The sequence below is a fragment of the Melitaea cinxia genome, chromosome 10, assembly GCF_905220565.1.
Source record: "Melitaea cinxia chromosome 10, ilMelCinx1.1, whole genome shotgun sequence".
In the NCBI taxonomy this organism is placed as follows: Eukaryota; Metazoa; Arthropoda; class Insecta; order Lepidoptera; family Nymphalidae; genus Melitaea; species Melitaea cinxia.
The window spans coordinates 7,430,241-7,574,419 of record NC_059403.1 but is presented as its reverse complement, the minus strand read 5'-3'; the positions used below and the strand labels follow the sequence as shown (position 1 = coordinate 7,574,419).

General features: G+C 34.7%; 7 protein-coding genes, 1 long non-coding RNA gene, 1 other non-coding gene and 1 pseudogene across 9 annotated transcripts in view; 4 read left to right on the top strand and 6 right to left on the bottom strand.

The window, feature by feature from the left end:
• The window catches only part of LOC123657084 (solute carrier family 23 member 2), a 58,135-nt gene extending 7,584 nt beyond the window's left edge, over window positions 1-50,551 (bottom strand). Inside the window, exons 1-13 of the mRNA XM_045592671.1 lie at window positions 50,473-50,551; window positions 41,749-41,805; window positions 38,465-38,563; window positions 33,819-33,939; window positions 30,121-30,354; window positions 29,330-29,465; window positions 15,773-15,893; window positions 15,244-15,385; window positions 11,815-11,928; window positions 9,100-9,239; window positions 7,579-7,726; window positions 6,451-6,605; window positions 3,989-4,055 (exon numbers count right to left, since the gene is read on the bottom strand). Coding sequence (XP_045448627.1) covers window positions 3,989-4,055; window positions 6,451-6,605; window positions 7,579-7,726; window positions 9,100-9,239; window positions 11,815-11,928; window positions 15,244-15,385; window positions 15,773-15,893; window positions 29,330-29,465; window positions 30,121-30,354; window positions 33,819-33,939; window positions 38,465-38,563; window positions 41,749-41,799 — 1,528 coding nt within the window. The 5' untranslated portion in view covers window positions 41,800-41,805; window positions 50,473-50,551. The remainder of the gene's footprint in view (window positions 1-3,988; window positions 4,056-6,450; window positions 6,606-7,578; window positions 7,727-9,099; window positions 9,240-11,814; window positions 11,929-15,243; window positions 15,386-15,772; window positions 15,894-29,329; window positions 29,466-30,120; window positions 30,355-33,818; window positions 33,940-38,464; window positions 38,564-41,748; window positions 41,806-50,472) is intronic.
• Trnaa-cgc lies at window positions 22,612-22,683 on the top strand. The gene has a single exon. It is a non-coding gene; the product is annotated as a tRNA-Ala (tRNA).
• Window positions 50,552-56,290: 5,739 nt separating the features above from the next.
• Window positions 56,291-59,532, bottom strand: LOC123656918. The gene is made up of 5 exons (XM_045592531.1): window positions 59,086-59,532; window positions 58,754-58,842; window positions 57,268-57,872; window positions 57,038-57,111; window positions 56,291-56,574 (listed from the first exon to the last, which is right to left on the bottom strand). Exons 1-5 carry the CDS (start codon window positions 59,210-59,212, stop codon window positions 56,462-56,464), a joined length of 1,008 nt encoding a protein of 335 aa, XP_045448487.1. The 5' UTR covers window positions 59,213-59,532; the 3' UTR covers window positions 56,291-56,461.
• A 12,067-nt stretch (window positions 59,533-71,599) lies between these two features.
• On the top strand, window positions 71,600-72,608 carry LOC123657228. Its single transcript, XM_045592804.1, has 2 exons — window positions 71,600-71,695; window positions 71,961-72,608. The coding sequence occupies exons 1-2, from the start codon at window positions 71,600-71,602 to the stop codon at window positions 72,606-72,608; spliced, it is 744 nt and encodes a 247-aa protein (XP_045448760.1).
• A 775-nt stretch (window positions 72,609-73,383) lies between these two features.
• On the bottom strand, window positions 73,384-83,854 carry LOC123656999. Its single transcript, XM_045592602.1, has 3 exons — window positions 83,321-83,854; window positions 79,194-79,300; window positions 73,384-74,644 (listed from the first exon to the last, which is right to left on the bottom strand). Exons 1-3 carry the CDS (start codon window positions 83,457-83,459, stop codon window positions 73,502-73,504), a joined length of 1,389 nt encoding a protein of 462 aa, XP_045448558.1. The 5' UTR covers window positions 83,460-83,854; the 3' UTR covers window positions 73,384-73,501.
• A 3,122-nt stretch (window positions 83,855-86,976) lies between these two features.
• LOC123657353 lies at window positions 86,977-93,618 on the bottom strand (annotated as a pseudogene).
• A 274-nt stretch (window positions 93,619-93,892) lies between these two features.
• On the top strand, window positions 93,893-98,334 carry LOC123656931 (autophagy protein 12-like). Its single transcript, XM_045592543.1, has 4 exons — window positions 93,893-93,933; window positions 95,188-95,318; window positions 96,349-96,485; window positions 97,695-98,334. The coding sequence occupies exons 2-4, from the start codon at window positions 95,204-95,206 to the stop codon at window positions 97,815-97,817; spliced, it is 375 nt and encodes a 124-aa protein (XP_045448499.1). The 5' UTR covers window positions 93,893-93,933; window positions 95,188-95,203; the 3' UTR covers window positions 97,818-98,334.
• Window positions 98,335-98,433: 99 nt separating this feature from the next.
• LOC123656929 (cilia- and flagella-associated protein 52) lies at window positions 98,434-119,813 on the bottom strand. The gene is made up of 16 exons (XM_045592541.1): window positions 119,768-119,813; window positions 119,185-119,447; window positions 118,358-118,562; window positions 118,122-118,257; window positions 117,645-117,793; window positions 116,691-116,836; window positions 113,404-113,597; window positions 111,997-112,145; window positions 110,801-110,946; window positions 110,179-110,330; window positions 104,374-104,518; window positions 103,655-103,747; window positions 102,642-102,785; window positions 101,605-101,760; window positions 101,214-101,361; window positions 98,434-98,669 (listed from the first exon to the last, which is right to left on the bottom strand). Exons 1-16 carry the CDS (start codon window positions 119,811-119,813, stop codon window positions 98,608-98,610), a joined length of 2,334 nt encoding a protein of 777 aa, XP_045448497.1. The 3' UTR covers window positions 98,434-98,607.
• Window positions 114,454-135,326, top strand: LOC123656932. The gene is made up of 3 exons (XR_006743620.1): window positions 114,454-114,464; window positions 121,120-121,130; window positions 135,276-135,326. It is a non-coding gene; the product is annotated as an uncharacterized LOC123656932 (long non-coding RNA).
• Window positions 131,815-135,222, bottom strand: LOC123656930 (baculoviral IAP repeat-containing protein 5). Its single transcript, XM_045592542.1, has 2 exons — window positions 134,853-135,222; window positions 131,815-132,262 (listed from the first exon to the last, which is right to left on the bottom strand). Exons 1-2 carry the CDS (start codon window positions 135,126-135,128, stop codon window positions 132,131-132,133), a joined length of 408 nt encoding a protein of 135 aa, XP_045448498.1. The 5' UTR covers window positions 135,129-135,222; the 3' UTR covers window positions 131,815-132,130.
• Window positions 135,327-144,179: the final 8,853 nt, after the last annotated feature.

The window sequence follows — 144,179 nt, the reverse complement described above, 5'->3', positions numbered from 1 at the left end:
TATTCCACCGCTAAGGGGGTTTAGTTGGGGTTGATATTTTGTATGAAACATATACAGCTTGAAAATAAAACTAAAAATGTGGTGTATAGAGAGGTTTTATAAAAAAACTATTAAATTATACTAAATTGTGCCTTTTAAAAAGTTACTCAGTTTGATAAGCATTTCAAGTGACTGAAATAAAAAAATAATTCGCGTTAAACATCTTAATAGTAATGCAAATCTTCATAACCACGCGGGCGTAGTCGTGGGCAACAGTTACTGTATTATAAAACGAAGTCCCCAAAAGTGTATGTAATCGATTCACTCAAAATCTACTGTACGGATTTTCATGCGGTTTCTCCATTGGAGAGAGGGCTCCACCATTGGCAAGAGGAAGGTTTACGGAACGGCTAAGCCGATTTTGATGACAGTTTCACCGTGCTGAAGTTTGCTGGGAAAACTTTGTGACACACTAATTTCAACGCGGGCGAAGCCGCGGGCACAGCTAGTAATTCTATATAGCTAAGTTATGGGGAAAAATGGGCACGAAAAAAAATTAGCCTAGCAACGTCTTATAAATATGTGTGTTATAAATCGCTGATATTGTGAAATCTTGTAATATCCTCATAAGTGATTATAAATAAACAATATAGTGTTTATTAATTAAAGATTTAACAAGTAAAGAACATTATAAGAGTAACGCCAGTAACCCGGAATGATTTCGCCCTATTAGTGACAAGGCCGCCGATTTTATATTGTTTTTCTGTCTGTTAACTCTTCCATTACGTATTAATCCTTGATAAATAATAAAGTTTATTTCATCCAGTTATTATTTTAAACGATAATATAAATGACAAGATACTAATATGTGTACCTCGAGGGTTTTACGGTACGTTATGACTTATTTTATAATAGTCAAGTAAATGTATGGCTCCAGATTATTAAGATTTCCATTTTCCATATAAATAACATGAAAAAAATCTTTTTTTAGAATTTTCTAGTTCACAAACAAATCAACGAATTCCTGTGAGCGATAAAGATTTTTCTATGAAAATGGACGATCTACAAAAATCTTTTTTTTTATTTTTATGAATTTTTTGATGAACTAAATTTATTCAAGGTTAAAGTTAACTGTACTGTTTTTTACTTCAATTTCAGGCGAATACATTAAAGGCAATATCGAATTTTAAAAAAATCATGACAAAATTAAACTTAATAGGTTTGATAAGCCTTTTAAATAAAATATATCATATACGTTGTATTTTAGTTAGGGCATAGCAAGATATATCCTAATGAAAATCTGGAGCAGCCTGACTGGGGAAGTCGACTCGACCTAACAGAAGATCACAGCTAAATAAAACTGCTTTCAAGCAGTGTTATGTTCCTGTGGTGAATAAGGTGAGTAGAGCTCCTAGGGGATATGGTCAACAACTCACTTGCGATGCATCAACTGTTTCAGGTCGTCTATGGTACGGTAATAACTTACCATCGAGAGGAGTGTACGCTTGTTAGTCGTATAAAAATATATAAACAAGAATAATTTAATATTATCCCTAATTACGTTAAAATGTTAGTGAAAATATTAAGTTAATAAGTGCAAAAGAATCAACGCCCAAACCGTAACAAATAAAAAATATATTATAGCAATAACATATGTAAATACATTTCTGACAAATCACAGTGGGTACAAAGACGCACGCACGTGTAGGTTTACCGACACGTGGGTTGAATTCCAAACAACCAATCACGAATAGCATTATCAAAAGGAATTATTAAATATGTTTTCTATGTGCTTAATCTGCCGAAATATGGAAATTTCCATCGGTGTAGTTGTCGCTTAGTAGACGAAATTCGACTTTATTTTATTATTTTTTCATGAGTAAACTTTTTGCTTATTTGTGGAAAAACCATTCGATATAAATGGACTAAACATGTATGTGTGGCTTTTTACTATTTTTTACTTGGTACTAGCTAGATGGTATAGAAATAAGTTTTTATTTATATTCACGAAAAACACATATCAAAAATAAACTATTATATAAACTATTCTTTTTTTAAAAAAATATTAAATTATTTAAGTATGTTATATAGAACATTTGTCCATTAATACATTATGCTTCAAATAAATAATAATAAAAATAATATGCTGTGTGGTTACGGCAGTAAAGAATATAGCCATCCTTTCTCTTCCCGTGGGTGTCGTAAGAGGCGACTAAGGGATAACACAGGTCCACTACCACCTTGGAACTTAAAAAGTCGACCGATAGCGGGATAACCATCCAACTGCTGGCTTTGAAATACACAGGTCGAAGACGGGCAGAGGTGTCTTTGGTGCGACAAAGCCAGCCCTGCTGTTACCAACCCGCCTGCCCAGCGTGGTGGCTATAGGCAGTACATATGAGTTCAAGCCATTTTTGGCTCGAACTTGTGGAGGCCTATTTCCAGCAGTGGCCTGCGATAGACTGAAGTGATGAAGTCATAATAATACCTCTTAACATGTTACACAGAATTTTTATATATATTAAAAAATTTCATCTCAAAATATGTATATAAAGATGTAAAAAGTATTTCTCAGTCATCTCCATATACAAACAAAATATTTAGAACGTAGAAAGCGTTACGTATGTATTATGTGTGCAGGGTTACCCGACTTTGTTTATGAAATAGATATCCAAATTATAAATGGATAGCAACAAAAGTGTAGCTAAAAAAACTTAATCGAGTATTCCATTTGATAAAAAGATCTCTTGACGTGACTTGTTGTAACTAAATAATAACAGTACCTTCCTGTCATTGGTTTTTTCTACGCGGTATAAAAATAAATATTAGCAAAATGATCTTTAAAAGAGTCTACAAATATAAAAATATACTACAGTATACAGTTTCTCATATTTATTCTTATCTTTAATTTTTTTTTACATTATTATAAAAGATATGTTATTCAAATTCATTCGTTGACAGAGCAATGATGATATATCTATTACGCTGACATTCGTAGGTTGAATCCCGCTCAATGTAGATGTTTATATTAAAAATGATTACGTATAGCTTCTGCATTTGTGTCAGGATTGCGCGTTTTTTCCTCGTGAGCCACATCATGCCTCGGCACGTTATTTTACAATTAAAGCACATTAAATTGTTGATTACGGTTGTCATTACCGCTAGATAGAAATCGTTCCTCTTAATTAGAAACATTTGGAAGCTTATATAAAGCCTTTGTCCAATAGTGGATCATTTGAACAATGATTCAGTTCATTTTCTATATTTCATTATGTCAAATATTTTATCTAGCCACGCAAATACTTTCAACTTGGCTTTTTTATATATATAAAGATATTAAAGGCCTAATTCCTTCGAGCCGCTCTGCTTCGGTTTAGACGCTTGGAATATTTAAGCAGTCCTCAAATATTTAAGTTCGAGGCGTGAAGTTCGAAAAATTCACGTTATTCTTTCGAGAATTTTAACCAATTTCTATGGAATTTACACTGCAAATAATAATAAGCTCAAAGATTTTGAAGTCATTTTGATATTGAAACGTGTATCAAGCGTGATATTATACGTGTATCAAAACTGATATTAAAACGTGTATTCAGTAAATATATTCTTACTGTGCTATTTGCTAACTCCTATTACCCGTGTCATATATTTGCATTTATCTGCATTGTAGCAAAGCGTTGGTTTAAAGCTTAGCTTTTTAAGGTTAGCTATTTTTAAGCCATTTCAGCTTATTTTAGGCAGTACTGTGTTTAAAAGAAATTTAGCACTTGAAAATTTATCAGAACTAACTCAGATTCATACCACAAGATCACAGAAGAAATTTTCTAGTAACTCTTCACATGTCTATTCACTTTATATGGCAATATATTAATACTGCAAATATCGCAAGTATGTTTTTATTTTATTCAAGTAATAATTAGTGTGCGTTACTATAGTAAATTACATTTAATAAAAATACAGATATTCATTAAAACCTAATTTAATGAAATTGTCAACATTTTAACAAACTTACCGGGTATCAAGTTGTCTAAAAAACACCCAATCACACCACCAACAAGGATAGACGTTGACAGCAACACCTGTGATAGCAAATAAAAAAACATTTAATTATTAAAGCGAGAAATCATAAGTCAGACTTCACGAAATTAATTACCATTCTATTAAATATATGGAGGTACTTTATGCAAGCGCGTAATTCTTAGTTGATGGGTCAAAATGGTCAACACGTTGAAAGGTTTCTTTTTTTAATAACAACCGAGTCGGCAAAACAACGTACGGCTCACCTTATTGTAAGCGATTACCGTAGCTATAGACGCCTGCAACACCAGAAACATCGCAAGCGCGTTGTCGACCCTTCCGCTGACCCTCACCAGGAGATCTAGTCACCTTACTTATCACAGGAAGACAACACCACTTTAAAGGCGGTATTATTTAGCAGCGATCGTCTGTAAGGTCGAAGTACTTTCCCAGTCGCACAGCTTCAGATTTTGAGTAGGATATATCCTGCTATATAGCTGCCCTATCTCAGTAAGAACCGTAATTCGAATTATCAGTATTCGATAAATCAGTCATATTGTCTTAGAATTTAAAATCATGGCAGTGCATAAGCTATTGAAATGATGATAAATAAAATTTTATCTGACTCAAATAGAGTAAACGCTCAAGTAAATAATGATTCGATAAACCTGCTCAGCGAATGAAATATTGAGCATGATGTTCCCATGGGAAAGCTATGACCAACGATTTCGAATCCAGGCTACACGCAGTATTAGTTATACTGATGTACTGGTAGTTTGTCGTGTGGGTGTAGTCGTCTAACTACCGGTTTCTCTTTTGGCTAAAATATAATTTCTTTTATATCTCTCGGTTAAAATAGACCTGTATGCTGTGTGCAGCTAAATCTTTGACATTCAAACTTATATCCCTAGACTTTTACAATATTTTACTACATAAATATGTATATATGCTATGCTTACGATTAGCTAAGATATGGTCAAGCCTATGGTGTGCCTAACCTTTAGAGTATGACTGATTTTAATTATCTGCCTTTGCCACAAATTACCTATTTTAACCTGAGTTCTCACAGTTTTATGACATTGTTTAATTTTATTTTATTCAAATTATTATGAATATCATATCATATCAATAATCAATTACAATCATCTTATTACTTTACTTAGATGCTATTTCTATGGCTAACCTATAGTATTAACGTTGCGAACTTTAAATATATCCTGAGGCTGAAAAAGATCTCTAAGCCTTTAACCCTTGTAGGTTGGACCGTCATAGGCAAGCGTCAAGTACGATCCTCTGATTCCGTCGGACTCAAAGCACGCCATTTCTTTTTTCAAAACGTTCTCATAATCCTGTCGGTTGTCGTATGTCTTTTTAACCGACTTCAAAAAAGGAGGAGGTTACTCAATTCGACCGTATATATATATTTTTTATGTAAGTTCGGGAATAACTTCGTCGTTTATGAACCAATTTTGATAATTCTTTTTTTGTTGGAAATATCCGTGGATATGGAAGTATCCGTTGGTGATATCCGTGGTGTAGTACCATGATAAGGAAACTAGGATCTGATGATGGGATCCTAGAGAAACTCTCGAAAATCCGTATAACTTTTTACGAGGTGTACCGATTTTGATAATTTTTAATTTAATCGAAAGCCGATGTTTATCATGTAATCACATTTAAATTTCTAGTAATCTTTGATAATGCGTATTTACTTGACTAATTTTTCGTCTACATACGTTGTATTACTTGTCGATATAATTGAAGTCGGTTTTTTTTCGTTTGCCTGCAAACACAATTATTTTTTATATTCCTGTTTCTTGGTTTCTCTAATTCGGTTTCTTTAATTCTTCCTTTATTATGATAACACTACCTGTATCAGTTGTAAATGTTTCAGGTACAGGTGTATTTTCGAATAATCGCTTTAAACTCTTAGTTGTCTCCAACTAAAGAGACTCTCACTATTAAATTATTATTATTTTTATCATTACTTGGCGTATTATCCGAAAGACTTAGCACTATTTTTAAGCTTGCGGGATCTGCGTTTTGAAGGGCCGGGATCCCGAAACTCAATAAATGGAGCGGAATAATGGGGCGTGTACCATGTACGCGACCAGCTACCGGCGGTTTGTGGGTTCGGATATTTGTATTTATACAAATATTTCTTTCTGGTTTGGATGTCTGTCCTTGTGGGTTGATGAAGACATCGTGCCTCGAAGAACACGGTAAACTGTTAGTGCCGATTGTTATAATATACACCTGATAGCGATCATTACTCATAGTAGGGAATATATCCAAAAACCCGTAGTGCAGCAGATTAGGATCCGATCCTTCTCCTACATGGAGAAAGAGAGATATGCTCAGCAATGGCATGTTACTAGCTTAATTGATTGATATTACTTTCAATTTTATTAATTTCAATTGAATTGTAATATTTTCCTCGATACATTCAACGCTCACCTGCAGCACGGCGTCCAGCGCCTCAACGCCGGTGTGTATGATTCCTCCGTGCGCGCTCATCCAACGCGTGAGCACCAGCGGGAAGAACAGGCTAAAGCCGATGATGTACAGGTTTCTGGAGCTGTTCAGGTCCACGTACTGGAGCGCGGACAGACCTGAATATAATGATGACGATGGTACAATAAATCTTCTTTCATGTAGGTAGGTAACAAATGTCTAATCTTGCTAGATAATAATAAATACTATTTAAACATCAAACATTATATATGATAACAACATATATTACAGGCATTTACACTTTACACTGACACATTTTGAGGCATTATGTATTTGTTTTTGTTTTGTTTTTCCTTGTTTAGTTGACGTTTACTTGGTAAAGTTTCACCGAAGACTGTTCCGTTTCATACTGGAGATGGGCATTAGTGCTACAAGTATTTTACACACAGTTTACACTACTACACAGTACTACACAGATTTTTATAACTAACTGTAATCAGTGGCGTTCAAATACATATCTGTATCTTGGTATTTGATAGACATTTGTATTGGCCATATAGATGTTTTTCGTGGTCTGAATGTTGAGTTTGTGTATGTTTTCGAATTCACGACACAGGAGAAAATCCTATTGGGGACCGTTGAGTGTGAAGAGTTTATTTATTTATTATATAATATGTATAGAGATTAAACGGAATCTTAATATCATTATTGAGATGTCATTTTCAGTCCGTCTCTAAGCATTGATTCTCTTGAACAGTATACATATGTGAACTTGTAAATTTTGTTTAGTACCTATGTATATGTAAGTATCACGAACTCACACACGATGCCCTGAATAGGAAATGAAATCCCCGACCACGACAGTTTAGACGACATCACTCATCAATTCAACAAAACGTCCATCACATTCTTTATCATATTCCATTTCATAAATGTGCTTATTTCCACGATAACCTCAATAATTTCATAGAATATAAACATTAAAATCAACCGATCTATTTTTATACGTTTATTTTTTCACTCGAATATTTGTTTAAGCATGTCCTGAATGTGTGTGTGGTGTTCGTTTATATTGTAAAGAGGAAAAAAATTCAATTTTATTATTAATTTATATTATTATATAGCTCTCACCAAACGCAGATATCATGCCGAACATTACGCAAAAAAGTCCTCCCACGATGGGCTGCGGGATTAGTATGAACACGGCGCCGAGCTTCCCTATCACTCCCTGCAGTACCATGAGCGCCGCCGCCCACTGCACCACGCGGCGCGAACCCACCTGACACAACATATTGTACTATATATATTAAAATATTTCGTAAACGATGATCTTTTTGTGGGTTTTTTTTTATATCACTAGGTCGGCAAAAAAGCGTACGGCTCACCTGATGGTAAGCGATTACCGTAGCTTATAGACGCCTGCAACACCAGAAGCATCGCAAGCGCGTTACCGACCCAATCCCCAATCTCCCCAGGAGCTCTGGTCACCTTACTTACCAACAGGAACACAATACTGCTTGAAAACAGTATTATTTAGCTGTGGTCTAAGAGATCTTTACGGTTCTAAACGCGTTTTGCATTTTATGTGCCGTTTTCCTCCCGAACTGTCCTTCTTCCAAGTACATTGAAAACTAAAAGATTATTAGTACTTATCATGTGTTTTCCTAAAACATAAAGCGTTGTATGGGCACACACATACAACACTGTACAGCGTAGTATCAGTACCAGAATGTTCTGGTCTCTGCTCTTCTTACAAAGCAATAGACTTATTTAAAATTTCATCCTACGCGGATTCGTTCGTAGCATAATAATTTTCTTCTGTTGTTTTTATATTAAATTAAACTTGGTGTGTTGTAAATTTTGAATACGCTGTGTTTAAAAGTTTTTTCAATTTAACGATTTTCACTGATTTGAAATTACATTGTTCTCTCAGTGAAATTCACAAACGCGATGGTAACACGCTATAAATATCTTTTTGTTCGCACCCCCTTTGGTGCTTATGTAAAAGGTAAAACTGCACTAGATTCTGCGAAGTGTTAAACTTATTCATATATTAAGATGGAAATTCACGTACTGCTTCTTTACACAACGCTGTGTGTTTTATTCAACACATGATAAATGAACAACAAACAACATGTTGGAATACAAAACGTTAAATTTTTACCTAAATGTCTACAACGTCTCACAAGCAGTTGAATGACGAAAAAAGAATTATAAATAATAATAAATAAATAATAATAAATAAATGTCTTCTAACATACACACACGGTCGTCTGTTCCTATGGTAAGCAACTTAATGCTTGTGTTACAGGTAACAGCCGACTATGAAAACTATTTTGTTTTTGATAAATATACATAGAAATATTACATATATAAATATAAATACAGTTTAGTTTCATGTAGTTTAGCATCCAAAAAAAGTTTAAATTTTATTTTATTGCACATAGCAAGAAGAATCGAGTTTCAGGTTATTCAGATCAGTTCTCAATGTTAAAATAGTTTCAGTAATTTTTAAGATATACGAAAATTCTAAGCATTATTTTCGACCATATACCGACAGACCGACTCATAATATTTGTTGAACTTAAAAAGTTTTCGACGAAAGATTTGGTCGCTCTTAAATTTTATCATTCGTATAGTAAATGCAGTCACCTTAGTGACGCCGATGGCGCCCACGTTCTCGCCGAAGGTGTTGGTCCCGTTGCCGGCACCCCACAGCGCCGCCAGCAGCGTACCCAGCCCTTCAGTGCCCAGGCCGCGGTTGATGGCATGCAGCGGCGGCGGTGGTGCGGCTGGGGTTCACAGGCGGATTGAGATAAACATTTATTATATCTTAAAAATATACTTTTGTCCTAATATCCTAAAAATATACCTTACCATTACCATATACCTTACCATACCATATCCTATTTCTCGTTTCTCGACGAAATTACTATAAGTATTAGCAAAAATGACTATAGACTCGCGATATATGTGTGACAGAATTTTTATCTTAAGCATTCTTATAGCAATTTTTATTTCAAATCAGATCGGCCTCGAGGGTCCAATTAATGCTTTTTACTCTTATTTTAGCTCTATACTTTGCCTTTCTCTGATAGCAATATAATTATATTACAGATCGATTTTTTAAGAATTAATATTACGCAGAAAAAAAATTCAAAAGTGCAGTAAACAAGCATTGCTTGCTTCAGATTAGAATCCAGACTTAATTGTTACCTTCATTATGTTTAAGCGTGGCTGATATAAAAACACTAATGAGAACTTTTATTTGTAAAGTAAGAAAGAAATAAACAATATTTTAGACAATAGATATATAAAAAACTTAACAATTTCATTTACACCAAAATTTTAATAAGGTATAGTAGAAAAAAAAGAAAGAAAAATACTTCTCAGAAAAAAAACCTTAAAGGTAATAATCCATTATTATTGTTAAAAATCAAGTCATAACTAAAAAAAAATTGTAGGGAAGTGCTGCATTGACTGTAGAGTACCCAAAAAGGTATACCACTCAACTGAGTGGTATTTATACCTTTTAGATGAGAGATTGAGGTTTGAGAAACCCTACAGTCATTTTCAGTACCCTCTTAAGTTCCTGACGGCCGCGATAAATATTTATACAACTAGGTCGGCAAACAAGCGTACGTCTCACCTGATGGTAAGCGATTACCGTAGCCTATAGACGCTTGTAATACGAGAAGCATCGGAAGCGCGCTGTCAACCCTACCCTAGATCCCCATCCCCAGGAGCTCTGGTCACCTTTCTTACCACAGAGACATAACACTGCTTGAAAGCAGTATTATTTAGCTGTCATCTTCTATTAGGTGAAGTACCCCCAGTCGGGCTACTCCAAATTTTGAGCAGGATACTGCTGTACCCAACCTCAGTTGTATAATATGTATCTCTCTTAACATACATATCTATACTAATATTATAAAGAGGTAAAGTTTCTAACTTTGTTTGTTTGTAGGGGGTAATTTTCGCAAATACTGGTCCGATCCCAAAAATTCTATCATTACCAGAAAAATTCAGTGATAAATCTTATATAAAAAATTCTCGTACCACAATGTTAGTTACATTACTCCTCCGAAACGGTTGGACTGATTTTTTTGAAATTTTGTGTTCATATCGGGTAGGTCTGAGAATCGGCCGACATCTTCTCTATCTATTTTTCATACAGCTATTATAAGGGGGGTGAGTAACATATATAGCAAAACAACGTTTGCGGGGTCAGCTAGTTTGTAATAAATGTATTTGTATATTAAAATAATTATGATATAATATAATGTAAGAAGATAATAAAAATAGAAACAGATAGAATATAACAAAAGTGAAACAAACAAGTTTCTAAACACGTTTTGTTTCAGTGTAACAAGTCTTTTGAACCAAAAACAAATTTTATTTTTATCGACAATAATTTTTCCTTTTATCGGCTCTACCATTTATCTAGAGTAACTCTCGTCGAGATCGATGTGAAACTTTTAAAAAGGCGAGACGCTTAAATTACGGATTTGAATCTACTTAAAATTCAGGATAAAAATGTAATATTATATTTTCTGTACGATATTTTACAAGCAATTTTACAATTGGAGAATATTTTTAGTGATATTTTTTCCAAGATAAATTATTAAAATATTTTTAACCGACTTCGAAAAAGGAGGAGATTACTCAATTCGACCGTATATATATATATATATATATATATATATATATATATATATATATATATATATATATATATATATATATATGTATCTATAAAATTCATCTTCGTATAAGATGCACTGAGCCTTATCGTCCCATATTAAGTGTAACACTAGTCATTTGTTGACAATCTAAAAAAGCCTAGTCGTAAAAAAGCCTAGTCGTCATACTCGTATATGATTTGCTTCTCCTTGTTTACGCTACGTTAACTTATGTCCACTCGACACTGATGTTAGATATTTACAAATATTACAAATGAGGACAAAACTTGCTACCGACGAAATTAATCCTTCATAGTTGCCTAATATTATAGTCCTTGACTTGTGGCGTCATATTTTCGCGAGTACATGAGGTTCATATGTATATTAGAATAGCGCCTAATCTGGTTACCTTTTCTAGTCTACTTTAATAGGAAATGAAAACAGAATAAATCAAAGGGAATATCAAACTGTCGCAGCGCAAGCGACTCTAGGTCTCCTGCGTAATAAAACGACAACAGATATAAAATGTTTTAGAACGTGAAGTCTCATGTGGCTAATGCAAATAAGACCGCGTATGTGTTATGTGTTAGCCTCCATGCGTGTGTTCTTCTTTCATTGCGTGTGTGCTTGAATGTGTACGTATTTTTTATATTAATACGTAACTTATGTGTATATCTAAGCTCACCACACATTCTGGCAGTAGTAGGATAGTAGCTGATAGATTCCACGGTACACGCGAGTACCCCAGCCAGCATGCCTAGAACTCCAGCAACGCTCACCGTCGGTACTCCCCATTGACCTGTAATAAAATCGACAAAAATTTAATACGAAACATCAAAATATCTATATAGTAAAAAAAATAGAAAAAAAATATTTTTATACTTAAAATCATATAAAATTAAATTTTAAGAATTGTTTAACATACGAAATTGAAACATTAAAAATATACATAAAATATTATGTTCAGCGTATCCGTCAATAAATATTTTCATCGCGTACTTTCAATATCATCCTGTTTTATTACGTGTACACAAATTGCTTGTAGCGTCACGGCTCCCTGACAAAATCAATTTAACGTAGAAATAGGCTACCGAAACGCCTGCTCATCATAAATTTATTAAATTACTTCGTCATGAAACGAGATGTCATCACAGTAATCTCGATAATTTGAAAAAAAAAACTGCAATTATAATGCCAATAATGACCATCACAAGATGACTGAGTGTCGCACGGATAAGACACTACTACTGCACTACGGCTGCATCATTATTTACAACTAGCTGTGCCCGCGACTTCGTCCGCGTGGAATTAAATAAAAATATTATTTAGTTCGCAGAGTTACAAAATAAATAAATTTCAAAAATTATTAGCCTAAGTTACTTCTTATTACATGAGCTATCTGCCAGTGAAAGTCCCGTCAAAATCGGTTCAACTGTTTCAGAGATTAGCCGGAACAAACAGACAGATAGACAGACAAAAATTATAAAAAATGTTATTTTGGTATATGTACCGTGTATACGTCCATATGCATTTAAATTAAGCGGTTATTTTAATATTACAAACAGACACTCACTTTATTATTGTCGGTAAAAAAAATATTATTCATATTTTATAAATATGTAAATTCGTATTTAAATATGATTTCCAAAAAACACGATTTACTAATAAATACCGAGCTATGCTCGGTCACCCAGGTACTGTATAGATAAATGCAAAACATTCAACAACTTTCAGTAGCCTGAAGGATGTGAATCCTGTCTGGAAGTCTTTGTTGTTTGCAGCCTGTGAGTGTAACATGACACACTATCACAAACGTCTAGATCACGACAAGCATTTGTATGGCCTATTAATTAGATCATCGTACTTTCACCAAAAAGTTGTCAGTCTTTACTGAAATGAATGAGTCCGTTAATTCTATTGCTGGGCTATATTGCCTGTTCAATATAGTATAAGGGTTGAAGGTGAATCGTCTGTACAGGTATTATAGAGGATTCTGATATCAATTATTTAAATTATGATTTAAATCTGATATTAAAAATTATAAGTTTATTAATTTGGAAAATTGTATATTAGATTTGTAGTCTTATTGTTATGTCTTTATTTTTTTATGTCACTAGGTCGGCAAACAAGCGTACGGCTCACCTGATGGTAAGCGATTACCGTAGCTTATAGACGCCTGCAACACCAGAAGCATCGCAAGCGCGTTGCCAACCCAATCCCCAATCCCCCCAGGAGCTGTTTGTATTGTTGTGATAAAATCATTGAAAAGTGAAAGACCAATAAAATTTGTTGTAGCTTTTAAATTTGTTATAGCTTATTACTATACTATTATATCTAATTCTTGCATAAATTCAAAATAATTTTAATTTGTTTCTATTTATTTTTTGTTTAAATTATTTTTAGAATAAATGTTAACTGAACAACCCTTGTAGTTTCATAAGACTTAATAACTTTATCTTATCGATAAAATAAAAGTGGCAAGCCTTTTAAACGTCGTTATAAGCAGTCTTAAGTTTTCTTTTTGAAGTTTTAATTAGTTAATAGAGTAAATTAAAAAATTCAACGTGATTAGTTCGAAGGATCATTTGTGGGCGTAAAATTTCGCGAAAATTATTAAAAATATTAAAAACCGTTTTTATCATCTCACTTATTGAAAAATCATGTTCTATGATTATATACAGTAATTTTCTTGTATTGTTTTTTTTTTGTATTTCTTTACAGTGGACTGTTTGTTTTATTCATAAATATAGGACATATAAGATTAAGCCAAAAGGTATATGAGCAGAACAGCAAATAAAATTGACAAACGTAGAAGTTAAATAGAAACGCAAAAATATACATTTTTTAAATATACAGTGTTAAACGTCACTACATAGTATAAACAAAGTCGCTTTCTCTGTCCCTGCATATGTATGTACGCTTAAATCTTTAAAACTACGCAACGGATTTTGATGCGGTTCTTTTTAATAGATAGATTGATTCAAGAGGAAGGTTTATATGTATAATAACATCCATTAAATAGTGGAGAAATACTGTTATTTTTGAGTTTTCTAATGTTATGTCGTAAATAATTATTATTTTTTTTCGCTTAAATTGCAAACGCAGGCTGAACCCTACGAGATTTATCAAAATAATGTACTAAGTATTGTACACATTGAAAAGGTCTACAGAAAACTCCGCGATGGTATATAACTATCTCTTATGGATATCCCACAATAACATTTTTTTGTCATTTACTTTCTACGACAAATAATGGCTAATTTTCGAAGCGATTTTAACCAATACAGCATTAATCCTTATCCAATTAAATACCTTAAATATATTTTTTATTTAATATAGATCTATATGGCCCTTTACAGCATATGATTTAAATGAATATTTTCGAAGATATTACAGATTTAAAGATCGCGGTACGTAGCGTTTGCGGCGGTTCCGGCCGGCTTTTACTCTAAGTTAACGCGTGCGGGCCACGGGCAGTAATGAATAAATCAAAACTACTGGATCGATTTTAATCATTTTTTCAGTGAATGACATAGGCTATAATTATATTTTATACCCGTGCGAAGCCGGAGCGGGTCGCTAGTATTTAATAAAATAGCTTTTTTGTTGTAATTGGTGTTCTGAGTCGTTCATATCATTAGGTAATTAAAGCTGTTTTGTCGACTTTACAACCACGGTTCTCTTATTAATTTAATGAACGCTATTTCAAGACTTTATTACTTAATTATTAAATATAATGTAACCTTAGTGGATACCAGCGAGCAATATTATAGGTTAATAAACTTTTTATTTGGCAACGGTAGAGTAAAATGGCAACACGACAGACTCGTAACGATTAGGAAGCCACAGACTATCCTACTGCAATTAATTTACCCGATATGGCGATAGCTCTGTGTTAATTACAACTGTCTTACATACAATGTGTATTCATAATCACTTCTATTTTAAAAATACTTTAAATAGAAATGCGTATACAAAAACAATTGCTTGTGTTAATATTTTAGTTCAAATAATTGTATTAGCTATTATTAAAAATGCTTTTATTTATTAATATTATTTGGTATTACCCTACTATAACAAACATTATAAGTTTGTTACCTATCTATTACGTTACCTGGGTAAGGAATTCTGAACCAGGGTGCCCTCTCGATGATGTTGAGCTTGACATCAGTTCTGGCAGGGTGGTCTGGTCCTAGCGCGCCAGACACCGTGAGTATACCGCACACAGCCCACATTATAACTATTGTAAGCAACACCTGTTTATAAATGTACTAAGTATACTAGTATGTCTAAGTAGTACCTTCTACTTCTATTATACTATGAAAGCTTTATAACTATGGAATGAGATTTGATATTCCCCTGCCCTCTTACTTACCTAAGTTTCTAATGTACCTAATGTTAATATTATAGCAATTTTGAAATTGTTAGCTACCATAACTCTTGATTTGTTTTTGTTTTTTTAATGTTTAATTTTTTTGATGTTTGTTAAGTATGTGTAACCTTATGGCGAAATAAATATTTTCATTTCAAACAAAGGAGTCAGTTACGAAATGTGCAATTTTATTTCATCACAAATGCATATCATATACAATCACATAACAATACCATAAGTTTAATTTTGAGTAAATTGTCAAGGGACTTACCGGAAACAGTTTGAAGAGAGGAAACCAAATTATCGCAAATCCGGTGTCTCGCTTCCAAGATAATACCGGTATCTTCACTTCTCCCATACACTGAGAGAATATTGTTAGCAGTATGAACGTTCTAGAAAAAAAAATCATGTTTATAAATAAAGATTTTAAGATATTTTATAATCACATAAGTAAGCACTTGATGAGATTGAAAAGAATCATATAAAATATATTATTATTTCGGGGGCACCGTAGTTTCACCACGGATTTTACATGCTTACGCCCGTTACCATGGCGCTTATAATTATAGTAAACAATTAATAGTATCGAAAAATAAGAAACTCAGAATCACTAACACCAAACATGTTTCCTATCTTATCTATAAAAATAAATAAAATTGGAGTGTCTGTTTGTAATATTAAAATAACCGCTATTTACTAAATTCATATGTATACAATACACACGGTACATACACCAAAATAACATTTTTTATAATTTTTGTCTGTTTGTCTGTCTGTTTGCTGCGGCTAATCTTTGAAACGGCTAAACCAATTTTGACGGGACTTTCACTGGCAGATAGCTGATGTAATAACTTAGGCTACTTTTATTTTAGAAATTTATTTATTTTATAACTCTGCGAACTGAAAAATATTTTTTTTTTAATAACACGCGGACGAAGTCTCGGGCACAGCTAGTTTCCCATATAAATGAAAATATTTATGGTCATGAAAGTTTAAGCTTATAAAATTGAAAAAACTTGATGGAAGCTCGTCAATATCGACGTAATGATAATTATTGTAACCGCACCCTTTGGTCAATTACTAAGCAAATTAAATCAATCCATCGTTTATCTTTTTTTCGTTGTACTTTTACTTATATACCATTATTAAAAAATAATATGTATATGTTTTAATCGGTTGATATTTAACCCATGGATTAGCTTGCCTACCACAGGAACAGACGATCGGGTATATATGTAAAACATTTATTTTAATTTGGTTCAGCCTGTATTATCCCACTGCTGAGGCGTATTTCTCCGTGTAGGAGTAGGGTCGAAGATTAATCGGGTGGGCGGATATATTCCCTTCTGTAAGTAATGAACGCAATCACGTGTCTATCATAACAACCGGGACCGCCAGCTTAACGTGTATACGTTTATACGTGTAACGTACCAAGGCTCGGTGGGAAGACCCACAAGGACTGATATCCATACCGGAAAGAAATGTTTGTAGAAATACAAATATCCATACCGAGCAGGAATCGAATCGCCGGTGTTAAGACATCTACATAGCACACGCACCACTACACTAGAACGATGTCGATGTTTCTTTATTTTAATATGCTGCGGTATTTATTTTAATTACTAAACGTAGGCACTTTATTTTTGACTAGCTGACCCCGCAAACGTTGTTTTTCCGTATATGTTATTAGCCCCCCTTAAGCCCTCCCCCATAACTTAGCTGTATGAAAAATAGTTGTTAGCCGAATCTCAGACCTACCCGATAATTCACACAAAATTTCATAAAAATCAGTCCAGCCATTTCGAAGGAGTATTGTAACTAACAATGTAACACGAGAATTTTATATATAAGATTTTACACTTAATTTTTTGTTCAATAACAATAAAATATAGCCTCTGTCACTCCTGAATAGTGTAGTTTTCTGTTAGTGAAAGAATTTTCGTGATCGAGTCAGTGTTTGTGAAGATTACCTCCTACATACAAACAAAGTTAGAAACTTTACCTCTTTATAATATTATAGTATAGATAAATAAATTTAGATTCTCTCGTTGTCTTCGGAAAGTTTAATTACTTCTCAGCATCCATTAGTGTTTTCGTACAACTTGTATTAAAGTGATCTACATAATTATGGACAACCATTCTGGTATATATAGAATGGGGTTTAATTACACGATTGGATGATATTTGTGTTTGCATACATAAATATTTGTTTCTAATCTGAGTGTCTTGTGTAATTAGGACTCTAAAGTTATTTAAGTCAGTCTCAGATTTATCAATGACACCTAGTAGCAAAAATTACTCATGGTATGAAAATTATTCACCAAAGTAAAGCAGCTTGGTGTATTAAACTATTGAGGATTGGAATCGTTTTCCTACGTAGAGAAAGATGCATTCACTCATTTCTGTTATATTAGAGGCTAAATGAATCAATTAAAGTACGATACATATTATAAATCCAATAAACTTTTTTAATTTTAAGTCAAGTCTTAAATTCATGTCTGTTAATAACAAACTCACACACAGAAGCTGTATTCGAACTACAAAGCGCGCCACAGACTCAGTTTAATCAAATGCATAACTTAGTTCCACTCACCCTATCAATCACTAGCTGCCTCCGCTGACTTTATACGTAATTATGTAAGTTTATAATAGCACTTTACTAAAACGTAATCTATACTAATATTATAAAGCTAAAGAGTTTGTTTGTTGTATGTTTGCTTGAACACGCTAATCTCAGAAACTACTGGTCCGATTTGAAAAATTATTTCAGTGTCAGATAGCCCATTTATCGAAGAAGGCTATATATCATTACGCTAAGACCAATAGGAGCAAAGTTCATGCGGACGAAGTCGTGGGCAGAAGCTAGTAAATATATATTGTTAGTCTGTACTCAGCAATTGCGAGTATGATGATTATATAGCCAGTCTTTTATTTAAAAAAGACTTTTAAAATATTTAAGGGTTTTAAAAGTGATGATAGTTTTGAATGGAATAAGCAAGTTTATAAGGCCCTATTTCCATCAACGCATGAGAAGATAGATGTGTAGCGGAGTGGAGATGTGAGCTGTGAAAAGCTGAAAACTAGAAAATTGCTGTCTACAAAAGCAAAAACGCGGAGCGATAGTGCGGGCGTCGCCATGCCGGGCGACTACACGCATCTCCGCTGTGCCGCGACAAAATTCTATAAAAAATATGACATCTCTTCTCCTCTCCGCTCAATCCATTCCCACTGAATCTAAGCGGACAAGTGATGTGGAAATAACGATTCCTCCGAAAATCCGATTGGTTATTCGAACACATCTCTTCTCGTCTTTTCTCCTCTTTGCTGCAAGTCTTACCGACAGGCAAATACCTCTTCAGACTAGGAGGAAAATTGATACAAGTTGAGATATTAAATGAAAAGCTTTTATTTGATTTATATAATACTAGCTGAGCCCGTGACTTCGTCCGTGTGTAGTTTAACCAAAAAGTTATTGTTCAGTTTGCAGAGTTATAAATAAATAAATTTCTAAAATAAAAGTCGCCTAAGTTACTCCTTACTACATTAGCTATCTGCCAGTGGAAGCCCCGTCAAATTGATCCAGCCGTTTCAGAGATTAGCCGGAACAAACAGACAGACAGACAGACAGATAGATAGATAGATAGATAGATAGATAGATAGATAGACAGACAAAAATTGTATTACATGTCATTTTGGTAGATGTGCCGTGTATACATCCCATATGCATTTAGTAAAAGTGCTTATTTTAACATTACAAACAGACACTCCAATTTTATTTATTAGTATTCAATAACGCCTTATTTTGGTGTTTTTGAAGTTGGATAAGTAGGACCCTTTTCTTAGGGTGTTCTTTAAACAATTAATTTTACACGACCTACTGCATAGCTCTTTTAGCTTGTAGACTAGTAAGTAGTCTCTTGGGTTTCTAACTTCTAATCTACTGGCCATCAGCATACAACGAGAAAAAAAAATTATTAAATTCTAGCAGTACTTTCAAAAAAGTTAATTATAATTAGTAAAAACATAACACATACAGAATTACGAAATTATGAAAAAAAAAAAAATAAGTTTTTCATGAAAAGACAAGAACAATAAATTACTGAAAATTGAGCAAATCTGTTTCAATCGTAAACACGTACACGTCGAACACGAGACAGATAAACAAATAGCCGTAAAGTGTATCAAAGGTCAACGACCTGAGCTGCATCGGAGCTGCACCATCGATCGACTTGTTGAGCGCGACCTAGTAACCATGACGACGGCCCCGCAGACCGGCGAGCGAATCTGTTTTATATAGACTACACCGAAATATCTCAATATTAAATAATAGATATTAAATCCTTTTTTAGATGTTATTAATTCGCTACGAGATAAGAAGCGAACAATAATAGCTTTTGCGTGATGTTTGATTTGTATTAATCAAATGTTAATCGTCGAAGAAGATTAGACGTTTATTTGCGATATGTAATTTAAATACGCTTGTGCAAAAGAAAGGGTTACATAGAGCTAAGTGGCTCAACTGGAGTGTTTTCTTTTATACAGTAATACACTATTTTTTAATATAGATTTAAGTTTTTTTTTAATACTTAATTTTCAGGTAGCATACGAAAAAACTTTGACATGTAACTTTTTTCACAATTATTAAATTATGTGTTAAATTATATTTGTACAGTTAAATTACTTTACTTATAACTTTCTTTGTGTAAACTCTAGAATAATGGTCCTAGCGCAATGCTCCTCAAACAAACAAAAGATAACCCTATAGACTTAATATTTTTGTTATCGCTCGCCTTTTTATATAAATTTACCTAAATTTTACCAGCTTATGAAATTTTTAGGTTCTAAGGGATATAATTATAGATACATCAGTAAAATAATGAAAGTATGTGATGTCATGGGACACCAGGTAGGAACGAAGTTCCTTCGGATAGTATAGAAGCAACACAATTTGGAAAAAAAATGTTGAATTTTATATATATTTTCTAGTTCGTGATTTTTTTTTAATTTAATGATTGGTTTTTAATTAAGTACATAAAAGTATTTAGGAAATTTAGTGTTTTAGAAAATAACAAATACCGTAAAATAAAATAAATCAAACAAAATAATAATAATAATATTTTAGTTTTACAAACGTCATATTATACAGCCGTGTGACTGATATTACGTCACTTCCGTTATATATTTTTCTTACGGTTTTAGTATCACATTTTTTTCAGTTCGGTCGCTCAGCCAAATGTCAAGCCTGCCGTAAGGAATTTCGTTCCAAAAAGTCACGAAAAATGTGCTAAAAATTAGATGTAAAATTCCATACAATCGCACTTAAATCACAAAGCCCGGAAAATAGTGTTAAATACTTCGAGCGATTGACATCTCATAAAGGGGATAAATAATAAATTAACAAATATTGTATGTTTGAACATGACAACAAATATTTTACATTTATATTTAACTAGCCGTACCCTGCGCGCGTTGCTACGCTTTCTCCTTGGTCGTACTAACTCAGAAACCTTTGTGGGCTCATGCACAACACTGCTGAAGTTCATGCATGATTCAAATACATAGTTTACGATTCTATAAAGGACATAAAGACAAACATTCATTTTTATATATATGTGTGTGCGTGTGTGGGTATAAACGAATTTCTGGAACTATAGTAGATAGAAGAACATGAATTGGGCCAAAAATTCCTTAATATTTTTTCGACTCGACTTAAACCACAAACATAAAATAGAACTAATCCATTTATTTGTTCCTGAAATTTCCAATATATTTAGATGATTCGAAGTCAAGTATTTTCGGTTAACTTAATAATCTGATTAATTAAATTCAGTTAGACTTTGACCATCTGCAGTTTCATCTTAAGTATAGATTACTAGAAAAAATCCATTTGTCTTTCATTCTGCTTGCTATTTTTCTTGTAATAAACAATATTTTATTTAAAAAGAAATTGGGAAAAACAGAGATTAATATTTCTATCTTTTAATGATATGGAGTTAACTAGGCCGACGACATACTTAAACTACCAAGATTTACAAAAACCTTTTAATAACAAAAGCTGACATGGTTCCATCTTCAAGCCTTATTAGATGACTAATCAGGTCACAATATCGGCGCCAAAAAATGCCTATCACGGATCATATTAAACTAATTTAAATATAAGAAATTCGAAGAAATTATGATGACGCAATATAGAATTATGACGATGATGAAGAGACTGTGGACTGACTTATTTGTTGTTTTAATTAAATGGCTTATGCCTTGGTTGAAAAATTTTAGATGATCGCCATAATTACGACATACTTGTATGCTTGTTAATAGATGTATTGCAGACGGAAAGACAGCAATGGCTTCAAAACTCAGTGGTTCAGCTATCTCAGTCAAGGTAGCTGAGATTTCAAGCTATCGTTGATTTGCCCAAAGAATAATTAAAGCGCACTGTCTGTGTTCACATGTTTTACCACCGGAACTCTCATATCTCTTCTTAATATTGATCTTAAAATAGTAAAGAGCTTATAAACATAAGACGTAGATCTTAATAGAATATATTCGACACTGGAACTTCTATTCGGAACATAAGTTCCGCGATATTTTGTCGTCCATAATCTAAATAAACCAAATAAGGTATCGAAAATAATAGGTATGATTGGATTGTCTTGTCGGTAAATTAATTTACGATGGGCCTATCGTGTTCTTTTGTACGAAAGTTCTTATAGGAAAATATTATATGTAGCATTGTATGTAGGTCGGGGAAATAAGTACAAAGTGACATATACGGACAAAATGACACAGGTGCCATAATTCTTTTTCTGAAATTTTGATCCGTAATGATTTTTTCTTTTCTTTTAGATAACGTTATAAGGACAAAATGACGACGACGGCTGTTGCGCTGGCGGTTGCGGGTTTGATCCCCGCACATGACAAACATTTGTATTGACCATACAGATATTTGCCGTGGTCTAGGTGTTGGTAATTTTACAGTTCCAGCAAATCACAGGTTTACATTTTTATGTGCATCAAGTTCCACTGTAATTGGTTAAAACGCTTTGAGAGTATAAACACCCATTCATACAACGTGGAACATGTGCTTAATTTAACTTTATTAGGAACACAGGGGGTGTAACTCAGTGGTAGAGTGTCTGCTTCGCATGCTGAAAGTCCTGGGTTCAAATCCCAGCACCTCCATACGAAATTATGACTTTTTTAATACAACTTATAATAATTTTCTCCTAATCGTTACTTGTACTAAAAGTGTAACAGACCCAGTTACAAAATATGGGGAGGTTAATCGAATGTAACAACGCTGGCGCTCAGTAACGCTGACGCTTAGTAACACTGACGCTTAGTGACGTGGACTTTTAGCTGTTAATGTATAATCAAATTGTGATTTGTTTTTACAGTTTTGTTGTTTAAATTAATCATAATTTGATTAATTTAATAGAACATTTTAATTTTTAAATATAATATTACAGAAGTCGTTGTCCTAGCCGCAAGTACAGCTTTTAAGGGCTTTGAAGGAATCAATATGTTAGTGATATTGTTTACGATAACAATTTAACTAGTAAACAAGTGCAAAACATGAAATCCAAAGTAAATATTGTTTTACACGTTAATTCGAAATGACTCAAATCATCAGTTAAATTTAGTTGGCTATGTCGATATGGCCACGACATCTATACAGCGCCCTCTCAAGGATAGATCATAGTTAGAGTTAAGATAGAAATTCCACGAGACTAGACTCACACTATTCTGTTATTTTCAACTATTTATTTATAGATATATATTAATACTACTAGTGCTCGCGACTTCGTCCGCGTGGAATAAGTTCAACTTTTTTATTTATGAACCGATTGACATGAAATAAACACTAAACGTAAGCTAAGCTTACCACAATATTTTATTAAACAGCACATCTAAATCGGATAAGCCGTTTCTAAGATTAGCGTGCACAAACGCACCGACAAACAGGCAAAAATTCTGACAATCAATGTTTCGGGTGCTATTTGCGTTGATAAAGGGTCGCAATAATATTTTTTCTCATATATCTTAAATGTACAGATAGCGACCAGTTACGTTTTTATTATATGTATTGATAAATGAAACAATTACAAACTGTATAATCAGTAACTAAATAACTTAGTGTCAAACAACTTGAATTGCAAAATGAAATGAATTGTTTAAATATTCCCAGTGAATCTAGCATTTAAACGCGTTTTAAAATAGAAATTCAAATAGTGTCTAGTCCCAAGAAACTAACTTTATTTATTTAATGAAAGATCTCTAACCACTTTATTGCGAAAGTAATAGAGTTCGCTACAAAGTAAAGTTGTTGTTTTATGAAAAAATATTCACTTTACGAATAGTTTAAAGAAGCGAGGAGATGAATCTTTTTTTTATTTTATGAGTCGAGGAGCTACGAAACTGCTCGCGGCATAGCTAGCTCTGTTACAGAACAGTGACCAACAGAAATGACACATTCATTATGTACAATTATATATGTATTGTGTGAAATTGAATTATTTTAAGTTTGGATAGACCGTTTATCAAGAAAGGCTATATGGTATATAACATCACACTACAAAGCGAAATATCTATAAACAATGTCTTGATGTTTTAAGGACATAACATAATTTTGACATAATATATTATATAGCAATATTTGAGGCTGACGTGAGACGGTAGGCTCTGATCTACAATGTAAGAAAAAGTGAAGTGATTGTCTTTAAAGCCGGGAGTACAAAACCAATTTTACCACCAACCTTTAAATTTGCCCAATGGGACTAGACTTGGAAAAGGTACTAATTTAAATATCTTGGGCATGTGTTTAGGACCCGGGCTTAAAAACGATGCTGATATTGAAAAAGAACGGACAGCGTTGTCAGTGAGGGTGAATATGCAGGCTCGCAAGTGTTCACGTTGGTCAACCAATGTTAAGATTACACTTTATAGAACCCACTACACAAGTTTTTTTTCCTTATCTATAGCACTTTCCGGAGTACAACAACGCATTTAGGGTACTGCTGGGAGTGGCTCGGTTCTGTAGTGCGTCAGGGATGATTAATATCTCTAATGCATTTCCTAAATAAATATATACATTCTTTTTTCAAATCACAATAATAATACTCAACCAATATGTCCTATAATTTGTGATCTAGGTAATATAAGTAAACACATATTTTTGAAGTAATTTTATATTTGGTTATACTTCTCAAAATTTGAATTTTTTTTACCGCAAATCGGTATTAAAATTTACCAAATATATTATAAAACATATTAAAAACTAACAACCATTGAAACCATTTGACCAAACCATTGACCATTTGAATACACATACATGTTTAAGATGTTATTAAATTTTCTACAATGTAAAAAAATATTTTTATGCCATCTCTAAATCGCTCTGTTCTCTAATCACACATTCATTTTCATAGCATGTTTTCTTCTATTTAGCTAAGACTGAGAGTTCAAGTGTGTGCATATTGACGGTATAACAGAAAAAGGAATTAAGTGTAAAATGACTACGTTTGACGACGGGTTGGCGCAACGGTCACAGCACATCCAAAATTTTATTGTTTATCTATGATTTTGTTAGGTATAAAACTATTCTTTATTTCTAAATAATAAATGTCTTTGCTTGAAAACGAAAAAAAAAATCTACTTCAATTACATCGACCAGTGATACAACGTATGTAGACGAAAAAATAGTCAAGTAAATATGCGTTATCAAAGATTAGTCGAAAAGTTACTTAGTACATAAGACCAAAACACGCACCACTTTTCGATAAAATAAAAATCATCAAAATCCATCTCAAGCTCCATCCACTTACAAGCTCCGAGATAACGTACCTACATAAAAATACAGTCAAATTGAAAACATCCTCCTTTTAAAGTCGTTTTAAAAATTAGTCTGAATCTTGAAGTTATATATGTTACCGTTTCTTTAAAATAAAGTGATATATGGGGTCTCTACCCATTAAATACATAGCTATCAGGTTAGTAGTAGTAGGTACCCAAAACTAATTTCTTTGACAATTGCTGTTATGTACTCTTATACAAATATGATTCACAAAGAGTGACACATATTTTAGTATTCATTTTATATATAAATCTATATATAAGTCATGGCACTATTTTAAACTTTATTAAAAATAAAAGTACATTTTTATACTCGGATTACAAAAATAAAATTCAATATTAGACGTTCAAACACAGTACTCTCGAGGCGTCTAGTCCAACATGCATATTGCTGAAGTTATTAGCTGAATCAATAGACGTTGGGAGAGCGACGACCTTTGACCTTTCCGCAAATACCCAGCTGATTATGAGCTTAGTATTATAATTTTAAATAAATATCTCAACATACAGACACGGTCGTCTGTTCCTAAGGTAAGCCACTTAATGCTCGTGTTATGAGTAAAAGTCGGCTGGTATAGTGATTTCTTTTTCGAAAACTTACATATAAACAATACATTTATAAATAAACATATATATTACAAACAAACTCGAGGCAGGTATCGAACACACAACCATAGGAGTAGAAAGTATGGTCACTGCACACTGCGCCATCGGACGAATCAAAATTTGCATGTCGATGTCGTGGAAACAAGATTCCTGAAGAATTCCTGAAGTTCAAATAATTTTTATTCAGTTTATGTTTGACTATTGTACTGTGATTGAAAGTTGTACTGTGTGGCTACGCGTACTGTGAGGCTACGGTACTAAAGAATATAGCCACCCCCTCTCTTCCCGTGGGTGTCGTGAGAGGCGACTAAGGGATAACACAGTTTCGCTACCACCTTGGCACTTAAAAAGCCGACCGGTGGCGGGATAACCATCCAACTGCTGGCTTTGAAATACACAGGCTGAAGACGGGCAGCAGCGTCTTCGGTGCGACAAAGCCAACCCTGCGGTCACCAACCCGCCTGCCCAGCGTGGTGACTATGGACAAAACACATGAGTTCACGTTATTTTTGGCGTAAACTTGTGGAGGCCTATGTCCAGCAGTGGACTGTATCCTCGTAAGTCCCCACGTACTTGTACAAGTACAAATTAACGATAACAGTTCAGACCTGAGATTTGTACTACATAGATGGAGTAACTGCCTAATGTACTTACCCAAGTACAAATGAGGGATTGCTCATTTACCGGGTAGTTTTTTTACATCGCCAACACTGCTACTGTTATTATAATTCTTTACTCTGTAGTCAATTCCGTCATGTTAGACAGGTTACGTCAACTGTCAGTGTTAGTGTCACTTTTTAGCAAGATGACCACGCGGTCGGCTCGTCGGCTAACACGAGGTAAGATTATCTGTTTATATCAATTAAATCATTTGTTTTTTCTATTGTTTTTAAAATAAAATAGTGCTTTTAAATTATGAATATTGTAAAACAAGCAATATTTGTAAGAAAAGTATATATTTAGAGTGGTTCCTGATCAGTCAAAATAATTTGTACTTGACATGGTACGTTAGGCGTTTGTTACATAAATAACTGTTTATAATTTGTACTTGAGGTGGTACATTCGGTCTATATAACTACTGTTTTTTTTTCGTATTTGTAGCTTTCGACGAAATACAAATAGCAGAACTTCTTAATAATTCGGAGTTCGAAGACTCGGATGATGAAGATGTGCCTGACCTGACCTCCCTGACCTAACCCAAACCTGTCCTCGGAATCTGAAGGTGGAGAAATAGAAATCGCTGTAAGTGGAGGTGGATCTACTCATCGTACTCAAAGTGCTCATGACCAACGAGTTGGACGTGGCCGTGGCAGAAGTACAAGTACAAGGGCACGAAATACCGGGTATAGTGCCTGTACCATCAAAAATGCGACGCTTGTATGGCAATATCCACTTACCGGAACATCTAGACAAACAACAACCAGGCCATCTCTCTGGGTGTGACAAAAGGAGTTTATTTAAATGCTCTAACTGTAATATTGCCTGAATTCAACAAGAAATTGTTGCAGGGCCTTTCATCGACAAGAGAATTAATTATAAACAATAAAAGTTCGATTCGATTCGATAATTAAGAATAGTGATACTGTTATCCTTTCGTTTATAAAAGTAAATTATGCTAATATTGTCTTTGAGGGAGTATTTTATAAATGTTTCTAGAAGAAAAATATTGTTTATGTTGTAATAAAATAAAATATATACTACTAAGTGATTTTTAGAACAAAAATAATATTTAATTTTGATACGAAATAAAACCTTTTAACTTTTTTATATTATTTTATTACACTGTTTTAAAACCTAATGTACTCCCACAAGTACAAAATATTTTTATTTATTTCCTTTTTAAGAAGGTGCTATACATTACAAACATACCGTAAAAATACACACAACGAACCCTCACTTCAAAAATTGCCTAAAATCGACATAATTTTGTCTCGGTCTGAAGTATTATTCTTAGTTTGTACTTGGTATAGTACAGTCGGCAGATATGACTACTGGTGTTAATAAAACACAGGACTTACGAGGGTATAGGCTGTAATGATGATTAAAGTTGTGGTTTATTTTTGTGAACTTGGTTAAGTTAATTAGGCCTTATCGTAGTTGATAATCAACTCAATAGGTTGGCATTTACGTGTATAATAATTTGAAAATCGTAATCATATTTCTAAGTTCAGCCAGTGTTTATGGGATTAGGGCTTAAAAGGATTTAAGTAAACAATAAATATTGGTTTCTTAACAATACTGTTTCATCCTTAATGAGATTAATTTTATTTCCTATTGTTCTTCTCTTTGGGATTTACTCTTACATAACATTTTCTAGGACGCAATAAATCCTGGAAAATGGTTAGATTTTTGTTTAGTAAATTAAAAGTATAACTCTTGAATATGTACCAAATGTAACGATATTTTCAAAATATATATCCTTTGCACCTTCCTCAGTACCATAAAACTTATACTTTATAAAAATTGAATATTGAAACGTCTTGTAACTAATTATACATCAAAATATTTTTATATTTTTGCAGCGGTATGTAATTGAAACTAATAAATATTAGCTTATTATAACCATACATATATGTATATTTTAATAAATAATTTTATTTACGAATTTGGCCAATAGGAATTGCAAACACATTTTTTTATACTAAAGAAAAATGGTTAAATTTAATAATAAAAAAAGAAGAAAGAAAAGCATTGCGAAGGTACCAATACCGCCCACCTGGAGCAGCGTGGTGGATTAAGCTCTGATCCTTCTCCTGCATGGGGAAAGAGGCCTATGCCCAGTAGTGGGATATTACAGGCTGAAGCGAAGATATTCTAGCGGATGTGAAATGTTGATTTTACCATAAAGAACAGGCAACAAAAATTTTTTAGTAATTTGCGCACCTCCATCTACACAAAGCCCAGCAAAAAGAATGCTTTTACAACAACTCCCAGATGCTCGACTGTTTCATTAAGTGGTTATATGGAATTACTAGAGATGGCAGCACTAGTTGTATGATGGCAGTACTATGTTTGTTTGCTAACTTCTATTTGCAACAACAATGCAGTTCCATTATTTTTCTTAGAAAACATGAACTAAGCAATAGGTACCTAGGGCCCTATCTAAAATAGGTTAACATGTGGTACCACCATTACTTTGAAATACCTATAACTATGTCATTCATTATTTTTTTTAAATTTCGTAATACATCGTAAAAGTAGGAATATCGTAACATAACGAAAAACGTAACGATTTTATAAATACGATAAACGTCACGAGCTTGTGAAATTAAGTCCAGAAACTTAAAAGAGTCTCGAGAAAGATAATGTTAAAAACAAGTCACCTGAAAATTACAAGTATGTAGAAAATAAGCTACGAGACAGGACTCACCCAGCCGCTACGCCCCACTGCTGAGATGCCGCTGCAGCCGCGTGGTCGAACAGAGTCAAGCCCACCAAGGCGACAGTCGGGGCTATTGTCAGCGGCGTCACGTAACGAAGCAAAGATCCAATTATACCGAAATATCCTAAAAATTTCAGTATCAAAACGTCAATTATATAATGAACCTTTTTGAATCTTCATTTTATTAATATCATTTATATTTGTTTTAATTAATTCATTATAGTTGTACCACTGATTTGGACGAACTCTGAGTTGATCTTTTTTTAAACTGTTTTATTATAAACTTAATCATACTTATCATCCATGAAATACTGCGCCATAAAATTCAGGCTTTATCACTAATATAATCTTAAACCGAATAATAAGCTGTTAAATTTATTTTAATAGAAACTTCAATTTATTTCTGGTAGTTATTCTCAGATTTCTTTTATTTTATTTATTCTAAAATAGTTTGTGATATTTTGTTACAAATGCAAATACCATAACCTATAAAGTAGGTAATTATTGCGCGCAATCATCAGTACAATTGTAATATCGTATACGTAATAGTTTTACTGTCACAAGAAATATATTTTACAGAAAGTAACAAAACCAATAAAAAGCGAATATTAATCGTACAATTACATTTTTCTGACGAACTAATAAGTTTTCCCGTTTTTAATTTAAAGTAGGCAACTACTCAAACCCATTATGTTCTATTAAATGTAATAATAATAGTATTGTGATAGGTGATCTTTTATATAGTTACAGTTTTATATGTTTGTAATCAGAAAACTTACCTCCAAAGACTTGGAACAGCGAAGCAACAGCAATGGCACCGGACAGCTCACACATCCTCAGAGTCCACACCGCTCTTCTCTCGTCCACGTTCATAGCATCCAGTACAGCGGGATCTGGACATTTCCACGCAGGCAGACCGAGGATAGCCAAAGTGGGTACAAGGAAGGATATCGTGCCGCCTTGGACGATCGGCAAGCGACAGCCGAATGTCGCTTGAAGCCATGTTATAAGACCTGGTATTATACGGTATAAATATTTTTATTCATATTATAAATGTGCCTGTAAGAAAAAAGGTCATACATGATTAATTACAATGTAAGGTAACACAAGACTATTACTTAACGGGGGGGGGGGGGGAACCAACTTCTTAGCATTCGATGGATTCACCGGGTGCCGGGTCCATCGTGTGGCAGGGGGAGAAACTCTGAGCAGTTCCTACGACTTGTGACCTAGGTGTAGGTTTAAGGAGGCCCCCTTTAAGATGCGCATCAACGCTCACCTTCACTGCTCGAGTTGCCCGCCCCGCCTAGCCAAATTATGGATCGTAATATAATATCAAACAATGAATTCGTTTGCACAAATTAATTGTTAGAAAAGCATAGATTGATTAGATTTGAAAGTGGTATGAGTTAGTAGAAATTGCATACATTTGTTTGTTTTTTATTTATTTTATGATTAGTCGAAAACCATTTTACGTTACTTATTTTTATTATTACAATTTTAATTATTTTGTGTTATAATTTATTGTTTTGTGCTATTTTTCACATATGTGTATTTTTAATAACCTCTTAAACTGATTTATACTGTTTGCCTGTTTAATGTTTTTTGGTAAATTATTGTATAGTTTAGCTCTTTCAAATATAATACTCTTTTTTCCGTATTTTTTCGTACGAGATTTTAGTATTTCTATGTCATTATAGTTTCTTAATTTTATTCTTCGTGCTTGATGTTTTTTATTGAACTGAATTTCTGTGTGAATATTTTTGTTTAATATTTTTCGAACTAATATACAAATTAAGTCAGTTAAGTAAATGTAAGTTTGAGTAACATTCATAATCCTCGAGTCTTTATAATTTTTTTAAGTAGAAGTTAGGAAGTCATAATTATAAAGATTTTTAATCAATTCTGTTTGACTTGAAGTTGAGCTATGTTCGTTAGGGCCGCTGAACGCCAGATTTCTATTAGTTAGAGTTTGGTTTAGTTAGAGAGTTACAACACTACCATATTTTAATTATTTTTTAATGTGCTTTATAATATCGTAAATCTTTATTACACAGCCAGCACATCCATATTCATCCATAATAATTTAATCCTTCTGGTATTTTAGTTCTTTTTGCTCGCAAAAATGGTCATATTTAAAAGAAATAATTGTACTTGCTCGCAAACGAAAAAAAACCGACTTCAATTACATTGACAAGTAATACAACGTAGATCGACGAAAAAATAGTCAAGTAACTACGCGTTATCAAAGATTACTCAAAAAGTAGTTATCAGATCTCGATAAAATTTAAATGTGACTACATGATAAACATCAGCTGTCGATCAAATTAAAAATTATCAAAATCGGTACACCCAGTAAAAAGTTATTGCGGATTTTCGAGAGTTTCCCTCGATTACTCTGGGATCCCATCATCAAATCCTGGTTTCCTTAATATGGTACCAAACTAGGGATATCTCCTTTCCAACAAAAAAGAATTATCAAAATCGGTACATCCAGTAAAAAGTTATGTGGTATAATACAACGTAGGTCGACGAAAAAAGCGTCAAGTAAAAACGCATTATTAGATATAACTCGAAAAGTAGTTGTTAGATCTCAAATAAATTTAAATAGGACCAAATGACACACACCACCTTTCGTTTAAAAAAAATTGTTGAAATCGGTCCACCTAGTCAAAAGTTCTGAAGTCACATACATAAAAAAATACAGTCGAATTGAGAACCTCCTCTGTTTTTGGAAGATGATTTGATTGTTTCATATCTATCTAAGCAGTGGGTATTCTCACGCAGTAAACGCGGTTGTTTCGGAGATTAGCTCGGACAAACAGAAAGAGAGATAACAGACAGAAAGAGAGTAATACAAACAGACAGGGAGACAAAAAATTTAAAACCGTTTGTTTCTGTTTTAGTATCGTGTGATTAACTATATGCAATTTAAAAAGCACAGTTTTTTTGAAATCATAGACAGACACTTTAATTTTATTTATTAAAATTTACAAGAGACTTATAGATAGGAACAGTGTTAACTCCATATTTAAATCAATAGCCATTTAACTGATGGAAAGATTAATGAAAGTAAGTTGCGTATGCGCACATATATCTTCGCTCTTATCTTTACAACGTTGTATGTCATAATATAATAAGGTAGGATTATCTTACAATGCAGTATTTAGATTCCTTGATGCATACAAGTGTTTTCATTAGGATTATTATATCTAAGATACCTAAAATAAGCCCTGATGTAGTCAGGCCGGGGTAGTGTAAGTCGTATCAATTGTCTTTATTTTGACTATACTCGTAATTACAAAAAATTGTCTTTGTCTTTTGCGGAGTAGCGTAAGTTAAAGAATTATTGTAATCGTATTTTACTACTAAATCATACACTAAATGAGTTTACTGTACATTTTCAACCTATTCAGATTCATATTTTTAAACCGACTTCAAAAAAAGGAGGATGTTCCTCAATTCGACCGTATATATATATATATATATATATATATATATATATATACGAGTATATATATAATATATTTTATGTTCGGGGATAAGTCTTCGGATCTGATGATGGGATCCCAGAGAAATCGAGGGAAACTCTCGAAAATCCGAATAACTTTTTACTGGGTGTACAGATTTTGACGATTTTTAAGTTAATCGAAAGCCGATGCTTATCATGTGGTCACATTTAAATTTCATCGAAATCTGATTACAACCTTTGGAGTACTCTTTGATAATGCGTATTTATTAAAGTCGTTTTTTTTTCGTTTGCATGCAAACACAATTATAATTTGTAAAAACATAGTTACAAAAAAGACTGCCTCGAGTTACCATGCCATAACGCAAGAGTTCAGCTTACGAAAGAAGAACGCTTGGAATGCGGGAACAATGGAATCATCGACTCATCAATTTGATTGTTTTTCAATTAAATTATCTATACAAATAAATAAAATTGTAGTGTCTTTTTGTAATATTAAAATAACCACTTTTTAATAAATGTATATGGATGTATACACGGTACATATACCAAAAATAACATTTTTTACGATTTTTGTCTGTCTGTCTGTCTGTTTGTTCCGGCTTATCTCTAAAACAGCTGGACCGATTTTCACGGGACTTTCACTGGCAGATAGCTGATGTAATAAGGAGTAACTAAGGTCAATTTTATTTTAGAAATTTATTTATATCTGCGAATTGAACAATAACTTTTTTCATAAAATTTACGCGGACGAAGTCGCGGGCTCGGCTAGATATAATATATATTTTATTCACTCTTGTATTAAGCATCTCTTAGAACAGTTTTATTGTTTAAATATTGTAATTTCATTTTATATTTTGCATAATTATCTAATGTAAATTTAAATAAAATTGTTTTTAAAAAGATTTTTGTCAGTCGCCATATCATAACTTTCGAGAAGCATAAATTTCTCATAATTTTACACGTGTATTCTTGACTGTTGATGTCCAAACATAAACTTACACATACCTGTAACAAATATCATTGTTGATATAATATTGGAGCGGTCGGGGTCAGTCTCGGCCATGCAGAGCGCGGGGCACAGGATGAACGGGATGGCCACGATTGCACCGATCATGGTCAAATAATGCTATAAAATTAAGAATTTAATAAATAAATAAATCGATTTATACTCAACGATCCCTAGGAGGACAAAATTCTGTGTCGGGGTTCTGGACACACATAACACAAACATATAGACCACCACGAACATCTCTTTTTAAACATAAGAATAGCAAATAAGCGTACGATTGCTTTGGATGCCAGCAACACCAAGAATATTGCAATCGCTTTGCCAGGAACACAACACTACTTAAGGGTAATTTTTATTTAACTGGAGTCATTCATAAGGTTGAGATTCTCGCCACTTACTCCAAATTTTGTGCAAAATATATCCTGCTGCATCCTACCTTAATGAAATCTGTATATAGTCTAGATAAGAGAATAACTGTGCCCGCGACTTTGTTCGTGTTAAATTTAACAAAAAAGTGATTGTTCAGCTCGCAGAGTTATAAAATAAATAAATTTCCAAAAAATGTAGCCTAAGTTACTCCTTATTACATCAGCTACTTGCTAGTGAAAGTCCCGTCAAAATCGGTCCACCCGTTTCAAAGATTAGCCGGAACAAACAGAAAGACAGACAGACAAAAATTGTAAAAAATGTTATTTTGATATATGTACCGTGTATACATCCATATGCATTTAGTAAAAAGCAGTTATTTTAATATTACAAACAAACACTTCAATTTTATTTATTTGTATAGATAATATTATGAATGCGCATGTAACTGTCAGTAGCAGTGACTACTGCACCAATTTTTTAACATCTTATTATACCTAGGCTAAACTTAGAGTAAACTTGGTTAATTATTGTGTTTTTTTTTTTTTGTATAATTAGACAACAATGTATGTTTTTAAAAATGCAAGATAGGTATTTGCTCATTAGTTACCAGTACTTTCAGTTAGTCTACCAGTACAGAACAGTACTTTAAAACTAAATCCACATAGATATATAGAAAGTATGTACCTACGTGATAAGTTAATAAATCGGTGAACGCCGGCGGCATGCACGAAAAAGGATCACTCATTGTCCCGTTACGCTCGTTTTATCATAATGGACCCAAGAGCGAGCAGGTAGGACGGGACAGGTGGGGTGGGCCCTGTGGCGCGAAAGCGCGGTGTGGCGGCTCGGTTGTACTGACTCCCTGGAGCTTGCTCGGTTGCTCGGTGCAACCCGGCAGACCTGTTTTATGAGGGCCGGGCTCTGCTGGCTCCCTGGAGCTTTGCTCGGTTATTGGTGTAGTCCGGCGGCTCTGTGGGGTGGTTGTCGAATCGTGCTGGGCTCCCTGGAGCTTTGCTCGGTTGCTCGGTACGATTTGACGTTGGAGGTTGGGCAGGCCTGATCTCCAACGCCGGTGCATAATCCGGCATTAGAGGTCAGGCTTGCCTGACTTGGAGGAGGGAAGTGGACGGTTGAGCGTTCCATAAGTGGAGTGACCGGCTCGGGGTCGGGGATTGGCTGACTTGAAACTTACCTCAGAAGTTACTTCATTATTAATTTCATCCATTATAATGCAATATTATATTAATTACTATAGTAATATTGAAATGAAATAATAATTATTAAAATAAACAATAACAACAAAAAATACTTAACTTTAAATAATCAAACAAGCTTTTTTATATCGTCTAGTGATTTCAAAATTATTGGTTGACTATCGTTGTTTTTTCTAACACGGATAACTTCTTTTTTGCACCATATGAATTTGTACGTCTCCTTTAATTTCTCTTTAGCTTTCCATAAAAGCTTTTTATTATAGCAAAAGAACTCTTTAATAAATATTGTTTTGTTAAAAGGTATTTCATATTCATTGGCTATAAGCTCTTTCAATAGTATTTTGGTAGATTTGGATACATATAGCCATTTCTGAAGAGTTTCCGCATTTTTCATTTTATGTTGTACTGTTCCTGGCAGAGTGTTTTGTTTTTTGTCTTTCTTTTTAGCTTTACACGAACAATATCATCGTAAGGTATTTTTAGTTTTATGATATGATTTATTTTTAGTTATATGTGCTATGATCTCAGCAATAAGCTTTGTTTCCTCAATTAGAATATTAGGTATATTAAAAATTTCTATTTGATCATTTAGTTTATTTTGTTCCGGTTCGTGTTGGAGTTGCTCTAAGGCGCTCATTCTAGTTTCTAAACAAGTTCTAATTTAATTATTCGATTTTTTCTTTTTGAAACTTGAATTAATTGTTTATAGAAATCTAGACTTTCCACTATTTCGTCCATTTTATCACATTGATAACGATTTAATAAAATCCTTCTTTTACTAGATATTTTATATTAATTGCTAAGCTCGTTGAATCTTGAGGTATTTCATCATTTTCATGATCATAATTGAGCGTGAAGAAGGAACTTCGTCTTAAAAAGGAATTAGAGGAACCTTCGACATGTTTAGTCCAGATTTTCTGTTGCGCGTACTGCGGCGATTTGTTTATTAGTCAGATCTGAACATGCTGTGTAACCATGTATCATTTTTCCACATTTGTTACATTATAATCCGGGGCTTCTTTTAGTAATATTTCTTGCACATTTATCTTTAGTCTAACTATATAAATAAAAATGAATGTTACTAAGCGCATAACTCGAGAATTTCTCGACCGATTCGGATAATTATTTTTTTATGTGTGTTCCTTAAGGCCCACGGAAGGTTTTTATAAAAAAAAAATTGAAATATATTTTTTTACTATTTACTTTTGACAAGCCTGCCCGGGCAGCTAGTATAGAAATAAATTAAATTTGAGTGTCTGTTTATGATATTAAAATAGTCGCTTTTTACTAAATACATATGGATGTATACACGGTACAAATACTAAAACAATATTTTTTATAATTTTTGTCTGTCTGTCTGTCTGTTTGTTTGTTCCAGCTAATCTCTGAAACGACTAGACCGATTTTGATGGGACTTTCACTGGCAGATAGCTAATGTAGTAAGGAGTAACTTGGGCTGCTTTTATTTTAGAAATTTATTTATATAACTGACCAAAAATTTTTTTGTTAAATTCCACGTGGAAGAAGACGCACAGCTAGTAATAAATATAAGTGCAATTCATTTTTATGGATTTAGCCACAGAATTAATATTTTTGTATTTTGACAAGTCAAATAAATAAATTTTTTACTTTTATTATAATAATATAAAAGAATTAACAATATTTAAATTAAAATATTATATCAATAAAAATAAGTTGACATTTAAATTGACATTAGCCTATTATTTTGTATACTTATTTATAAAGAAAAAAAAATGTTACGTGATAAAAAACAAGGTCAATTCCTTAATGGGACATTTATTAAACAAAAAAAAAATTTTCAACTGCGTATTTAATTTTTTTCCTTTATAAAAAAAAGAAGCCTGTACCCAGCTGTGGGTCGATAAAGGCTGACAAAGTTCAGCCGGCCTAGCATGCATACAACGAGATATCTCTTGACGAGAGAGAGATATAATGTCTACATCGAGTATTTTCTCGATTACCCTAACATGCGCACTACGAGAGACAAAATTCTCTTCCGAAGACTTCGCCTTGTCGAGTAGAGAAACATTATCAACCATAATCACAACTGAATATCATTCTTATTTCTTATGTCGTAAAGTTGAATTTACAAGGTTATTGACCAATCGTGCCAAACCGGGATGAGCCAACGTTTGTATAATTTCAAACGAGTGACACATGTTTTATTTAACAATGTTCTCGGCCTTTTGGCTAAGATAAAAAGTGTATATCTAATTTAAAAAATCTAATATGGAAAATAAAACGGCGTAAGTAAATGAATTTAATTATATATGTAAAACAATATGCTCGTGTTGTTATCTTGTCGCACATTAGATAATTTTAATTCTATCACGCATTGTTTTTTTTTTTTTTTAATTTTTAAAATTTTTTGAATTTTTGAACTTTTTTTTTTTTGATTATTGATTTTACTTTTATTCTATTTAATTTTATTTTTACTTATTGATTTTTTTAATATAATTTTGTTTTGTTTTTTATTCTGAATGTTGTCTTGTCTTGTTGTACTAACCCAATATAGACTTATACTTTGGTCTGAAATAAAGTATTATTATTATTATTATTTAGAATAAGAAGCAACAGGGCGCAAATACGTTTTTTGTGTCATTATATGGCACACTTCACTCGACTTTTCGCATTTCCCGCTCTTCGTATACCGAAATTATATAATTATAATAGGGAAACGCCATGGTATACAAAAAATAGGCACCCGGTTTTATTTATTTTTTATTTATCGTCTTTCTCGTCGATAATATTGAAAACGAGAAGTTTCTCTTCCTAAAACGACAAAATTCGACAAAATTACGATGTCATGTTAGCTTCCGTAGAGATAAATATCACAGATCACTAAAATTTAATGATTATCTCTTCTATTGACGTAACGAGAAGAGTATCGCGTGCACGCATGTTAGCTACTGTAGACATAGAGAGATAATACGAGAAAAGGGGTAGACAAAATTTTGTCGTGGCGCGCATGCTAGGCCTGCTGGTCAATTTTTAAAAAAGTTAAATCACAAGAACAATGTTAATGTATTTTGAATCACCTGCAACGCCATAAATATGCACAGATACCATGGAGGGATGTCATCCATAGCGTAGGTGACATTTCCCTTCCGCTCTGCAGTATCTCCATTCGGTGAACTCTAAAAACAAAAACCGTTTATTACAAATTAGTACAATTTTAATCTATATCTATCTATACTAATTTTTTCATTAGATCATACTACGAAAACTACTACACCGATCAGAATAATACTTATACCATAAGATGCAGCGTGTGTCGGAGAAGGTTTTAGTATATGATATGTTGGTGATTACTTATAGTGTAAAAAAATATGAATGGACAAAAGAAAGGTATTTATTTTTGTTATATTTTGTTGTGTATAACGTATTTTATATAATAAAAGCATGTATTACTTGTGCTTAATTAAGCTATCCAACGTATAACGGTATCTGACAGATCAAACTCCACTTAAAGCTCTGATATTTTTATTCGCAACTTTGTAATAAAAGTTGTAGTTTATTACTTGAAGTGGAAAAAAAGACAAATCTTTAACTTTCAGTAACTTACGTGCGAGATAAACTTTATAAGCGACTGGTGAATCAGACCCTAAATATAACTAAAGCGGTCACGTGTACCATGATCGCCTGTATCAGCTCCAAAGAGAATCAATAATTGTGTTTGCTGGCAAACGAAAAAAACCGACTTCAATTACATCGACAAGTAATACCACGTAGGTAGACGAAAAAATAGTTAAGTAAATACGCATTATCAAAGATTACTCCAAAAGTTGTAATTAGATCTCGATGAACTTTAAATTGACCACATGATAAACATCGGCTTTCGATTAAATTAAAAATCATCAAAATCGGTACACCCAGTAAAAAGCTTGCGAATTTTCAACGGTTTCCCTTGATTTCTCTAGGATCCCCATTATCAGATCCTGATTTCCTTATCATGATCTGATAATGGGACACTCACTCCTGGGATATCTCCTTTCCAACAAAAAAATAATTATCAAAATCGGTTCATAAACGACAAAGTTATCCCCGAACATACATAAAAAATATATATAATATATATACATATACGGTCGAATAGAGTAACCTCCTCCTTTTTTGAAGTCGGTTAAAGATACGTAGAAAAAATAGAACGACTAAAGCTTTTTTTTTTACAATAATTAGTAAAATACATTTTAACAAAGTTCATTGACCTGCAGCTGCAGCCAACGACATATTTGTGTTATCATTTAGTATACAGGTAATAATAAAAAACGAGTGAGCTTGAAGTAAAATTTCTTTAGCTCCATCGAATTTATATTTCCCTCTCAACTTCCGTTCGCCTTACCCGATCCCATTTTTCGTAACGCTCTCGTCGTGCATACACAGTGCACACAAAGTGTTGCACATAAATTAAAAAGTATGTATGTTAGTCGAGGGAGTCATGACTGGAGTTTACTCTTGAGGTATATATGATGATTGTATTCAACAAATAAGATGTACTTTTACATGAATTAAAACAATAAAACTTTAAAATGATAACATAAATTGTCGCTTGCTTTTCGAATCGGAACAGTAAAAGTGCTGTAAAGCGTCACTCTCAGCGTCGCCGCTGTTTCATTCTTTCACACGATTTCAAACTCAATAATTTTTCATACCGAGCACCTTATATTATTACCTTATAGTATTAACCTTTAAAAAAATTAGAAGACCTTGCCTAGAGTTTATTTTTAGTCTCAACACTATAAAACATGGCTAAACCATAATAGCTTCTAGAACTGTACCTTAAAGTAGGAAATCGAATGTATATGATGTCAAGCATCAATATAATAATTGTAATTGGAATGACAGCGATGTATCTTTGTGATTATCACATTGTACTTACTGTGATGGTGTATAAATATATTCATTTAACACTATCATGATTTCTATGTTATGTATCTCTCAAGAATCAATAAAATACCTATGTGTTAGTATTTAAATTTGTAATTCTAGCAATTATGAAAGTATTGTATTTTGTATCGATATTACTCTTATTGTTTATTCGTTTAATACCGGAACAGTACAAAGATATCAAAACAATCTTCCGAATGGTTAATATTCTTTTACGATTAGTCAGTCGCCATCTTTATTATATGTTTTGTAGTACCAGAGAGAGTAGTAACCCAATAAATACTGTTATCATTCAAATTTATGCTTCTAATCCTATAATCCTAAATTCTCCTCCGAAACGGCTGGAAGAATTTTGATGAAGTTTTGTGTGCATGTCGGGTAGATCTGAGAATCGGTCAACATCTATTTTTCATACCCCTAAGTTATAGGGGGAGGGGGTTAAGGGGATTAATAACATATATGTCAAAACAACGTTTGCGGGGTCAGCTAGTAAGTTTGTAAGATTGTAGTGTTCTTACTGTAATTGTTATTTGTTGAAGTACCGGAAGAGCATAAAGATGGTGACACCATCTTCCAAATCGTTAATACTAATTTTCTGATTGGTCAGTCACCATTTTGTAACCTATTCATTAATTTTTTTTTTAATTTAATATGATAATTTGTAAGTAAAGAGGCAGTTATTATTTAATTTTCTTGCGGCTAACGTTGCTACTCGATAAGTGGCGTTTAAGTGATTAGTGTGATAACTTATTCAATGTAGTTAAAGTGTGATTGTGAATGAATAACTGTAGATTTGACGTGAGAAATAAGTTTTGCATTGACCGTTTTCATTATTTGTTCTATATAAGCTTTATTACAAAAAGTAATTTGGATACCTACCTATTAATAGATTTATAAAAAAAATACCATACTTTTTAAATTTGAATAAGTTTTAAGAAACCTACACAGATGCCAATATTCTTATTAAGTGACGAATTCGAATATCTAAAAATTGAAAGTGGAACAAAATGGTTTTTTTTTAAATTAAAACTCGTCTTAATAAAATGTAAATGAAACAGTATCAATCAATAGAACAGCATCGCCATAAAATTAAAATTGTTAAAATAAAATAAAAAAATTAAAATATCTACTTATATTTAATTATGAGTAATTTCTGTTTCTTTCTCTTTTCAGAATTATACCTGTTATAAAATGATAAAGTACCCTGGGGTTCATAGTATAAGACTCTAATTATTAATAACATTTAAATACGTACAAATAAATTTAAATCAAAGTTTTATTTTTGACGCTTTGAATGAGAAATGATATTTCGGCACTATAAAAAAAGCCACGTCCTCGGGTAACCATTGAATTACTCGTAATGGCCGACACTGGCCGACAGACATGCTTAATTTTCGCGTCACATATCAATACATAATAGTTTAAGTGAACTCACCAAATCTCGCGTCATGCTCTCGAGGCCAATCTGTATGGTGTTGTGCACCATCTTTACCTGTAAAAGTGTTTATAAAATTCTTGAGAACTTATAAAATTGAAAACACTAATCATGAAAACTACCAATTCCCAAGATAAATAATAAAATAATAATAATAATAAATAGATACTAATAGATAAAATTGGAGTGTATGTTTGTAATATTAAAATAACGCCTATTGACTAAATGCGTATGGATGTTTACACGTTACACGGTAGATATACCAAAATAACATATTTTTACAATTTTTGTCCGCCTGCTATTTAATTTTGTTCCGGCTAATCTCTGAAACTACTGAATTGATTTTGATGGTACTTTCATTGGCTGATATTTGATGTATTAAGTAGTAACTTAGGCTACTTACATTTTAGAAATTTATTTATTTTATAACTCTGCGAACTTAATAACTTTTTTGTTAAATTTCACGCATACGAAGTCGCGGGACGACATATTTTAAGATATTTACAGACTGTAAAGTACAATAGACGGGTGACTTATGGCTATTGCAGTCATATAATAAACTTACTTGCAAATATATACATAAGACTAATACTCATATAGAATACATATATTATAAATGCATACACACACACATAATACATAACCTTATTATAAACTAGTATAAAAAAATAATAATAGACAAAATTAATAATATACATGTCGGCACTTGCACTGTCGTAGGCAATTAGAAAGGACTTGGTACGGTGCACTTGTTGTATCCTGCTAGTAGCTTAACCTAGACTTTTTCAATAATTAATTTGTGCAAACGAATTAATTGTTACATAACGATCTATAATTTGGTTAGGCAGGGACAACTCGAGCAGTGAAGGTGAGCGTTGATGCGCATCTCAAAGGGGGCCTCCTTAAACCTACACCTAGGTCGTAAGTCCTAGGCACTGCTATGAGTTACTCCCTCTGCCGCACGACGGACTCGGCACCCGCACGGTAAATCCATCGTATGCTAAGAAGTTAATCTCCGCCCCGTTAACTTTCAGAACCGATTTCTGTGTTATAAGAAATTGGTGATATCATAAATTGTGTTTACTTGTGCCAATATTGACCACTGAAGCCCACGGAAGACCGAGTACTCAGAGACGATGAGCGAGAGAAATCTACCTCACCCGACATACATAATAAAATCTGAGAGGAAAACATATAAGAACAAAAACTCGTTCATGTCGTCTCCAGTTTAAGATCTATTTCATGATATTTTATACACTTCTTAAGTGACAGTAAAGTTAAGACTAATTTTCTGATCTGACAAAGTCGAAGGCACAGCTAGTCTTATATAAGTTCAATTCAATCAGTCATTATTTATGTAAAACAGAAGCAAATATTTTTTTTTTAACTTTGAATTATACAATTATGTATAGAGATTCCGCAGAGCCAAACGCTAGCGCGATTCAGAGATTGTATGTCGTATGTTACTCATACTATAATGTACTACGTTACTGTTGTTAACTATTACATTATTAATTTATTCTTGTTTTCTTATTAAATTTATTACAGTTGTTATTTTAAATCAAAGTATGTTAGCTTACGTCAAATTATAGGCAATTAAATTAAAAACAATGTAAGTAAATTAAAAAAATATAGTTTAGTAAAATTTGTACTTGCTTAAAATAAATTAACAACTTTGGTAAAATTATAATACACAGTGTAATTTTACATTGAAAATTTTTAAAAATAATAAAAATATTCTGAGTTTGCATTAAGTTTGCTATAAGATAATTTACAATGTTTTTAGTAATTTGACAAACATTTTAATCAAATTACAAAAAAAAAATTGTAAATTAAAAAAAACTTAATTGAAAATTGAATTGTGATGTTTCAAATTTGGCTAAAGCAAATCGAAATTCTTAGTAAAATTATGATACTTACACAACGTCAACTTGAAGTCGTTGTACTTAAAAAGAGAAAAATAATTCAGAAACTTGTAATGAGTTTTTCAGACAGTCCCTTATTGTTGAAGATATAAGGCTATGGAATAGTCTACCGTTATATATAAAAGAGGCTAAGTCACTACTGTCACTTACGAAGTGTGTAAAAGATCATAAACTGGATCTTAAACTGGAGACGACATGACGAGTTTTTGTTCTTATATGGTTTTCTCTCAGATTTTATTATGTATAATGCCCGCGACTTCGACGCGTGGAATTTAATAAAAAAGCTATTGTTCAGTTCGCAAGGTTATAAAATAAATAAATTTCTAAAATAAAAGTAGCCTAAGTTACTCCTTACTACATCAGCTATCTGCCAGTTAAAGTGCTGTCAAAATCGGTCCAGCTGTTTCAGAGATTAGCCGGAACAAACAGACAGACAAAAATTGTAAAAAATGTTATTTTGGTATACATCCATATGAATCTAGTAAACAGCGGTTATTTTAATATTACAAACAGACACTCCAATTTTATTTATTGGTATAGCTTATTATTTTTGTCTATTATTTTTTTTACATTAGTTTATAATAAGGTTATATATTATGTGTGTATGTATGCATTTATATATGTATTTTATATTAGTATTAGTCTTATGTATATATTTGCATGTAAGTTTATTATATGACTGCAATAGCCATAAGCCATCCAACCATTGTATTTCACAGTCTGTAAATATCTTAAAATATGTTTAACTAGCCGTGCCCGCAACTTCATTCGCGTGGGATTTAACAAATAGTTGTTGTTCAGTTCGCAGACTTATAAAATAAAATAATTTCTAAAATAAAAGTAGCCTTATTTACTCCTTATTGCATCAGATATCTGCCAGTAAAAGTCCCGTCAAAATCGATCCAACCGTTTCAGAGATTAGCCGGAACAAAGAGACAGACAGGCAGACGAAAATTGTAAAAAATATTATTTTGGTATATGTACCGTATGCCTAACTGCACCTAAATGCATTTAGTACAAAACGCTTATTATATTACAAACAGATACTCCAATTTTATTTATTTGAATCTAGATGCGTTAAATTAATGTACTTAGTTGTGGTGTACAATAAAGTATAAATAAATAAATAAACAATTACTTCATTATAATTTACATAGAAACATAATAAATCAAGTTACTAACAATGATTATAATCTGAAATTGAATTTAAAAAACAACAACATATATATTACAGGATTTATATAATATATAAAAAAAATTGTAGCATCACAATAAATAAATATGAAAATTGTTACACATTTATTTGCATTTTTATAACATTTTGTTTTTTAAAAAAATGTAATTTTTCAAAAAAAATAAAAATTAACAGTGTACCTAAGAGTATACTGAGACATGATTGTTTGCAAGCAAACGAAGAAAAACCACTTCAATTATATCGACAAGTAATGCAACGTAGGTAGACGAAAAAATAGTCAAGTAAAAAGGCATTATCAAAGATTACTCCAAAGTTGTAATCTGATCTCAATTAAATTCAAATGTGACCACATAATAAATTCGTCTTTCGATTGAATTAAAAATCATCAAAATCGGTATACTCAGTAAAAAGTTATGCAGATTTTCGAAAGTTTCCCTCGATTTCTCTGACATACCATCATCAGATCCTGGTTTCCTTATCATGGTGTTAAACTAGGCATATCTCCTTTTCAACAAAAAAAAAAGAATTATCAAAATCGGTTCATAAACGACGGAGTTATCCCCAAACAAATAAAAAAAAGAAAAAAATATATACGGTCGAATTGAGTAACCTCCTCCTTTTTTTGAAGTCGGTTAAAAAAGACGATTATGTCAGTAAAATATAAGTAGCTACAACATGAAATTTATATGGACAGTTGGACACAGTTTAAATATAATTTATAATATCGTATAGGAACAAAGTAATCTAGGTTTTGATATCATCTTGTATCTTACTATCCATGAAGCTGCATTATGATTTATAAAGCTAGAAAATTTGTTATCTGTACCAAGCTATGAAGAAAAACAGTTTGTTTGCTGGTTTGAACTCATATGGAATTTTTGGATTCGATTTGAATAATTATTGATGTACTTTGTAAACGTTTTTTCAATGAAATAATAATAAAACGTAAAATTTAAGTAAAAACAATATCGCAATCGATAACACGTTTATGACTGTACCGCTTATATAGTAATTTATATACCTGCAGATATGTGAAATATTTGCTTTAATTACTATGTTTTATATTATAATAATTGTTTGAATAATTTATCGAGCGTAATATAATTTGAGTTGCTGCAAAGACCTTCAGATACTCTATGACTACTAATCTATACATATAATAAAATGGTAGGAAAGTCAAAACTGTACATTGAATATTTTTTTTAAAGAATACTTGGGGTGTAATCTACAATCGACTCCGAAGCCAAAAATAAAGTTTTTAGAATTTTTGTCTGTTTGTCTGTTTGTCTGTATGTATGTCCGGGATAAACTCAAAAAGTACTGCATGGATTTACTTCAAATTTGGCACAAATATTATTAAGAAGTCGGGTCAACATATAGGATACATACTTATTATCACGCTATCACCTACGGGGAACGAGCAGTGAACCTTTATATCTTCAACGCATTCTGTAACAACGTGTAATCTAACGACAAGTTATTGAATGTTGTTGTTATTATGTTAATAACTATGCTATAAGCTAGCTTACTATAAATAAAGACATTCTGTAGTATATTTAGTATCAGCATTGCATCCGTGCGAAGCCGGGGCGGGTCGCTAGTATTTTTAATAATATGAACTGTACAAAATATGACTGTGTCGTTGACGCCGTCAGCAGGTCTACTCTGCTTACCCTGATGAATACAAATCGTGTAACATAAAATCAGATCCTAAAGATTCTATTTGATACAATTTCTATAAGTACCCTATAAAAGTAATAAATATGTGTTCCGAATTACAGCGCCGCGAGTAATTCGTTTCGTCAGTTGCATCAATAGTTTCGATTAATAATTTATTTTTTAAGTTACCTACATCATCTGTCACTAAATCATTAAGTCAAAGATAACATTAGCTCGCAAATATATTATTGTAAAAATTATAATAAAACAGTATAAGAAGAAATTTTTGGGTTTCAATTAAGCCCCAGGGTGTCGTTGAAGACATTTATTGGTGGCCTAGAGGGGATGATGTTCCCTTTCAAAATAATATGCGTTTTTAAAGAGATTTCTGTCCTGTCAGTACTTAGCTTCTTAAATCCTCCTCCTCTGGAGGTTCTTAAATCATTTATATCATTACGAGAGCGATGTTACTAAAGTTTTTTTCTATCAGTACAACTGAATTAATGGTTGATTATTACTTAAATAATGCTAAGCAGGTATTATAATTAAATAAACAAAAAATAACAGGAGCAGTTCCTTTTGAAATTACCTGTAGGTAAAATAATGATAATTATTGTTGAAATAGCGCTCTATTTTGTTTTAGTTTAATTATTTGTTATTATTATCTCCATCGATATTTGTCATTCTTGTTTTATAGGCGAAGAATTCTACCTTGATCCATCACACCGCTGCACTGTAAGTTAGCGGATAATTTTCCTATCAAGAATTTCGATCGTTATCAGATAGGTATATGAGCAATTGTAAGTAATAGTAATGTGTTATAAATCTTAATTGTCATACAGTATACATTTTTTTATAAAGAGCTAGTTTTTGGTACTTATCACTTTTGTGGATAAATTAATAAATAAATAACTTGTTGTTCTTGATAATTATCATAAGCAACTGATGACGATTACATCAATCATCAATCATTACAGCCTATACAGTCCACTGCTGGACATAGGCCTCCACAAGTTTACGCCAAAAATAACGTGAACTCATGTGTTTTGCCCGTAGTCACCACGCTGGGCAGGCGGGTTGGTGACCGCAGTACTGGCTTTGTCGCACCGAAGACGCTGCTGCCCGTCTTCGGCCTGTGTATTTCAAAGCCATTACGCCAAGCCAAAACGATTACATACGAGTACATTAATTCGTTAGATTCAGTCGTACGTACATTCGATAGAAAGATCCATTAGGCAAACGGACACCTATTTACAAACGTACTGATACAAACGTCCTCCTCTCAGAAATTTTTAACCTCCACCTTTACAACAAAACGGTCGGACAGTTTCTCAGACGGTTGCTGTCCACTCCTTTTACTTGTAACATAATAACTGTTTATCAGCGCTGTAGTCACGGCTAGCTGAGGAATTAGGGGTCGTTTTGATCCTCCGAATGACAAGGGTTTGCACAGACTGTAAAAATGTTCGTCTGTGCGTCATGCTTTTTAATTAATGTTTCTGGACCCCCAATACAAAATTCGTAACTTGCTAGGCCTGTTAATTGGCGACTAAGGTTATTAACATATTGAAATTTAAGAACTACATTATATTAGTACATACGTATATTATATATATATATATATATATATATATATATATATATATATATATATATGGTATATTTTCGTACCTTTATCACGTTGTGCAAAATTTATTTCAAAAATAAAAATTACAAGTAGTTACTAGATATAAAATAATTAAAATGTTTTTTATTTTATTTTAAAAGGCTCGGAGAAATATAAATTCAATGTTTTTTAAATACTTTACCTTCCTATATATTCACCAGTCCACACCTGAACCACATGAATACGCATCACCTTTCGACTTAAAAAATCATCGAAATCGGTCAAGTCTATTGGAATCGAGTATTGTGATATAACAGTTAGGTGCCTACTACATTAACAACTCTACGAGTATAAATATTATCAATTTCTATCATTCATGATTTGACGACAGAAGAGTATCTAGTATTAAAGTATGTTTAAATATTATACATAAAAATAATAAAACAATGAGTAATAACGTTTTAATTATTCATAAATTTTTAAAAAATTAAATTTATGATATAAATTTAATAAAATTTATTATATAATAAACAAAATACTTCTTTACTTATAAATTAAATTTATAGTTTAAAACACACTGAACTTAAAAATAATATTTCGAGTGTCGTAGTGATAACACATCATTTACGTGACATACACACATACACACGGACACAGTTTCAAAATATATAATTATATTAATATTTTATATGGAAACACGTTGTAGAGTCCCACGGCTGGGCAAGGCCTATTTTTCTGTTGGTTGGTTCGATTGGAACTCAATCTGTTAAGCTCATCCACTGCAGGTGGACTAACAATATTTCCACTATCCCACCACCACTTCCACATTCTCTAGGCTCCATAAATTCTATAAATAAAAATGTTGCTAAGCGCATAACTCGAGAATAGCTCCACCAATTTGGCTAATTTATTTTTTGTTCCTTAAGGCCCACGAAAGGTTTAAATACAAAAAAAAAAACATTATAAAAAATTATTTTTACTATTAACTTTTAACAGAACGAAATCTGTCCGGGCAGCTTGTACAAAATTCAAGAGAACTCAAGCAACAAACAACATAAAAAACTAATTATAAAATCGAAAAAAATGAAGTACATACTAAGTGACTTTATTTTAAAGCTTATTTTTTTTTAATTTAAACGTAATTAGGTACCATTTAATAAAACAGTCATGAGTGTAATAACAGTGATGCGAAATATGTATGAAAGTTAATGACCCGCCTAATAGTTATTGTTCTGTCCTGCTAACTGGGAAACACATGAAGTTTAAATAATCGTTCAATCTCCTGAGCATTTTTCTTAACTTTTCATTCTGCAAGAACGCTAAGTATTTAAAGACTTAATAAAATATTAATTAAATGACTTAAATCATTTCATATTATGACTTGATCAAGGGATTTATTTATATACGAATAAATGAAGAAAAAAATAGTATAAAACAATTAATATCACCATTATACTCATCCCTCACATTAATTATTGTTATTTGTTAACATGTTATTACAAATAGTGTACTTGTGATGAGTATGCAATGTAAATTTTTACTTTAAATATGAAGTACCTAGTAATAATAGTAACGAAGAAGACTGACATCTAAATAGCCTGTAGCTATGCCTAGTTTATATGTAATAATGTAAAATAAAGAAATGTATAACTGTATAATAAATATAATAAATAAATAATAATAATTAAGAGCACACTAACCAGTTTTATTTTAAAAATTGTTTTACCATAACGTTATTACCGTTTAATTAGGTTTATTTTAGGTTTATTTAACTTAACAAAATCCATATATATAGGTATATATTAATAAAAAATACGGCTGAAATGTAGATATAGCTTAACTTGCGCTGTAATGCACCAAATTGGATAATTCTTTATTACTTTAACTGAGGTAGGGCACAGCAGGAATTTCCTGCTCAAAATATGGAGCAGCCCGACTGGGGTAGTACCTCGACCTTACAGAAGATCACAGCTAAATAATACTGTTTTCAAGCAGTATTGTGTTCCTGTTGGTGAGTAAGGTGACCAGAGCTCCTGGGGGGATTGGGGATTGGGTCGGCAACGCGCTTGCGATGCTTCTGGTGTTGCAGGCGTCTATAAGCTACGGTAATCGCTTACCATCAGATGAGCCGTACGCTTGTTTGCCGACCTAGTCACATAAAAAAAAAAATATTTTTTTGTTTTTGCTGTTGTCAGGACGAGGTTTATACAAAAAAATAAAATAAAAATCGATGTATTAAAAATACAGCGGTACGAAGCGAACTAAATCAGCTAATTAAAAATAAAATTAACAACCATTAAGGTAATAAACATGCCAAATTGTATATGAACTAAACTTACCAAAGTATATAAGAGTAAGATGCACAATACTATCAAACGAAGTCGCACAAGCGTGCGATTCCGACCGACGCTCGTTAATGACAACGAATGACATCTACCATCTAATAATCATAACATACTTATAATAAGAATTTAAAGAATTCGTCCGTTTATTGAACACTTTAACATACGAATTAAAGAAAATAACTCAAGTTTATTTAATACCACCTAGGTATTTATTTTTCGTTAAAAACTGTTTATTCATATGTTTAGGTATACAAATTAAATCTGGTCTAAAACTTCTTATATTTTTAATTTAAATCACTGTTAATTTATTGTAAGACTGCACTTTTAGTGTAGATTTGTTTCTTTAAAAATAAAATTTGTAAAAAACTTTACAATAAAAATTAGAAATAAATACCAATGCAAAACTACCAACTACTTAAAAAGCTTTTTTGGTTTAGACTATTTAATAAAAAAACTGAAGGCTTTATAAAGAGTAGGGTTAAAACTATAATAATGTATTATAATTCATTGGGTTCAACGGTTGCTACAACGATGGAATTCTTTACAAGCGCGAGTAAAGTCGCGAGGCAGTGATAATTGTAAATGTCAACATGACTGCATGAATCGTATATATTGACAGTACAATTATTCTTATTAAAGCTGTTTCTTATCTTGCTGTAGTGAAGTGGACGGCTTTTTAACGTTTTAAACAAAGGCACTTCATCTCGATTTGAAATTTGATAGTAGGTGATTAAACACAATAACAAACTGTCGCAGGTTCGAATTCGGCAAAACACCGCTGGTTTCTTAAGTCATACATACCAACTAAATTTATTTTTGTAATTATGTCAATCTCAGGATCAACAGCTAAAGAAGCTACACGAATTTGTTTTTAGTAATTTTTATGCGTTCTTATTCTATGTTCTTTTTTTTAATTTCTCGGTGAATATGTATTTCTGAAGTCAATTTGGCGTATTTGTAACGCAAAAACCTTACAATTTAATAATATACACGCACACATGCTAGCACTTTAATTTAATGATAATATTTGAATATATAATTAAAAATTATATTAATGCACATAGTTTGTAAACTGAATTATAATTTAAATAAGAATTATTTTCGCGTTATCATTTAATCCATTTTTGCAAAAATTTTGTCTAACAAGCATAAAAATACTATGTGAATTTTTACCAAAGCACAAAATATTTTGTAAAAGGTCTTATCGCTGAAGAGCGATCTACCTTTGGGAAAAGGATATGAAAAAAAATATGGTGTCAATGACAGTGTATCAATGATAATTTTAACGTATTATAAGACAAACTCCCTGGCATACCTATCTGTCGGCCTCTGTCTGTTCACGAAAACCCCAAAATCAATTACATACGTTGGTTTTTATGCGATTTTCATATTAGGTGTATAATTTGTAGATCTACCAGATACGGTTTTCTCTAAGTTGATTGAAACGTAACGATAATTGTTAACATAATTGTGTTTGCTCGCAAACGAAAAAAAAACCGACTTCAATTACACACACCCATGACAAATATCAGCTTTCGATTAAATTAAAAATTATTAAAATCGGTACACTCAGTAAAAAGTTATTGCGGATTTTCAAGAAGTTCCCTCGATTTCTCTGGAATCCCATCATCAGATCCTGTTTTCCTTATCATGTTACTAAACTAGGGATATCTTCTTTCCAACAAAAAAAGAATTATCAAAATCGGTACACCCAGTAAAAAATTATTACGGATTTTCAAGAGTTTCCCTCGATTTCTCTGGGATCCCATCATCAGATCCTGGTTTCCTTATCATGATACTAAACTAGGGATATCTCCTTTCTAACAAAAAAAGAATTATCAAAATCGGTATATCCAGTAGAAAGTTATGCGGTATAATATAACGTAGGTCGACGAAAAAAGCGTCAAGTAAAAACGCATTATTAGATATAACTCGAAAAGTAGTTGTTAGATCTCAAATAAATTTAAATGGGACCAATTGGCACACACCACCTTTCGATTAAAAGAAAATTTGTCGAAATCGGTCCACACGGGCAAAAGTTCTGATGTAACATACATAAAAAAAAAATACAGTCGAATTGAGAACCTCCTCCTTTTTTGGAAGTCGGTTAAAAACTGGAAGAAACCGCCTTGAAGTTTTCGCCGAAAATGCTGCCGAAATGCCGTTCTGGGTCTGTGTCTGTAATTTTTACTCTTTCATACTAGTCCTATCTCGTATGCCTCTCGCACTTTCTTTCCGCATACTATTTTTCTTCTTTCATTCATCATCTTTCATACTCAGAGTGGGAGTTCCCAAACTAAATTTGCTTAATTCTAATCTATTTTATTTTATTTATTTCTTTATTACAACGGGGCAAAGGAAACAAAATGTATCTGGTTTTATTTTTCTGTTTTCTTTACAATTTATATACTTAAATCTATTACATCAATTTTCTTATTTTATTTTCCTGGTGACATTCAATATCTCCATTATAAAAGCAAGCTTTTATACAAATAAACATTTATTTTTATACTTTTTTTTTCACGTTTGTTAATTTAAATTTTAAACGGATAGATTAACAGATTTCTTATCCTATCACTTAAAAATTATGCTACTATTATTATATACAACTATATAATTGGAACATGTTTTCTCGCCATTTCATCGAGTACCACTTATTCATGCTTTATTTGCTTTTGAATGGACAAGAAATTGATCCCATACCATAATTTCTCCCTTGCACCCGTTCATAAATCACTATTGTAGGAGTCGGGGTGGGCAACAAGTTTCTTCCAGATCCAGAGTCCCTGCAGAGTGTCTCGCGCACTCTGTGCCAGGGATGTGGAGACTTCTTTTTGATGCTCCACTGTATAATGATGATGTATGATATGTGAAGGCGTTATGCTCGATATATTTTTTTTGTTTATAAATTTAAAATACATCCACGGGCTTTTGACACCCATGTCCTTTTTATTCTTAAAACGTGCTATTTATCAAAGTAGACGTTTTTCCACAACATCGTTACTTAACTTAGATCTTAATGTCTCTAAAAAAGACATTCCTATTCTAGCGTATAAGAGATGCAATTGTTTTTTCCACATTAAAATTATACTAATAAATAAACGATTCACACTCAACGGCCCCGAGTAGGAGTTTCTCCTGTGTCGGGGGTCCGGAAACACAAACAATACACATGCACAAACGCCCAGACCACGACAGACATCTATATGGCTAATACAAATATCTGTCGTGAGCGGGGATGGAACGCGCGACCGCCAGCGCAACAGTCAGTACTGTGACCGCTGCACCAATATCTTACATCACATTATCTACTCGTACTATAGTCTGTCTAATGAAAGTAGATACTGAAAAAACGCGGCATATTAAAAAAAACCACACCCTGGCAACTTCAAAGACCTCACCTGGCGCCATCTTGTTTATTTGTTTTTTTTTTTAATGAAAGAACGCTTTGAATTTCTCTGTGACTCACACAATAGATCACTTCGTTGTAGTGAAAATCTCACTTTGAAAATCGGTAATCGCGCTACTGTCTTCTACAGCAAGTATTTTGTCTTATTTACGCCGACAAAAATAAAATCGCCTTTAAGAGCCATTTCACAATTTTACGCTCTGCAAGTTTAGGTAAATTTGGTCGCATCGCGCGAGTCGTACGAGCCGCGCGATCTTTGTGCTAGTACGTATAGTGTGACAACCAAAAGACCATCGTGATCATTTTCTGATGTATAATAAAAATTATAACTATGGTATAAAATGTTTTTTACATAATTAATTTGTTAAAAATTTCAAGTATGTTATATAACAACAGTCAATAAATTTAAAATAAAATTAAAAAAATCAATTTTATGAAACATTTTTTTAAATTGATTTAGTTTTTTCAGTTTACGAATGAATCTAATATTTACGATATGAATAAAAAAGCATTTAATGACATCGACACCGACAAACATATTAATTAACAAATAACAAGACAAACAGATTGAAATGCCTATTTGTATTGATAGTGTGAGAAAAGAAAATTAAATTATCCATTTGTTTACAGAAATTATCATTATATTATTTTACAGTCATTTTCGTAATATGTTTATTTTATTTATATTTTATTATGAAAGTATCAAATGCGTTTTATCCGCTATAACAACAGGCGCTTGGCGCGTGTGAGCGAAAGAGACGGCTGCGCAGAATTTGGCGTGGACCTTACCTCTAAGAGCGCTAGCGCTCGACTGATTTACCGGGCTTGATGCGTGGCAATATATACTATCTTTTTATTATTTAATATAAAATGTATTTAAAAATAATTACATCTTTTAATATTTTTTTTTGTATTCCTTAATGATGTAAGTTTACTTTGATGAAGATAGTTCGTTAAAATTTCTTAGTTTTCTAAGAGAAATATCGCTTTTAAAATTGTACTTATTTGGAAAATATTCGTAACTTTAAATTTTTTTTATCGTTTAATAGAGATACAAATGGAATAAAAATCTATGATAGTGGACAACAAAATTATATTCCACATATTATGATATTTTTTAAAATGGTTTCAACGTAGAGGTTATTGAAAAGTAGGACTTCAAAGTATACATTGCGACCGTTTACCCAGGGAGGAGGCTGATGAAAAGGTTAATAATTTTATACACATAATATAAATCAAAATTCTGATCTGACTATGGACTACAACAAAGGTTGCTCTATTATATTTCAAGAATATAAATTACATTATTGCATCCAACACTGAGATTAACGACGTCAAAATATTACAATTTCGCGGATTGTTACCGATTTTTGTGAAATGGCTCTTAAATATCTAACAATGGTAGGCACATCGGTCCCATCTGGGCACATCGGTCCCATCTGAAAGATTGTTTTCACAAGCGGCGCAGCGTGGCGGATTAAACTCCGACCCTTCTTCTACATAGGGATAATAGGGGGTATAGGCGGAATCGATTTAATAAATTAAGAAAAAGCATAAAAATTTGTACTTAAAATAAAGAACAGGAAAATTAACAAAAAAAATTAATAGCAAATATTATTTATTAGTCTTTTCCACATTAACGTTCAACTAAAACGATATGCTAGATAAAAATAAATCACTTCAACACACAAACTTCCAACACCCATTTTACCCCCTTAGGGGTCAAGTTTCGTAAAATCCATTCTAAGTGGAATGTCTACGTCTTATAAGAAATCTACGTACCAAATTTCAAGTTTGTAGGTGTTATAGTTTCGGAGATTTCGTGAGGAGTGAGTCAACCTACCATCCCCGTTTTAACCCCAGAAGGGAGTTGATTTCTAAAGATACATTATTTAGATACCTTCTCACCACCTATAGAGAACACATTTTAAATTTCAAGTCTCTTACTTCAAAAACGTAGGACTTTCATACAAACTTCCCCCGTTTTACCCCCTGAGGGGTCGAGTTTCGTAAATCCGTTCTTAGCGGATGCCTACGTCTTATAAGGAGCCTACCTGCCGAATTTCAAGTTTGTAGGTGTTATAGTTTCGGAGATTTCGTGATGAGTGAGTGACCTTTCGCTTTTATATATAGATAGATAGATTCGATTAACGCTATTTATAATATACTAAGGAACGAGATACTTTTTGAAATAATGTAATGTATAATATTATTAAGTATGACATTTGTTTTTTTTTTAATCAAGTTTTTTTTCTAAATTTAATATCTAAATTATTATTATTATAAATTAATATATTATCATAATCGAATCAAAACTGTAATTAACTGTATTATATTAAATCTATATACTACTAATTAACTATATACTACTAATTTAAAAAGAGGTTTAAGCTAAAAAAAATATTTGTAATGGCAACTTTAATTTCATATTTCATATTACATTTTTTTTTTTTTTTAATAAATAAACTTTGAAAGTCATGTTGGCTACATTCTCCATCATGATAATACTCAATATTAAAAAGATATAAAAAAAAAACAATATTAAATTTTAATATGTAACTAATATTAATTATTTCAAAGGCTTGATGTTTTTTCAACTGCAGTCCTATGAGTGCACAGAACCTCACATACTGTACAGTTTCCGGTCAACAGATGGCGGTGTTGAGGCAGACGTACAAAGTCCATACCTAAAATATTTTATTTATTATTAGAGCCAACAAATGTATGTGTGTGTGTGTGTGTGTGTGTGTGCGTGTGGGTGCGTGTGTGTGTGGGTGCGTGTGTGTGTGGGTGCGTGTGTGTGTGGGTGCGTGTGTGTGTGGGTGCGTGTGTGCGTGTGCGTGTGGGTGCGTGTGTGCGTGTGCGTGTGTGCGTGTGCGTGTGGGTGCGTGTGTGCGTGTGGTAGCGTGTGCGTGTGGGTGCGTGTGCGTGTGCGCGTCTGCGTGTGCGCGTGTGCGTGTGCGCGTGTGCGTGTGCGTGCGCGTGTACGCATCTGCGCGTGTATGCATGTGCGCGTGTGTGTCTCTGTCTCTATTTGTCTAGTCTCTAATTGTTACTTTATCAAAAGTTAAGCTTTATAACTTAAGATCGAAGTACAACAAAAAATTAAATAACTTAAAAAAAAGGAAAACAAAATATTTAGAATCACACCTGTAATCTTTAAACTTTTAGAGTTCTCAGAACTAGTCAAAGAAGGTGCATTTTCTTTGAAGATCTCATTTTTCCTGAAAAAAACAAGAACATATTATATATATTTAAAATCAATAATCTTTACTTTGTGATTCCTTAAGTTTCACGTTTTAAGGTTAAACTTTTAATTCATATTATTATATATAAATAAAGTTTTTAAAGCTAAATAAAGAATAAAATTAATTATATACTTTTTAGCATCAATTTCCTTCATTTTACGTTCCGCTTTCGCCCATACATCTTCTTTCCCTTGTTCTAGAAATTTGTTCTTTTCCAAATATGCCTTGTAAAGTTCATCTGCATGTGATGATGGAACAAAGCATTCAGGTTCATTATAATTTCTGGTTTCATTGTTTATTATAGTTGAGTATCTTTTCTGATTCATATTGGTTTCTTCCAGAGTTTTTGTATTCAGAGGTTTCTTTCTGAACATAGATGTTGGTGATTTAATTGTTGGAATCATGCTGGATATTAAAATATCCTTGTCTGATTTGCAAGAATTTTTTATGTTATATACAAAATCATCTGGTTTCAAAAGATTTGGACTTTGTAGTTGTTTTGAATTACTCTCATTTATATATTCCTTGTCTCCATATGTTTCAATGAGAGAAGCAAGAGCCACATTCCGATTCTTTTTTTGTTTTTGAACCACTTTTTTGACTTTCTTAGGAAGTATTAATACTTGTTCATCCCCTTTTCTTTGAGGAGACACACAAGAGATTTTACTTATTTCTAATGTTGTTCTCGACTTGTTAACTTCTGTATTATCAATATCTGTTGTATTTACTTCTCGCACCTGAAATTTTTTAAGAGTAGGCATTTTAACATTATGTTCATATAAAGAAGCTTAAATATAGTATCTTTAATGTACATACAGTTACTAAAAATGCATACTTACAATGAAAATAAAATATTTATACAATGAAAATATTTTAAAAACTTATGAGGAGCATTCTATAGTAGATGCTGAAGCGAAACTGTGTGGCTACGGTACTAAAGAATATAGCCACCCCCTCTCTTCCCGTGCGTGTCGTAAGAGGCGAATAAGGGATAACAGTTCCGCTACCACCTTGGAACTTAACAAGCCGACCGATGGCGGGATAACCATCAAACTGCTGGCTTAGAAATACACAGGCCGAAGATGGGCAGCAGCGTCTTCGGTGCGACAAAGCCAGTACTGCGGTCACCAACCCGCCTGCCCAGCGTGGTGACTATGGGCAAAACACATGAGTTCACGTTATTTTTGGCGTAAACTTGTGGAGGCCTATGTCCAGTAGTGGACTGTATAGGCTGTAATGATGTAATGATGAAGCGAAAACTGTAATTAATTCAATTTTTTTTTCTGTCTATATCTTGACATGATTAAAGTTCATGCTAGAATATTGAATACTTTTTATCCACAATTAATGAACATCCCTTGGGATATACAATGAAAGTTTAAATGTGTAATCACAAAGTACCCTCTACAGCTAGTAGTAATTTAATTAATAAAAAAAAAAAAAAAAAATATATATATATATATATATATATATATATAAGCATTGATATTGCAACTTGAAGACAGTAAAAACTTTATATTCTGAGATTTTTTATTTCAATTTTTTTTTTAATATAGTGACACAAAAATTTCCATTAAAATATATTAATACAATAACTTAAGATTTAGCTTAGTCCTACCATATCTAGCATCTGTTTTATCAGTAGTAGATCTGGTCCAGTTTCTAAGTCATCACCGACAAAATCTGTATAAAATTCTTCGTCTGTTTCTGAAATTACAAATTAATAAATGTACACAAAATCACATCCTCACTTCAGATTATCACAGTCCACTGCTGGAGATAGGCCTCCCTTAGTTCGCGCCGAACGTCACGTGGTATTTACAAAGGAACTCTTTTTTGTTATATGTTAAACACAGGTACTATACGAATAAATACATATTACTATTTTTCGTTCCCAATTTTTACAACTGACTTAAAGGAATTTTAGAAATTTTCTTTAGCTTGTTTTACCTTCAGCATATACAGGCGGTTTCTCATTACAAGTTAATGCATTTACAATTTCAACGGGGACTTCGCGTCCCTGTGCAACAGATAAATCCTGCAGAATCGCAGTTTTACTAGTCCACTGAGATGCCATTGTGCATACGTTTATTATTCGCTTCAAAGTTAAACTAATCAACTTATAGTTGCATAAATGAACAAAGAATATCACAAGTTTTGCACCTAACAAAGTTGAATATAATCTTACGATATTTTACTAATAACGATGTTCAAATGTGTAATGATGATGTGAACTGTTTGGTTTTGATCTGCAAAGTGCAATCAAAACAATGCAAAGCGTATAAGTCTTTTAAAGGGATGAGGCGTATTTATCGTCACTGGTAGGTAGGTACTCGTTATCAATCGTTATTTAAATGTCACAGTCTGTCACTATGACTGTCGACATCATGCTGTTGACTGACTCCTCTATGCTCCATGAGTCCATGACTGACTCAATAATTGGTATAGAGAACATATTATTTGTGCAATTCGGCACCATAGAGCAACACGAGGGAGTAGCCATGTACAGGCGTTCCTCTCTGTCAAGGTATAAGTCCAAATGGTCCTACGCGTACAATAAAACTAGTTGCAGCCGCACAGATCACTGCTGCTGCAAAAAGAGGTCTTCCACGTCAAATTTACTAAAAGATATCGTTACCTATCATATGTAAGTATTTTTTAATTACATTATTATTGTGTACTTCTTTTGAACTTTTTTAAAACTTAAAAATTACAAATGTTGTCGGTCGTGTTGTTTCGGATTTGTATACCAACACAGGCCGCTCGCCCTCATACAATATACGAATCGGTCGAGCGATAAATCCGAGTCTATTTCCGAGAAGTTTCTGTTGCAGAGCGATAGTGTTGTTACCGGTTTTTTGTAGATAGTTATCGATAAAAACGGCAAAGGTGGAGAGAGGCATATTTGAGATTCTGATTTATTTATAATATAATATTTCGAGCTAAATTGGAACGAAGTTCCTTACGGCAGGCTTGAAATTTGGCTGGGCGACCGAACTGAAAAAAATGTAATATTAAAACCGTAAGAAAAATATATAACGGAAGTGACATAATATCAGTCACACGACTATATAATATGACATTTGTAAAACTAAAATATTACTAGTAAACTTTTTTTAAATTATTTATGTAATTTTATACTGTTGACAAAAATAAATAAAGACACACGTTTTTTTAGTTCACTTAATAATTTGAATTATTATTATTATTTTGTTTGATTTATTTTATTTTTCGGTATTTGTTATTTTATAAAATACTAAATTTCCTAAATACTTTTATGTACTTAATTAAAAACCAATCAACAAAACTAAAAAAAAAAATCAAGAATTAGACAATATATATAAAATTCAAATATTTTTTTTCATATTGTGTTGCTTCTATACTATCCGAAGGAACTTCGTTCCTACCTAGTGTCCCATGACACCACATAATTTTTTTTAGTATATATAGTTTTATAATAAAATTACATTAAATTAAATATAATACAATACTTACGAGTATTAACACATTTTACTACAATTACTTAGTGTTAACTTCGACCATAATGTTTTATATTAATTTTTGCAAGTTTCCTAAATATCCAAATTTAAGGCATACATGGATTTTTTTTTTTTTGTTATAACAAACACCTGGAAATAATAAAAGGAAATAGTGTCATTTGATCAAATCATTTTAATATCTCTGACTTTCAAGGGTGGAACTGGCAAGATTAATAATGAAAAATATACCGGCACAAGCATTTCTTTCTTAATGAAAAAAGAAAACCCACAAAAATGTATTCGTCATATATATAGAAAATTAATCCATTTTAAAAACCAGTGATAGATACAACTATTACTGGTTTTTAAAATAATATAACATTTAGTTTATTTTTAACATAAGAATTATTGTAGTATATAATAAATAAAGTCCATACATTTTTGAATATCATATCAAAAATTGACCGCTCCAGTGGGGATCGAACCCGCGTCGAAGATCGCGTCGAAATAAAATCGTACAAATAAAGTCCATTTCTATAATAACACCTTACCTTTGTATCACTTTAAAAACCTAATTCCCCTAACCGAGTACTTGAATTTATCGATAATGTATATGGACAGTTGTTACAAGTTACAACCACGGCTGTAAGTAACTTGTCAGTGTAGTTGCGTCATGTCATTATACTGTAATGACACAGAATGTATCTATGTGTGTGTGAAAAATGTAAGTGTTTTTAATTAAGTGTGTGAGTTTCGTAGTGACAGACGATTAATTTTGTGTAGGAATTAGATAAAGTGTGCATGTGTGTAATTTCCCCCCGCAAAAAATGACAGTCAATTTTGTATCGGTAAATAACGCGATGGCTACTCCCCTCCGTGTTGCTCTATGGGTAAAAACCATAAAATTATTTACAATTAGCTAAATATACTCGTAATATTATGGTGTTGCCGGTTAAAGGGTTAATTATTTAAGCGATTGCGAAATAGTATTCCTTGTATCCACTTTCTCAGTTCATTCACTATCTACTCTTCTTAATTTCTCTTTCTATTCGCTATCACTCACTCATCTCTTGCTCTACAATACACCCTCATCTTTTACGACAATTTTCTCTCAAAAAAATAAATAAAACATATGATTTGTTAAAAATTTCTAGTAGGTTATATAACAACAGTCAATAAAATATCATCATCATCATCATCATTCCAGCCTACTGCAGTCCACTGCTGGACATAGGCCTCCACAAGTTCGCGCCAAAAATCCGTGAACTCATGTGTTTTGCTCATGATGATGTAATCCCAGAGAAATCGAGAGAAACCCGCGAAAGTCGTAGTGACGACTAGTGCGTTTGTTAATTTATTTGTCTACTTACGTTGTGCGACACACTACTACTACAACTTGTCGATATAATTGGAGTCGGTTTTTTTTTTCGTTTGCGAGGAAACACAATTTATTTAGTTCCGAAGCAAAGAAATCGAAATTATTTTTGAAAAATAATCCGACCATGATTGCGTCGACTTGGGGCAGGTTTCTGCTGTCTGCTTTTAGAAAATCATTGTCCATGATAAAGCTGACAGAATTTGTAAAATATTGCAAATAAATCACACAAACACAATGGATAAAATAGGATATTATTTTAAAACAAATTCGAAAGCATTTAAGCACAACAAGCAGGTAAATGCGGTTACAGGCAAGTGACGTCATCATAAACTCGACCAATCAGGAACGTTCTGTGTCACGTGACACGCTTAAAAAAATGAATTTGTATTTATTGATTTTTAAATTAATTAATTATTTTTTCTAACTTATATTAATGAATAACCACTTTTAAACTCATAATATATACTGATAACAGCAATTTACACTTTATTTTTCACATTGTCAAATAGCCCATTTTGCCGCCCCCTAAAATCCTTTCAATACGCTTAATATGTACCTCGTAGTGTGGTGACCAGATTTAGGCATAGTATTCCAGACCAGATCGAACCAGGGCCGTATAAAGGCCAATCTTGGTCTGCGGTTTTTTAAAATCTTTAGTGTTCCTTATAAGAAAAACCCAGCATTTGAAACGCTTTAGTTGTTATTCTATCGATGTGTACGTGGAATCTAATTTTACTACCAAAACTAACTCCCAAAGTCTCCACCTTACCAACTCATTATTGATAGTATAAGTCTGCGAGGTCGGGTGAGTTCCACGTGAGAATCGTATATATTTGCATTTATCGATGTTCAGTGCCAAACCGTTTCTCTCACACCAGTCGACTAAGAGGTTTAAGTCATCTTGTAGAAGGAGTGTCATATTGGTTTTTTATTTGTTTTGGAATTATGAGATAGTCAGTGTAAAGAAAGCATTTGCTGTGTTTAAATATTCCTATAATATCATTCACAAATGTAGATAAAGAAAAGAGATAAATTAACCTCAAGTATCGTTTGTTATGTGTTCCAGTGGTGAGTAAGGCCGGCAACGCCCTTGTAATCCTAATTTTGCAAGTTTTCATAGCCTATGATAACCACTTATCATCAGGACTATAAACTTTTGTAGTATTTAAAAAAAATAGTAATTCTAAACTATACTATAGTATAAATAGAAAAAGATTTGTAAATTTCGGCACCTGTGCTGTCGTAGATAATTAGCAAGAGCATAAGCAACAGATGCTCCGATCACGCCACTTACCACATCGTTCGATACTCACCTACCATCACTCATTCTATTACTCGAGTCATTCTGAGGTGTATAAAACTTCCGGAGCAACCGCGGCTAAGCCAGTCTTGGCTCTGGTTTGGCACGGTGTAATTGTTGTATCCTGCTGGTAGGTTAACCTTTGCAAAAATTAATTTGTGCAAGCGAAATAATTGTTACATATTATATCGATCTATAATTTGACTAGGCAGGGCGGGCCACTCGAGCAGTGAAGGTGAGCGTTGATGCGCATCTCAAAGGAGGCCTCCTTAAACCTATATCTAGCTAGGAAGACCTAGGAACTGCTCTAAGATTATCTCTGCCACACGATGGATCCGGCAACCACACGGTGAATCGATCGAATGCTAAGAAGTTAGTCCCCCCCCCCCTCTCTGTTAACTAGTAACTATCTCGTGTTTCCTTACATTGTTTTGAAATAATAATAAGGATATTATGAAGTACTGTAAACACATAATACGAAATTAGTATCGTACATATCAAAGGTTGCGACCTTTGATAGAAATTAAAGATAGTTGTGTTTGTTCTCAAACAAGAGAAGACCACAACAACAATACACATACATAATACTCATTATTAGGAATTATTCAGACTACTCGTCAAATTAGGTCAATTTTAATGAGGCCACACTACAAATACCAGCTTTCGAGTTAAAAGGGATCATCAAAATCGATACAACCAGTAAAAAGTAATGAGGTACATATATAGCACACACAAAAATCGAATTGAGAACCTCTTTTTTTAAGCTGGTTAAAAGTGTTAAAAGTCAACATTTAGCATTTCAATAGACAATTAGTATGACCAGAAATGCGTTCAAGACGAGCTCTTAGGCCTTTTGTATTATTGTATTGTATTGTTGTGGGCTCGGTTTTCCGCATTTAGACACAAGGGTGGTCCATTATGCGTGAAAAGAGGGCTGACTAGTTCAGCCAGCCCAGCTCCTTCCAGAAGCTCAGAAGCCTCCTGGGGCGTTCGAAGGCTTATCGAAGCCTCCTTATTTCCCTAAGGATGATTGCCCGGTGTGCGGCCACTCCCTCGTATTCCAGGATCACGTGGGCGGCTGTATCTTCAGCAGCCAGACATCCCCTGCAAAGAGGACTGTCCGTTGCATTTATAATGAATAGTTGGTGATTGAGTGCCATGTGGCCGGTAATCGTGCCAACTATTCTGATGTCCAGACGGTTTAGACTGAGCAGTTGGCACGATAGATTGCCAACTCATTAGTACCGAGGTTATCCAGATTCCTTAACGAAACTAAAATCGACGTCTTTGCCGACTCATTTACCAAGCTCAGACGGGAATTGTGCGAGACATGGACGAATTGTTGTTAAGATGGCTACTTCTTATGTATGATTGGTGACTGTTGATTTTTATACATTTTAAATATGTTTTTTTTTTAATATTGGAATGCAACGCTTCTTTTTGCATGTGGTGTTCACCTTAATAAATTGTAACACTTAGCTCTAGAGTATTTATTAAGATTAGGTTTACATTATTGTGTAATTAGTGTTAACAATTACTGGTGATCCTAAATAAATAAATAAATAAATAAATAGATGCGGTAATACTTCCATGAGTATCATTTTGGACTGTCTACAGCGGGTTTGGTTTGCCCAAAGGGCATTGTGAGTTGCACGTGTACGTTGCCTTACCCACGAGCGCAGTTGTCCAAATGGTAGCGGCATTAAAATGGTTGGGCCGGTAACATTTGTATTGGACCCCTGTCTTGCAAGCTCATCGGCGGTATCGTTTCCGTGTGATCCGCTATGTCCTTTTATCTACTGGAGGATTACCTCATTATGTGAGGCCAATACTTCCAGGGTTTGATGACATTTGTATGTAAGACTAAGAGTTGATCGAATTGCTCCCTAGTGCTTTAAGTACAACCATGCTGTCCGACAGAATACAGATGTTGCAATCTTTAGTGCCTTTTGACAGGACGGCGGTGGCTGCGTGGGTTATCGCAACACACTCGCATTGGAAGATGGAGCTGTGTTGGCCCAGCGTTAGTGATAATTTGATATTAAGGTCTCGTGGGTACACTCCGGCACCGGTTCCAGACCCCATTTTGGAGCCATCAGAGTAAATGCGGACTTCGCGTATGCCAGACTGGTCTCTTTCAGCCTCAAATGGTTGTATATGGTATTTCCTTTCGAAAATATATTGTTTGGGAATCCTATCACATGGAGCAGCAAGTAGTGGCTCATAGCTCACAAGTCTACTCCAAAGTTTATTGTGTGGACCCTCCTGGTTACACCACAAGCCCAAGTGTTTCAGCCTGATAGCTGACATAGCCGCTTCCTGTTGCATAAACAGATCTAGCGCTGCCAGGTCAAGCATAACCTTAAGAGCTGCCAAGGGGGCGGTACGCATGCAGCCAGTAATTGCAGAGCATGCTATTCTCTGAAAGCGCTGGAGCTTATTTTTAACGGTGGCAAGTTCTGTTCTTTGCCACCAGATTACCGCACCGTAGGTGATTAATAAGCCTACCAATGGTTTTCTAAACCCTTAGAGTAATTTTAGGTGATATGCCCCAGCTTTTACCGAGGAGCCGTTTGCATTGGCAGAGGATTATGCTGGCTTTGTTGATTTTTGAGTCTAAATGCCTGTTCCAAAGAAGTTTGCTATCTGAAATTACTCCGAGATATTTGACGTTATTGGTTAGGGCAAGACTGGTGCCAAATAATTTACGGCGGGGTTTTTAGGCCTTTTTAAATACATATAAATAATAATAATCCCTTTATATAATATTGTAATTGTGAATGTAAGTTTGTTTGTTACGCTTTCACGCGAAAACTATAACTAATCATCATGGAACTTTGTACGCATATACTTGGGGGTATAAGAATTAACACTTACTTTAACATTTTACATTTAAAAAAAATCAACGTGAGCGAAACCGCAGGTAAAAGCTAGCAACATATAAATATTCCCCCAACACGCAGTGGACTGCTCCACTCCACCACATGGTGGATTAAGCTCCAATCCTTCTCCTACATGGAGAAAGAGGTGGAGAGAGGCCCAGCGGTGGGATGTTAGCATGAATCGCGAAATAAAAAAACTTTATCAGATTAATGAATTTTATTATTATCTCAGTATGACGATTAGTTTTTAAAGTGTATTTGATTATTTTTTCGACTACCTACATAGTACTTTCTATTAATTCTTATTACTTAAAAATTGCACAATATAAATTTCAGCTAAGTTCCAGTAACAATAAAACTTATAGGGATTACTTAAATAATACGCACACAACATTGTTAAAATTAACTTCATTCAGATACGCTTTTAAAAGCACTTCGAATAATCTTTTAAAGTAACTAAATAAATATAGAAACCTGTTCTTTTTGCAGTATATAAGGCAAATTAAAATAATTAATATTATATTCACATTCAATAATTATATTTACATTGCTAGTCTGCAATTAAAACATTTCTTGGAAATATAAAATGTCAAATAATCAAAGAATATACCTAGTCCATAGTCATCACGCTGGGCAGGCGGGTTGGTGACCGCAGTACTGGCTTTGTCGCACCGAAGACGCTGCTGCCCGTCTTCGGCCTGTGTATTTCAAAGCCAGCAGTTGGATGGTTATCCCGCCATCGGTCGGCTTCTTAAGTTCCCAAGGTGGTAGCGGAACTGTGTTATCCCTTAGTCGCCTCTTACGACATCCACGGGAAGAGAGGGGGTGGCTAAATTCTTTAGTGCCGTAGCCACACAGCCATAAGTTCTGTTACAAATGAAAATGCATTTTTTTAACCGACTTCCAAAAAAGGAGGAGGTTCTCAATTCGACTGTATTTTTTTATGTATGTTACATCAGAACTTTTGACCGTGTGGACCGATTTCGACAATTTTTTTTTAAATCGAAAGTGGTGTGTGTCAATTGGTCCCATTTAAATTTATTTGAGATCTAACTATAAGAGTATAATCTATGAGACTTATATCTAATAATGCGTTTTTACTTGACGCTTTTTTTGTCGACCTACGTTGTATTATACCGCATAACTTTCTACTGGGTGTACCGATTTTGATAATTCTTTTTTGGTTGGAAAGAAGATATTCCTAGTTTAGTACCATGATAAGGAAACCAGGATCTGATGATGGGATCCCAGAGAAATCGAGGGAAAGTCTTGAAAATCCGCAATAACTTTTTACTGGGTGTACCGATTTTAATAATTTTTAATTTAATCGAAAGCTGATGTTTGTCATGTGGTCACATATAAATTTTATTGAGATCTGATAACTGCTTTTTGAGTAATCTTTGATAAAGCGTAGTTACTTGACAATTTTTTCGTCGATCTACGTTGTATTACTCGTCGATGTAATTGAAGTCGTTTTTTTTTCGTTTGCGAGAAAACACAATTATTTTAATGAAGTAATGTAATATTATTAAAATTTATACCTACATATTTATTAACGTCTCAGCAAAAAATAAAAAAATATTCTATTCGAAATGGCCACCTTTTATACAGGCCTTTAATCTGTTTGGCCACGAATCTATGGATTTACACACATTCCAAGGGAAATTTCGCCACTGCTTGCTCCAAACATTTTTTAAGAGACTCAATGTCGCCGTGTCGTTTAAAGCAGGCCAAGTCCTCTAAAACTGACCATAATTTGAAGTTTAAAGGGTTGAGGTCTGGGCTAGATTGAGGGCCAGTCTTCAACTCTTATAAAGTCCAGAACGTTGGTTTCAAGCCAGGCTTGGTTAGTTCGTGCCTTGTGACCAGGTGCAGAGTCTTGCTGGAAAGTCCACGGTATATTTTTAAAAAGTGTACTGCTGAGAGGTTTCACATCATGATCCAAGACTGAATCTTGATACACTTTGGCTGAAGTTTTCACTCCTTTTTCACAAAAATGTAGTTTCGTGACTCCTTGATAAGACACGCCCCACCAAACCATCACTCACGCAGGATGATGACCACGTTGTATCTTTACGACAACTTGAGCAGCTTCTTTAGAACTGTCAGCGTACTCTTTATCATTTTGATTATTGTAGTGTTCTTCAATCGTGAAATTATTTTCATCGGTAGAGTATATTGTGCTGTGTGGCTATGGCACTAAAGAATTTAGCCACCCCCTCTCTTCCCGTGGGTGTCGTAAGAGGCGACTAAGGGATAACAAGGTTCCACAACCATCTTGGAACTTAAGAAGCCGACCGATGGCGGGATAACCATCCAACTGCTGGCTTTGAAATACACAGGCCGAAGACGGGCAGCAGCGTCTTCGGTGCGACAAAACCAGTACTGCGGTCACCAACCCGCCTGCCCAGCGTGGTGACTATGGGCAAAACACATGAGTTCACGTTATTTTTGGCGTAAACTTGTGGAGGCCTATGTCCAGCAGTGGACTGTATAGGCTGTAATGATGAGAGTATATTTCTGTGCCTTTCACCTGCGTATCGCGACAGAAGGTGTTTTCATCGATCCACTATCTTTAATTGTAAAGATTTATTTAGGGCATGTTCTGTATATCGGCGATATGCACCGAGCTTCAGGTCCTGTTTTATAATACGCGACAGAGTCCTAGCGGGACTTTTCATTTCTCGCGATAAGATTTTTTTCTTCCTAATGGGATTTCGACAAATTCTGGCTTTAACAGCATTAACAGCCTTTGTATTTCTAACAACACGCGGCCGCCCCGATCTTTTCTGGTCTTCGACAGACGAAGTGTTGCTATTTGTTGATAGTACGATATACGATCATACGGCTGATACCAAGCTTTTAGTGTCTGGATCTGGAATATGATCGACGGCTCCATACGCACTTTGTGCAAGGCGATCACTGGAATCCTATTTTCTTTAACACCCCATTCCATATTGTAATTTGATAATGAACACGAAAAAATATGTGAAATGGCGCAAAATCGAAATAAGTTTTTAAAATAACATACGTGTTCCAATTTCAAAAGAATTAAAATGTTGAAAAAAATAAAAGATTTTATGTAACAGTATTTATTCGACCAGACTAGTTTAGTATTTTACGAGTAGGTATAGAGCAAGTACCATTTTTAAGTATTTTTGGAACATAACCCTTTTAAAAAGAAAAACGGGTTAAATTTTTGGGTGCGTCTTATGGTCCGATGGTATACATTAAAATATTTAAAATTAAAAATAAACTTAACATAAATGTTTCTTTAAGTTCAAAATACCACTCTAAAAATTAAAAAAAAAAAATGTTTTGTAAAAGTCATTAGTGATTTACAGTATTAATTACACTTGATATTAACTGAATTAATTAACAATATTGGCCGTGCCAGTGACTAATGATAAACAATTTTTTTATAACACGAATTTAATAAATAGGCTAATTATTGAGACACAATTACACATAAAAAGCAAATTCAATTATATTAAAAATACTTTTTATTGAACGGTAAAAATATTAAAATAAATCTTCGTCTAATGGACGTATACACATTAATGGTCAAAATAAAACATTACCATATCATTTGAATAATAAGCGTCGAATTCAATCAGAAGTAGGTACCTACAGTGCCTGATTAAGGTAACATGATAACATAAGCAATCTTCCCCTGTAGGCCCCCCTATCCTTAAGTGAACTACAAAGAATAATTGAAATTGCTTTAACTTTCGTGCTCGTTTCTTATTTCTTTCTCGTTCGTCTCTTGTTCCTCTTGAGGTGATGCTCTAATTGCTTATATAGCTTATTGGCTTATCCAGGACTGTGTACCCACCCATCTTTTATAATAATAATAATAATATTACATTCATAATTTTGCGAAATAGTAGTTATTTTTATTTCATGCTTCTATGAGGTTTGACGTTTGAATAACAAATCAAAATGTCAATATTGCCTTTCTTTTAATTTTTTTACATTCTCTGGTGGCTGTTGAATATTTATTTTTTTAATTTTTCAAGGCGGTGGTATGTTTATAATATAAATAAAATGTGCATACTTATTCATTATCGATGTCAATTACCTATTATCAGAAGCCTATTACGATTATTTATGTATGTTAAAGCCATAGGCCTTATTATTCGACTATAGTAAAATAAAGCCCACTATCAACTTTTTTTTTTTTTTATTCTTGTTGCTGTGTATGGGATCAATTGTCATTTTCAGTTTAATTTTAAGTTCTTTATCTCAAGTATTAATTAACATTAAAAACTGTGTAGTCCATTTTATGGTTTTTATTTTATCTCAAATCTCTCTTATCTAGTCCTTATTACTCACACCTACTTTACAAGAAAAATAAATAAAAGAATTGGTGAAATGTATGGACAATGCAGTGTATGTGATTATTGCACATAAGATAATAGGGCACTTTGAAAAGATAGTTCTGCAATAAGAACAAAATTGTTAAAGTAGAAATCTTTGCTTTTTTAATAATATAGTATTTGAATGATTAGGGCGTTAAATAGCATTTTCTTGTTATATTGCAAGTAATACTTAATGTAATTTTACAAATTTATATTTTTCATTTACTCTTCAATTTATTATACACATTACCTACTTCATCTTACAAATAATATAACAATTCTTCTCATTTTAATTTTTAATATGCATATCACATTACGTTTCACTTATCGCATGATAAAATATCACATTTGTATTAAATATAAGCTTATACGTGCCAATGTGCCGCCTCGTAAATTAGTAACGAGAAAAAAAACGACATTGCAAGCCGGGCTACATGAGAAGTCTGAATATAGCCCTGACTCAATCATCTCAACTCAATCTAAATCATTATTAGGGCTCCACAGTATACATTGCATCAGGGCGCTCGCTACATAGTTTCCTAGAGCGGCCGCTGAAGGTAAAGTAATTCAGTTTAAAAGCCCCGCAAGTTGATATTGCGATTGGCGGCCATCTTGGTGACGTAGTCGACGCCGACGTGCACCGTCAGTACCGTTTGCAAGGTCAGCCCGCGCTTACGTGCTTACGCTCCCTATTGCTTTTTGTTTGTGTTATCCAAGTTTTATTGTTGAGTTTTATTGTTGAGTTTTGTTGTTTAGTTTTGTTACCTGTTACCCTTTAAAATGAGTAAGAAATTAATTAACAGTCGTGCTCGTGAAATGATAATTAAAGTGGACAATTATTTTGTAAAAGAGAAAGAGGACTCTAAGTTGGTTATCCAAAATATAAACCGTGCCTTAAAAAATGCTTCGGACACTACTGAGGACATTTCAATGTCGACATTTTGAATATTTTGCAAAATTCTACCAAAGTCACGGAACGGGTGGCGTGTGCCACAGGCATTGCAAAAAATACTGTGACGAAATTACGACGAGAGCATGAGTCAGCAACAGCAAGTGGCAGCAAAATGAGAACTCCTATCAAAGCAAAAAGGCAAAGGAAGGAATATTTCGACGGATTTTCACTAACAGCATTAAGAAATATCATTCATTCAATGTATACGGTGAGAAAAGAAATTCCTACAATGCGCAAAATCTTGGCGGCTGCAAAAGTAGACCTTAATTATACTAGTAGTGAAACTACATTAAGAAAAATAATTAAAAGTGATTTAGGCTACCAATTTAAACGCGCACTACACTGTAAAAAAATGTTGGCAAACAGCAACCGATGTAGGAGTGAGACGGAACGACAGCCCCGGCCGCCGATGGATAATTGTTCACGCGGGAAGCGAAACTGGCTTTGTTGACAATGCCCTTTTAATGTTTAAGGCAGACACCAAAACGGGGGATTATCACGACCAAATGAATGCGGACAATTTTACAAAGTGGCTTATAGAAAAATTACTTCCCAATATACCCCGCAACTCCATAATTGTGATGGACAACGCCCCTTATCACAGTAAGGAAGAAAATAAGCCACCAAACATGAATAATAGAAAACAGGTGATGGTTGAGTGGCTACAAGCTCACAACATCGAATTTCCCAGCGAGGGTACAAAACCAGAACTATATTTATTAATTAAACAGCACAAACCACCGAAAAATTATAAAATTGACAAGTTATTAGCTGACAATGGCCATGAGGTCGTAAGATTGCCGCCGTACAACTTCGACCTCAACCCTATTGAGTACATCTGGAACCTAGTCAAAATGAGGGTGTCAGAAAAGAATGTGGAGCAGTTAGAGAGTCGAATCGAATCTCTGACGTTGGAGGCGTTGGCATCAATAACTCCAGATGACTGGCGAAAGGAAGTAAACCACGTGAAAAGACTCGAAGAGGAATATTGGCAGAAAGATAGAATAACTGATGAGTTATTTATCATAAATACGGCAGACGACAGTGAATCTGAAACAACTGATCTAGAAAGTAGTTCTCATTCGGAAGACAATATGAGTGGGATTGAAGAAATAGGCTAAGATTTTAAATAAACATACATTTTTTACATGCCAACCTGGTTTAATTTATAATTTACTAGCGGCCCGCCCCGGCTGCGCCCGGGGTTATATTATATAAGCATACTGGACGGACAGACAGACGCAGGAAGTGACTTTGTTTTATACTATGTAATGATAATTATTTACCACATAACCCAGACATTAATTAAGAAATATTTTCATATTTACACATCAACAATATAATTTTTATGTACTTATGAGTGTAATCATTGTTTTTTTATAACAAAACTAATCATTTATGGTGCTTTTTTCTATCTGTACTTTTGTGTGACGGATGACGTCACGCAGCTGTTATTGTGACAAGGTTCCATCGCAATATTAACTTGCGGGGTTTTACAAATGTATGTTACTTGTCATTATAGCCTGTCAAATAGGCTTTTTAAAAATTCACACTAAAGACGCACAAAGATAAAAGAAGTAAAAGCTTGCACCGCCCCTGGGCCATAGCCATCTTGTTTGCTACTGATATGTGTAAAACTGTAAGGCTAAAATTAATGGAAATTTTTCACTACTTATTCTAAATTACTAATATATAATATAATTCATTTACAAATAAACAATCGTGTACTAGACCTAGACCTTGTGTTAAAATCAGTCATTTTTTTCCACCGATAAAACGGTTCAGCAGTTTAGAAAGTAATCCGATGTTCAAATATAATTATTACATAATTGACACAACCGATATCTGTATTATAGGGCAATTCGTGATAATAGTTATACTAATTAAACTAGTAAGTACCTTTCCAACATTTATACAATGTATAAGAAAGGCATAAAATAGATCCAACAATTTCATCATTTTTGTCAAGTGTGAACAATAAAATAACAATATTATTATAAATATTTCAGTTACTTTACTCCGTTGTATAGCTGGAGCTAGGCTTTTGTGCAAGTTTTTTTAATATTTCGTCCTTTTCTATTAATTGTGCTTCCAGTTTCGTCCAGATGTCCTGTTCTACTTTTTGCTTTGCTTTGCTTCGTTCCACGTATTCTTTGTTCAGTTGAGAAGCGTATTCCGACGGTATGAATTCTTCTACCGTATTTATAACGGTGCTGGTATTGTCCGAAATAGTTGAAATCGGTGACTCTGGCTTACTGTTGCTTGATTTGGCTTTTCTTTTAAACGTTACAGGTCCTAAATAAAGTGGAGGAGCTTTTGGTACTTTCTGTGGACTGTTCAGCCAGTTTTCAACTTTTTCTATTGATTGCTTAACTTCTTTATTTGTTTCGTTATTAGAAGTTGTAGTAGGTAAAGTTTCTTTGCTTTGTAAATTCCTCGCAATAGAACTATTCGATATTTCCGTCCTATATTCTGTTTCTTCATTGACCATTTCATTTGATTCAGCCGTATTCTTATCAACTAACGGTTCGCATCTTTTATATACTACAGAGCTATCTGTCGCATTGTCAGGGTTATTAAGCGCTATATCTAAATAAGATACATTTCCTGGTACTTCACTGTCACTTAATTTTTCTTTCTGATCCGACAATCTTTGTTCGAAATACTCCGGACTTATTAACTTAGGGGTATTGAGATCATTCGTTTGTGACGCACAATGCAATTTAACTAAGGTAGCAATAGCTAAATTGCGTTCACGTTTTAATTTACCACACTTCTCGTTGGAAGTAACGCGAATTTTTTCTTTTACTTTGGCTCTCATTTCCTGCACTTCAGCATCTGTAAGTCTCGATGTGTCAACACGACTAAAATCAGTAATAACATTATCAGCTTTATTCATTATTTTCATGTCATCAACATTCTTAGCAATATTGAATTGTTTTACTTCATCAATTTCTTTTGCTTTTACAGAAGTAGTTGCGACACAGTTTTTATCCACTTCACTTAATTTATTTAAAACTACAGTGTCAATATTTTTTGGTTCGAAAGCAGGTACATTTGGATTTAATTTACTTATAGAGATTAATGTGTTTGTGGCTGTTTTACTTTGTGTGTCATTGTTACTTTCGTTTGAAGACGATTCATTGAACTGTTCTACCTGTGAGCAAAAAATTAAAGATTACAATTCAACATTATTACAATACACATTATTCACATTGTTATATTTAAATTACAACTACTAGTTTCAGACTTCCTAAAGTGGACGTTTCCTTTCTAAGTTATGGTAATCGCATTCGTATTAGGTAAATCCCACAAACAATTTTACAATTGCAGCAATTAAATACTAATGCCTGCGGTCATCAACCCGCCTACCCAACGTGGTGTCTAAAGGCATTAGGTAAATCCCACAAACAATTTTACAATTGCAGCAATTAAATACTAATGCCTGCGGTCATCAACCCGCCTACCCAACGTGGTGACTAAAGGCATTAGGTAAATCCCACAAACAATTTTACAATTGCAGCAATTAAATACTAATGCCTGCGGTCATCAACCCGCCTACCCAACGTGGTGACTAAAGGCATTAGGTAAATCCCACAAACAATTTTACAATTGCAGCAATTAAATACTAATTCCTGCGGTCATCAACCCGCCTACCCAACGTGGTGACTAAAGGCATTAGGTAAATCCCACAAACAATTTTACAATTGCAGTAATTAAATACTAATGCCTGCGGTCATCAACCCGCCTACCCAACGTGGTGACTAAGGGCAACACACATGGGTTCAAGCCATTTGCACCCATTCAAAAATCCTTTTGGAGCCTAAATGAAGTTTTTTTTTGTTCATTCATTCATTCATTCAGATTAATGGCTTCCAACAGTGTTTTGAATTTTGAATATGACATCAATATAAAAAAAAAACATATTTTCCTAATGAAACAAATATTATTTTACCAGTCAGTTCCATTAATTTTACACGAGTAAATTGAATTAAAAAAAAAACAACTTAATTTAACATTCGCATAGTCATTTTGCAAATTAGAATTATACATAATTACACCTAACCCACAAAAAAAAGGTCTGTACCTTTGACTAGACTCACCAAGGATTATTTATTTAGATACGCTGTAAAATTGAATGAGTTGAATTTCACTTCCGTTTGGTCCCTACAACCTCTAATTTTAAGACAATTACAATAAAATCTGCCAAAATGGGACAAAATCCAAAAAAAAAATGCATTTCCGCAATTTTTTTTACTGTCCCAAGTATGTATGTTTCTTATATATTTTAATGTACTGAAATAGTTAAAGTAATGATACCGCCGATTCGGAATGTAGATTCCGCAGGGAAGAATTGTCAAGAAACTCCGAAAACACACTTTAAAAAAACCGGCCAAGTGCCAGTCGGACTCACGCAGCGGAACCCTTGAACGACAAACAAATTTTTTTTTAAATTTATGCTTCTCAAAATTTTCCCATTATCTGTGCTACAAATCGTTGCTTCGTATTAAATTTCAAGATTCTGAATTCACGGGAAGTATCCCATAGGTTTTTATTCCCTTGCGGTTGTAGAAAATTTTCAGCATAAACGGCTGTATCTTTTGATTGCGTTGGCTTAGAAGTTTGATTTTCACAGCTCCAAGGGAGCCTGAGTATTTGATATAAATTTTATCTTGATACCTCCACGCGTTTCTGAGAAAAAAGGGTCTTGACAGACAGACGGAGAACAAAGTGATCCTATAAGGGTTCCGTTTTTTCTTTTTGAGGTACGGAACCCTAAAAATATGTTTTATATAAAATTGGGTCTATAAGATTGGAGCATGAAATACAGGTACGAATTTTTATGGATGATAATGTTTACAGATATATTACGAATTATCCTTTAGTTGCAGTTATGGATATTCGATTTATTTTTTTTTTTTTTTTTTTTTTTTTTTTTTTTTTTATACAATGATAGGCTTGCGTTTGACCACTATTTCACCTGATGATAAGTGAAAATGCGGTCTAAGATGGAGCACGCTTACCTAGAAGTAACCTATTCACTCGCGACTTAAAGATCCCCAGGTTATAATTTTCTGGAAACACAGACGCTGGTAGAGAGTTCCATTCTTTGGCTGTACGGATCAAGAATGTACTAGCGAATCGCTTAGTGCGTATAAGGGGAATGTCAACCATATAAGGGTGGCGTAACGCAGAGCGTCTGGTTGTACGATGATGGAAGGGGGTAGGGGGAATCAGGTTATGGAGTTCCTGCGCACACTCTCCGAAGTGTATCCGATAAAATACCGACAGGCCGGCGACCCTCCGTCGATGATGCAAGCTTTGCAGCTTTGCAGCGAACAGTGCATCATCACCGATGAGCCTCCTGGCTCGTCTCTCGATCGACTCGAGAAGCTCCAGCTGGTACTTGGCTGAGCCATCCCAAAGATGAGAGCAGTACTCCATGCATGATCGAACTTGCGCTTGATATAAATTTAGAAGCTGTTCCGGAGTGAAGTACTGTCTCACCTTCGAGAGGACGCCCAGTTTTCTGGCAGCTGTTTGAGCCTTTGTCTCTATGTAAGAGCCGAAATTGAGGGTGGATGACAAAGTAACGCCAAGAAGCTCTAGGCGGCCGGTTATGGGCACGGGTACACCTCGGAAAGAGGGAGTCAGATGGAAAGGACTCCGCTTTGCCGAAAAAAGACACGCCTGGGTCTTAGAGGCGTTGAACTTGACCAGGTTTGCGTCACCCCAATCGGAGACAGCTTTAAGGGACAAGTTCAGACGCTGAATCATAGCTTCCCTCAGCGATTGGATCTCAGAGCCACTCGCTCGTGCGTTGGACACGTAACGCTCGACAACGGTGCTGTCATCTGCATACCCAAAGATTCCGGGTTTGAGCAGGTCGTTGATGTGCAGCAAGAATAGCGTTGCCGAGAGTACAGACCCCTGAGGAACCCCGGCATTGATGGCCAAACGATCGGAATCACAACCGTCTATAACTACGCGGATCGATCGATCCCTCAGGAAGTCAGATATCCAAACACAGAGAGAAGCGGGTAGGCCGTATGAAGGAAGTTTGCTAATAAGGCCGTCATGCCAGACCCTGTCAAATGCTTTCGAAATATCGAGCGAGACCGCAATGGCTTCCCCGTGTTTCTCGATAGCCTCACTCCAAATATGAGTGGCATACGCCAGAAGATCACCCGTGGACCGATTACGGCGAAAACCAAACTGTCGGTCGCTAAGGAGATCGTTCCTCTCAAGGTGTGCCAGGAGCCGGTTATTCAGTATACGTTCCATACTCTTACAGAGTATGGACGTTATGGAAATAGGTCTGTAATTGACAGGGTCAGCTCGACTGCCCTTTTTGGGCACAGGCTGCACGTTAGCTTGCTTCCAGGCTTTCGGCACTTGTCCTGTCGCTAGAGAGAGACGAAACAGACGTGTCATTCGATTATAAAGAAAAGCTATACTATTTACTACTTACTAGATTGAGTTAATTAATATTTATTGTATTAGTTACTGGTACAAATTTTGAATACTCTATGTAAAACAAGACTGCTCTGGTGTACTGGTGCGAGTAGTCGCCTAAAACATCGACGGTTTGCAGGTTAGAATCCCGCACGGGATGGATATTTGTATTAGTATAAATATTTCCGGTTTGGATGTTTGTCTTTGTGGTCACCCCACCTTGCCTCGGAGAGTACGTTAAGCCTTCGGATCCGGGTGTTATCATAAATACCCAATCGCGATCGATACTCATAGTAGGCAATATATCCGCAAACTCGCAGTGGAGCAGCGTGATGGATTAAGTTCTAAACATTCTCCTACGTGGAGAAAGAGGCGTATGCTCAGCAGTGGGACGATACAGGCTGAATTCATGTAAAACAACGAACAAATTTTAACTGAGGTAGGGTACAGTAGGAAATTGCCTGCTCAAAATATGGAGCTGCCCAACTGGAGCAGTACCTCGACCTTGCAGAAGATCACGCTTTCAAGCAATGTTGTGTTCCCGTTGGTGGGTAAGGTGACCAGAGCTACTGGGGGGAATTGTGGATAGGGTCAGCAACGCACTTGCGATGCTTCTGGTGTTACAGAGGTCTATAAGCTACGGCAATCGCTTACAATCGGCTGAGCCGTACACTTCTTTGTCGACCTACATAGTTATATAAAAAATACAACGATAAATACCGCAATTCTATAGTTTACCGAATTCGCACTGCTAGTATTATTTGACCGGGAAAATTTAAAAATATTGCACCAATGTATTATTTAAATTCTTTCTGCGATAAATCACTGCAAAAATATCCGAAAGTTTCGGTTACGGTGGGTCCACAACATCCGGCTTATTCTTCCAATCATGTCTTTTATCTCAGCGCCGAAGGACTCGTACACTTAACGAACACTGTCTATTTTCAATGAAGTAATTATTTTCATAAAAATGTCATAACCGGATCCCTTTACCGGATCCAGCCATTTGCAGCGGATCCGATAAATGCAAAATGATGCCAGATCCGCCGGATTGCCAGATCCGCCGGATTACCGGATCCGGTTTGCATTGCAATCCTTAACCATAACCTAGAAAGGAGACGTTTATTTTGCGCAGTTTAAAACTTGAGAATTCCAATAGTTGTATTATTTTAAATTTTTAGAATTATTGAACTTTTACTCTTGCTGTTTTTTTTTTAATTAAATTAAACAAGAAAAAAACAGTAACTTACCATTCTTAACATTTGTGTTATTCCTGCTAAATCTGGCTCGCAGACCTCATTAGAGGTCGACACATCGCCTGGTCCTACCCCGCCACATATTCTTAGCATTTCATCACCTAGTAAAATAAGAATAAATATTTCTATTACTAAGTTTACTACAATAACGTCTAAGGAAAAGTCAAGCACATTTATTATTAACTTATATATTGATTTTAACAGAATAGTAGGTATTTAAAATTGCAACCAGTTCATGTCTGATGAGAAATATTTAGAAAAAATTAATTGTATAGCTCTTTATAAAATTACAACTGTCTGTATCTGTGTTCCTGGAGCAAACAAAATCTGTTACATGAAATTAGTTACCATGAATTAGCGCCGCCGTAATGTTTGTACGCCAGAGTACGTCCATATTCCCGCGCGCGCGCCTAGCGATCGATCTTACGCGGTTACGCGTATACCTAATGTCTAGTGTGAATGTTTCCTGTCATTAATAATTATGTATGGCAGAGTACTTAAAAGTGACCCATTCGTGTTATATCGTGTAAAAGACAATAAGTATGGTTCATTTATTACGTAGGACGATTTAGGGGGAGAGGGGGTAGACCATGTCTTTTTTTCTTACAAGGAGGTGGGAGGGAGTCTCGATAGTTCTTACGTAAGATCACAAAAATGCGCAAAGTTAAAATTATACCTTGAAATATCGCGGGCAACCGCGCGAGTGCCAAGCTTCGCTCGCATGTGTATAGGTACCTAAAAGCGATTTCCATTTCCATGGCAACCAACCCGCGCCACCCGCACTGCGGCACCCGGGAACTCCCGCTTGCGGACTAGTCGTCGCTTGCGTAAACAACACTCGTTATTGCGTTGATAATTTTAATATTGTAGTTGAATAATAACAATTGGATTATTGAAGTGTGTGGATTGTTTCTTTTACTTGTTTTTTTTTTTTTTTTTTGGTTAAGCCTCTGGACTGAAAATCTTATGTCGGTAAAGATCAATAATTAAAACCAAAGTTTATTACTACCGAAAAATAAAAATTATATTTATAAAAATTATGAGTAGGAGTTATGAGAAAACCTACCTTTGTAAGTACAAATAAAAATAAACATTAAAACAAACCAAAAGTGTATTCATATTTTCATTTAGATTCTTACGTAATAAATATTAATCAAGGGGATGGGGGTCGACCTATTCTTATCTTGATATTTTTGCCTATCCTAAGCCAAGATTAAAGTATGAAGGGGGATTGGATCACGCTGGTTTATCGAAAGTAGCCTGCTACCCTGTTAACACGTGGTGGCGTTGGACGTGGGTAAACGACCGCGCGATAACCTACCTATACACCTGTTTTGTGTCGTTAGCGCAGCTAGGGCGTCCAGACGACGCGTAATTAAGGAGATAACTGTTGGTTAACTTTACATAAAAATTTATTAATATTTATGTTTTATGTATTATTATTTTGTCATAATTATATAATCGTCAAATATCACGTCCTTAAATATTAATAGTAATTTACCAGTTATCCTGTATATATAGTTACGCGTTGGGGCAGCGGTCACAGCCATGGCACAGCATTGTACTGATGCGCTGGCAGTTGCGGGTTCGATCCCCGCACATGACAAACATTTGTATTGGCCATACAGGTGTTTGCCGTGGTCTGGGTATTTGTGTAGTCCTAGTGGGTCTCTCCACCGTGCCTCGCAGAGCACGTTAAGCCTTCGGTCCCGGTTGTTATTATGTACACCTGATAGCGATCGTTACTCATAGTAGGGAATATATCCGCCAACCCGCATTGGAGCAGCGTGGTTAGCGTGGCGTAGCGTAAGCTCTGATTCTTCTCCTACATGGGGAAAGAGGCCTATGCCCAGTAGTGGGATATTACAGGCTGAAGCGAGCGATGGTTTGCTCACTCCATTTACGTTATGTCCACACACATTGATTGGACAAAAGTGTGAAATATAAGCATCACTCAATGATGAATTTAAAATATAAGGTGAACAAATAAAAAAAAAATACAAGAATTATGCGGTGTCATGGGACACCAGGTAGGAACGAAGATCCTTCGGATAGTATAGAAGCAACACAATTTTAAAAAAATGTTGAATTTTATACATATTTTCTAGTTCTTGATTTTTTTTTTTTAATTTTATTGATTGGTTTTTAATTAAGTACATAAAAGTATTTAGGAAATTTAGTATTTTAGAAAATAACAAATACCGAAAAATAAAATAAATCAAACCAAATAATAATAATAATAATAATAATTCAAACTATTATGTGAAATAAAAAACATGTCTTTATTTATTTTTTTCGACAGTATCAAATTACATAAATAATTAAAAAAAAACTTTACTAGTAATATTTTAGTTTTACAAACGTCATATTATACAGTCGAGTGACTGAAATTACGTCACTTGCGTTATATATTTTTCTTAAAGTTTTAGTATCACATATTTTTCAGTTCGGTCGCCCAGCCAAATGTCAAGCCTGCCGTAAGGAACTTCGTTTCAAAAAAAACGAAAACTCGGAACTTAAATTTTTTTTAATCCTTATAAAACTCAATTTTTTTTTCAGATTTACAAGAATTCACTACATATGAAGGACCCAGTGCAATAATGATCAATGTCCTATGCTTTTTTGTTTTGAGATGATTGGATTTTTGATTAAAAAAATACAGTTTTTATTTCAGTTAAAGAATGCATATCATGGTATTATTTCTTTGACAAATTATAATTCTTTAGGTATTACGATGTAGTTAAAAGTATTTAATCTAAAGTAAGTTTTAAAAATGTACACTATGATGAGTAAATGTATAATGTCCACACTGTGTTTACATTCATTAGTGACAGGTTTCAAACGACTGGTTTAGTTAGCTTCTGGTTGTTTCTTCCGCTGTATGAGAAAGATTAATGTAAAGCCATTTTATAAACTGCCTTAAAAAACGGTTGGTTACCTCTTTAACTTTTACTGGGTGTACCGATTTTGATAATTCTTAATTTAATTTTAAGCTAGTGCTTGTCATGTGGCCCATTCAAATTTGTTCAAAGTCTGACCAGTACTCTATCAGTTATCCTTAATAATGCATATTTTATCGACATGTTTTTCAACTACCTACGTTGTATTAGTTATTAATGTAAATTGTGGTAGTTTATTTTGTGTGTGTGCAAACAAAATTATATTTTGACTGCATGAGTCACAAAGAATTATTCTAAGTCTTGCTGTGTACATCTGTGTCATAAAGTATGAAGCGGCATGAGAGACCACATTGTTAGACTTATTTTCCCAACACTCTTTTTGTGTGCAAAATAATTTGAAAAAGAGTCAGCAAGCAGATTAACTTTACGCCTATTATGAAAACAATAGACAGGATAGCAACTGCTTCATATTTAAAACTAGCTGTGCTCTCAACTTTGTCCACGTGGAATTTAATAAAAAAATTATTGTTCATTTTGCTGTTATAAAATAAACATCTAAAATAAAAGGAGCTTATGTTACTCCTTATTACATTAGCTATCTGGCAGTGGAAGTCTTGTTAAAATCAGAGATTAGCCAGAACAAAGAAACAGACAGAGAAAAATTGTAAAATATGTTATTTTAGTTTATATACTGTGTATCCATATGCATTTAGTAAAAAGCAGTTATTTTAATATTATAAAGAGACACTCCAATTTGAATTATTTGTATAGATAAGAACCTGTTAAAATTGATTGCATTGTTACTATATAATTTATATAGTAACAGTCCAGTCCTTTATATGATGTAAAGGACTGGTATCACTGGTTGTGGATAAAATTTATCCTGCAAATAAGTTACAAAATACTTTAATAGCACGAGCAGCAAGAGACCCTTAGTTAGTTACCTGTTTCACATTAATTAATAAACTACATCTGAGATTCATATTATAGAATAGAAACATCTATATAGTGATATATATATGTAGTGGATTTCGAAAAAAAAAAAAAAAAACGTGAAAAAAGAATAAAGTAGTAAGTTTTTGATATACAAAAACTTTTGGCTTTTGGATAGCCTTCAGTCAAATAGCATTATCCACAACCAGTGAAACAGATCCTTACGATTATTATATGATCATTTTTTCGACAATTCATTCAATTTTGAATTTCTTAATGATAACTAACCTTCATCCGGCATGACGAGCCGTGGCGGTGGCTGCTCCCCCCATACTACATACTCTTCATTTAGTTCATCATTATATGATCCTGTAGCAAATTTCAGATCCTTGATAATATCTTTCTTTGTGCGCCACGCTTCACTCATAATACTAAGGAAATTGTAAAATTCCAACTTTTATATAATGATGAAATACCTAATTGTAAGTTTTGCGCAAAATTGTCACCACGTTTATATACAAATTCAAATCTTATTTTAGTTACTTTTTAAAATAAGCTGATTATGTTAAACGATAACACTTTAAATTATTTTATTTTTTTATATAATACACGTTGCTATATGTCAGCAATACTTTAGGAAGTGGGGGGGTAGGAGCCGTAGGAGTGGACGATTCACGATATACAATATTTATTATACATCGATGTATTAAAAACACTCGATGTATAGTAACGATGCATCGAATCAAACCGATGTTTTGTATTTCAACATCAAAGAGCAGCACGGAGGGGAGTAGCCATGTACAGGCGTTCCCCTCTGTCAAGGCCAAATGGCCATATGCATACAATAAAACTAGTTGCAGCCGCACTGATCACTAGACTAAATCTAGTTGCGCGATTGAATCAACGTCCTTCAAAAAATGCCAAATTGTTCTGTTTTTTGCTGCAAAAAGAGATCTGCCATGTCAAATTTACTAAAACATGACGTTACCTTTCATACGTAAGTATTTTTTAATCACATTATTACTTGTATACTTCTTTTAAACCGTCGTCGGTCGTGTTGGCTCGATTTGTTTACCAACACAGGCCGCTCGCCCTCATACAATATGCGGATCGGTCGAGCGACTGATCGGGGTCTATTTCCGAGAAGTCACTGACCACTGTCGCCAAGCGATAGTGTTGTTACCGGTTTGTTTGTAAATGGTTATCGATAAAAACGGCAAAGGCAAAAGAGGAAAGAGACATTTTTGAGATGTTGATTTATTTAAAATATTATATTGCTAGCTTTTTTTCAATAAACATAGTTATATAAGAAAATTGCATTAAATTAAATATAATACACGTATTATGAGTATTAATACATTTTACTAGAATTACTTAATGTGAACTTCGACCATAATGTTTTATATAAAAATTTGGTATGTTTTCTAAAAATCCAAATTTAAGGGATACATGGAAAAAAATGTAATAACAGATTAACCTGGATGCCCACAAAAAATAGTGTTATTTGTTCAGATCATATCAATACCACTAACTTTCAAGTGTTGGCGAACAATAGAAAGATTAGTCCAGGGCACCAAACCAACACTAACGCCACACTATTTTTGTTCAGTAATTTTTTTTTGTCTCATGTACAAGGTGATCAAGATATGGTTCACCTTAGTCATAGTAGTGAAATGAAGCTTAGATTTATCAACTTTGAAAATTAACAATGTCTATCCTTTCAGAGTCATCAACAAATCATTCAATCTAGCAGATGACAAGCTATCATCTTATGATGCCATTAGTGCTACGCTCCCTATTCCCGATTCGTTGACATCACCGTGTACATCATCAACTCCTCAAAATGTGTTAACTGTAAATCGTTTATTGTAGACTGGCATTGTTTGGCACAACAACGTTGCACTAAACGTATTGTGACATAATTATAATAGTTAGACATATGTTGTCGCGATAATTTTTAACCGACTTCCAAAAAGGGAGGAGGTTCTCAATTCGACTGTATTTTTTTATGTATGTTAGTTCAGAACTTTTGACTGGGTGGACCGATTTTGATGATTTTTAATTTAGTAGAAAGCTAATGTTTATCATGTAGTCGCGTTCAAATTTCATCGAGATCTGATAACAACTTTTTGAGTAACCTGTAATAACGCGTATATATTACGTATATTGTATTACTTGTCGATGTAATTGAAATCAGTTTTTTTTTTTTCGTTTGCGAGCAAATACAATTAATGTAGATAATGATGTGTTCTACAAAGTCTTACTACATGACATATTTCTATTATTATTAATTTTTCCAGCGCACGTAATGTAAGAAATTTTTAGGTTATTTTTTTATCCCTTGAGTTACATTATTGGAGTTTTAGTAAGGATCCCTAATATTTTTGAAAATATAGTATAACCTATGTCGCTCAAGGATAGTGTAGCTTCTCAACGGTGAAATAATTTTTTGAATCGGTCCAGTAGTTTCGGAGCCTATTCAATGCTAACAAATAAACAATCAAATCTTTACTCTTTATAATCGTTTATTTTACATGAAGATGTTTGATTTGTATTAATAAATTAAGTCTATTTTTATAATAACATCTTACCTTTGTATCACTTTAAAAACCTTATTTCTCTAACCGAGTACTTGAATTTATCGATAATGCATATCGACAGTTGTTACAACCATGGCTGTAAGCAACTTGTCAGTGTAGTTGCGTTGTGTCATTATACTGTAATGACACAAAGTGTATCTCTGTGTGTGTGAAAAATGTAAGTGTGACTTTAATTTAGTATGTGTGTTTCGTAGTGACAGACGTGTTATTTTTGTGTGGGAATTAGATAAAGTGTGCATGTGTGTAATTTCCCCCCGCAAAAAATGACAGACTATTTTGTATCGGTAGCAGACGCAATGGCTACTCCCCTCCGTGTTGCTCTATGATCCTCATACGTAGAAACAATTTTAATAAAAATTCAGACGGGAAGCAGACGTATGGTTTTGTATTAAAATTAATGTTGTTGTGGTGAAATTAATGTTTGTGTAGTTTGTGAAAACTAGTGATCAAGCGTGATACCAGCGAAACCTACGACATTGGCTACGACTTAGGAGTGCTTAGTGGTTGAACCTAGTGCTTTGTGTTGGACCTAGTGCTAGTAAATAAAGTCTCCAAAAGAGTCAGCAGGTCTTTCTCTCCAAATCCTTCAAACCCTAACACGTAATAACTGGTATCAAAAGTGGGATTTGCAGATGCCATTGATTCCGAGAGAGGACTTCTAGGAGAGCGTCAGGACAAGGGCACAACAAGCTGCGGACGCCACACCCACTGGGGGCCAAGCCCCGCCCACTGACTCCGCCTATCATGCCCTGCCCACTGACCACGCCCCCAGACCCCGCCTACTCGGACTCAGGCCCATCTACTCGGACTCAGGCCCCGCCTACTCGGATTCAGGGCCCGCCTACTCGAACACAGGCCCCGTCTACTCGGACTCAGGCCCCACATACTCAGGCTCAAGCCCCGCCCACTTTGTCTCAAGCCCCGCCCACTTAACCATGCCCATCAGCGACACCGTAGCTTCTACAGACCCGAAGTGGCTCTTCAATTAGGAAGTTTAATTGAATTAATGGAGCTGCAAAGGGGTGAAATTCGTAGTGCTTTGCAAGAATCACAAGAGCAAACAAGTTTCAAATTGCAAAAATCACAAGAGCAACAAAGGCTGAAGGCAAAAGGCTGAAATTCGTGGTGCTTTGCAAGAATTACAAGAGCAACAAAAAGAGCTCCAAGAAAAAACGCTTTAGGCTATAAAAGATGTTAGTGACGTGGTGACTAAGCTTCGAAAAGATGTCGACGTAGTGGAAGAACGAGTTACTGGGTTAGGATTGGATGATGATGAGATAATGAGATTGGATTTTTATACTCAAATGTTGCAGGGATATTCTATTTTCAGAAATTAAAGTTGAATTAAAATACTATAGATAATTTATTTAATATTTTTTGTGGTCCGGGTTTTTTGTCGCCTATAGACGTCGTTGGCGCACTGGACTCTCGAGCCCTTGTAAAGTATAGGTGACTATGGCGGTCAAAAGGTTAATAAAAGAGTCTTGCAAGTTAATTAAACCACATCTGCTATGGTTATAACATACTTTAATGAATGTTGAATTAAGACATGCATGTGGTTTCAGCATGTTGAACTCTCTTAATCACCCTTTCAATGTGGATTCTTAAACTTGCAATTTGCTTTGTTTCTCTTGCTTCAGTTTTTGTTAATTTGTTTCCTGCAATGACTCTAGGTCTCACTAGTAGTACTCCATGCTGTCGTAAGTACTGTTCCACATGTTTAAATCCCCTGTCACCCATCACATTCATAGTTTTAGACAATTGAACAGGATTCAACTAAACAGGTATCTGTTATTCTTCCTCCAAAACCTGGAGAAATATAGTTCACCAAACCATTTGGTGTACAAGACACCAAATATTTTATAGTATTGGCCTTTTTGTATTCTGACCATGTCAGAGCTTGATTTAAGGCTTTTGGTGGCTTTTCTATTTCAATTTCTAGGCAATCTATAAAACAGCTGACATGATTATATTTGGGTCAAAAAGCCATGGTAAAGTTCTTTTAATCAATTCTGTATTTAATTTTACAATAAAAGGATGCATTAGGCTAGCTAAAATAGGAATATTTTTTAAAAATATCTTACTTGCATAAGGTGGATGTATACTGAAATCATTTGCAAGTTCTCTAAATGTATTGTTTAATATTATTTTTTTTTAAAGCACAAAAATAAGTGGTTGACAGGAATATTTATAGTTTCTTGGATTTTATTAATAAGATCAATACAGCTGCTGGGAACACCAATATAGCAATGAGGATTTTTCATTATTTTTTTTATTATACATTCAAGCATTATAGATTACTCGTTTTTTATCTTCTGTAATTAGCTCACTACAGTCTGAGCTGGATTTCACTTGCAGAGAATGGATTGAGTGAATATTCAGGATGAGTTATTGAAGGTGTATAGGAAATATCACTGTCAGTCTGTTATTCCTTAAATAATTTTCTAGAAGATTTTTCAAGGTTACCTTTAGATGGCTTCATGTTGTACGAAATTTCAACTTTAAATGGAGATGTACCAACAGAGCACAATGAACAGTTTTTGATTGGTGAAGATGCCTTATTTAAATAGTTTTTTTTTTAATAGTTTAGCTCCGAAATTTAGGGAAAATATAAGCTTGGATTGACTTGTTTGCTGTTTGAATAACATTATGTTGTTGTTCATCAATCACCTGTGGACCTACAACACAAAAAATATATTTTATAAGCGCTTAAGTAAAATACTTAATCTTTAATATATATGTCGCAGAGTATGAATACGGAACGTCAAGTGTTTGACTTGGGTGTATTCAGATAATGTCAGTTGTCAATTATTAGCTGTTAGAGTAGTGGGGTGATCGACGCGCCACCTAGCACATCGTTCGATAGTAACCTACCCTCAGTTATTATATTACTCGAATTGTTCTGACGTGTATAAAACGAACGGTGTCACCTCGGCTAAGGCAGTCTTGGCTCTGGCTTGGCACGATACACTTGATATATCCTGCTAGTAGCTTAACCAAGACTCATTCAATAATTAATTTGTGCATACGAATTAATTGTTACCTATTAGGGCGGACAACTCGAGCAGTGAAGGTGAGCGTTGATGCGCATCGCAAAGGGGGCCTCCTTAAACCTACACCTGGGTCGCAAGTCCTAGGAACTGCTCTGAGTTACTCCCTCTGCCACACGATGGACTCGGTACCCGCACGGTGAACCGTGAATCCATCGAATGCTAAGAAGTTAGTCTTCGCCCCCTTAACTAATAACTACCCGCCTTCCGTACTGCGTTACCTTTCTGTTAACTGATTCCTGTGTTATAATAATTTGGTGATATCATTAATTGTGTTTACTTGTGTCAACATTACCCACTTATGCCCACAGTAGACTGAGTGAGTACTCTGAGATCATGAGAAAGAGAAATGTACCTTCAAGCCGAAAAGTATACCTTCTCCTTCTTTCATTCTGACATCAGAAGTGGGATCAGATCCAACCCCACTTTGAAAATTTAATTAATTTAGTTAGTTACATTGAACGAACAAATGTCTCTCTTCGCTTCCGGTATGGAAGCTATTATTCAGAAAATATGTGAAGTTATAGGCCTACCCCCTGACAATACATCTGTTTTTAGCAAGTGTGCGAGTTAGTTGCAATATTTTGTGGTGATTGGTGGGTACATCGATATTTTAGTTCTTTTCGGTCGTTCTGTTGTATTCTTATCGGTGTGTAAGTGGTTTTTGTTCAGTGTTCGATTACGTTATTCGATTTACCGGTTATTTGTTGAATTTAGTTCTGTTTTAATACGTGATACGTAGGTCATTGTGTAGCGATTGATTCTGCGATTCTGTTTTTGTTTCGATTCAGTTACAATGTCAGATTGTGAGCGTGATCGTAGTATCGAGCCCCCGCGGTAGTCGCAACCCCATTCGTGAGTGTCGCCGCAATAGCCGAGGTTGTCACAACGGTCATGAGCGTCGTGATGAGTTTCAGCGTCGCGGCAATCCCGGCGGCGCTGTAGCAGAGCGACGCGTGGATGTCTGTACAGTGGCAGGCGTTTGTGGAAAATTACAACAATCTTGCTCAGTCCAGATGAAAGGTAGATAGTGCGTTCTAAGATTAGAGAGCTAATAGAAGCTAACATCATTTGCCCCAGTCGGTTTCTGTTTGTGAGTCCTATACTGCTTGTGAAGAAATGAACTCTAACGCGGTGCCAGATAGGTTCCCTTTGCTTCTTATAGTTGAGTAAGCGGCTAGGAACATAGAAAAGAGTGCGAGTTAAGACAAATTTAGATTTGATAAAATTAAGGTTAAAATTTTAAAGTTTGACATTGATGACTTGGTCTTAATTCAAAACGAAGAGGTAAATCAGACAAAATTAGAACGTACCTACAAATTTACTCACGATAGGTTAGGGAAAATACCAGTAGGTCATGTACCAGGCGAAATTGATGTAATTTAAGATCTTGTTGATAATGAAGCTTAAGAAACTTGAGTGAATGACTTTATCGACCGTAATGTGTTTGACCGTACCAGTAGTTATTTCGTAGTCGTAGTCCGTGGGTGTGCGATGTGCGTTTAACTCTGGCGGAGGTCGTGGTCTATGGAGATCGTTGTGAGAGAGTAATGTGTTTGCTCTTCGGCTAGAGAGCCGTGGTGTTAGAGGTATTCACTCGGAGATTTCTGAAAGCTTGGTTGTAACTTGTTGTGGAAGTAGAATACGTCTATAGTTTTGGTTGTGATAACGTCGATGGTACATGGCTGTGGTATTTATGTGTAGTGATTAGTTATGACTGAGATTATTGTAAAGTTCTTCAAATATGTTAAGTTTAGAGCGTAGAGTTTGTCTACTTTCCCCTTTTACGTAGAGTTTGACTGAGTAGCATGAGCTGCTGTCACTCGATTTAGGTGACAGTGGCGACTATTGATTACGGTTATCGTCACTCGATGGAGGTGGCAAGGTGATCGTCACTCGCTGAGTGGCATGAGCTGCTGTCGCTCGATTTAGGTGACAGTGGCGACTCTTGATTACGGTTATCGTCACTCGATGGAGGTGGCAAGGTTATCGTCACTCGCTGAGTGGCATGAGCTGCTGTCGCTCGATTTAGGTGACAGTGGCGACTCTTGATTACGGTTATCGTCACTCGATGGAGGTGGCAAGGTTATCGTCACTCGCTGAGTGGCATGAGCTACTGTCGCTCGATTTAGGTGACAGTAGCGACTCTTTCAATTACGGTTATCGTCACTCTCTGAGTGGCATGAGTTACTGTCGCTCGATTTAGGTGACAGTAACGACTCTTTTAATTACGGTTATCGTCACTCTCTGAGTGGCATGAGCTACTGTCGCTCGATTTAGGTGACAGTAGCGACTTTTTCAATTACGGTTATCGTCACTCTCTGAGTGGCATGAGTTACTGTCGCTCGATTTAGGTGACAGTAACGACACTTTTAATTAAGGTTATCGTCACTCTCTGAGTGGCATGAGCTGCTGTCGCTCGATTTAGGTGACAGTGGCGACTATCTTCTTAGTTTAGTTAGTTAGTTTCTTCTGGACTATGGAGGTCTGTGTCGCAGCTTTGATAGGGTCTGTCCAGCGCGTAGGTGATCGACCGCGTGACCGCTTGCCTTCTACCTGCCCTTGGACAACGAGTCGCTCTATGGATTGTTCGTTTCGAACAATGTGTCTGAAATATTTCAGGATTCGAGTTTGCACAGTCGACGACAATCTCTGCTTGATTTTTAATTCCTGTAGGATCGAAATATTGGTCCTAAACGCTGTCCCAAGGGATCCGCAGCAGTCGCCGCCAGCACCACATCTCGAGTGCGTCGATTTTGCGTCGGTCTTTGAGTCTAACCGTCCACGTTTCTGCGCCATAAAGAAATATCGGGAAGATTAAGCTCTCATTAGGCGGACTTTCGTGGCTCTGGTGATATTACGGTTGCACCAAACTCTTTTTAACTTGCCAACGGCAGATCTTGTAATCTTGTACATCTCCTTCGAGTCTCGTCTTCGCATCCTCCGGTGTTTGCAATAGTGAAACCAAGGTACACATAAGATTGGACAACCTCACAGTTGCCAATCATAGAGATGTCAGGATGGTTTAGTTCGGCTCGATCCACTATCATCATTTTGGTCTTATCTCTGTTCTGATCGTAAGTCCAAAGGAGAGGCTTGTTGTCTCTAGAAGTGTCAGCAGGTGTTCCATGTCCTCTTTTGTTTGAATGAGAAGAGTAGTATCATCGGCATACCTCAAGTTAGATATTTTTCTACCTCCCACTGAAATCAGTCTGTAGCGACTTTATGTAGAATTAATAATGGAGTCCTGTTCATACCAATCGGGATTGGTTAATTTTGATTTAATGATAGTTTCGCGTATGGTTGTATGGTGTGTTATCAAAAGTGGTTGTACTATCACTTTATCCTTGATTAAGTGTGAATCAGGATAGGCCGAGATGAGACTTTGATACCGCAGTACCTTTTTCCTTTTTACAGCATCACACGAGGACGTGTGACTTGTCAAGATGGCCGTGTCGCAGAGTATGAATACGGAACGTCAAGTGTTTGACTTGGGTGTATTCAGATAATGTCAGTTGTCAATTATTAGCTGTTAGAGTAGTGGGGTGATCGACGCGCCACCTAGCACATCGTTCGATAGTAACCTACCCTCAGTTATTATATTACTCGAATTGTTCTGACGTGTATAAAACGAACGGTGTCACCTCGGCTAAGGCAGTCTTGGCTCTGGCTTGGCACGATACACTTGATATATCCTGCTAGTAGCTTAACCAAGACTCATTCAATAATTAATTTGTGCATACGAATTAATTGTTACCTATTAGGGCGGACAACTCGAGCAGTGAAGGTGAGCGTTGATGCGCATCGCAAAGGGGGCCTCCTTAAACCTACACCTGGGTCGCAAGTCCTAGGCACTGCTCTGAGTTACTCCCTCTGCCACACGATGGACTCGGTACCCGCACGGTGAACCGTGAATCCATCGAATGCTAAGAAGTTAGTCTTCGCCCCCTTAACTAATAACTACCCGCCTTCCGTACTGCGTTACCTTTCTGTTAACTGATTCCTGTGTTATAATAATTTGGTGATATCATTAATTGTGTTTACTTGTGTCAACATTACCCACTTATGCCCACAGTAGACTGAGTGAGTACTCTGAGATCATGAGAAAGAGAAATGTACCTTCAAGCCGAAAAGTATACCTTCTCCTTCTTTCATTCTGACATATATATATATACCTGCATTTTTTATTGATATGTTTTCAGATTCAGGATGTTGTATAACACTTCTTTCTCCAAACTCTTTTTCACATTCTTTAATATTCATCAATCGTCGTTTTTTTTATAATGAATGGTCGTTCTGTAGTATTTGGAGTTTGAGATTTTCTATCTTGTTGACAATCAAATTTTGTTGGCATACACCCAGGTTTCATACGAACTTGTGAGACTAATCCCATCACATGGTACTCCAAGTATTTGGAGTTTGAGATTTTCTATCTTGTTGACAATCAAATTTTGTTGGCATACATCCAGGTTTCATACGAACTTGTGAGACTAATCCCATCACATGGTACTCCATATAATTTTCCATATCGTTTGGTAACTGTTAAAATAGAATATATGTAAATAAAAACAGCACAACCATATAATGTTTCAATTATTGACTGTTTAACTATTTTAAAGCATTAATCTTAATATTTATAATATCTTGATATATATCTAGACCTAACACATACATCAAAGTGATCTTCGCACATATAAATTGGAGACATAAGTTTTATTAATGTTGGATCTCGACCTGCTAATGTTAACCACATATATCGCACATTTTTTTTATGTGGAACATAAACAAACAGTTTGCTGGGAGTTTTTAGTGATGTATTTGTACATTTAGGAACCACACACCACTTATACACTTTGGAATTCATTTTATTTCAAAGAAATAATCGAAAACAAAAATACTATAACAGAACGTCTTAGCGATCTGTCACTGCTTACAAAGAGATGACGTCAGACTGCCGCCATGACATATTTGAGCGTTTTGGTCAGTTTTGGTGCGCATTATGTCAGAGGATTAAAAAAATAGAATATATTATCATTTATTAATAGCTTCTTGCAAAAATAATATGTATTTAGGTTAAAGTAGACCCATTCATATGGGTCTACTCATGTAGTGTAATACAGTTTTTAAAAATTAGTCATCAAACCTAAAGAAATTAGTAAGGGGCAAAGGGCGTTGCGAGTTGCGGACTGCGGTCGTTGCGTTCGCTTATTAGTCGCTTAGTGGAACGCACTGATCATAATAGACGGTATAGGTACCTACTTACTGTACTCTGTGGATTAAAGCAGCGTTGCAAAAGCTACCGATTTATCGGTAGATCTACCGATTTTGGCCCTTGTCTACCGATATACCGATTTAGCAGTGCTATCTACCGAATTTTTGAATTTTCAACTAATGTAAAATAATTTTCTAAAAAAAAGGTAAAATAATATTCTTAATACGGTAACACTAAAAGAAAATGGTAACACAAAATCAATGCACGGGGACTTCCCGAAATTCTTCCCACCACGTTGAATATGACCGTTCAAATCCGCGGTCTGTTACAACAAATTGTACTAACACGTCATATAATAGAGTTTATTATTGTCTGGTGAGTTTACTAGGGAAAATCCCTGAAGATAACTTTCTTCGGGTTTGTTTCTTGAATTAGGTATAAGATTAGTGATGGATTATTTTTGGATTATATCGATGGATTAGAATTAGTATTCGGATTCATTATTGACATGGGAAGATTCAATTCGCATTTAACAAATCAAATGTAGTTGCGAAATTTTGTGAGGTGTTAAGTGAATTCATCGCTAATTCATACTTCTTTCGCGGCAGAGCTGCGGCTTTCGCTGTAGAGTGAGTGTGTGAGTGAGAGGAGTGATATGTTTAGCAAATAAGGCTGTTGGTTTTGTAAACAAAATAAATAAATTACTTCTTTCTATCTCCATTGTATGGACTACTTCTATAATTAATGTTTCTTAGTGATAAAACGTATTGCTTTTGAGTACTTTCTTTTTCTGTAATGTAAAATAATTATAATTATAAATGGAACAAAAATTTGCACGCCGTTTAAGGTAGATTATATGAGACATTGTAACTAATAACATCTTATGTATTAATATATTCATGAAAATAAAGAATTTGATTTAATTCAACGGAACAAATTTAAATAAATGAACGCTTTATTGACTTAAAATACTTTTGTTTTACTCCGAGTAAAAATCTACCGATTTCTACCGATTTTTCGGAGCTAAATATACCGATTTTTTATTTTACACTTTTGCAACACTGGATTAAAGGAATGATAACAATAAATTTGAAGTTTATAATGGGGAAAATTTTAAAATCAATATTTGTTGTTAAAACAATTACATACAATTATGAACAAACTTTGTAGAGCAACCTCTTAGTTCTTTTAATAGAATTATAAACATTCTAAATTTCATATTTTTGAAATCGAATTTCCACGTAACCCCTGTGGGTGATTTGTTATCAATATAATTTTTTCTATATACTGTAGTTTCTACATGTTATAAATGGGTGATGAGAAGGCAGACGATATTTCTCATACGGAAACATCAAACTCTGAAAATGTTCAGGAAAATGAACAAAAAGATAACAGTGAAAGTGGAAAGACGGATAAAGTTAAAGGTGTGTACCCCTGTGTTTATACTTGAGTAAATAGTTTCATTGTAGTAAGAATATTTCAGAATTTTATGCTATCACTTCACTCCTAAATTTTATAACTAATATAGGATATTCATAATTTTATGTCTGATTGAAATTATTTTGTAAATCTATATAATTATGTAGTATTTTTATGTTTAAATAAGTATACTTACATAATTATCCTTTAATTGATTGCTTTTATTATGTGTATTGCTGTTTGTACTGGAACGACTAATCACCAAATAAGGTAAAATGTTTATTACCAACATTTTAAAATAAATAGAATACTAGTGTATGTAAATAAATTAATTTTGGCTGTAAGTGTTAATCTTGATAATTAAATTACGCTATAATTGTCATAGTGTATTGTACACATGATAGAATTATCAAAGCGCAGCAATATTTTTATTCCAGAATTTAATGTTACACAAAATTCCAAATGTTTTATTTCTATTGCTTTTGAAATTACTAAATTTGGTTTAGAAATAATTAAGGCTAGTCTTTAGATTAAGAGCCGTCATTTTGAAGTTATATAGATTAGGGCTTAGATAATTCGATGGATCTTAATCTAAAGACTTACCATTGTAATTGTAACAATTTCGATGCAAGTTTCTTTCAGGACAATATAAACTTTACTCGGAAAACTACCCACAGTTTAGTATATATTGTATGTTTAATGTTGTTTAATACTTTTGTCCTGTACTGAAACATTACACATCATACCTTAATTGCTTGTGTATCAAAATCATAAATTATTATTGTAGATTTTGATAAAGGATTTGAAAGAATGCTTTGTAACAACACTGATCACACACTTTAAATTATTCAATAATAAATGTCTCTAGCTACCTTTTGGTACATTCCACAACACATGATATTAATGCCCCACTTTTCTAAACTTGTTGTTATTAGTAAAGTTAAAATATGTTCAATTTACAGTAGTAGTAGTTTACACAGTATATCTTAGGACAACTGTAGTAACTTACAAATAATGTAGATTATAATATTTCAGTTGACATATTGTTAAAAGCGACTGGTAATGCTCCTATTATGAAGAAAAAGAAATGGACAGTGGACGCGGAAAAACCTATTGGTTGGATTATAGAGTTTGTTAAGAAATATTTAAAACTTGAACCTGAGGAAAAATTGGTGAGATATCTTTAATTAAAGCACAATTACATATTAATTATTATCTGTAATGTTTACATTAATTATAAACTGTACAATATGTTATAAGAAGTCATTTAAATTGTAGTAATTGAAATCTTTAGAGTGAAATATAATTTCTGTAATACCACTGCAAGTTTACTTTTTTACAATTAATTTTATTTTACCATTATTGAGTAAAAACATTTACACCTCAACTTCTTACTAGAAGTTTATTATAATTATAATGCTTAAATAAAATAAAACAATATAGTGTTTTACACTTTAATACAACAAATGTTAACAAATATTATCTACTCATGACAAATCGTTACCATCTTTACTAATATTCTAAATGCGGAAGTAACTCTGTATGTCTGTCTGTCGCGCTTTCACTCCAAAACTGAACCGATTAAACATTTTTTTTTTGTTTTTGAATATCATATCAAAAATTGACCGCTCCAGCGGGGTTCGAACCCGCGTCTCCGACTAACCGTGTCGGCGCTCTAGCCAATTAAGCTATGGAACGATGTACCCGCTAGAGCGAAATTTTCGATATGATGGTTATGATCTGATGATGGGATTTCAGAGAAATCGAAGTAAACTCTCAAAAATCCGCATGACTTTTTACTGGGTGTACTGATTTTGATGATTTTTAATTTAAAGCTAAAGCCGATGTTTATCATGTAGTCACATTTAAATTTCATCGAGATCTGATTACAACATTTGGAGTAATCTTTGATAATGCGTATTTACTTGACTATTTTTTCGTCTACCTACATTGTATTAATTGTTGATGTAATTGACGTCGGTTTTCTTTTCGTTAGCCAGCAAACATAATTATATAAGTTTGTGACAAGAGACATAATATTAGAGCTATTCTGATGTCCAAAATAAACTAAAAGGTTCCAAAAATTATGTCCAAACTCACTTTTACACGCGGACGAAGTCGCAGGCACAGCTAGTATTTGAATAAATCACATGGAGCTGTCTGTAATGGTCTGGGTGTTTGGTTTATGTGTTTTTGATCCCTAATACAATTTTCAATAACACGTCATTAATTAGTATTATGTAGATGTAATGATGAAAATCCTGCTAGTCAATACATATATCCATAATGAACTATTAATAAGTAATAGATCAATATGCTTTTTTAATGAAATATAAATACATAAACATAACTGAATAATTTGTAATGATACTTTTTTTCAGTTTCTTTATGTGAATCAGACTTTTGCACCATCACCTGATCAAGTAATAAGAAACCTGTATGAATGTTTCGGTACCGACGGTAAGTTAGTACTGCACTATTGTAAGAGCCAAGCATGGGGCTGAGAATATAAATGTATTTCTTGGTACTGATGAAGCTTTAAATTACGCATTTAATTTAAAAAGCATTATAGGTAAATTTCATTTAATAAAAACAGTAATTTGGTACTTTCTACAACTTGTATTGATCAAATCTCTATATCTTGAAGTGTTATGACACATTATGTTACTTATAATAAGGAATAAGTAGTTAAAGAACTATTACCATGACTTCAAGTAAAATATTATGAGACAATGGAATAGAATTAGGTTATAGTTATTCCTGCATATACAATGAGCTAATGGCCGTATTCAATCACCTATCTTTGGTTTTGCCTGCTATCGTTAGATTTTTGACACAATTTGTAAAGAGCTTATGTAAGATTTCTATCTTTAGCAAGCTAATTCAGAGATAAAGAGAATATTGATTATTATCTACAGTTAATGTGTAAAATCTCGGTGTTTGACTTGTGTTTGTAAGTAAAATTTGTAATCAAGATAAGAATGGTAAAATAAATATTTTATTAAATAGAAGCATAGACAATTATTTTCTTTTATTGCATTGTGTTGGGATATTTTTTTAATTTATGTGTAAATCATTTAAAGAATTTAGGTTTAAGCATAAATTGTAATGAAACAAAACTATTTGTCTAAAAATTTAATAAATAATATTGGTATAGCAATTGAGTTTTGAGTATAAAAACACCAACTTACAAATAACATTTTATTCATGATGTTCAGCAGACTTATTATATTGTTTATTATTGTTTTGGTTTTAATAAATTGAATAATTGCTAAACAGTTTACAGTTTTTGTTTCACTTTTTGTCACCGCTGCTGTTGACATAATCTTTACTCGTTGTTCTCGTCGGAAGATTATCTGTATACAAGTGGAAATTAATGAAGATATATAAACATGATTTATATGTAACCCATGTCACTATAAAATCACCATTCATGACCATGGCAATATTGACCGAAATATCTCAAACCATAAAATCGGGTTAATAGGAATTATATAGATAATATTAGAGTGTAAAAACAAACACAACAAACAAATAATAGTAGTTTATGCAACTGTCATATAATGAAGGGTATTAAAACACGAGTGTGAGTTTATGAAACGAGCGAGTTTCATAATAGTAACGACTTAACGAGTGTTTTAATACCTGTGTTATATGCAGTTGCATACACTACTTTATCTTCACTAATGCAATTAATCAAACAACAAGAGTAAAAGCTGACAATAGTTTATTTATAATAATTGTTCAAATTTTGGATGGTACAATTTTGAAAGTTAATGTTAATTATTGATCCAGCAGCTGTAGCGGTCGCGGGGCAAGCAGTAGAGCTCGTAGACGGAGTCGGAATAAGTTATTATATTCTTTTTCATATAATTTTCTAGATTTTTCTGGCACAAGATTGTGAGTTAATTTTGTTGCCAATTCTAGAATATCCGGAGGCGTACAAATATCATCGTCGCTATCCATTTTTAACTTTTAATTTATTAAATTAAATTCACGCGTACGTGTATTGTCACAGTGATTTTGCCGCCATTAAAATCTAACCAATGAGAGCGCAGCTGCGAGCATGCGCGCGATGTTATAATGAGATTTTACGATATCGATGTGGATATTATACCATCATGTGAAATTGCTTAAATTGAGTGTTTTGTTGTCTGCGCTATAACAGTAGTAATTATAAGTCAAGTATTGGAAACATAAGTAGAATGTTACAACATTAGTGTAGATAAATAAAATTAGAGTATCTGTTTGTAATATTAAAATAACCGCTTTTTAATAAATGAATGTATTTATACACGGTACATATACCAAAATAACATTTTTTACAATTTATGTTTGTCTGTCTGTTTAAACTCTGAAACGGCTGGACTAATTTTGACGGGACTTTCACTGGCAGATAGCTGATGTAATAATGAGTAACTTAGGCTACTTTTATTTTAGAAATTTATTTTATAAGTCTGCAAACTAAACAATAACTTTATTGTTAGATTCCACGCGGACGAAGTCGCAGGCAAAGCTAGTGTAGCAATAGGGACAAAACCAACAATGAAACTCGGCAAAGATTTTCATTGAGTTAAAACCTTCGACATTGATATGATTAATGTGATAGTGATTTTAGTGACTCTCAAAACCTGGTTAATGTCTAAAAAAGTTTTAATGTTTACTTAACTAAATACGTTTTCAATAACAAGTATTTATATTGGCTATACTGACTAAATGGTAAATACTATCAATTTATATGATAAATTTTAATGATTATGTTGAATGCCTTTTTCTTACTTTCAACGTGTATTTCAATAGGGGAAACAGTACAAGAAGTATTACCAAGAGAAAATAAATATTGCATTTAAATACTGTAAAACCATTATTTATGCAACGAAACTGCTAATAAACCTACTATTTATAAATCAAGATACACGAAGAAGTGAATTTGTCAGACAGTCTGATTCAGACTATTTTAACTACCGCTGCTGTGTGGTTACGGCAGTCAAGAATGTAGTCACCCCCTCTCTTCACGTGGGTGTCGTAAGAGGGATAAGGGATAGCACAGTTCCACTACCCCATTGGAACTTAAAAAGCCGACCGATGGCGGGATAACCACCCTACTGCTGGTTTTGAAATACACAGACTGAAAACGGGCAGTAGCGTCTTCGGTGCGACAAAGCCAGCTCTGCGGTTACCAACCCGCCTGCCCAGCGTGGTGACTATGGGAAACACACATGAGTGCACGCCATTTTTGGCGCTAACTCGTGGAGGCCTATCTCGAACAGTGGACTGCGATAGGCTGAAGTGATGATGATAATGATTAAATACCGTATCTACTAAACTTCTTTTTAAATTTTTGCTAACCCTAGGCTATTTATCCCCATTTCGCTTTTTCTTGTTCCGGTTCACTCCGGTATAAATGGGGACAAATCTATATTTGGTTAAAACGCTTTTTGTACAAGAATATATTTTATAATTTTTTATCATTATAGTAGGTACAATAAAAGCAGGCGGAAAAAGGAAATACTCAATTATTGGTTATATTTTCAACGATAATACAGAAATTTTATCGTGTAAATTTTATCGAACTTCGAAATCGTTACTTTTAACTCCGTTTTACGCAATATAAAATAATCAACAACAATCATGCCAAATGTAATTTTATATAGGTACTCTTTGGTAACGTCTTACATATAAAAATCTTATAGTTAGTGGTGAACTGGTTACCATGAAAGTAGGTAAATAAAAAATTGGATAATTTTCTTCTTTTTTCTTCTTTTCTTCTTCTTTTTTCTTAAGATGTAATCCATAATTATAAAACAAATTATTAAACAATGGAGCAACAGTTATGATTTATATATGGCGATTTAAAAATAGCTTATCGAGAAAGTTAAATTATTAATTTCATTATATACCTGGAGGTTTACAGCATTTGGTAGCAGTGTTGCCAGTTTTGAGAGAGATTTTCTTAGATTTATCAGATTGTTTGGACCTCACCGTGTCGCATGGACAGCAAGAATGCACGCTGCTTCGTGATGTGTTCATAGCTTCGATTTTTTCTATCTATTATCGATACGAAATTTTTTAATAGTTTGATACACGATAACCTTATTATTTTACAATTCTAGAGTTCGTAAAATGTAGTCTTAAATGGGTAATTTGGTAACAAATGTTATATGAAAAGTTCAGTAAATGAGTTTCAATTCAAGTTTTCTAATAAAAACAAGTAACTGAACAGTAGTTCGTAAATATCAATTTTTCATTAATTTAATTTTACTATCGTGAACATTGATCATATTATAATACCTTTGAAGGTGCAGAAGGTATCTTGTTTTGCCGATCACCAGCCGCTTTATGTGTTGGTTTATCATCGAGCTGTAGTTTTAACTCTTCTGGTAATGTTTTTGGCGAATTTCTTACACCATTTCGTTCTGAAGGCAGTGCTTCCTTTTGTAGATATATCTGCATAAAAATATTTTGATATAAAAATTTACAATTTATTTGGTAGTTTCATATCCTATGTGGCACTTATTTTATTTTTCCTCAGTAATAACGTCGAAAACGTGGCATAAGGCTTTGCCTTTAACCACCACCTACCACTAAACCTTTGCCTGCCTGCCAAAGGTTTAGTGGTATACAAAATTACAACATTACATTAAAGTAGGTACCTATCTTAATCTAAGGATTGATGACTTATTATTAGTAGTATTAAATGTTTTTTAAGACCATAATTATACGGTATATATAATATATCTACATTATACGTTAATACAATACAAATATACTTTATTGTACAGCCAAAAACAATACAAGTAACATAAAAGAAAAAGAAACAAGCAAGAAAAAAATAAATAATAGTAATAACAAAATTAATAACGTTAATAGGAAAATAAACGAACTAATATATTATGTAGCCTTTAATCTCCTCGGTAAATGGACTATCCAACACAAATAGAATTTTTCAATTCAAACCAGTAGTTCTCTTCAGAGTTCAGGCCTATAATACTAAGTAGATTACTAGATGATAACCCATGTGTGCACCTGCACCAAACGGATGGTCAGCGGACCGAACTGCCGCTTCATCCACTTCCGAAGGACCGACCTGACCGCGTCCACCGTCCGCTACACGAGGACCAGCAGGGCCAGGTCCTCCGTCCACCGTCGCAACAGGGTGTCTTGCGCCTGCTTCCGCATGCGTGCGATAGGTGCAGTGAGACCCGCGCCAGCTGGTAACAGCTGACTGACGCGAGATAGCTCTAGATCGGGATCGCTGGAGACTTGCGGTGTCGGTGGCCAATATCCACTAAGGGTCGCTGAGCCAGAGGGAGTAAGTAAGTACTGACCTCGGGCACCTTCCATATGATGATGCTGCCGGCGGCGCAGCTGCTGACGACGGTGCGCGCGTCCGGACTGAACCGGCAGCTGGTGACGGCGCCCGCGTGCCCCAGCCCCGTGTGCGTGTACACGCCCTCCTGGTACTTCCACAGCTTGCGGGGAAACAACCAAATATACATTCAACTGAGTAGATTTAAATCTGCAGCAGCCCGACTGGGGAAGTACCTCGACCTTACGGAAGAGCACAGCTATTATACAACCAGTGTCACAAAGAATGGAACTCTCTACCAGCGTCTGTGTTTCCAGAAAATTATAACCTGGGGATCTTTAAGTCGCGAGTGAATAGGTTACTTCTAGGTAAGCGTGCCCCATCTTAGACCGCATTTTCACTTATCATCAGGTGAAATAGTGGTCAAACGCAAGCCTATCATTGTATATAAAAAAAAGTGTTGTATTCTTGAGGTGAGTACGGTGACCAGAGCTTCTGGAGGATTAGGGGTAGGGTCGGCAAAGCGCTAGTGATGCTTCTGGTGTTGCAGGCGTCTACGGTAACGACATGCGAATATTTGTATAGGACATAGATATAGTTTACTATTGATTCTATAAGACTTAATCGCGATTGTCATCTTGAAACTCCCGATATTTTTCGGTGAGGTTGATGCAGACGCCATGGTCGCGGGTGACTCATATCGGAAAATTCGAAATTATAACCGCAGTAGGGCCTGTAGAATCAAAACTTCACAATGCCTGTGAGAGCTTGTAAAACTTATACTTATCATAAATAGAGGTGTAGACATTTGTGTATACCAACCGACCAAACCAACACATGATTGATCTCCGGCATAAAATTCACGGCCTACTTGATGTTATTTCTGAAGATGAGTTTGAATCGTTAAGGATGAGAAACAAAATTTCTCCTAAACAAATCAATAACAAATGTATACCTATACACTTTATTTAAATGAACTTGAATACTATTTTTATAAATAATTTTAGATTTGTTCATATTTATTATATGTACCTTGACCATTTGATCGTTGCCTCCGGTTACGAATAGCTCACCGTCTTGTGTTATATCAAGACCATTTATTGCTCCAACTTTACTAGCTTCGAGCTGAAAATAATGAGTTAAATTTTATAACAATACACAATTTTTAGAGCATAATTGAAATTATTCAATTGCAATAATTAGAGAAGGAGTAAAAATGTTTTTGATTTCGAGATACATGGAATAATTTGAGAAAGTCTAAAGTCGTAGTATGATGCATTTCAAGTATGCTCTCTTCATTATGATCACTTTGATGATAAGTAAAAAGAAGTGCAACCTCGTTAGTTTACATTTTGCGATTTCGCGAGCTTTGATTATATTTACTGACTGAAAATATAAGGTGTTACTAGCTTTCCTTACTAATAACTATTACGAACTATATCTGTACTATATCTTTAACTTTTATGTACAGTCTCACGATACTGCGAAATCTCGTATAAAAATAACATCTTACACTCAACCCCCATTAGGATCATCTCTTGACACACAATACAAAAGTACAAACGCCCAGACCACGGCAAACACCTGTATGGCCAATACAAACGTTTGCCATGTGTGTGGATCGAACGCGCAACCCCCAGCGCAACATCTACAAACCAGTGCTGTGACCGTTGCGCTAACGTGTCTTAAAAATTCTTGTATAACATTATATGATATATACTAATTAAATTTTACAATGAATCCTTAATTACCTCTCGCGCAAGATTTCCACTTCCCGCTTCCCAGTAAGCGACGCGACGATCAGATCCTCCTGTCAACAGCTGACACCCTTTCGGTTCGAAGCAAACGCACATGAACAAAGTGTTCGCGTACATCACTTGTCGTCTGGACAGTGAACTACAAACGATGTAATGGTTAGAAGTTACTGTCAAAAGCTTAAAACTCGTCCTGAGTTGTCATTAAATCTCAGATTCTGAAGTAAACGGCAGAACGACACTGAATTTTCCGAGTAACATTTCAAAGGAGTTAATTTTTCAATTTTTATAAAACCTTATTACTAGATAGACCGCGGTGGTTTCATCCGGCGATGGCTTTATCTTTCTGGATCTCATATTTATAACTTACCAGCAGACGTTGTCCTGTCCGTAATAATACTTTAGAATTACATATGAAATACCGACGACAGCGACACCTGCCGGGTCCAATTATGTTTTCAAACTGTTCACAAACTCATTGAAATGTACACACAAAATTTCAACCATAGCGATCCATCCGCCTAGGTGAAGAGAGGTGACAAACACACATACAGAAGAATTATATATCCTCATATTAAGATATCCCGTATATATCTCATCTTTTACATTAAATAATAAATAAATAAATAAATATTTACACAATACACACACGGTCGTCTGTTCCTAAAGTAAGCAACTTAATGCTTGTGTTATAGGTAACAGCCGATTGGTATATAGCTACATATTTTTTTTTCGATAAACATACTTATAAATAATACATATATAAATATATAAATAAATATTTATATTACACCCAGACTCGGGGTGGGAATCGAACCCACAACCCTCGGAGCAGAAAGCAGGGTCACTACAAACTGCGCCAACGGGCTAGTCATCATTAGATTGCTCACTATGAGTTACCGCTCTCAATGTTGTTTTATGCCAATAAAAGTTCAAAATTTAGCGTCTCGTGCTTAAAGGATAAGCAAATTTTGTATTAAGAGGAAAGGGTACCGAAGAGACTTTTCAAAAATAGGTATTTGAATAAAATGTTTCTGTCGCGCTGCATGCCGCTACCGCGCCCCGCGCCATCTCCGCCCCGTTTTTTTTATGTGTGACTGTCGTGTTGTTAGTGTGCGTGCGCCGGCTATTCAGCTATTAATTGTTGACGATATTTTAGTATTCGCATCTTTCGTTTGTGATTGACTACGAGTACATATAGCGCATAGTGCTATTTTTCTGAATTTGACTTGTTTTATTAAATTTGTTCTGCATCGTATTGCTGTGACTCAGCTTACTATTATTGAATTTCGTAAACTACTTATTATTATGTTTTATTATTTTGACTTGGATACTCTTTGTGACTTGATACATGTCTATATTTTTGTGGGTAATTATCGAAATACTTAGGTACTTTATTTATGAATTAGGTATGTAATTACATGGTTGAGGTGTGTGTAAGAATGGGTAATGAAATACATACATAATTATAGTATATACATGTAGTACATAGTATAAGTGTAAGTATAGTATATATATGTAATGTAGTACATACACAGTATAAAATGTTTGCCTTAGGACCTATATAATTTGTAATGTCTCATGTTTGTCGCAGTTATTAATACATAGGTATAGGTTATATATATTAATTAACATATAATTGTGGCGATATAACAATGGTTAAAAATAATATTATAATTAAAAAAAAAACAAGAAAAGCCGCCTGCGTGAAGAACAACTATTAGAAAGTCAATTGAAAAAGCTGGAACAAGATAAAAATTCAATAATTACACAAAGATAGCTCAATAAATCACACAAATTTCAAACATTATGTACTGTACACTTACAAAAATCATGAAGGCGACTTTTTCAATTATTATTTTATTTACGTTTTTTTAGTTAGGCAAATTACGTAATCGATTGAATTTTTTAAAGAGTGGTTGATTAACATGACATAACATAACAATACACTTTATTGAACACCAACAGAAAATAATAATACGTATCAGATTGATTTTTAACCGACTTCCAAAAAAGGAGGAGGTTCTTAATTCGACTGTATTTTTCTTTTCTTTTTTGTATATATGTAATTTCAGAACTTTTGAGTGGGTGGACCGAGTTCGACTTGTACGCAAAGGAAAAAAAGCCGACTTCAATTACATCGACATGTAATACAACAAAGGTAGACGAAAATATAGTCAAGTAAATACGCGTTATTAAAGATTACTCAAAAATTTGTAATCAGATCTCGATGAAATTTAAATATGACTACACGATAAACATCAGCTTTCGATTAAATTAAAAATCATCAAAATCGGTACACCTAGTAAAAAGTTATGCGGTATAATACAACGTAGGTCGACGAAAATAGTCAAGTAAAAACGTATTATTTATATTACTCGAAAAGTTGTTATTAGATCTCAAATAAACTCAAGTGAGACCAAATGACACACACCACCTTTCGATTAAAAAAAAAATGTAAAAATCGGTCCACTCAGTCTAAAGTTCTGAAGTAACATACATAAAAAATACAGTTAAATTGAGAGCTTCCTCCTTTTTTGGAAGTCGGTTCAAAATAGAAACCGATTTTACACGTCTATAGAATTCCTAAGTCGACAAGCTTGAACAGTGAAAGATTTAGTATAAACGAAAGGGGAGTGAGAGGGAAATTCAAGAAGTAAGCTTTCCTCAGAACGAAAACTGCGTTCATTGGAATCACTAACAAATTTAAATCGTCGTTTTAGATAAGCAGGTACAACAGGATTAAAAAGAATAAAGTAAGTTGAGAATATACGTATTCCCGAAGTAGGGAATTGGGTGCCACTCAGGGCGTAACTACTGCCGTATCAGCCGTATCAATGATACGGGGCCCCCTATTTACAGGGCCCCTAAGGTGTGTAAGCAAAAATTAGTAAAATGTTATCCACAATGTCACTTAATCTTGTGCTTCCTGGAAAAAAGAATAAAAAAACTGTCATACATACCTATAGAGTTTTAACTTCAGGAATGACTGAAGTCTGAAAAGCAGTCCCCTTTTATCCGAGTCAAGCGTGCTGTGTGGCTACGGCACTAAAGAATTTAGCCACCCCCTCTCTTCCCGTGGGTGTCCTAAGAGGCGACTAAGGGATAACACAGTTCCGCTACCACCTTGGAACTTAAGAAGCCGACCGATGGCGGGATAACCATCCAACTGCTGGCTTTGAAATACACAGGCCGAAGACGGGCAGCAGCGTCTTCGGTGCGACAAAGCCAGTACTGCGGTCACCAACCCGCCTGCCCAGCGTGGTGACTATGGGCAAAACACATGAGTTCACGTTATTTTCGGCGTAAACTCGTGGAGGCCTATGTCCAGCAGTGGACTGTATAGGCTGTAATGATGAAGCGTGCGCCCAATTGTTGATAACATTCTGTATCGTTTATTTCGGGATTCAGTTAATCATTATGAACAATGAATTAATATTTTTTATATAAGAATGGGGCCCACAAGCAGACGAATCCATCTGATTTATAACGGCTACCGTCGCCCATGGCCTTTAGAGAAAAGATGTAGACACTAGACGCTTTAAAACCCCCAAATTTTAGCAAGGTCATTCCACACTTTGAATGTACGCGGAAACATTGCGCACGAAGCTCGCACATTGGTTGCAAACCACTGGTGCAAAGTTGCAAAACACAATTAGCACCACTAGACTTCTTGACATCGAAAGAATGCAGAACACGACAAACGACACTGCTCATAGTGCACATTACGCATCGCGTGTTCGCACCGTGGAATGCTCGGTGGTGCTTTTCCCTCATCGTCAAGAGTTGAATTCGACGCAAAAAGAGTGCAAAGAATTTCGCTTACTTTTTCGCATAATATGCCAGAGAGCCTTCAGGTTCGCGCAATGATGGAAATGTAGACTAAAAAAGTTACCTTCGACAGCTTTTGTAAGAAACAAAAGGCATTGGTTCCATTTGGAAAGCCCAATAGTCTCTCGCCAATTCTGCTGTGTTTGAACTTTGCCCTAGCGATTTACTACCTGTAAGACCTGGAGGCAGCGTTGAATCTCTTCTTCAGGTTATGCGCCTGTGAATCCCCCATATAGATGCGGAAGATTCATAGGAATTCACTAATAGTATTGGCCTCACAGGCTGAAGCGAACGATCCCCCGCATCTATTGCTGCAGGTCAAGGCTAATAACTCTCCAGCTTGGAACTACAAGCTCTTTAAATTAGCTTAAAATCCGAAATTCAAAACATTCATTCCATTAAAGAACTCGTGGAATTATTACTGATAAAATTCAATAATCTTGCATCCAATTTTCCGGAGGTATTAACTTGATGTTTTTCAAAACTAAAACTGATAAAAAATTACCTAAGGATTTCGATGGAACAGGAATAGCTACAGCAGACTACACTCACTATTGTCTATTCTAGGAGGAAGTTATAACTTATAATCAATAAATATTTATTTTAATTCAATGCAAGCATTTTTTGTGAGAAATCTTTACCCATCATTTGCCTGCCCCCCCCACTAATTTTGATACAGGGCCCCAAGGTTCCCGGGGTTCCAAGGAATGCTACGCTAGTGGGGCCACTTGAGTTTTTTACGCAATTCAGAAATATGATTCTATTTGCGAAGTCCAAATACGAATCGCATAGGTACATAGATTCGATCGAGTTTAATAATCTGCTTCTCAGTAATGTCAAGATAACAACTAAGCAAATTTTTTACCGATAAAAAAAACAGGAGGTTCTAAAGTCGCTACGTACCCGTATTTTTTTTATTTTTGATCATGCATAACTTTTTACAGAGTATTCCGATATTGATAAAAAAAAAAAAAATTGGAAAGAGTAAACCCCGAAGTTGATTTTCGCCTAGGAGGCGAGGAAGAAGGGCGACTCGCAGCTTGCTTGGCATGGAAAAGAGCAGAGTCCTAATTTTTTAAAAATTCTTATTGTATTTTTTATTAGTATTACGGTAATAATAATCATAATATACTTTTTTGAAATTCTTGTATTGAGCCCTTTAATTTGATACTAAAAACAAACAACATAGTTATTTACCATAATTATCATTGTTATTTGTTAGCGAAACCCTTCGTTAGCCCAGGTTTGCACAGTGTTACAATAAAAACCGCATATACAAATACGGTTTTATTGTAGTTATGAAAAGAGAAATTATTTAATTTTGTTAATACGAATTTTAGAAAATATCGACTAAAAATAACATCACTAGTGTATCGATATAATTGTCGACTATGAGGCATCACTTCGCTGGCGTATATACGTATTGCTTTGACCCTTCCGTCCCCCAGACCTATCCCCCAAAAAGCAAGAAAGGGACAACTGCAGCTCAGACCGTTTTAGGTATATAATTTTTGACCAAAACAGTGTTTCGTAGTCGACTGTTTTCTCCTCAAAACATGGCAATTTTTTTAAAAATTTTTTTTTAGAAAATAAAAGAAGACTGCGGCTATGCCCCTATGTTTTCATTTTTTTGAAAATATGCATATATTTTTTTTAATGAGTGTCTGAAAATGTACAAAAAATTATGCAATATTTCGAGTTTTTGAAGTCTCCTAATTCCTATGATAATAAGAATATGAAAAAAATCAAAACATAGGGGCATGGTCATGGCAGCAAAGAGTTCTATGTCACAAAAATATTTGATCTAGTGTCATTATCCAGGGAGAAAACAGTCGACTACGTTTGTATGGAGAAAGACCCGGTACCCTTTCCTCTTAATGGATTGTGCGTTTAATTATATATATATCATATACGTGGGCGTTTGTTTATTATATCAAAGATTATTAAAAGAAAATAATAAGTTTGAATTACATTAGATCCCAAATAATACAAGAGCCATCCGTCCCTGCACTGACGGCCTCCATGTCGTTAGGTGATACTTGTATTGCAGAAACTGGACTCTTGTGTTCCTTTAGTACCTTCTTTAAACTCTGACACTCCGGCTTTATATCCCACACGCGAACCTTGATAAAAGCCAAATTTTTATCTTAGAATCGACCTCCTTAATTCTTACCTACATAATCAAAACTACTACAAATTACAGAATGAAGACTATAAATTTTTACTTTCGTAAAGATTTAAACTTAGTAAAAAAAAAAAAAAAAAAATAGCAGTTTCCTAATATGATCTTGTTTTTAAAATAAAAAATTATCCGATTTTATTGTTTACGTAAGCTTTCATGTTACTTTGTTACGATTTTACCACCATTGTTTATAGTATGTAAGTAGTAAGAGTAATAAGTTTGCTAGTCTTCCATTATCATAACTATTAAAACCGAATTCAACGTGGAGTAGAATTTGCTTGATGCCGGAACAAACATAAATACAGACAAATATTCAAAAAATAATAACTCTTTGTTTTCTATTGCTGCCATATATACCGGTTACAATTGTAATATATAAATAAATAAATATTATTTATAAATGGCTATTACCTGTCCTTCACATCCTCCCGAGATGAGGGTACGTCCATCGTGTGTCATGTCCAGCGCAGAAGTACCCTTGTTGTGCGTATTATAAATGCAGTAAATAAGTCTTCCAGTAAGTGGTGTGAACGCGCGTATGTTGCCGTCGTTCCATGCTGTGGAGTATTGACATTTTTTTTTGGAAAGAAGAAAACATGCAATATTTTTTATAATTCGTAATTTTTGAAGTAAAACTTCTATACTAACGCTTGAATTGTGGAGTAAACTGGTGAGTGCGTGACGAGATCGTTACGAAAAGTGTGAGGCGAACGGAAGATGAAAGAGAGATATACGTTAGTGAAGTTAGAAAGAGAGAGAGGGTTACGTTTCGTAAATTTTACTTCAGTCGTGTGGTGTAAAGCACACTCGTTTTTATTCTGTTTTAGTATTCTTGCATTGTTTGTGATGGAAACCAAGTTAAAACGAGTGTAATGGTTTTGTTCGAGTGGTTGTGAAAAAGCAACACATAAACGTAACGTACCTACTGGGCAATGGTTATTCGTTATATTTAACTGATAATTTAAAATGTAGTTAGTAGTGCGACATTAGAAATATAGCAATAATACTAGACATACATCGTAATCAGTGGTGAAATTCGACATTGTTAAATTTATTTCAATATGACTCTAGAAACAAATTATCTACCGGTATTCACATGTAAGGGGTAGTGTTAGTATGAGGTTAGTGTGACAGCAAAGTTAGACGTGACTCTCCATTCCGCGATTAAAGGTTGAGTTTTCGATCTCATCTTGAGTATGTATACACTATTCATAAAATTATGGTTTAACGTTGCTTAGAGCGTCCAATCCGCTGGCCCAACGATTTACAAAAGATCGAAATACGAAGATTGCGAGAGGACTGAGATATTTGATGTGAGCTTAAGGCGGCTCGTTTGGCGTTGCGTATAATCGTTTCTCAGCGTAAAAAAAGGAGCGATACGATGGGCTCGACATACCTACCAGGTGGTTAAAACACCCTTAAATATTTTTTTATACGACTAGGTCGACAAACAAGCGCACGACTCATCGACAATGGTAAGCGATTACCGTAGCTACCCTCCCCAGGTGCTCTGGTCTCCTTACTCACCAAAGGAAAACAACACTGCTAACAAATATAAAATACTGATTAAACAGATATAAATCATGTAGTTGTATCGCATAGCTGACCGGTGACGATGGACTTCCCGTCGGCGGCGAAGAGTAGCGCAGAGCATGTAAAGTTGGGCACGACGATGCGCAGAAGCTCGCGAGCGGAACGCGCGCACCACACGCGCACGTCGCCCGCGCCCGCCGACGCGAACACCGTCGACATGCCCCTGCGCGCCGGACCGTACTGTTATAGTTATGGACCGGCCGATATTTCGGTTTCAGCTAAAAACGGACCGAAACTTTCGGCCCCGCTGAAACTCTCATTTGCGAATATCGTGCGTCTAACTTAGCCACCCACCAGTTTTTTTTTTTATACAACAAGGTCGACAAAAAAGCGTACCTGGCGGTAAGCGATTTCCGTAGCTTATAGACGCCTGCAACACCAGAAACATCGCAAGCGCCTCACAAAAACGTTGCCGACCCTATCGCTCATATCCCCAGGAGCTCTGGTCATCTTACTCACCAACAGGAACACAATACTGCTTAAAAACAATATGGTTTAGGTGTAATTTTCTGTAAGGTTGAGGTACTACCTCAGTCGGGCTGCTCCAAAACTTAGGTCTCAAGAATTAAATATTGTCATCTTAACAATATTGTAAAAACAAACTCTGTGATATCAAAATGAATGTTGTGTTTTTTGTATGTAAAATAAATGTTTAAAATACACTAGACCAGTGTAAACTGTTACATTGTCTACGTGAGTTTTGGTTTCGGCTCCGGCCAAAAAATCTGTTTCGGTCGGACACTAGTCAAAGACAAAAGTCTAAGATCCGGCTTAAAAATTATAAACCATCATGTCCAATGAGCGGGTAAACGTGGGTATAGTTTACAATGAAAGGACGATTTATACAAAACTAACTTTTTAATTTATTTACTTTATTAATTAATTAATGTTGTTTCGACGCGTTTGGCTCCTGATCAGATATATTATTGTTTATGTGTTATTTTGCTTATATTGGTACTGGCGATTATTAATTATTATTAAATACATATAAGGGTATATGTTTCTTAAGCCGGATCTCGTACTATTATCGGACTACTCCTCTATTCACTAAACTACACATCCTTCGTTTCGGAGATATATTACTCATTTTATTACAAAAACATATTTTTCAGCAGATTCTACATTCTGAATCGGTAGTAGCTTCACTTTTAACTATAACTCAATAATTAAAATTAGTATAATTTTAATTAGTAAAATGATGATTCAAAAGTGCTTTTAAAGCTTACTTGAATGAAGTAGTTTTTGGATTTCATTTTGAGCTTAAAACTTAAAAAAAGTAGAGGACTCTAAATTTGACTGTATTTTGATTATCCTTTTTCGTTCGAAAGCAGATGCTTGTCGAGTAGTTCCATTTCTATTTGAACGAGATTCTTTTTTAAAATCTAAATTCAGAGATAACTTGAAAAAATGACATGACTTGCCTTGGAAAAGCGATATCGTTAATGGCGCATCGGTGACAGGTGACCACAAGTATAGGGTCGAATGTGGTCACATTGATCGCGTATATTTCACTGGACCTTGTACCGGCGAGGAGGAGACGTTTGTCGCCTTTCAGAGAAGGCGACTCCATTAATTCCAGTGATGTAATACAGCCATCTAACTTAGTGCTTTTTAGCTGAAAGAGAATAAAACCGTCAACATTTTTTTTTTAATACAGACAGTCCTCGACACGTCGTTTCGATCTACGTCGTTTCAAGTTACGTCGAACAATGTTTTGACACTATTCCTCAAGCATACGTCAATTGTTTCGATTTCTCACATAGGAGAATTCACTTGTTAACAGAGAAGCTTTAATGTTAGTAACAAAATTTCTGCAGCCTATCAGTATTACCAAGACCTGTATGATAGCAAGAAGAAAGAAGCGAAGCAATTAGAATTGATAGTTTCTTTAAGCCAATAGTTTAATTTATTAATTCTCATTACATATTTTGATTCTTAAAGTTTTATCATTATTATTAAGATTAATAACACACAAATACCAAAAGTAACTCGCACATACTTCATAAGTACATATGTAAGTATTTTAAGAACTTACTTTTGATGATAAAGTATGTATATCCTTTGTTATAATGCAGTTTTTTTTTTATGAGTCCGTGTGGATCTTTACCCTTGAGTTTTACATGTAAACATAGGTACGAAAAAATATGTCTCGACTTACGTCGTTTCGATTTACGTCACGTATTTTGAGAACCTAACATGCCGTAAGTACGAGGACTGCCTGTTTTTTTATGTATTATTGTGATGAATAAGGAAACGTCTCCCCTATGAAAAAAATGTCATTAGCTTCAAAAAAACATGGACAAATGCAGACCAAATTCTTATACCGAGTTATGAGAGGCTATGATCTATGGGAATTTGGTCGGCATCTTCTTATAGGGTAAAACCGGGATAGATGCCTCACTTTTTGAAATAGCCACCTAATTTTAAAAATATGATTTTTATACGAATATTTTTTATTGACGTAGCTAGCTCAATCCTTCATGTTGAATTATGACTATTTTTTTTCAACCTAGCCAATGCAAATTAAGCAGAAATTAGCTTTTCGTGAACCCTTTTTTTTGAGGATAGATGCCTACCTATATGGATAGTTGCCTCACCATGAAAATAGTGAGTAGGATAGATGCCCTTTAAACCGTGTAAACGAAAAACCAAAAACCAAATGTTATGTTAGGCTACTCCTAAAACATCGATTGTATCCAAGAAACATGGGCCATAGCAATGAAAAAATTTTTGTGTTTTTTTTATATCTTTTAATTGTTATAATTAGAATATAATTTTTATATCACACAGATTATACTATATATATATATATATATATATATATATATAAATTTAATTAAATTTTACAAGCATTTATTCAACAAAAGTATAAATTCTTAATTGTTGGTCTAAAATATTCATATCAAGTGTCAACATGCACATTGCACAATCATACTTTCTCATCGAAAGCTGACTGTAGGTTTTCTATAGTCCAAGAACATACTCGAGCTCGCATTTCTTCCTTTCTTTTATATTTTCGTGGCATAGTTCTGCTAGAATGAGTAAAACATCCAAACATAAATATACCTAAATACATAAAAAATATAACAGACACAAAAAAAAATTATACATATAAACTTACTCTGTATATGGTGAATGAAGGGATAGATAGTAACGATCGCTACCAGATGTATATGAAAACAGCCGGGACAGACAGCTTAACGTAATCTACGAGGCACAGTGGGGAGACCCTAAAGAATAGACTTACAAACTGGAAAGAAATATTTGTACAAATGCAAGCACCCCTTCCGGGCGGGAATCGAACTAGCAAACTCTCGATGTTTAGGAGCATACATGGCTGCATGAGCCTCTGAGAGGTTGTAATAGAATATAAAAACCCCAAAAAAAAAAACGAATTTAGGAACATAAAATAAAAAATACTCGTACAAATATTTAATAAATTTTTTATTTATGAAAAGTTAATTTCAGAGCCCTTTCTGTACCTTTCATCACTCTGCGTCAAGTCTAAGGGCACCTATACCTCAAAAAATCAGGGCAACTATCCTTTGTGATTGGGATAGATGCCCACGTACTTTTTAAATAAATTATAAACAAAATAGCATCTATTTACAACTATATGCAGACTCAATGACCCAGTATATAGACGTGATAAAAAATATAACGGAATTTATTACTATTTATAAAATTATACAGCCTTAAATACTAACCTTTAAAACTGTGACGTGTTTTTAAATTTCGCCACGGAGAAAATTACACACACGATCCAAACGCGTCCTTGCCACACGAATATCTGTGGATATCCGAGGTACGGGGTGTCTTCGACTCCTACTTATGCGATTAATTTTTATTTGTGAGTTCGGGATGTTAGGTTTTTAGAACATGAGGCATCTATCCCACTGCGGCATCTCTCCCGGTTTTACCATATATAAAAATGAATCGCAAAATGTGTTGCTAAGCGCAAAACTCGAGAACGGTTGGACCGATTTCGCTAATTCTTTTTTTAAAATATTCCTTGAAGTACGAGGATGGTTCTTACGGAGAGAAAAATTCTAAAAAAAAAAATTAAAATTTTCTGAAAAAGTCTAAAAACAACACTTTTCTATACTCCCATACAAAAGATTTGTGATAATACTTAAAAGTCACTGTTAGGCGATACGAAGTTCGCCGGGTCAGCTAGTTTGTCCATATTTTTCTGAGGTTTATGAGATTTTTTCTATAGGGTCGTAGTTGGATAAACATCTCACCTCCTCTACGAAGGAAAAAGGATTGGGTCACAATGTTCCAAAATATTGTATATAGTAGGTAGGTAGGTATATGTGAATGTCATGACATAGAATTTGTTCCGAGACATGCAGATTTAAAGAGTGAAGGGTCGCCGAGTACGAGACCATTTGTGAAGTAAAATTATGTAGGTACTTATTTGATGTGTTACGCATCCGGACTGATTTAAAACCGCAAATGTCTGATTCTTATACACTCCTAGTTCTTTGTACAAAACTTTTTCGTTTTAAAATATTGCTTAATGTATCATATTATGAAATATTGTAACGCTGCGAAAGGGTTTCTGACTTGAGAATTTCTGAATGAGTCACAGACTAATACGAATTTAATTTGAAAATCTATATCTATATCTATTCTATGATTTCAGAAGATTCTAGACTATTATTCCCTTAATTCTATTACAATATTAGAAATAGCATATACTAACTGCTCGAAAGTGTGGCTTGTTTGGATCTATAACCTTTCCCTTAGGAAAATCGCCTTTCCAGTTAATTTCGTCCAATATGTCAATGGTACCGTCGCCAGCACCGACGATGATACAACCATCCACCATTATCAAAATAGATTCTATACCTATTAAACAGAAACCACATATTTAAATTTTAACTAAGTATTGTCCTTTTGATAAGCGTCTTTAGAAAACAAATTGGTACGTTGTTATGCCACGAATTTTCACAACATTCTAGGTTTCAGGTATTATTATCATTATTTTTTATGTAATTAGATCGGCAAACAAGCGTACGGCTCAGCCGATGGTAAGCGATTACCGTAGCTTATAGACGTCTGCAACACCAGAAGCATCGCAAGCGCGTTGCCGACCCCATCCCCAGTTCCTCCAGGAGCTCTGGTAACCTTACTCACCAACAGGAACACAACAAATTAACACGTTAGTTTAGCGGATAATATTTACAATCGTGAATTTCGAATACCTTTGTCTTTCACGAATGTTTTAATATTTCAACAAAGAGGCGTTATAAGATTGTGTAAGTAGCGTACTCTCTCTGTGATATTGTAACTATACAGGCTATTCGACTCCTAACAGCGTTCAGCCTTTAAATGGGGAGTTCTGTAGGTTTTATAGATCACGTTTCACTTAAAAAAAAGTGTTATAGTCCTTTTTTAAATTGTACTTTGTCTAATATACAAACTACTCTGGCAACGTACTTCTGCATAACATTCATATATATTTTTTTACCTAAAAAACGTTGATATAATGATATCTTAATATTAATTTTTTCACGCGGAACGTCATCTATTACACCAATCGAACCATTTGAAGGAATGTAGTTAGGAGTCGAACACCTCATATATTAAAGAGAGAAAACTTTTTTGATCCTTTTTTAACAATAATAGTAGTAGATACTAGAAACAGTATTATTACCTTGGCTGTAACATATAGACTCCGGTCGCTTGCCTTTCTTCCATGGTCCACACTTCGCCAGGCAGCCGATTAAAGATGGTTTGCAGTTAGCAACAGTCTCGGTTGGATCCGATGGATAATTAATTGAAAATTTGATGATATCTCCAGACCTGACGTCACAATATAAAATAAAGAAATAAATGTAAAATCTTAATGTTATAGTTCGTATCAGTTTTAAACACAGATGTAATAGAAAAATTTGTTTGTGTGTCAAACAATAATACCTAATTAAATTTTATTTCTAATAAAAATGGCTAAAAACTAAATAATAAAAAGTGCTCTATCCCAGTCAGCGGTCGGTTAGGAACTGTCTGCGCTCTACGATTGACAATTGCCCGCCATAATATATACCATTACCCCCTGTAAAATGGTGATAGCCTGTAGTGGACCAACATACGCTATTGTGTACTGGGGCCGTTAAAATTTCGTTTTACTAACGTGGTTCCCGCCATGCCGAATGTATCATCCTGGTTGACGGCTATGCACCTGACACATCTTCGTAACTTTCCCAGTGACACATCTACCACATCCAAGTTCTTGCTCTCCGCTCGGATGTTCCACACACGAAGATTAGCTACAAAACATTTTTAGGATATGTACATGGTGCATCTAGCAGTCATTATTATGCGTACTTACATTAGTACTGGAAAGATAACGTGAAACATTTCACTCACAATCTCCTCCAGTGACAAACGAATTGACCCTCAGGGACAGAGGCGTGAGGGTCATGGCGTCCCCAGTGGTCAAGCGAGCGGCTGCCGAGGTACCGGTGGCGGCGCCAGCAGCACAATCCCATAACACAACACAACCGTCGTCTCGCCCTCCAAGAGATATCATGTAACGCTCATCTGATGAAAATGCCAAAGCCTCCACTCGCACCTAGTGATATATAATAAAAATAAATAACGATTTAAATACATATTGGTATACCTACTTATATACTACCTTTAATGTTTTATGCTGAAAATAAAATTTAGCTAAACCAAATTTAGTAGTTCTACGATTTATTGTTTAAAGTTTAGAATGGAAATAACCGAGATAAAACATATGAAAGGATGCCATGCTCCAGGTTTTAAGCTATACTGGCTTATGAACTGTTAACCATCTCGTGATGTTTGACGAAATCTTCACGTATTAGTTAATATTTTGTGACACTTAAATTCCCAAATTTAAGAGCAGCGTAACAATATACCTACCTATCTTATCTTAATATAGGTATATAAATTACGCGTCACGTTGTTTGTCCGCGATGGACTCTTAAGCTACTTTAACTATTTTAATCAAATTTGCACACCGTGTGCAGTTTGATCCAACTTGAAAGATTGGCTATATTTTATTTTGATATATATATAATTTTATATTTAAGAAAAAAAATAAGGCGGTACGAAGTTCGCCAGGTCAGCTAGTAACATATAGATGAATCTGAGGAGGTACTGATACACATAATGATTCAATCACACCCCTCACTGTGATAAACATATAACTATTATTTATTTACTACCTTATGTAATTCGTGACTTCCGATCATACTCTTTTTCTTGAAGTCCCATAATTTAGCAGACGCTTTAAAACCTATGTGGTTTATTTGACCGGAACCAATGTAAGTGCCCTTAGGAGATACAGCGACAGTGGAAACGCTGTTGGTATGCCCACTGAGGAAGTACATCTTTTTAGATTTCCAATCTTGGATGCACACCTTATTACCCATAGGGTATACAATATGTTCTCCATCTGGATGAACCTTAAGGCCACGAATCGCTGAGCCTAAATAAGAAATATTTATATATTTTTTTTCTTATATTATATATTTATATTTGTGTTTGTATTAGACATTGAAATATACAAAATATACTTAAACAAAAAGAATGCATGAAACAACACATAATAAATACAGTCGAAATAAGAACTTCTTCCTTTTCATGAATAACCGGCTATGATGTAGGTATTTAAAGTCAGAACAGATATTCAAAAATATACAACGCAAATCTAATAATTTCAGTTTATAAATAGTACAAATTATAAGTACCTACATACTTGAGATAGACAACTTTTTGTTTGTTAACTTTTTAATTTATTTCACATACCATCAAACCCTATAATAGCATATGGTTCTAAATTCTTCACATCCATTATTTATCTACTCAGTCTTACGATACAAAAAAATATTACAAAAGCAAAATTTCAAAACTAAAACAAATCAAGTGCAAATGAAGTTTTGACAACATTGTTTATTGTTTTCTGTTGCTAAGTAACGTTATAATTTTATATATCAATAGGTACCTACGTGAAGCAAAAAGTTTGTATCTCTTTTTACGATACTTGCGTGGACGAAAGAGTATGAAATTTCGCAGACTTATAGATTTATAATAATAATAATAATAATAATAAAAGCCGTGTGGTTCCCGGCAGAGTAGAATAGGACCAACCCTTCCTACGCCTAGGGTGTCGTAAAAGGCGACTAAGGGCAACAATAGCTGCATAACTCCCGCGCAGCCTCCTTGGAGAGCGTGAGTGCCTCTCCAAGTGAGTATATTAGCACTCAAAAAAATACAATGATGGAGGATGATTTAGAAAGGCGCATAGGGCCGCTGCCTGGGGGACGCCAGGGCGCGTCTGGAGCTGGCGCTGGACGTGGCAGCATGCGGGCCGCCAGCCAACCCCGCCGACCGGCACCACCACCTGACCGGTCGGGTTATCCACCATCCCCACCAGTTGGCTTGGCGACGACAGAGTCCCAAGGGACTCAGCATTCGTTGCCCGCCGCTGGTGGAGTACGTCGCATGAGATGGACACCGAAAATGAACGAGAGTGTCATGCGTGCGTACTATAGGGCTGTAGGACGTGAAACCGGGCGGACTGGCTACCGGGCAGTAATGCACCGCGAGTTCCTACTGCTTGAGCCTACGCTAACTGTTACGGAACAGAACCTGGCAGATCGAGCTCGGTACATCCAACGAAAGGGCATATTTGACGCCGCCGAGCTCGAACGATTTCGACGTGAGGCTGCTCCTGAAGTCGAACCCGTGTCCACGGTGCGCAACGAAGTGTCAACGCAACAAGAAGGCGTTCGTAGCGAAGCGCCTGTGGAGGTGATCACTGAGGGAGCAGTCGCCCAAAAAGTAGAACAGATGAGAGGGATCTTGCAAGAGGCGATTTCCGAGACTCGAGGCGCTCCTCTGGAAATGAGACCGCGACTCTCTCGCCTCCCCCTCAATGCCGCGACGCGGAATGCCATTGAGGCAGCCAACAGACTGTTGCCGCCCTATTTGGAAGGCAGCCTCAGCTTGGAGGATACGGGTTCTATTCTCTTCGGCGCCGCTCTAGCGGTGCACCGCCTTGTCGGAGCCAAGACCCAGGAGTCTGGACGCGCTACTCATAAGAATAGCGACGTACCAGCCTGGAAGAGGAGAATAGAACGCCGTATCAACCTGGCCAGGGCCCTCATTGGTAGGCTGCTAGCTTTCAGGTCGGGCATTACAAGGCCAAGGATTGTGCGCTCTGTTAGAATGGCCTTCAACGGGCTAGGCATCAGCCTCGATCAGCCTGACATAGCCGATAAACTAACGGAGCGCATCGACGGCCTGAAGCAGAGAATCGCGGCATGGGGAAAGCGCATTCGCAGGTACTCTGAGAGAGTTGAGCGCTTTCGACAAAATCGCCTCTTCGTGAGTGATCAGAAAAGGTTCTATAGAAAGCTGGAGAACCCGATATCGAGCTCTGCTTCCCTAAAACCGACTACGGTTGACCTCGTCGCCTTCTGGCGCAACATATGGTCAGGGGAGGTGGAGCACGAGGAGGGCCCTTGGATTGCGGCGGTTCAGGACGCATGTGCTAAAATCGAACCGATGAACCCAATCGCCATCTCTACGGAGGACATCAGTGGTGCGGTCCGGCGGGCTCCGAACTGGAAAAGTCCGGAGGCCGACGGTCTGCATCACTACTGGCTGAAAGGGCTCTCGGTCTGCCATGCGACCTTGGCTCGACAATACCAAGAGTCAATAGATCGGAAGACACTCCCGAACCTTTTCACTACCGGGATCACTCACTTAGCTCCTAAGTCCACCAACACCGCAGATCCCACCAACTACCGCCCCATAACGTGTCTGACCTCCATCTACAAGACACTGACGTCCGTTCTGAGCTGTAAGATCTCACGACATATTGGTGAGTTTAATATCTTGTCTGCAGCTCAGAACGGATGTCGTGGAGGCGGTCGCGGTACAAAGGAGCTCCTTCTCATCGACTCTGTGGCGGGCCAGCTTGTCAGACGCAACCGTCGGAACTTTTCGGCCGCCTGGATCGACTACAAAAAGGCTTTCGACTCGGTACCTCATTCATGGCTCCTGAGGGTCCTCGAGCTGTACAAGGTTGACCAGGCAGTTCGAGACTTCCTCGGAGTATGTATGGGGCAATGGAGCACGATCCTATGTCTCCAGGGCGAGCGACTGACGGGTGCGGATGACCCAATCAGGATACGGAGGGGTATTTTCCAGGGTGATTGCCTGAGTCCACTATGGTTCTGCTTGTCCTTGAACCCTCTAAGCACCCTGCTGGAGCGTTCGGGGACAGGCTTTCAGTTTCGGAGAGGAGGTACTAAAGTCTCCCATCTTCTCTACATGGACGACCTCAAATTGCTGGCACCTAACGCTGCACGCCTGCAGGAACTGCTGAAAATCACTACGGAGTTCAGCAGTTCCATCAGGATGCAGCTTGGAGTGGATAAGTGTGCGGTCGTGCATGTGGACAGGGGTCAGGTGACTCAATCGTCGCAGCTTAGTCTCGAATTAACTTCATTCAAGACCCTTTCCGAAGCTGAATCTTACCGGTATCTGGGTATGTCACAATGCATAGGGGTGAAGGAAGTGGACATGAAACAGGCAGTTTGTGAAATCTTTTTTGGACGGCTGACAAAAGTTCTTCGGAGCTACTTGTCTGGAGCCAACAAGGTCCGAGCCTATAACGCTTGGGTCATGCCCACTCTCTTGTACACCTTTGGCATACTCAGATGGACTCAGACCGAACTTGACGCCCTGGACAGAAGAGTCCGCACAACTATGACGCACCATCGCATGCACCACCCTAAGTCGTCGGTCATGAGACTGTACATCCCGCGGAAGTGTGGTGGTCGAGGCATGTTAAGCGCTAAGACTATGCATAACCGCGAGGTGTGCAGCCTCAGGGCCTACTTTGAAACGAGACGGGACAGCGCTTTGCATGGTGACGTTTCAATGTGTGACAAAGGACTAACCCCCCTAGCCTTGGCCAAAGAGAACTGGCAGAAACCGGTCGTACTGAGCACCTCTGACCGGGAGACCGTATGGATGGAGAAGGAACTGCATGGACGGTTCTACAAGGCGCTTCACGCACCACACGTGGACAGTAAGGCCTCCGTGCAGTGGCTGCGATTCGGCGACCTCTTTGGGGAAACCGAAGGTTTTGTCTGTGCAATACAAGATCAGGTGGTCAAGACGAACAACTACCGAAAGCACGTCCTGAAGGATGGCACTCCCGACTTCTGTTGAGCCTGTCGTCATCCCGGTGAGTCACTCAGGCATGTGCTTTCGGGTTGTTCCGCGCTTGCTAATACTGAGTACTTGCACAGACACAACCAAGTGGCCAAGATTCTCCACCAAGAGCTTGCTCTTATGTACGGTCTCCTGGAACAGAGGATGCCGTATTACCAATACTCACCGGTGCCAGTACTCGAACGCGACGGAGTCCGGCTCTACTGGGACCTGCCTATCGCCACAGACAGGACGATACTGGCGAACAAGCCTGATATCGTGGTGATGGACAGGGCACGGTCGAGGGTATTTTTAGTGGACATCACCGTCCCGCATGACGAGAACCTCGTGAAAGCCGAGACTGAGAAAAAACGTAAATATCTGGATCTGGCGCACGAGATTGTCGACATGTGGGGTGTGGGGTCTGCTGAAATAATCCCTATCGTAATATCTGCCAACGGTTTGATCCCGGTTAGCCTCGCTCACCATCTGAGGCAACTGGGGATCCGGGACGGTTCGCTCGCAGCCAGGATGCAGAAGGCGGTGTTACTTGACTCGGCTAGGATTGTCCGCCGGTTTCTCAGCCTTCAGCCCTAACCCCCGGCCGTTTGATCTCCCTGCCGGGGTGTATTCCTCCACCCGCTTATATTTATATATGTAAGTATAAGTAAATTTACTATATTATTTATATAAGTAGTTATTATAATATATGTATCTATTATGTATTAGGCGGGCGGAGTGACATTCAGTGAAATAATAATAATAATATTTATTTATTTTCTCACCACAATATTGCTAACAGGACATTAGATAGGTACATAATAACATGAGCACTAATATTGTGGGAGACTGGTGCCTAAGCTAGGCTCGAGGCCTGTGTTTCAGGACACCAGGTCTCCACCCCTTAAAAAAGTACATTTCAATTCTCATCATACGGGCATTAACAATTTTGTTGTAAACAATATTATATGAGATAGTAACTTTGTATATCTAAGGTTAGTATATTTTATATTATTCGTGGTATGATATGGGTTAGGTGGTGTGTGTGTGTGTGTGTGTTGTGTGGGTGTGGGTGCTAGTATGTTAGAAGTACTCTAAGTAAGGGCAGAAAGAATCGCTTCCGTGTCATCATAGTTCAATTTCTGTAACCAGCCAGTTAATTTCCGTTTACACCTATTTTTAGTGAGGTTGTATATAGGCAGAAATCTATTGATTTTGTTGTACAAGAAGCCACCCAAGCTGCAAAAGAATCGCTTTGAGAACCTTGTGGAAAACTTGCTACACTGTACAGGATTGTACCGCCTTTTGGCGTCTGACACTGACGGGTGATATTCAAGAAGTGTGTGTTGTCTTAGTAGGGTGAAAAGTATAAACAATTGGCGCACCGTTAAGACCAGCAGGCCTAGCATGCGCGCCACGACAAAATTTTGTCTACCCCTTTTCTCGTATTATCTCTCTATGTCTACAGTAGCTAACATGCGTGCACGCGATACTCTTCTCGTTACGTCAATAGAAGAGATAATCATTAAATTTTAGTGATCTGTGATATTTATCTCTACGGAAGCTAACATGACATCGTAATTTTGTCGAATTTTGTCGTTTTAGAAAGAGAAACTTCTCGTTTTCAATATTATCGACGAGAAAGACGATAAATAAAAAATAAATAAAACCGGGTGCCTATTTTTTGTATACGATGGCGTTTCCTTATTATAATTATATAATTTCGGTATACGAAGAGAGGGAAATGCGAAAAGTCGAGTGAAGGGTGCCATATAATGACACAAAAAACGTATTTGCGCCCTGTTGCTTCTTATTCTAAATAATAATAATAATAATACAACAAGACAAGACAACATTCAGAATAAAAATCAAAACAAAATTATATTAAAAAAATCAATAACTAAAAATAAAATAAAATAGAATAAAAGTAAAATCAATAATCAAAAAAAAAAAATCCAAAAATTCAAAAAATTTTAAAAATTAAAAAAAAAAAAAAACAATGCGTGATAGAATTACAATTATCTAATGTGCGACAAGATATAAAGCACAACACGAGCATATTGTTTTACATATATAATTAAATTCATTTACTTACGCCGTTTTATTTTCCATATTAGATTTTTTAAATTAGATATACACTTTTTATCTTAGCCAAAAGGCCGAGAACATTGTTAAATAAAACATGTGTCACTCGTTTGAAATTATACAAACGTTGGCTCATCCCGGTTTGGCACGATTGGTCAATAACCTTGTAAATTCAACTTTACGACATAAGAAATAAGAAATAAGAATGATATTCAGTTGTGATTATGGTTGATAATGTTTCTCTACTCGACAAGGCGAAGTCTTCGGAAGAGAATTTTGTCTCTCGTAGTGCGCATGTTAGGGTAATCGAGAAAATACTCGATGTAGACATTATCTCTCTCTCTCGTCAAGAGATATCTCGTTGTAAGCATGCTAGGCCGGCAGGACGTGATGCAATAAGTTAGCACCGATTGAGCGAGGGCAAAATAGACAGATTTCAATCGGTTAGCATCCAAGACATTTCTTATTGTTTTAAAGACGTATATAAGTTTTCGTAACCTGTTAATAATCGCATCTATATGTTCATCAAATCTAAGATTATTATCAATCACTACTCCCAAGTATTTTACAGTCTCTTTTTTTTTGTAAGCGTGTGCAGTCGCATGTAGCGTTTTGTGGTTCAGAACACGAGTGAACTTGTATGGCGTGAGTAGTAGACTGTGGTACAATGCCTTTAAAGGAGAAAGTGATGTAAGTGGTTTTCGCGATATTTAAAGTCAGTAGGTTTTCTCGTAACCACTTTGAGATAGTATTGAAACCCGACTGAGCATACCTGTATGTTTCGGCCCAAGTATCTGCAGTGAATAAGAGAGCAGTGTCGTCGGCAAAGCTGATTATTTTGCAACCAGGGAGGGTGAGCATACTCAGGTCGTTGATGTAAATAAGAAATAGAGTAGGTCCCAGTACGCTACCTTGAGGCGTGCCATAAGTCAATGTACGTTCGTTACTGATGTATTCGTCTATTCTAACTCTCTGGGTACGCTCACTCAAATAATCTTCAAAAAGGCATAGAGGTACACCTCTAATCCCTAGATTTTCCATTTTCCGGATAAGGAGGGGTACAGAAACCGTGTCAAATGCTTTGGCAATATCCAGGAATATACCCAAGACTTTCCGCCCTCCATCCATCTCTGATACTATAAAGTTGGTAAGTTCATTTACAGCATCAGAAGTGGATCTACCCGCACGAAAGCCAAACTGCGCAGGTGAGAGAAGATTGTTTTTTTCCAGAAAATTAGTAAGCCTGCTATTCATAATCCAATCCAGTATTTTTGAGAGAGCAGGAAGTACGGCTATTGGCCTATAGTTATTAACACAGCCTCGATCCCCACTCTTATAGATCGGGTGTATGATGGCTTTCTTGAACACCTTAGGAAATTTGCCTGTAGAGAGCGCATCGCGTATATTATCTATATGTTACGCTCAAAGATCGAAAACGCTCATTGAGCGGAAAAATAGCTCACAACGCGATGTGGTCACAGAAAAACATCCACATAGCGAAATTCGTGTTATGGCTCTAATGAAAACGCGCACGACGCGTTGTGGCAATCAAAGAAAGACCAAATAGCGAAATTCGTGTCGTGGCTTACATGCTATTTGATCTCAACGCGTTGTGGCAATGAAGAAAAGTCATGACGCGTTCTGACCATTCATTGTGTTAACCATATCACGACGGACAGGTTGTAACTTGTCGGTGTCGGCTCGGGTGCAAAGACGCATTGAAACCTCAGTTTTATTCATTTCTTTTCTGTTTATGAGAGTGAATTTTAATGTCAGCGCTAATTATGACGAATAAAAAAGAATTGTTTTACGATAAATTACGTGAGTTTGTGGAAACAAGCACTGATCGCAGTTTTATTATGACTACAGAAAAAGTAAAGAGAGCAAATGTAACTTGTAAGCTCGGTTTCAGAAAGAATAGCATAAACGTTGAAAGAGAATGTGCTAAATTAGGTCTACAGGAACAGGCAAACAAAATGGTTGCATTGTCTAATTTGAAATTTCCCTGTGTTGAAATTGGTACTAACGTTTTAGTTAGAGTTCCTGAAGTTGATAGAGGACGTGCAGCACCCAGGAATGTTATGTGTGTTGTCATGAGCATTAATCCATCAGGTCTCTGCCAGTTAGGAAACAAGGAAGGTACACTCGATAGACTTTATGCACGTAATGAATTTACACTTTCTGAAACCAACTTTATTAACATTTGTGATATGCCCTCAACTTCATTGTTAACACTTCGCTCGGCATCTATGTTATCGTCTGGAAGTAAGCAAGGGTTTATAATGTGCCACTGCAAAAGATACTGTATTGATAAAAAGTGCAAGTGTCGCTCCAAGAATATAAAATGCAACTCAAAATACCACAGTAATAGTTCATGTAAAAATAAATAGCAATCAAATACTTATATTTCACAATTATAGTTATTTCTAATATAGATACATTGTTGTTGTTTATTGGTGATCAATAAACATTTGTGTTAAATATTTTTATTTCTTGAAAGAATTTTAATTGTCATGAAAAAATTAAAACCCTTATCATTTTATGTGAATTATGAGTAATTTACAAATGATATGAATATTTTGTGTTCAGTGATTTATTACTTAATACACTGATTTTTTTAAATATAAAGTAATGTCAATAAATAATAAATATCGTTTATTTTAATTTATATAATTATATACTTAATATATTTGATAATGAGAAACACGTTATGCCGTGATTTTATAAAATGAAAAATATTTCTTAAGGACATCTACCAAAACGTTTCCAGCCTAGGCCTAGTAGGATCTATATCGGAAAGTAGTGTGCGTTGTAATCAAATAGTATTCCATACGCGTCATGACTTTTCTTCATTGCCACAACGCGTTGAGAACGAATAGCATGTAAGCCACGACACGAATTTCGCTATTTGATCTTTCTTTGATTGCCACAACGCGTCGTGCGCGTTTTCATTAGAGCCATAACACGAATTTCGCTATGTGGATGTTTTACTGTGACCACATCGCGTTGTGAGCTATTTTTTCGCTCAATGAGCGTTTTCGATCTTTGAGCGTAACATATACATATAATAAAATGGTAGGAAAGTCAAAACTGTACATTGAATATTTTTTTTAAAGAATACTTGGGGTGTGATCTACAATCGATACCGAAGCCAAAAATATGGTTTTTAGAATTTTTGTCTGTCTGTTATGTCCGGGATAAACTAAAAAGTACTGCATGGATTTACTTCAAATTTGGTACGAATATTATTAAGAAGTCGGGTCAACATATAGGCTACAAATTATCAAGCTATCACCTACGGGGAACGAGCAGTGAACCTTTATTTCTGCAACGGATTCTGTAACAACGTGTAATCTAACGACGCATATTTGAATGTTGTTGTTATTATGTTAATAACCACGTCATAAGCTAGCTTCACACTATAAATAAAGACATTTTGTAGTATATTTTGTATCAGCATTGCACCCGTGCGAAGCCGGGGCGGGTCGCTAGTACGTTATAATTTTATATATCAATAGGTACCTACGTGAAACAAAAAGTTTGTATCTCTTTTTACGATACTTGCGTGGACGAAAGAGTATGAAATTTAGCAGACTTATAGATTTATCTATACATATAATAAAATGGTAGGAAAGTCAAAACTGTACATTGAATATTTTTTTTAAAGAATACTTGGGGTGTGATCTACAATCGATACCGAAGCCAAACATATAGTTTTTAGAATTTTTGTCTGTCTGTTTGTATGTCCGGGATAAACTCAAAAAGTACTGCATGGATTTACTTTAAATTTGGTACGAATATTATTAAGAAGTCGGGTCAACATATAGGCTACAAATTATCAAGCTATCACCTACGGGGAACGAGCAGTGAACCTTTATTTCTTCAACGGATTCTGTAACAACGTGTAATCTAACGACGCATATTTGAATGTTGTTATTATGTTAATAACCATGTCATAAGCTAGCTTCACACTATAAATAAAGACATTTTGTAGTATATTTAGTATCAGCATTGCACCCGTGCGATGCCGGGGCGGGTCGCTAGTACGTTATAATTTTATATATTAACTAGCTGACCCGGCGAACTTCGTATCGCCTAACAGTGACTTTTAAGTATTATCACAAATCTTTTGTATGGGAGTATAGAAAAGTGTTGTTTTTAGACTTTTTCAGAAAATTTTAATTTTTTTTTTTAGAATTTTTCTCTCCGTAAGAACCATCCTCGTACTTCAAGGAATATTTTAAAAAAAGAATTAGCGAAATCGGTCCAACCGTTCTCGAGTTTTGCGCTTAGCAACACATTCAGCGACTCATTTTTATATTATAGATAGTAGAGATGCCACGAATATTCGGCAATTATTCGGTATTCGGCTATTCGGCCTCTTATTTTCGCTATTCGGTATTCGGCCGAATATGGTTAACCATTTGGCCGAATACCGAATAGCAATTTTTTTATTTCCTACGAACTGTTTTTCCGCGACTTCGCGTAAATTATAGCCCATGTCCTTTCTAAGGCTCTAGAGTATCTGTGTACCAAATTTTATTAAAATCGGTTCAGCAGTTTGGGCGTGAAATCGTAATAAACAGATATACTTCCTTATTTATGTTAAAATACAGTAAGTATTACCAAATAAATTATGAAAAACTCAAAATATTTCTCAAAAAGATATTTATTTAACCAAAAAAAGAACTAACAAATTAATATTTAAAATCTACCAGTGGTAAGAAATAAACACAACAAACAAACTGCCAGTTTATTGTCTTCATTATAAATTTCATAAAAGTTCCAAATAGGCGATTTCTTATAATTGGATTCATTTAACTTTACTCGAATCAACGGTGATATTTCTTATGGTAATCAATAACATTAAATGTTATATTTTAATAGGTATACAGTACGTACGATGCACCAACGACCAACAAATAAAGCAGGTTGTAACACGACCGTGAAGTACGTATTACTTCAGCGATGCAAGTTTAAACTCGTACGGTGACGAGTTGTGTCTTGTTGCCGCGAAAAGTACTAAGTGTGGCCGAATATTCGGCTGCCGAATGTTCGGCGCTTCGGCCAAGAGCCTCGCCGAACATTCGGTATTCGGTATTCGGCCAAATTACTATTCGTGGCATCTCTAATAGATAGGTACCTACGTGAACAAAAAGTTTGTACCTCTTTTTACGATACTTGCGTGGACGCAAGAGTATGAAGTTTCGCAGACTTATAGATTTATACAGTGGGAGTACAGAATGCTAATTTTTTTTTTTGATGATGCATGAAAAATACATTAGGGAGCGTCCTTAAGCCGCGTAGCATGGTCGAGGGGGTGAGGAGGGATAAGTTTGATTGCTACGCTGAGCTACGTAACGGGGGGGGGGAGAAGGTAATAGCAAAGCTACGTAGTTTTCTTCAGATAATTTTTTTTGTGAAATAAATTTATAATTGTTTAATAATTTTATTCGAAACAAACGTCAAAAAAACAACAAAAAACACAAAGTTCATTTCATGAACGTCACGTCGTACCAAATCTAATCTTAAACAACGTTCTAAGAGAATAATAACAAAACGAGAGAAGGAAGTACTGTGTGAGCTGGATACACTTGAACCGATTATTGTGTGTCTTGATGAGGAAGATGTTCTTACTCGAAACGAGTCTTCATAACAAAAAATATACATTGGTTTATGCTTTATATAAGGAATATTTCCCAATAATCAATAACTTACAAGAGTGGCTAAAGCCACCATTTAAGTTGACTGTTCATAGTAAAAAAATAAAATATTAAGCAAAAATTATTATTATTTATTTCATCATTACAGCCTATAAAGTCCACTGCTGGACATAGGCCTCCACAAGTTTACGCCAAAAATAACGTGAACTCATGTGTTTTGCCCATAGTCACCACGCTGGGCAGGCGGGTTGGTGACCGCAGTACTGGCTTTGTCGCACCAAAGACGCTGCTGCCCGTCATCGGCCTGTGTATTTCAAAGCCAGCAGTTGGATGGTTATCCCGCCATCGGTCGGCTTCTTAAGTTCCAAGGTGGTTGTGGAACCTTGTTATCCCTTAGTCGCCTCTTACGACACCCACGGGAAGAGAGGGGGTGGCTAAATTCTTTAGTGCCGTAGCCACACAGCACCGCCTGGCTACCTAGTGTAGTAGTAGTTAGTGACCGCAGGGCTACCTTTGTCGCACTAAAGACGCTAAGGCTAGGCCTTAATTCATGTGTACCTAAATTGAGTTTGGGCCTTTCGAGGTTAAATAATATTCTATAATTAAATGGAAATAAAAATAGCAAGTTATTATAAAAAAGCTTTTATTTTTACAATATAAATACATTGATTATTACTAGCTTAAGAATTATTGAATTTATTCTTTCATACATATTAATAAGTCAAGTCTTAAAACTCAAACATGAGAAACCCATGTGTACATACATAAAATTTGTACTTGGTAAGAAATCACAAAATTGTCTTCCTATTTTAGGGAATTTCTAATAAAACATAAAATCGAAATGTTTTTTGTTACCACTATATTTTTTTGATTATTATTAATTATGTATATTAGTATAACCCAAATTGATAACAATATAACCAAGATTAAAAAAAATCAACAATTTAAGTGTTTGGTCAGTTTCCTTCTCACTGTACTTAGTGTTAAAATTTAATTATGACTGTCCCTTTAAAATCACCTCTACTATTTGTATAGTTGAGGTGAAATTTGGTAGGCTAATAATTGTAAGAACTTTAAAGAAATAGGAGTTTTTGTTTAATTATATCAACAATACTACAGTTAATGGTTTTGTTTGGATTAGACAAACTGGCAATTCTTCACTTCTAATAATGTGCTGAACGCACATGCTACATATTTATTTACTTTTTCCTAAGCACCTTCGTCTTACTGACTTTGCTTTTTCCTCAATTTTTTCTTTTGCTAATTCTGCTGTACGTTTAGTTTCATTTATCATGTACTGCTTGATGACTGACAGGAATTCTGAAAGCTGACAGAAAAATATTTTTAATTTAAACACACAATGAACTATCCCTAATCATGAATAACAGTAATAATCATTATAATATATATAATTATTATGTATAAAAATCAATAAAATTGGAGTGTCTATTTGTAATATTAAAATAACTGCTTTTTACTAAATGCATATGGATGTTACATAGTACATATACAAAAATAACATTTTTTACCACTTTTGTCTGTCTGTTTGTTTCAGCTAATCCGTAATTCCGGATAAGTAGTAACTTAGGCTAGTTTTATTATAGAAATCTATTTATTTCATAAATCTGCACACTGAACAAAACCTTTTTTGTTAAATTCCACGCAGATGAAGTCGCGGGCACTGCTAGTAATTATGATTGTTACAATATATATTGATGATTTGATTATATATATAATATAATTATATATATTATAGCTAGAGGAAGAAGAAGGCTAGGCACGCAACATGCTCGTAAAGAATAGCAGGAACATAAATGCTTTTTTTTTCGTAGGTTACGAATGGGGTGTTTATTTAGGCTGACATAAGTCGTGAAGGTTAACCCACCAACAAAATATATATAAAATACCCTCCAAACCTTGGTTTTTTTAAGTACTACAAAGCGGCCAAGTATGTATGTTCCACAATATGCCGACTTCGCCTTGGCCATTCTTGCAACCCTGTCTTTCTAGCCAAATTAAGAATAAGAGACAGCTCCCTTTGTGAATGCGGATTAGACGAAGGCTCCCCTGAACACATATTTTTTAGCTGCTCACAAAATGTATCCTCACTATATAATTTTCTTCCGCCTGTTATCCCACGCCCTACTGATTTTAAATCTGTGCTATCCTTTGTACATACACCATTTGTTGATACTTTGTGTGCGTTTATTGTAGAAAATAACATTAGACTATAGAGTAATGTCCTACTAACCTTTGTTGTGTTTTGTTCTAGGTAGAGCAACAGTTTCTTTCAATATCGGTAAAAAAAAAAAACTTTTTTCTTTTTATTTAACTTGTACTTCCACAATTATTGATAAATAGCAAAGTCAGTCTTGTCAATGTCCTAACTGAACAACAGACACTCACCGAACATTGAAGCATCTACTCTGATACTGGCAATTCCGCAAGGGTGCTAAAGCCAAAGAAGAAGAAGAAGAAAATATATATTTTAAAATATATACATTACGCGTCACATTTTTTGTCTGTGATGGACTCCTAAACTACTTCACCAATTTTAATCAAATTTGCACACCGTGTGCAGTTTGATCCAACTTGAAAGATAGACTATATTTTGATATATATAATTATTATACTAAAATTGAAGTTTGCCAGGTTGGTTAGTTATACTATATATAATCAAATCAAATCATGATTTGTACCATAACTATCTGTAAATATTTAGTTCTTAAGTTGTGTTCATTCATTCATTCATTCATTTATTCACAAGCACAGAAAAGTTAGAAAAAAATAAGAATGAAATATAATCATAAAGGCGAATTACGACCATCCCTCTATGTAAAATTAAAATGACAATCATGCAATATACATATATTACAAGTAATAATCTTTTAAATTTTTGTTTCAATACTATATACCATGCCTCGGATACCACGTTAACCATAGTCGGTCCCGGTTGTTATCATAACTACCTGATAGCTATTGTTACTCATAGTAGGGAACATATCCTTCAACCCCTAGTGGAGTAGTGTGGTGGATTAACCTTAAATTTTTCTCCTACATGGAGATAGAGGCCTATGCCCAGCAGTGGAATTGTTACAGGTTGAATCATATATTTATACATAATAGACTTATAAACATTAAACCTAAGTTGGGAATGAGCCACCCATCCTTGGAGCTGAAAGCAGGGCACTGCATATTGTGCCAATGGGCCGATATGTATTTAAGAACTTTTGACTAACACAGAGTATTAGAATAAACTTGTGATCTATGTCCATTAGATCAGCTAACTTAGCATGCAATTTATTTAAAACAATGCTGAAACAATGAATATATGACACAATAATCATTACAACTCTTGAACAATTCTCGTTCATGAGAAATATTAGCCTAAACTCTAAAGTGATAAGATGTTGTCACGGTTTGTGTATTTGTATTGTGTCATTAAAAAAGTGGCTAGGCTTTAGATTAAGAACCGCATTTTGAAATTAGATAGGTTAGGGTTATTTTTTTTGTAACCAAATTATGTCGATAAACAGTCTTATTTGGTAATTAGATAGGTTAGGGTTTTTTTTTGTAACGAAATTATGCCAATAAATGCTCAAATTTTGAGCTTAGATAATTCGATGGTTCTAAATAATCTAAAGCCTTACCAAAAAATATTTTCTTTTCATTGTACTGAAAGGAGTTCAGTGTAAAGCGTTTATTTATTGGAATTATAGAAGACAGTGATGCTGCCTACATTGCTGTAATTGTTACATTTACAGAAAGCTCATAAACGCCTTCAATAAAATAAAAAGCATTAAAATAAAAGGTTATGGCCATTGATGTATTGGCAATATAACAGACGGCAAGATCCAGATTCTTCAAGCATACATATAGTAATAGAAATCAAACTATTAAAAATGAAAAACATTTACTAGCAACTCATCTTCTTTTTTTCCTAGCTGAACAAATGCGCATTTAGCGGCATGGCTTTTATGTTCCACCCAAGGGTCATCGCTGGCTTCCCAACCATCTAATTCTTTTCCACAGAGGAAACACTTCGCAGCATCCGCGTCTTCATCTCCTGTTGCCACCGAATAAAAACCAGCTTCGGCCATATTACGAATATTACATTTATTCTTATCACCAAAGGGCCATTTCTTAAATGTTTTTATTCTCTCATCAACTAGAAATAAAGGTGGACTTTCCATTTTCAAAGAAGTAAGAAATTACTCTTTATAATGGAAAACGTAAATAGCCGTTACATTTAAAACATTGATGTGACAAGTGTGAACTGACAAGTGTCAGTTGTCACTGTTTTTTTTTTTTTTTTTTTTTTTTTTTGGACTGCACGTTAGTGCATTGCCAATGACGAGCAGGAATTAAGAAAAATGTTCAAAAATTGTGGATAACGTACAAGAGGAATTTATGAGAGGATTCAAAACAGGATAGGAAGAAACATAATTGTGTTTGCTCGCAAACGAAAAAAACCGACTTCAATTACATCGACAAGTAATACAACGTAGATCGACGAAAAAATAGTCAAGCAACTACGCGTTATCAAAGATTACTCAAAAAGTAGTTATCAGATCTCGATAAAATTTATATGTGACCACATGATAAACATCAGCTTTCGATTAAATTAAAAATGATCAAAATCGGTACACCCAGTAAAAAGTTATTACGGATTTTCGAGAGTTTCCCTCGATTTCTCTGTGATCCCATCATCAGATCCTGGTTTACTTATCATGGTACCAAACTAGAGATATCCCCTTTCCAACAAAAAAAGAATTATCAAAATCGGCACATCCAGTAGAAAGTTATGCGGTATAATACAACGTAGGTCGACGAAAAAATCGTCAAGTAAAAACGCATTATTAGATATAACTCGAAAAGTAGTTGTTAGATCTCAAATAAATTTAAATGGAACCAATTGGCACACACCACCTTTCGATTAAAACAAAATTTGTCGAAATTAGTCTGCCCGGTCAAAAGTTCTGATGTAACATACATAAAAAAAAAACAAAAAAATACAGTCGAATTGAGAACCTCCTCCTTTTTTGGAAGTCGGTTAAAAATAATATATTTTATGATGAAAAGGAAAAAATAAAAATAAATAAAAAACATATACAATACATTAAATGTCTATATTATTAAGAAATATATAATCCAATACAATTTTATATATATCATACTCTCTAGAAGACAATAAACAATTTATAGATATAGAAAAAGGAATTTTATATTCAATCAGTGACTCCAGGAAACGGGAGCGGTTGAAAAGTAGACAAGAGAATAAAAGATGGTTAATATCCCCCGTTTCATAACTACAAAAACAGGACGGATTGGAAATAATTTTAAATCTAGCCAGATGGTGTGGAGAACAAGTGTGACCAAGCCTTAGTCTCGATATTATGCTACAGCCTTTTCTATCAAAATCCATATTATAAAATCATGGTTTTACCAAAATTTTAGATTGTAGACTATAATAATACGTTCCTTTCTGCCTACTACTATGATCATAGGACACTTGCCACGACTTATCCATACAAAGTTTGGGCAAAGTTAATAAATCTGGGTAGGAAATTTTATATGGAAAAAGGTCACCACTTATTGTAGCTTCTCTAGCCAGAGTATTTGCTCTAAAATTTCCCTCTATTCCACAATGCCTAGGGATCCAAGCAAGCGTTATTAAAATACCTTTCTCAGTGCACTCAGTTAATAATTGTCTAATGCCAAATATATAAGAATGCTGTTGTTTAATTTTAAAAGGATTCTTGACAAGAGCTTGAACTTAATGAATCTGGGGGAACTTTGAAGTGAAAAGGCGGTCTTTTTTTTTCAAAAATATTTTATTAATTTTATAATTCATTCACTGGAGTTTTTTATAAATAAATACTTATAAATTAATCAAGAGATGGGGAGAAGTAAGAAAAGGAAAAAGAAGGAGGAAGGTAACGCTGAGGACGACTCGTTGAGCTCCGACTCCGAGTCCATAAAATCTGTTGAGCTAACAGACGCCGAAAGGTATGCCCCGTTTCGGGTAGCCGATTACGTGCGGCACTACCCTGAGAACGGGGGTAATTTTGACTATATTGTATTCCTGGAGAGTACAGAGGCTGACAAGCCAATCGGAACAAGAGACATGATGACACTCGCTAATAGCATAAAAAAATATAATAAAGGCGTGAAACAACTAAAACGCATTAATAAAAGTAAAGTTGGAGTTATCTTTGATAGACCTGCTTTTGCTAACGCGGTCTTAGGCAACAAAAAATATCTTGATGGGTACAAACTTAAAGCTTCCCTTCCGGCTGCCGCTACAGAGGTCACTGGGGTAATTTCTCATGTGCCTATAGAATTATCCAATAAAGAAATATATTCAGCTCTAACTAGCACGAAAAATATTATATCTATACGTAGATTTATGCGACGTGTAAGAGAAAATGGAGAAATAAAATTAATCCCCACAAAAACAATTTCTATAACCTTTTCCTGTCCCAATTTACCAGATAGTGTGGACCTCAACAGCTGGCGGTTCGAAGTACGGCAGTACATCCCGCCAGTAAAGCAGTGTCTAAAGTGTTTAAGATATGGTCATATTGCAAAATTCTGTAAAAATTCACAAAGATGCAGCATTTGTGGCGAAGGTCACAATTTTAAAGATTGTCAGACTCCTTATACTGCAGCCAGTTGCTGTCACTGCTCTGGCAATCACATTGCCATATCCCCTGCATGCCCTGTTAAAAAAGAAAAAATCCAGCTTAACAGAGATAAATTTCAGAAAAAAAGCTTTGTTGATGTTTTAAACAGCTCTCACTTTCCATCATTAAACAAAACTGATCAGTTCTTATCTCTTTTAAATTCCGAAATAATACTCAAATCTATTACAGAAGCTTTAGTAAAACTTATAACACTAAACAAAAATAATGAAATACCTATCTCTTCCCAAAATATTAAAAATGTCCTGCAAGATACATTAAAAAAGGTTACTAATAAATAATTTGTACTTTATGGATACTTTAAATATTGTGCAATGGAATGCTCAGAGTATTCTACACAATCAACATATTTTTAATTATTTCCTTTTGGACAAAAATATTCACATTGCGTTAATTTGTGAGACTTGGTTAAAGCCTTGTCAAAAATTTAAGATACGTCATTACAATGTAATTCGTCTTGATTCAGGAAACACCCACAATGGCGTAGCCATATTAATACATAGCTCTATTTCTTATTCTAAAATTGATACTTTTTATGATGACTCCATTCAAAATGTTGTTGTTCGTATAAAATACTCTAGCAACAAAGAACTTACTATCATAAGCTTTTACAGTCCAACTAATTGCAATCCTGCTTTTTCTAAATCTAAACTAGACAGGTTAATTAAAAGTTTACCAGAACCAATCTTCCTAGCAGGAGATTTTAATGGCCTAAACTCAGCCTGGGGCTGTTCTACTTCTAATTGTCGAGGCAAAGACATTTTAGAGTCTATCAATAACAATAATTTGGTTATACTTAATGACGGAAGTATGACCACTGTTGGTTCGCACATATGGAGACAGAATGCTCTTGACTTAACCATAGTATCACCTTCATTGGCTCTAGAGTGTGACTGGTCAGTACATGACGATCCCTTAGGCAGCTACCACTTTCCTGTAATCACAAAAATTTTACTTAATAACAATCATTACAATGCCACTCCTATTCCCAATAGTAGCTCACTACCCTGCTTCCCTAACCTGAACAACGTTGATTGGAACATTTATAATTTAAATGTCCAACTATTGCTCACTGAATTTTCTCTTGATACACAAGACCCCCTTCATAACTACACAAAATTTACAGATATTTTACACTCAGCACTGTGGAAATCATCTTCTATTTCTAAGCACTCTTTGGTTAATACAGCTTTATCTTCATGCTCTCCTTCTAACTTAAATAAAAAAAAAAAACTTCTTCCTTGGTGGAATTTCAATTGCACCAAAGCCGTATTAAATAGCAAAAACGCTTATTTGACTTTTAAATCTGATCCCACTGAGGCTAATTACATTAATTTTAAAAGACTACAAGCCACCAAAAAATATATTATCAGAAATGAGAGAAGAAACAGTTGGATAAAACTATGTGAACAATTTAACAGATCGACTCCTATATCAGTCATTTGGACGTATATGCGAAAATTTAACAAAAGCTATTCTCCACCTTCCCATAACAACTCTGACTATTCTTGGATCTTTGATTTTCTCAAAAAATATACTCCAGATACTGTAGAGCCAGCCTTTAATCTTAATTCTTTCTGCCATATTCTTCCTAATCAAAATTTTATTATAAAATCTTTTACCATTGTCGAATTAAATTCTGCTATTTCATCCAGAAAAGACTCTACACCTGGCCTTGACTACATTTCATATAAAATGCTTAAACACCTGTCTTCTCAATCTAAACTAATTTTATTAAATATCCTGAATCTTCTTTGGGAGCATAATCTTATTCCTATGGATTGGAAGGTTGATTGTTTAGTACCTATCTTAAAACCCAACAAGGACAAGTTTAACTTTGATTCATATAGACCTATAGCATTGACTTCTTGCATGGGAAAAATATTTGAACAACTTTTAAAACAAAGATTGGAACATTTCATAGAGTCTAATCATATTTTACCTTCTAATCAGTTTGGTTTTAGAAGAGGCAGGTCTTCAAGGGAGAGCATTGCTCACTTACATCTTGATATTTATAATGCTATACAATCAAAGCAAGCTCTCGCTGGAGTTTTCTTCGATGTAGTTGGAGCCTTTAATAATGTTAACCATCATATTCTATCCACGGAATTAGCTGCGATTGGTTTACCTGTAAAAGTTATACAATGGATTTTTAATTTTTTGCACAGTAGGAAGGTATTTGTTAAATATAATAATAGACTTATTGGTCCAAGGCTTTCTCATAAAGGTACATGTCAAGGTAGCATTTTGAGTCCATTGATTTTCACACTTTATATACATAGATTAAACTTAATTCTAGGCTCTCATATATACAATTTACAGTTTGCTGATGATTTGGTAGTCTATTGTTCTAGTAATAATATAACTACCCTAAATCTTAAGTTAAACGAAGCTTTAGTTAAATTAAATTCTTATTTTAATTATCTTGCATTGGACATTAGCTTTGAAAAGTCTAAAGTCATAGTTTTTAATAAAGTAGGGTCTGAAAGAATTAAAATAAACTATAATAATATATCTCTTCTTATCACAAATGAAGTTAAATTTTTAGGTGTTATATTCATGAATAACTTATCATGGAACAAATATGTAGACCACATAGTTGATAGAGCTCTTAAGGCTCTTAATATTTTAAAGTCTCTTGCAAAAACATATTGGGGTTCTGATCCAAAAATCCTTCTTACCCTATATAAATCTCTTGTACGCAGTCATTTTGAATATGGATTTCTATGTTTTTCTGCTAATGACAAGTTGGTTAACAAATTAAATATTATTCAAAATCACAGCCTGAGACTTATCACTGGCGCCATGAAAACAACCCCAATTAATTCGTTACAGGTCGAGTGCAACATTTCCCCTTTACACCTTAGATTTAAATATTTGAAATACTGTTTTTTGCTAAAACTGATTTCCATTAGTAATCATCCTCTAATTAAAAAGCTTAATTACTTACATAGTAAATATCCTGTAAATGCTCCATTAACTTCTAATAACCCATTTATTCTCTTCGAATATTCATTCATGTTAAATCTAAATAACCAACACAAAATACACAGTTCTAGCAATTGGATGTGTTACGAAAAGGAGTTTGACTGTCTTATTAATCAAATCGATATTATTATTGACCATAAGCTAAAAGAGCGCCAGGAAGTTTACAACCTCATAGCACAATACTCTGATAAGTTCAAACAAGTTTACACAGATGGATCAAAAAATGATATAAATGTTTCCATGGCCTATTATGTACCTCATCTGAAGTTTGGCCAAGGCGTCAGATTGAAAAAGGAGATATCAATATTTACAGCCGAAGCTCTAGCAATTACTGCTGCCCTAGAATTCATTAAAAAACAAACTAATCAATATTGGCTGATCATTACTGACAGTATGAGCGTTCTAAAGGCTTTAGATAATTATCAATTCAGTGCTAATACAAACTTCATCATTTTAGAAATAAGACATCTCCTTTATCAACTATCCAGAAGAAACTACAACATCAAATTATTGTGGACACCTTCACATATAGGAGTAAGGGGAAATGAACATGTGGACTTTCTGGCACGTTCAATTGTTGACAGTGACAGCGGCAGCCCTGTTGATGAGAATGTTGCCGTACCATACACTGATCTATTAGTTGCTATTAAATCAAAAATCCTATCTGATTGGCGTGATCTTTGGCGACAAACCTTGTTAAGAAAAGGATCTTGGTATGCTCAGATAAATCAAGATATTGGAAAAAGTCCTTGGTTTACTAAATCGCATCAACATAGAAGCAGAAAATATTATACAATACTATGCCGCTTGAGATTTGGACATTGCAGATTTAATGCACATTTGAATCGTATGCGTATCATCTCATCGCCCGTTTGCCCACATTGCACCAACAACTCTACACAGTCTTTAGATCACATATTTTTTGAATGCTCCGCTTTTAATCTGGAACGCCTCTTATTTATAGCCAACTTGTTATCAACTTCTGGACCAAAAAATGTCCCGCGCAATACACAAGATTTATTGACTAATTTGGATAACTATACTAGTATATTTGAATTTATTTGCAATACTATCAATGATATTTGAAACAGGATCAGGACCTTCATTCATCGGATGTGAAATTTTATTTTGATATTTCAGGCTTCGGCCTATTACAGACTTGGTTTCGACCTCGCCTATCACTTATAGACAAAGAAGAGTAGACGAAAATATGAAATTTCAGACTTGGTTTCGGCCTTACTCTACCAGTCATCGAATCAGAAGAACAATAAAGTTACTTCAGACTTGGCTCCGGCCTTTTGATATATCAGAACGAAACTTACAAATTCAGACTAGGCTGTATGGATTATAGTCCTTTGCCTTTCCCTATTGGGGATAAATTTTAAAACAACAACAACTTAATGAATCTGTGAAAACTATGGTTTTTTTAAGTTTAGCTAACCTGATATATTCTAAAGCTTTTAAAATGCCTAAGCATTCCCCAGAGAATACTGTACATTCAGGAGGGAGTTTGATTTTTTGAACAATATTATATTGAAAGTGAAAAACTCCTACTCCGACATTACTATTGGCAAAATGTTTTGACGTATCTGTGAAAATATAATGATAATCGCTAAATCGTGTTTTAATTATTCTTTTAAATTTTTCATCAGTCCTAAAAGAATTTGTTTTTTCTATGTCAAAGTTTACAACATTAGGAATAGAAATAAGGGCATTGTACGAACAAGAGAAAATTGGTAAATTACAAGAGCTTTGAATTGGAGTGGAAAGAGATTTCAATTTAAAATAACTTGTAACTAAACACGGGTTTGGTTTATTTGTCTAATACGAACTATTAGAAACAAAGTAAGCAAGTTGTTGGAGCTTTGCAATAATTGGATGATCAGTGAGTTGAAGGCAGCGAATAAGGTATTTGTCTGCCAAATATTGACGACGTAAATACAAAGGAGGGTCACAGCATTCAGCCTGTAAAGCATTAATAGGGCTAGTTTTCATGGCCCCACAGATGATCCTAAGACATTTACTTTGAATTTTGTCCAATGCTTTAAACCCCGACATAGACCCAGGTTCTAGCAAGAAGGTGCCATATTCTAATATGCTACGTATTAATGCATTATATATCAATTTTAAGTAAAAAGGATGGGCACCCCACCATACACCTGTAAGACATCTCATAATATTTAAATTTCTCTCACATCTATTTATAATAAAATTAAAGTGAGGAGTTCCTGAAAGCTTTTCGTCTAAAATAATACCTAAAAATTTATGATGGTTTTTTTGCGGTATAATACTATTGTCATAAGTCACATGAAGTAATGGAGCTCTACGCATTCGATGAAAAAGAACGACGGAGCTTTTTGATGGTGATAAATCGAGACCATGATTATCTAATTACCGTTTAAGATAATACAGAGATTACGTTAATTTCGCAGACGCATCATCAATATTATTTCCTTTTATGTATAAAAGTAAGTCATCCGCATATTGCAAAACATCAACATTCTTGTCAATTGCTAAATCTAAATCATGGGTATACAAATTGAACAACAAGGGGCTTAAAACTGACCCTTGAGGCAAACCTTTGGTGAGGATTCATAAATATTTTTGGTTATTATTGTAAAAGATAATTGATCTATCAGTAAGCATATTTATTATAAATGAAATAATTTTGCTGGGGATTTTAAGACTCAATAATTTTTGTCTTAGTATTGATACAATGACATTATCATAGGCATTCGACAGATCTAGGAAGGCTGAAAGCACAAATTTATTTACAGAAAAAGCTAATCTTATATCCGAAGTATATATACCTATATTGTCGTACGTGCTTTTATTTCGCCGAAAACCAAACTGGAACGAAGAAAGAAGAGAGTTATTTTCTACGAACCACTCAGGGCGATTTTTAACTAAATGTTCAATTATTTTTAAAAGGGCTGATGAAAGAGCTATGGGGAGTTGTCACTGTTGAAAGTTGTGGAAGTGCCATTTTCTGATTCCACGGTCTTTCTTTATTTCACTTTATCCTTATACTTATATTGTAAGTTATAGAAAAATGATAAAGGTGGTCAAAAATTTTGAAAATATTTATGAATTTTCACTTTATCTTTTGTTAGGAATTAAGTATACTGATTATGCCTTTTTCTGTGTAAGGAGTTTTTACGGTAGCGTCATCCCCATCCTGGGTTTTTCAGAATATAGATTTACAGATACAGCCTAAAATAAGAAATTGTTTGCAGTTTTGTTAAAATCCATATTTAGAACTTCTAAAAATGTTTTAAATGAAAAGCAGACTATAAATTGTTGTTTTAAGGAAAAATGTAGGTACTTAATAATTGAAAAATATTAAATTATACATTTTTAGTAATTTGTAAGCAACTATTATTTTATCCAATTTATTTTCTTATGTAAATTTAATGTAATATGAAGAAAATGTAATATATTGATCTCAATAGCTTTTCACAATAATCTTGTAAGTTAGACATTTTATAACAGCAAAATAAATTATACAATGACAAATATAACTTTATATACACACTCTTTCTGATAAATTCA

Coding starts and splice junctions, on each gene's coding strand:
- LOC123656918 (XM_045592531.1), bottom strand. CDS start 59,212: ATGGCATCTCAGTGGACTAGTAAAACTGCGATTCTGCAGGATTTATCT. Junction 58,843..59,085: donor ACCGCCTGTATATGCTGAAG/GTAAAACAAGCT, acceptor TTGTAATTTCAG/AAACAGACGAAGAATTTTAT. Junction 57,873..58,753: donor TAAAACAGATGCTAGATATG/GTAGGACTAAGC, acceptor AAAAAATTTCAG/GTGCGAGAAGTAAATACAAC.
- LOC123657228 (XM_045592804.1), top strand. CDS start 71,600: ATGAGAACTCCTATCAAAGCAAAAAGGCAAAGGAAGGAATATTTCGAC. Junction 71,696..71,960: donor TCATTCATTCAATGTATACG/GTGAGAAAAGAA, acceptor TTAATGTTTAAG/GCAGACACCAAAACGGGGGA.
- LOC123656999 (XM_045592602.1), bottom strand. CDS start 83,459: ATGAGTGAAGCGTGGCGCACAAAGAAAGATATTATCAAGGATCTGAAA. Junction 79,301..83,320: donor GCTCGTCATGCCGGATGAAG/GTTAGTTATCAT, acceptor TTATTTTACTAG/GTGATGAAATGCTAAGAATA. Junction 74,645..79,193: donor TAACACAAATGTTAAGAATG/GTAAGTTACTGT, acceptor TTTTGCTCACAG/GTAGAACAGTTCAATGAATC.
- LOC123656931 (XM_045592543.1), top strand. CDS start 95,204: ATGGGTGATGAGAAGGCAGACGATATTTCTCATACGGAAACATCAAAC. Junction 95,319..96,348: donor AAAGACGGATAAAGTTAAAG/GTGTGTACCCCT, acceptor ATAATATTTCAG/TTGACATATTGTTAAAAGCG. Junction 96,486..97,694: donor TTGAACCTGAGGAAAAATTG/GTGAGATATCTT, acceptor ACTTTTTTTCAG/TTTCTTTATGTGAATCAGAC.
- LOC123656929 (XM_045592541.1), bottom strand. CDS start 119,813: ATGGATGTGAAGAATTTAGAACCATATGCTATTATAGGGTTTGATG. Junction 118,563..119,184: donor GAAGTCACGAATTACATAAG/GTAGTAAATAAA, acceptor ATATATCACTAG/GTGCGAGTGGAGGCTTTGGC. Junction 112,146..113,403: donor AACGATATCGCTTTTCCAAG/GCAAGTCATGTC, acceptor TCCGGCGCGCAG/GGGCATGTCGACGGTGTTCG.
- LOC123656930 (XM_045592542.1), bottom strand. CDS start 135,128: ATGGAAAGTCCACCTTTATTTCTAGTTGATGAGAGAATAAAAACATTT. Junction 132,263..134,852: donor AAAAAGAAGATGAGTTGCTA/GTAAATGTTTTT, acceptor TTTTTCTGTCAG/CTTTCAGAATTCCTGTCAGT.